General features: G+C 42.4%; 8 protein-coding genes across 17 annotated transcripts; 5 read left to right on the top strand and 3 right to left on the bottom strand.

Moving 5' to 3' along the window:
- The first annotated feature begins 9,465 nt into the window (after nt 1-9,465).
- Nucleotides 9,466-32,085, top strand: eepd1 (endonuclease/exonuclease/phosphatase family domain containing 1). Its single transcript, XM_028036730.1, has 7 exons — nt 9,466-10,560; nt 23,160-23,211; nt 28,514-28,624; nt 30,399-30,533; nt 30,918-31,056; nt 31,149-31,343; nt 31,652-32,085. The coding sequence occupies exons 1-7, from the start codon at nt 9,497-9,499 to the stop codon at nt 31,837-31,839; spliced, it is 1,884 nt and encodes a 627-aa protein (XP_027892531.1). The 5' UTR covers nt 9,466-9,496; the 3' UTR covers nt 31,840-32,085.
- Nucleotides 32,086-37,824: 5,739 nt separating this feature from the next.
- On the top strand, nt 37,825-43,849 carry LOC114155380 (serine/threonine-protein phosphatase PP1-gamma catalytic subunit B-like). 2 transcript variants are annotated; one of them, XM_028035243.1, is made up of 8 exons: nt 37,825-37,902; nt 38,186-38,249; nt 38,888-39,019; nt 39,147-39,377; nt 40,496-40,600; nt 40,835-41,058; nt 42,452-42,586; nt 43,255-43,849. In XM_028035243.1, the coding sequence occupies exons 2-8, from the start codon at nt 38,195-38,197 to the stop codon at nt 43,342-43,344; spliced, it is 972 nt and encodes a 323-aa protein (XP_027891044.1). In that variant the 5' UTR covers nt 37,825-37,902; nt 38,186-38,194; the 3' UTR covers nt 43,345-43,849. The 2 variants fall into 2 exon arrangements, with proteins under 2 accessions (XP_027891044.1, XP_027891045.1); XM_028035244.1 differs by lacking the exon at nt 37,825-37,902 and adding an exon at nt 37,970-38,001.
- Nucleotides 43,850-47,557: 3,708 nt separating this feature from the next.
- matcap2 (microtubule associated tyrosine carboxypeptidase 2) lies at nt 47,558-56,769 on the bottom strand. Of its 2 annotated transcripts, none has more exons than XM_028035594.1 (7): nt 56,531-56,767; nt 54,708-55,354; nt 53,359-53,502; nt 52,552-52,684; nt 51,226-51,531; nt 51,043-51,140; nt 47,558-49,567 (listed from the first exon to the last, which is right to left on the bottom strand). In XM_028035594.1, exons 1-7 carry the CDS (start codon nt 56,553-56,555, stop codon nt 49,409-49,411), a joined length of 1,512 nt encoding a protein of 503 aa, XP_027891395.1. In that variant the 5' UTR covers nt 56,556-56,767; the 3' UTR covers nt 47,558-49,408. The 2 variants fall into 2 exon arrangements, with proteins under 2 accessions (XP_027891395.1, XP_027891396.1); XM_028035595.1 differs by lacking the exon at nt 47,558-49,567 and adding an exon at nt 49,578-49,901 and having other exon boundaries at nt 56,531-56,769.
- Nucleotides 56,770-57,132: 363 nt separating this feature from the next.
- Nucleotides 57,133-67,510, bottom strand: LOC114155625 (carcinoembryonic antigen-related cell adhesion molecule 1-like). 5 transcript variants are annotated; one of them, XM_028035599.1, is made up of 7 exons: nt 67,394-67,510; nt 67,272-67,304; nt 66,223-66,258; nt 65,813-66,079; nt 65,501-65,743; nt 65,226-65,423; nt 64,478-65,133 (listed from the first exon to the last, which is right to left on the bottom strand). In XM_028035599.1, exons 1-7 carry the CDS (start codon nt 67,401-67,403, stop codon nt 64,946-64,948), a joined length of 975 nt encoding a protein of 324 aa, XP_027891400.1. In that variant the 5' UTR covers nt 67,404-67,510; the 3' UTR covers nt 64,478-64,945. The 5 variants fall into 5 exon arrangements, with proteins under 5 accessions (XP_027891402.1, XP_027891400.1, XP_027891398.1 ...); XM_028035597.1 differs by having other exon boundaries at nt 65,501-66,079; XM_028035600.1 differs by having other exon boundaries at nt 64,478-65,129; nt 65,501-66,079.
- A 135-nt stretch (nt 67,511-67,645) lies between these two features.
- LOC114155623 (uncharacterized) lies at nt 67,646-72,218 on the top strand. Its single transcript, XM_028035593.1, has 7 exons — nt 67,646-67,920; nt 69,379-69,729; nt 69,835-69,933; nt 70,076-70,402; nt 70,469-70,801; nt 71,409-71,720; nt 71,806-72,218. The coding sequence occupies exons 1-7, from the start codon at nt 67,668-67,670 to the stop codon at nt 71,883-71,885; spliced, it is 1,755 nt and encodes a 584-aa protein (XP_027891394.1). The 5' UTR covers nt 67,646-67,667; the 3' UTR covers nt 71,886-72,218.
- Nucleotides 72,219-72,516: 298 nt separating this feature from the next.
- Nucleotides 72,517-83,958, top strand: anln (anillin, actin binding protein). Its single transcript, XM_028035592.1, has 23 exons — nt 72,517-72,716; nt 73,648-73,798; nt 73,874-74,305; nt 74,389-74,699; nt 75,050-75,368; nt 75,827-76,029; nt 76,115-76,219; nt 76,463-76,571; nt 76,933-77,231; nt 77,307-77,437; nt 77,522-77,663; nt 78,006-78,141; nt 78,284-78,463; nt 78,566-78,692; nt 78,781-78,829; nt 78,906-78,959; nt 79,322-79,354; nt 79,450-79,468; nt 79,551-79,663; nt 81,926-82,015; nt 82,099-82,206; nt 82,725-82,897; nt 82,982-83,958. Exons 1-23 carry the CDS (start codon nt 72,699-72,701, stop codon nt 83,094-83,096), a joined length of 3,417 nt encoding a protein of 1,138 aa, XP_027891393.1. The 5' UTR covers nt 72,517-72,698; the 3' UTR covers nt 83,097-83,958.
- Nucleotides 83,959-87,381: 3,423 nt separating this feature from the next.
- Nucleotides 87,382-108,170, top strand: asns (asparagine synthetase). Of its 4 annotated transcripts, none has more exons than XM_028036860.1 (12): nt 87,382-87,493; nt 88,357-88,535; nt 89,815-90,052; nt 90,139-90,324; nt 90,395-90,496; nt 103,884-104,011; nt 104,146-104,272; nt 105,048-105,154; nt 106,104-106,204; nt 106,617-106,698; nt 106,784-106,939; nt 107,570-108,170. In XM_028036860.1, the coding sequence occupies exons 2-12, from the start codon at nt 88,452-88,454 to the stop codon at nt 107,777-107,779; spliced, it is 1,521 nt and encodes a 506-aa protein (XP_027892661.1). In that variant the 5' UTR covers nt 87,382-87,493; nt 88,357-88,451; the 3' UTR covers nt 107,780-108,170. The 4 variants fall into 4 exon arrangements, with proteins under 4 accessions (XP_027892661.1, XP_027892660.1, XP_027892658.1 ...); XM_028036859.1 differs by having other exon boundaries at nt 88,357-88,612; XM_028036857.1 differs by lacking the exon at nt 87,382-87,493 and adding an exon at nt 87,564-87,903 and having other exon boundaries at nt 88,357-88,612.
- A 3,633-nt stretch (nt 108,171-111,803) lies between these two features.
- On the bottom strand, nt 111,804-115,572 carry tac1 (tachykinin precursor 1). The gene is made up of 5 exons (XM_028035099.1): nt 115,177-115,572; nt 114,045-114,147; nt 113,931-113,954; nt 112,476-112,532; nt 111,804-112,386 (listed from the first exon to the last, which is right to left on the bottom strand). Exons 1-5 carry the CDS (start codon nt 115,291-115,293, stop codon nt 112,340-112,342), a joined length of 348 nt encoding a protein of 115 aa, XP_027890900.1. The 5' UTR covers nt 115,294-115,572; the 3' UTR covers nt 111,804-112,339.
- Nucleotides 115,573-116,424: the final 852 nt, after the last annotated feature.

The following is a 116,424-nucleotide window of genomic DNA, read 5'->3' as shown; positions in this document are numbered from 1 at the left end:
TGATGTAACATTGAGCTTGTTTCACATTAGCTTTGAGTTAAAGGTTTGGAGTTGGCTGCAGGAATTTAGCACAACAGTACAAGATGTTAGTAAATGAAATGTAGTTCTTTTGTCGGGGTCCAAGGTCATCTCTAGTATGTTAGTTTGGTTGAAGGTCGAGGTTTTCTGCACACAAACTCAAACAGCCCAAAGAGCCAGTCGACACCAGGAAAACCTGTTGTAAGCTGAGTTGTGAGGTGGCCCTAATTTAATGCATTGAAAATGCCTTTCTTCACATATTTATTATCTACAGTTCAAATAAAAAGTGTTTGATCCTTTGGATATTTTACCCTTTTATTGCTTTTACAAATGAATAAATGTTTTTTTGGTTGTTTTTGACAAAAACTTTTTCATCAAAGGAAAAACTGACTTTTACTAAATTATGAAAAATAAAAATATGAAAGATAAAATAATCTAGTCAACAGGTTATTCTATCAGTTAGCTGCAACCTTAGGCTGGTCAGCTGACTTTTAGTCAACTGACTTTTTTGTTCGCTGACTGACTAAAAAAACCTGTGAAATTTTTTTTACCTGTAAAGTTTTTTTGTTTGACTTGTAAAAAGGTTTACAAGTCAAACTTTTTTTAGTCAGACCTGTAAAAACACTGTTGCAGTAATCAATGCGACTAAAGATGAACACATCATGAATGAGTTTCTCTAGATCTGGCTGAGACATTAGTCCTTTAATCCTGGAAATGTTCTTCAGGTGATAGAAGGCCGACTTTGTAACGGTCTTTCTGTGTCTCTGAAGGTTCAGGTCAGAGTTCATCACTACACCCAGATTTCAGCCTGATCTCTAGTTTCTATCTGTAAATCTGAAGCTGAGTGTTGACTCTATTGTTCCTCTTTGGGTCCAAAGATAATAACTTCAGTTTTGTTTCTGTTCATCTGGAGAAAGTTTTGGCACATCCACACATTTATCTGTTCTCAACATCTGTTCAGTGATTGGATGGCTTCAGGGTCTGTGCACATTCATGTAGACAACACATGAAAAAGAGAAATATAGAACTCATTCAGACCACAACAGACTTTTAATTTTTGTATTATCATGATGCTCCCCCAGGCCATTGTAGAAAGCCAAGTAGTCTATATCAAAAATCCCCTCTGTTGCTGATGTTCTCTGTGACCAGAGCCGTTTGGCCGGCATCAAATAGGAAGATAAACAGCTCAAACGCCACCAACCTTTAGGATATTGTGGCCTTAAAGCTAAACGTTCTGCAGTTTCCCCAGTAGGTGGCAGCATAACATTCCAAAGCACTACTTCTTGATAGTAAGATATGGCCCTGTCCCTGGATGAGCCATATCTCTGTGTCTGAACTTTAACCAGGACACAGCTGCTTTTACTGCAATTCTGTGGAGCAAAGGCAACCCAACCTCCCCCACACCCACCGCCCCATTTCTGTTGGCTTTACCTCTGACCCATTAAGCAGATGTCCTCCCTCTTACCTCCATGCCACTATTCTTCCTACAGAACAGATTAAAGGTCTTATTAAAAGCACAAGGCTCCAGTGGTCTCATCAGTGTGTTGTTTTACTATGTAGGAGTTCTAACAGGTAAAATAATGTCCTGGCTAGTAAAGTTTGTTGGCGTTCTTTGTGTTTTCCGGAAGTTTCCTGGAATCATTTGCAAAGTCCAAGGGAAGATTGCCAGGGGCCGTAGGTAAACACAGGATGTTCCCACGGCAACACCTTGAGTTAATGTAGAGTTTATGGGCTGTTTCTTGTCACACAAGTGGTTCTTAATTAAATATTCCTACTTTCCTCTTTGGTATAAAGTAGTCAACACAGCCGGGATTTTTCATTAGTTTTAAGGCTGAGGAAGTCAGTATTTGCTGTTACCTGGACTTCTGTCCCTGTACGGTGATAAAGTCATGTGATCTGAGCTCGGATCACATAACAATTCCAGAAGGAAAACCCAGACATTCCTTACCCAGCAGTACTCTTAACTCATTCTGGCAGACCAGAAGGCATGTACAATCCCTCCCTGGAATAAAAGTGAGGGTTCCAGAACATATCCTGGTCCAAAGTCTCCCATCATTTGTGAACATTCCATTAAGATACATGAACTTTGACCCCTGACCTGGACGGAGCAGTCCTCCTGGTTCCAGTTGAGGACTATATCATCCGACTTGGCCAGTGTTGACGTTTTACCGAAAAGCTGAAGATGCTGAGTTGAAAGCTGCAGCATTGAACCATTATTCTTCATCCTCTTGGCAGGTGTAGCTATTAGGAGCCAGATAATTCTGCTCTGCCTCTCATAGAGAGCTAAGTGACTCTAACAGAACCCTCCAACAAGAGATGATTATGGGACAGATCAAGTTTGTCAGTCAGTGTTAGAGATGGAGTCAGAGTGCTCTTGTTTTACAGATGACAAATATACTTTCAACATTTTAAATAAAACCTCATTAGCAAGTGTGTCTTGTCCACATTGCTCCAGCTGTGGTCTAATAATACTTCAGAATAAACCCAGGTAGGTGAAAGTGTAAACTGTAATTTCTCTCTTGCTTGTTCAAATAAAAGGCAGACCTTTTGGACCCTAAACCGACGTTTGCAGAACACACAGAAACTCTCACCACCGGGCGTGCTTCCTGTCTGCGCCAGGTTCCCCTATTGCTGACTGGCCAGTGTGTGCCTGAGGTCCACCAGGTTCAGAAATCATCAGTGACTTTGTGACCCTGGTGGAACCCTGACCTGACTGACCCGTCTGTGGACAAACACAGTTCTGGAAGTTGGGAAACTTGTTCATGCAGCTTGTTTCTGAATGTATACCCTGTCTGATGCGGTACACTGTAGAATAATCATGCTGACCCAGCCTCAGTAAAACTGGGACAATATGGTCAGTTTCATTCTAACATATTTTAATTCTGATGATGAAACCTGGGGGAATCTGTCTTCATGTTTACCTGTATAAAGTTGGGATTTCTTCATTATGCCAACTCATCTTCCACCTGCTACCAAACAGAGATTTAGCTTCAGGAGTTCTGGGCTGGCTCTGATATGTCAGACATTCAGCACTCAGAGGACAGATTAAGAAGGCAGTAAAAATGGCTGCTTGCGTAATGTTCTTTGGCTTTGAACCCCAAGGTAATAGAAGTCCGATGAAACCAGGGCATGAGAGGATCCCACCGGTGCCAATGAATATACAGCACACTCACCTGGTTCTCTACATTAACTTTACTTCTTTTTCAGTCATTAAGTTTGAAGCACTCCTCTGGTTAAAAGGACGTCTACTTGTTAGCCCAGCTTTAAGCATTTGTTCTAAATCCATGTTACATAATGAGGTGGCAGTGTTCTGCATGCAGGCCAGGGGACATCCTGTCTGGAAATAGAGATGTAATGTGAGCCACAGGTTGCTCTACCAGCTGGCTGACTGCTGATCGCACATCACAGGAACTGGCTCCTACCTGAACAGTAAACTCACTTTGATTGGGTAAACACAAAGAGCCAAGAGGCAGAATTTGTATCTTCAAACAGATGACAGCATGTAGATAATATAATGTCTGCTTTTAGATTTTCCATCATGTAAATCAGTCCACATTGTATTGTTTACTGTGTATTGGCTCAGAATGCTGCTTCTACATTAGCAGTATTCTCATGAAATGATGTTGCACAGTGTTAGCTTTTAGCTGGATTAGCCTCAGACTCTGCTTTTCTATTGATCCAGCCACACTACTCATATTTGCAATATGTGCAAATATGAGTAGTTTTAGAATTGTGCCACTCATGGTGGTAACTGTGCTGTTAATTCTGATTTGTTTTTCTAGACTTTGATTTGATTTGATATTTATTTGGACGAATGCTGCGTGTTTGGGCAGCTGTTCCCCTTTGGCAGTGGCGCAAAAAGTGGGTATGCAGTGTATGCACCGTATAGGGGCGCTGCACTAGAAGGGGCGCAAAAACAATGTGAGGAATTTTTTTTTTAGTCACCATTTTATGTACTTAACAGCTGTTTGTATATGAAATGATCAATAACAGAGGAACAGCACTGATTAGGCGTACCTCCCATACAGGTAGCTTGAGCAGCGTTCCTGAAGCGCGGTTTTTTTTTCTCTTTCAAATTTGAATTGTAGGAATGCACTGGACAACAGGGAGCAGAAACTCCGGGGCACAAAACAGAAAACGGAAGAGGGGGAGGAATAAAGATGTTGGCGAGACAAAGAAAAGCTTTTCAAAGTGGTTGAAAGACAGAAGGTAAGAAATGTCAGTGTATCAACAAGAGAGTTGTAAATATTCAGGTTAGCTTAAGCTAGGCTAAAATGTCTTTGTCTCCGCCCTATTGAATCAATACGGGACTCGATTTATTCCGCATTGCTATAAATGTCTTATAGACACACCTATCACACACATCTCAACAATAATGACCAAAACAAAACACGGGAAATATTAAGGTCAGCTAAATTGTGTTGCGCGACCTAAATAGGACCCCCCACGAACTGACGCTGTTGTCACGGTTGCCTAGAGACGGACTCTACGCAGCCGCAGTGAGCTGCTATCAACCCGCGTCTTTTTAAAATGTCCACCCGATAAAACACCGTCCTCAGAAGCAAAACCTCTGGCAAAAATACAGACGGTGATGGGAAGACAGGCTAAACAATCACAGTGAAGTTTAATAGGGGCATTAAAATAAATGTGTCGGTGACATTCAGTGGGTTTGATATCAGACAGAATGGATCAGGAGAGGAACCGCAGACCCGTCAGAACCTAAAGAACCTAAAGAACCAGACATCAGTCTCTTCATCCCTCAATCATTATATAAAAATAATATAGATGGCAATTTAAGGAACAAATCATACAAATAGATTAACAGTAAATAAATTAAGAAATATTGTGAAGAGAAACAGTTTATTTTTTCAACATTAAAAACGTTTGTTAGGATTGTGTAGGAAAAACGTTGATATCTTTTATAAATACAGTGTTTTGTGGTCAATATTATTTCACCATTTTATTAATGTGGGTTGCCAGTTTGGATAAGGCTTCCTATCAATCTGTAAGAATGATAGAAAACATGCTAACAAAAAGCCTCAGACCTGCAGCCCACAGGCGGTTCTAGACACAGGCTAACAGAAGCTGCTCTTTGGCTCAAATATATATTAAATGATGAAATATTGCCCTGTTTTTTGTTTTATTCTTTTTTAATTGCCCTGTAGGCAGCAATTTATTCACATATATGTACATTTATTATTATTGATACTTTAATTAAAGATGAGTTGTACAAGTTTATGTCATTGGGCCAGAGGGCAGGGGCTCAGAAAGTATGCAGTTGCGCCCCTGCCCTCTGGCTTTGGATGTTGAGCCCCTGGAAGGTTTTTAGATTTTACTTTCAGAAAGTTGCTGCATAACCATGGCAAAAATATATTTTTTACCACTGGGAACAGCTGATTAGCATCTCAGAAGCTCAAATAAAACCTGAACTACGACCCCAGAGGAGGTGAAAAGGAGACTTCTGGATGCAGAGCAAGACCAGAGAGAGGAGGAGAAGTTCAAACCATCATGATAAACAAGGATCCCCAACTCCAGCATCTCTCTAACCGTACGGCTGAACAGAGATTGAAAGAAGAGTAGCAAAAGCAAATGAGGTGGATTAGTAGAGCTAGCTAACATCCAGGACATGGTATTGTGGAATATTGTCTTTGCTGTTAGCTGTGAGCTGTTAAAGTGTCATAACAGTCATGTAATTGTGGCACAGCTACCGTCTTCAGTCAGTGGGCTTTTCAGATTCATTACAAGACTGACTGCTACTGGAGATCCTTTCTGTCCACAGCATCACCATCCACAAGAGCAATTTCAAGATACGAGTTACGACAACATATTATTTCTCTTTGGGACAAATAAAGTAGTTTTGAGTTAAAGGAATATCACATCTATTCTTTAATTGGACTGAAATTATTCAAAAGGTTAAAAAATAAAATAAAATCTCACGTTAACAAATAATTGTTTGTAACTAAATCTCCAGTGGTGTTTTGTTGCTACCTCCTGTACGACCTCCTTCAGTCAGGAGGACATGTCCCCCTTCATAAGACTGCAGCCGGCAGACAGAGGGGACCCTGCTGGACCCCAGCCATGAAGGACGGAGTTACTTCCAGAGAAAGAACTGGGATGAAAACTTTTAATGCCAGAATGAACTGTATTAACCCCGTTTCATTTACAAGGAGGAAGAGGAGGAGTGTAGTCATGTGACATGATCAGAGTATAGTCATGTCACATGCAGGACCCCGGCCCCTGGTGGAGAAGAGAGGTTCTGCTTTCACAAAGAAACTGGATCTAAAGTAAATATTCAGTCAGCCGTCTGGTGTAATCACTGACTGTATCCAGCCAGTCCTGAAGATGTGGGCAGAAATGGACTGAACCTGGACCTGTTTTAGTTGGAAGTCACATGTTGTGAATGGAAGATCAATTAAACAGTCATGTCAAATCTTAATGTGTGAAAACAGTTCAGGTTATTTACCGGCGGTTTCTGTACGTACCTAACGCTGTAGTGTAGTTAAAGGTTGATTCCTGCCTGAACTACTCCAGCTCTGACTCTGATCCCAGAAACTGTAACTGGTGAAACATGTTGAGGATTATTTTTGAAAATGAAGGGACAAAACAAACATTGAAAGATCTGATAAACTGCAGCCTGAATAAACAGAGGGAAATTAGCAATAACATGCTGCTAGTCAGATAAACTTTATTAACAGAAGATTGATGAGACCATTTTCAAACTGTCTTTAATGACACAATTATTTTCAAGAGGGAAACATGTGAAATTGTTACCAAGTTTGGTAACTGTGATTGTCCAAGTTCAGACAAGCTGCACATATGTAAGAGCTCTGTCTCTGACTACAGGCAGCAGTCTTCATGTTCAGGGTCAAAGTTCATGAGATGACAATCAGAAGAAGAATGGACTTGATAAGAGGGGTTGGATGATATAGCCTGTTCTCACTAAAAAAGAAAATGGCGGCACAATCTTGGTTTTGCAAAGTTGCATCTGAATGAACCTGAACGTCTCTGGAACATTGACTTGACAGTTATGAGAGCAAAGCTCAGATGTTTAAAGCGTCAGCAAACACTGGAGTACAGTGGAGGAAGGATGATGATACGGTCTTACATTACTGCTACAGTACATGGGCACCTTGTAGTCATTGAACTCATCATAGAGAGTTCAATGACTTTGTAGAGATGCACATTCTAGAATAAACTCTAGGATATTTTGGGCAAGGATAACTTAGTTTGGACACAACCTCACATGTTTCATGTTTTTAATAAACAAAGCAACATTTTATGAGAACAAATTAGTCAAAATGACTCCATGAAAATGACTGATGAAAATGAATCTGTGCTGAGATGAATGTACCGTAGAAGATGAATAACACTTTTGCATCGTGACTATCTAAACCGTCACAGACCCTGGAGGCTTTCATTTCTTCAGCAGCAGAACGTTTCTCACTGCCACACTGTCTGCATATTAATATTCATACATAGAAGTGTCTCTATGTATGAGACACTTGTCTTCCTAGGCGCTGTCTCTGCTTACTGTGAACTCTGCAGCAGGATCTGCTGGCTTCACACATGAGCTGAGAATCAGAGAGCTGACAGATCTGTGAGAAATCACATGCAGCTCAGAGAGCTGAACCAGGAACAATCCAGGACTGTTTTATATATATATATATATATATATATATATATATATATATATATATACATTGGCAAGCAAAGCATGACTGCATCTCTCTTTGAAAACCTCTTCCTGGAGACAATGGTATGCATAAGCCGGACACCTTTTGCATTTAGAACTTTGCTACCTTAATCCCTAAATATGTGTGTGTGTAGGGGTGTGGGTGTGGGTGTGGGTGTGTTTTATGTTACATACTGCAGCTTTAAAGGATGTGTTTAAAAGCTCTTTGATCAACTGCTGTCAGATTGTTAGGATTAAAAAACACAACCCAGTAAAATAAAACTGGCTCAGTGTGTGTTTTTGTGTGTGTGTTTCAAAGTTCCATTGTGAAAGTGTAAGGCAGCATTTTAAGGTGTTGAAACAGGATATAAAAATCATTTCATCTGTTGAATAGGGCTTTTCAGCACTGCACACCAGCAGCAGTGGTGATAGATGTTGATGGTAAAGAATGAAATGAAGAACATTTTATCTGAACTGGTTGTTATGGTGATCCAATCAGAGAAAGAAGAAAACTGTTCCAGATAGAGACAGTATCACTGAGCCCAGTTCCATCACAGTAGCTCTGAGTTGATTTCCTAATATTTTATTTCAGCTTTGTATTATTTAACTTTACTTTTAGCTACAGTGTTAGCTGTGTGTATTATAGTTCTTTTTCGGTTCCTATAGATAGTTTAGCTGGTTAAACTGGGGTTCTATTGAGTCAATATCTTACTTGCAGTGTGTAATTTTCCTAGACTCTTAAACTAAAAAATAACTTTCTAGCTCAGGGGTCTGCAACCTGTGGCTCATTGGGCCTTCAACAATGGCTCTTAATAACTTTTAATATTATTAATTTTAGATATAATAACAAATAAATAATAAGAGTTTTTTTTAGTTTATTCCCGCAATATCAGCATTAAAGTTCCACAAAAATAATGACTCTAAAAGTACAAGTAATATGTTTTTAGATCTGAGTATCTTATCATTATTATTTTACATATATGTTGGTTCCACAGAGAGAGAGAAAAAAATCCCCTCTATTTGCTTGATTCAATCTTAATTTTTTATTTTAAATCCAAAAATATAAATAAAATGGTGGTCCTTTAAAAATGACATCAAATTTTCTATAGTAGATATTTATCTGAAATAATAAATTGTCTTTTTTCCAAAGATTGTGTGACAACATTCTTTGTAGAAATTCAATGCAAATATTACGGGAACAAAGCGAAAAACTAATAAATAATAAGCTAAAAAAATGTATTAGTTGTTTTTTTAAATTATTATTCTTTTTAGCTAAATAATTCAGTCATCTAACCTCCTAACAGAACCCTGACACCTGATTAATACTGAATATACTGTTGTATTAGCTAACAGCTCGGTATGTAAATAATATCCTAGCCTGTAATAAAGTCATATCTAGATGCAATAAACAAAATAAAATGTACATGTATGATAACACCCCCCCCCCTCCTCCCCTCCGTTCCTTCTCATCCCTCCTTCTTACTTGTCACACCTGAAGCCACGCCTTCCACGGCCGCCGCCGTCCTGGAAAAGAAGAAAACTTGGCTTCAAAATAAAAGCCTTATTAGAGGATTTGTGTGAACTATAGATTTAATCCAATATGCACAGATGTGAACCGACCAGATGTGTGGAGTGTTTGGTGAAAGGCTTCCAGCTCTGTGGCTTCATGCAGCTGCTGCGGCTCTGGCTGTCTTCCCTCTGAGGCAGATGCTGCTCCAGACCGGAAGCAGAGAGCGGCGTGATGCTGCCGGATTGATGCCAGGCTGTCAGAGGACTGGGTGTGCGCGTGTGCGGGCGTGTGTGTGTATGTGGAGGCTGCTGCGTGTTGACACACAGGGCAAAGTTTACTGCCAAGTCTGGATTTCACATCCATCTCTGCGCCAGGACGCGCAGACGGGCTTCAGCAGCGCGCAGAATGTAGCCGCAGTTTGTTGCGCTCATTCTGCCCTCCCAGGTGCCCTCCTCCTGCTTTACTGCCCTCTCTGCACCGAGCCGTCCGCCGGTGACCCGCCGGAACCAGCCGCCATGGGGAATCTGGGCTGCCACCGCTCCATCCCCAGGGACCCCACTGACCTCAGCTGCGGGAAGCGCAAATTCAGCGCCGCGTGCAATTTCAGCAACATCCTGGTCAACCACGAGCGGCTCAACATCAACACCGCCACCGAGGAGGAGCTCATGACTCTGCCGGGAGTCAACCGCTCCGTTGCGCAGAACATCGTGGAGTACCGGGACTGCATCGGCGGCTTCAAGAAGGTGGAGGACCTCGCTCTGGTGAGCGGGGTGGGCGCCACCAAGCTGGAGGCGATCAAGCTGGAAATCTGCGTTTCCTCCAGGACCAACTCCTCCCAGCATTCCCCGTCGTCGCTGCGCAGAGACGTGGAGCACCAGCCCTGCACCGGCCTCAACATCAACACGGCCACCGCGGCGCAGCTCATGAGCATCCGCGGCCTGACGGAGAAGATCGTCAGGAACATAGTGGCCTACAGGGCGGAGCACGGGCCGTTCCGGAGCATCGAGGACCTGGTGAGGGTCAGTCACGTCAACAGCTCGCTGCTGGACAAAATCCGCTTCCAGGTGTACGTGGAGCGCTCCAGGGCGCCCTCCACCAACACCAATGGAGGACTGACCGGCACCACAAAGTCCCAGCCGAGCCCCACTTCATTCAGTCTGAAAAGTGACGACCTGGACCTTCCTCCGGGTGGGCCGGCGCAAATCATCTCGGTGCGCCCGAACGTGGAGCCTCCGCTCGGGCTGCGGGACGGGAAGCCCGCGGTGCGCCTGGCGACGTGGAGCCTGCAGGGCTGCTCCTGTGAGAAGGCCAACAACCCGGGGGTCAGGGAGGTGGTGTGCATGACCCTGCTGGAGAATGAGTGAGTAATGCTACAGCACGGCTCTGCAGTGGCGCTTCATAACGTTGATTAAAAATGAACAGAACCAGCTGAATTTACAATAACAGACGCAGGATTCTAACAGTTATTTATTTTCTTCATGTGACATTTTTCTTTAGTTTCTTATTATTAGGTTGGTTTCTATGAGCTTTTGATTTATTTATTTATTTATTTTTACATAATTTTCCGTCCCACAGAAAAACTGATCTTTTTAATGCATTTTTAGGTTCATGTTATTTTAAATCATCAAAAAATAGAAACCATAATGGTGGTTCTTTATAAATGGCAACAAATTATATCTGAAATTATAAGTTGCTTTTTTAAAAAAACGTTGTGTGACATTTGCAGGTGTTTCCAGACACGTTTTAATCCACTGGTCTCAGGTTTAAATGGCTCTTTTGTCTGTAAAGGCTTTAGAGTCTGGATCAGCATCTGAATCGGATCAGGTTCAGGCCGGTCCTGATGTGCTGCTGGCTCATTCATAGTTTGAAATTCATCAGAAAATGAATGACAAATGTGTCTCCTACTAGCTTCTGTTTACTGAGGCATCTGTGGATCAAAATATTGAATATTCTTTGTTTTGATGCAATTAATAAATAGGATAAAATCAGATTTAAACTGTATTTTACTGGCTGATCACCAGTTAGAGCCGATCAAAGGGAAATTGGCTGATTCTTTTCTTTATGTGCATCACCATTCTTATCCATAACTGAGACCCAGCCTGGTCGCCTCTATGAATACTTGACAGAATCAATTAGAACCTTTCCCGATTTTATTTGTCATAATAATCTATAAATCTGAAAACACAGAATATTCATTGATCTTTTGGGCTATTGGAATATTTTATTCCAGCAGACACAGTTTGACTTTATCCTAATGTCTACAACAAAGACAAATTGAAAAAAGTAATAATAAAAAAAAAGATAATATGAACAAACTTTGTTCTGTGGAGCGTCCCTGTGTGTTTCAGAATGTGAATGCTGAATAAACAGGAAGTCATTCACTTTTAATCATCTGCTGCTCAGTAATCAGGACAAACCAGGCTGAATGTAGCGATCTCAAGCTGCTGTTATTCTGTCTCATCTGCTACTCCCAGTTTTGTTCATAAACAGCTACTATGTTCATCAGGTCTCCCCAGATCACACAAAAAAGGCAGACATCAAATGAAATCCAGTTTGTTTTTCGAGATGTGATGGTGTTTCCGAATACAGCCTGAATTCAGGTTCTGTTATTTATGTTTCTACGGCTGGACCAGTTGTGTTTAGGCTGTGGTCAGACTGGTCTAGGCAGCCCGTTCTGATCAGGCTGCAGTGACGTTCCTCTCATCCACACTGCTGCTAAGCTCTTTCCTTCCTGGCTCCAATGATCTAACTAGTTTTCTCCTCCCTCTGGGTTCTGCTCGGGATTTATTGCACCTCATTTATCAGGAAATTACCTGACCTGGCGTGGAACTAGAGCAGGTAGAGGTGAAACAACAATGGGTACCAGGTTAAAACAAAACCAGTACCGGTCCATGCCTCAGTACTGGGCGTTCCCCTGCAGCCAGGTTCAGATATTCCCTGAAAAGGACAATGAGGGCAGAATATGATGTGCTTTCGCTTCATTCTGGTGAATTGTCAGTGTTTCTCAGGGACTACGTTGTCATCCAGCAGGGCGGCGACAGTCAAATAGAGTGCTGGGTATGACTAGAGTTTCCCAGCCAGTCCCACAGCTGGGAGCTGATCTGCTGAGCCTGAACCTGTTTGGGAGGCAGGAGGGGTGAGGAGAATGTCACAGAGACCTGTTCTCAAAGGAGGATAAATATCTTAATCTGGGATATCATGTGGGATAGAGAGGAGTTTCAGTTTGTTTGAGAGAATGGCACATTGCTGTGGCTCAGGATGACAGCTGATACTAACTGCTCTCACTGAAGGAGAGTTTTGTCACCTGTGCAAAAGTTCTGACTCACCAGAACCAGACCAGAGTCTGGTCCTGAAGCATAGAGCTGCTTCTATCTGTGTTTTTCTTGCCTTTGTCTTGATATCTGAAATCTGATCTAGACGTCTATTAGGTGGAGGAGATCTGGATGAATTGTTCCTTTTTGTCTGGAGGTCCAGTGGACCGCTCTGGGTTTGGCGGTTACCAGGACAACAGGCCTTATCTGACAGCATTTGTCCTTTGTACCAGTATATCCAGTAAAAAGAACTCTTGATCAGTTCCTCCAGGATTTCACAGTAATTTTTCTAACTTTTATTTTTTTTTTGCAATCAAAACCATTTATTTTGTGGAACTACTTTAGAAAGATTTGCAAGGAATTTAATGATATTTTTTCTACATTAAACCCCATCCAAAGTCAACATATAGAATAAAAAAGAAAAAAATAATCAAGTCGATAGATTACTCACAAACAGTTTTAATCTTTTAAGAAATTAAATCCCTCAATTTTTGTTGCTCGTCACATCGATCCCACATCCAGGTGGGAGTTAGCATCACTGAACGTTAATGTTGTAAAGCAGGGGTCTCAAACTCCAGTCCTTGAGGGCCGCAGTCCTGCAACTTTTAGATGTGTCTCTGCTGCACCACACCTGAAAAGAATAATTAGGTCATTTGCAAGGCTGGGAGAACTGATCTACACAAGCAGGAGGTAATTAAGTCATTTCATTCCAGCGTTTTGTATCTGTGGCACATCTAAAAACTGCAGGACTGCGGCCCTCGAGGCCTGGAGTTTGAGACCCCTGTTATAAAGTGTCCTTGGGTGTTTTGAAAGGTGCTGTCAAATAAAATGCATCATCCATCCATCCATCCATTTTCCGTTCACCCTTGTCCCTAATGGGGTCGGGAGGGTTGCTGGTGCCCATCTCCAGCTACGTTCCGGGCGAGAGGCGGGGTACACCCTGGACAGGTCGCCAGTCTGTCGCAGGGCAACACAGAGACATACAGGACAAACAACCATGCACACACACACTCACACCTAGGGAGAATTTAGAGAAACCAATTGACCTGACAGTCATGTTTTTGGACTGTGGGAGGAAGCCGGAGTACCCGGAGAGAACCCACGCATGCACAGGGAGAACATGCAAACTCCATGCAGAAAGACCCCGGCCGGGAATCGAACCCAGGACCTTCTTGCTGCAAGGCAACAGTGCTACCAACTGCGCCACTGTGCAGCCCATAAAATGCATCATTATTATTATTATTAGTAACACCAATGTTTCTGAACATTTACAAGAAACTCACAATTATGCATTCGTGACAATACATGTGTGGATGTGAATTCTTAGACAGTTTCTGGGGGATGGAGGAGGCAGACATGTTTCAGCCATTCAATCTCTCATGTTGAGCTAAGTGAGTAAGGTGGGTGGAAGCAGCTTACTCAGTCACTCAGTCTTTGGTTACCTAGCAACAACCTGTAGCTTTAGCAGCAGCAGTTTCAAGTTTCGTCAGTGTGCCTCAGCTCCTTAAACGTAGAACATAATCGCATGGTGGGAAAAGAACAAACAGCTCTGGAAACAATGGATAAAACAGGAAAAGTCGCTTTGCCAGTTTGACAATAATTCAGAGATTTAAAACAAAAAACTAATCAATAATTATTGATATCAACTCATATAAAATGCTTATGTAATGATACCTCAGCTTTATACAAACTTTTGGGATGAATTAGAGTGCAGACTGTGAACTATACCTTCATGTCCACCATCAGTGTCTGACCTCACCAATGATCTCAGATGGTCAGATGTTGTTAAAAACAGCTAAAGCAGATGGAAACCTTCACAGCTGCTTGCTCTGCAAAGCATGAAGCATCTTCCCATTAAAACGTGTCCATTCAAAATGGAAGTCACTCAAATTCATAAATGTGACCCAGGATCATGTCATTCAAATCAGGATGATTGGTAAAGTCAGCTTCCTGTTTGTGTTATTTGAGCGTAAAGGATGGGAATTTACAGATCTATGTAAATCTATGCAGATCTGTGTTTTGTGTACACAGTCAGGTACAGGCCTGCTGATGAAGATAAACAAACAAAATGACTCATTTAATACAAATATTTACCCTCCACCGAACATCACACTGGCTTAGTGATTAAAACCATTTTCCTCCCGTCCAGAACTCCTCCTTACTCGTCTGATACGGCTTCATGCATCACAACACGCCAACATTTCAACAAATACAAACTATTTTTCATGATCCAGACTCTGTCTGGGTGAAGTGAGAGCAAGCAGAGGCTTCCAGCAGCAGGTTAATGTGGATCAGGTCTGGCGGTTCTCAGCTCTGCAGTCACGGTTCTCTCTCTCTGCTCTTCAGTTTGTGAAAACTGATATTCCACCTTTAATGATGCTCCACGCAGATAACACAACTCTAAATGGAAAATTTTGTTCTAGGACAACAGTGAGGAAATGATGTGTGATTTTCATAACTGATAGGATTCTGCTGAGGATGGTGTAATATACAGAACCATACATATTCTATTCACTTTATTTAACTGAAAATGTTTGCCACAATCTGCAGCTGAATTTATTTGTGCAATTCACCAACAATAAGTTGGGCAGAAGACTAAGGGGGAAGGAAAGTGATTTTCATTCATTTAAGTAAATATTCTTAACATTTTTTACCTCTTTAATCTGATGCTCTGTTCCTAAAATCTAGTAAAAAAAACCCAACAACCCTCAGAGGTCACCAAACTAGTAAATGGAGCCCTTACAGGTGGACATTTGTTGTATAATTTAGCATTTTTTGTGATAAATTTGTTAACATGAAAAGAATTTAGATTTCTTGTTGTCATGACAACAAGTAGCTTAAAACCCGCCAAAACTGTCTGTATTGTTGGAATTTATAGTTTTACTGTTTTGTCCACATCATTCAATGAGAGCATCAATAAATATCAATAAAATGTAAAATATTATTGAATGCAATCACTGTGCAGTTTAGTGATACAAATCAGATGTCTTTAGAGGTGGATTTGTGTTTGTGGTGCAGTCACAGCCTTACAGTTACCTATAAAAGAAGCAATAAATAATAATTATTGTAACATTTATCATTCTCACAATGTTATCACAAAATATTGATTCGTGTGTTAGAATAGTCCAGTCAAAGTCCAGCTCTAAATCCAACTGAAAATGGAGCAAGATTTGAAAACCTGATGCTCAGATAAACTCTCTATCCATTCTGACTGAGTTTATCTCTGGTCTCTGGATGTGAAGATCGGCAAGAGACAAACCCCCAAAGACCAGCTGTAGTAGCAGTGAAGCTGGTTCTGCCCAGTTTTTACCTTAGAAACGCAGGTGAGCCAAAACTAATCAGGTTTTTACTTGTAAAAACACATCATTTCCCTTCCTCGTCACTGTTTTATGTTGTTCCACAAAGCTCAGTGACAATAAAATACCCTGAAGTTAAAACACTTTCCCCAGACTAAAGCTGAACTTTAAAAGCTCTAAACCAGGAAGTTTTCAAACCTACCAAATCAGATCAGTTACTGACAAAAACTATTAGAGATGATTAAGATCAGACAATGTAGACAAGCAGACTGAAAGAAGAGCAACTCAGCACTTCTTCAGGTTAAGGTTCCATATCCTAGAGATTCATTAGCAGGTCTGCTGTCCTCTGTTTGCTCACTCTGTGTGAGAAAGACCCAGCCCAGACACACACACACACACACACACCCACGCACACACAGGAGCTGAGCTATTTGTCCTCTGGTGTGTGACGTCACACACTCGGTTCAGGCTGGGGTTCAGAAACATTCTGAAAGCAGCAAATAAACTCAGACCTACTGTAGGTGTTCAGTAGTCAGGATTGGCTAAACCAAGGGTGTTCAAAGTAGGGCTCGGGGGCCATTTGAAGCCACTGGACTGATTTTGTGCGGTCCTCCAGTGACAATTCAAGAATTAAATTAAACAAATTAGGACAAAATTCCAACTTTTAAATTAAAATCTCAGCAAAAATGTTAGAAGCAACAGAAATTGATAATCTTTTCCAAGCTTTCTTGGAACTATTGTCATGGTAACCACAACTATCCATGACTTTAACGTACACGTTGATGCAGCCAAATCTGCTTTTAATTGCTGTATTAAAACTTGTCTAAATACAACAAAGGTTTTCAAATGTAGACGGGCATAGATCCTGTTTTATTGTTTTCTTCAATCAAGTTCAGAATAACAAGCAAACTGAACGTTTTTCATTTAACAAGGAATCATGCAGAAACCATTTGAAGATTTAGAATTATGATCTCGTTCCTTCAAAAACAATCTAATTATCCTATTTGTTTACTTATAATAGTTCGTGCTTAGCTTATTGTTGTGCAGGTAAAAATATGACAACCTTTTGGTGATTTTAGGTTTTAAAAACAATATTTTTGTGGCCCCAGAATACTTTCAGCTCACGTGCCAGACATTTTGGACACCCCTCAGCAGTGTGTGTCGGCTGCCTGCTGTGAGGCTCCTCAGGGTGTTTCTGACAGGAACCAAGCAGGGCGAAGACTTGAGTTTGGATCATGGAGCAAAGACGTCACCATCGTCTCCTCAAAGCCGCCTGCTGCTGCACGGTTTCCTCTGAGAGGAGAAATCCAAACCATCAGAATTTCTCTGACTGATGGACTTCCAGTGGATCCAGCAGTCTGCTGCATTTCTACCACAACCCGTGGAATCATGGGAAGTCGTTCCGATATTTTCGCCTTCCATCATGTCTCGTCTCGTCATCAGACATGTTTCTGCTTCGGTCATGTTACGTTAAGGAGAACCGACTCCTGGGCCGTCGCGCACAGTCCTGGTTCCTGGAAATATTAGTTCTGTTTTTATTTGAATCTCCTCCGCAGAGGTTCAGATCCAGTTGAACAGATGGTTTCTCTGAGCGGACTCATGCTGTGTACATAACGCTGGTTGTGATCCGGTTGGAATGAAACTGGCCTGACTGGCTAAACATGCCGCTGTTCTGCTCACTCCCAGTCTACCTGTGTGAACACACACAGCCGAGGGAAGTGCTTGTTTAATTTATTTGAAGGACACACACACACGCACACCCAGACAGAGATAGACATTTTTATTGTAAATCTGACTTTTCCTCTAGTTCCTTTGTGTTTGGGATTAGGACATTCATTTTTTTACCAATCAGATTGTGTTGGACTCATCGCCTTTAAAATGACTCGTGTTGCATAAATGATGAAGGTGGATATTATGATGAGCATCATTGCTCATCTGTTGGCTTCACATCCATGATGTTCTGCATCAGAGAATCCAGAACTTCCCTATTGGACTGGGAACTGACTGTAGAGGTCACCAAAGGTCACTGAACTCATCATCATGTTCAAGAAAGCAGCATAACCCAGCTGGAAGGAACCATCAGAAGATGGTTCTACTGGGGTCATAATGTCAGAAACTCAGGTTGCTTGTAGGGGTGAAATTATGCTGAGTCGGGACCAAGGCGCCCAAAGTGTTGCAATATCCTCCAAACCATGACAGCAGCACCTGAACCATCGATTCATGCTTTCATGTTATTCACACCAAATTTGAACTTTCTCTAATTTTGATGTTCATAGATGATGTCCTGTGTACCTTAGCAGTTAGCAGCATTTACTGGAGTAAAGTTCACCTTTCTGTCATCGTAAACATTCACCTCTGACCACAGAAATCCACCACACATTTTTGACCAGGCGGTGTTCTGCCCTCTGTTTCATTTTTTCCCACGATTCTCTGTGAGCCTGAAAGACGGTTGTGTGAGAAATTCTCAGGAGATCTGCAGTTTGTGAAATACTCACATTGTGTCTCTTCCCCATTCTGATGTGCAGCTTAACCTTCAGCAGGATGTTGTTCTTTAATCATGTCTGGATGCTGAAGAACATAGACATGTACCTAATAAATTGCCCTATGAATTTATGATTAACTTTCTGATTCCATAACTCATTTCCTACAGGGTATCACAAACTTTTGACCTACCAAGCAGCCCTGTGTTTGTTTGCTCTCTGTTTTTCCAAAGATGTTGTAAGACCTTGTGAGTTTGTCTGAAGTAATGATCCCAGTTTGTCCGTTCCAGATTGAGTTAGCCAGTTGGGAGTGTTTAGAGAAGTGTCCGACTTGAGGTTCTATTTTCAGGCTGCAGTTCTGGCCTGACCCATCTATGGTTGTTGTAAAGCTGCTCTTTCACTTGTCCCTGAACACAGAGGCAGTGAAGTGGAAAGGAGCTCAGTCTGTCCGGGTTCAGCCTGCTGTGTGTTCCTGAAGTCCAACTGTTTGGTGGCAAATACAGCATTACCTGCAAATTAATTTAATCTGATACGGACATAAAGGTTCCTGTCAGAGGTTTACAATGGCACAACTGGGCTGAACTTCCAATAATTAATGAGCTAAAAACTTCTCCTGGTATGTGTGTAAGATTACTGTTTCTGTCAGGATGCACTGATTGCAGTTTTCTGGTCAATCTTGATCTTTAAAAAGCCTGAAGTGCTGATTCTGATTTTAGCCAAAACTGATTTTCTTTTTGTCTGAAAAGTGGCTGCATAGTGACAGAGTCACTAACCTGTCCACAGTGGGGTGGCTGGTGTTAGCCACGTCCATGCTAACATCACCTGGTGTCAGTCAGTCTCCTTTCACAGCAGAGCAAAAGAGAGCAGTGACTGATTTTCAGACCTTTGGGGAGGTAGAGAAGATCGGCCGATTACAAATCTGCCAAAACTTATGCTGATCTGAAGATAAACTATGTCAGAAAGGCTTTTTACTCTGTAAGGAAAACAGTTTCTTACAGAGCAGTTATTTGTATATGTAGAACAATCAATATAATAATTAACCAGTCACAGTCCTAAGAAGAGTTGAGCTTTTACCCAGTACGTGGTCCTGCCGGGGTCACACTGAGGGGTCACATTGAGATGGGTGTGTCTTGCAGGACACACTCATCTCTTCTCTGCTCTCTGACTGTGACATCTGCTTCGCTCTTCCTGAACGCTGAGCTACAGGATTGTGGGAGAGTTAAAAAATTAAAACGTCAGGTGGGAGATGCCCAGGATGGGTCACCTGGGTCATCTGTCTCAGTTCTTTCTTTGAGTTTATCCACAACCAGGTTTGGCTTCTCTGTGCTTGAGCCAGACTCTGTGCAGTTCTGAACACAGAAGCAGATACTTTCTAAATGACCCTTGATTCCATGTTGAACAATCAAAGCTGAATGTGTTGACCCTTTGGACTGTAGATACCAGGGAAGCATTGATTATTCCACCTACAGGTCACTTTACACTTTAACTGTAAACTCATCAAACCAGTGGTGCCCAAAGTGGGCCCTGGAGGGCCGGCATCCTGCATGTTTTAGTTCTCTCCCTGGTTCAATGATGGCTCATTAGAAGAACAAGAAGGTTGTTACCAAAGCAGCACTGCTTCTTATAGGTCTTGGACTTTGGGCCCCACGAGAAGCAGGGGGTCCCCACGGCACACACACACATAGAATTTTATTACAGCTAACTGCTGTGCTGTTATTTCCTGAAATTGAGAGGTTTTGTCAGGACTTTAAGTGATTCTGATGCAGAAGAGGATCTAGGAAAGAGGAACAACTCCATGTGAGTCTGAAGCTGAAACCTGTGAACTTCTCATCAGATTAGTGTGTACTGTCAGGGCCAGCACGGCCCAGCAGAACCCAGCAGCTCATCTCGTTGATTATACAACCTTGTGTTTGTCCTCAAGCTTGCTGTAATCGGACATGTACTGAAGAAGACATTTGATTTGACTTTATAGCTCTGTGTTTATGTCTCTGCAGCACCAACAGATATTAGAAATAATCTGTGTTGTCAGAGCGACACTCAAGATAAATCTACTTCCTGTTGGTATTTCATGTAATCACAGGATTCGTGTGTGTGTGCGTGCGCGCGCGTGTGTGTATTGCTCGCCCTTGACTATGTTCATGTTCATTTTGAGTTTTTTATTTGGAGTATACTCTGGGTCAGAGTATGACTTGGGTCAGATCTTTTCCCTTCAGACAGAGCTCATTCTGTTGACCTCTGGACAAGGTGGAGGTGTGTTGATGCACGGCTGCGTCAGGTCAGCTCCAGCTGCGCTGCCTTTGACCCTCAGCCAACAGTAATGCTTCTTTATAGGAGTGTTTGAAGTTGCTGACTGCAGTAACAGTGGGAGTGGTAAAGTCTCCTTGTTATCTCACCAACCTATTTCATACACTGAGTTTCCTCAGCAGTCTGAATGCAGGTCCATTGCTCTGTCTTGTACGTGTTTAGTTGAACTAAGATGTTTATGTGAGGCATTAATGTTGATGTTAGTCAGCTTTTACATGTGGAGCAGCAGAGAGGTTAGATTAGTTGCAATAAGTGTCAACTGTCTCCATGCCTTCTCACTGGTTTCTGAGTTGCTGTTTTTATTGGCTGCTTGTTTGGCTGCAATCTGTTTTCTAACATGACAATTTGAAAAGTAGGACCAAAAGATTCCCAATATGTTGTTTGGAAAATAATGATAAATAATGATACAAGCATCAATTTTAATAGTTGTATATAAGATATTATAGCAAATTAGAGATACTCCGAAACATATTAATATCTGTATCGGTTGCAATGCTGAAAAAACATCATAGATCAGGTATAAGTGACAATGTGCCTGATCTAAGTGGGCACATCTATTTAGTCTAACTCTATGCTTTGAGCAACATCATGCTTTACTATTTATCTTATATTTAGAATTTCTAATTGCACTTTCTGAACCATTTGAAAGAAGGTTTGTTACAGTTTATTTCTACATGTTTGACTAAGGTAGTCAACCTGTTAATGTAGTCAGTTTCAATTTTTTTATTTATTTTATATTGCCTGTTATACTCACTGACTGAACAAATTAAAGATGTTGCTTTTACATGTTTGACCAAGCTTGTAAAGCTGTTGGTGTTAAGTGTTCTGTACTGGTGTAGATTTGCCAAATACATTTGTAATTTAGTACATTTATGTTTGTTTAGACAACTAAACGCTTAAAGTCAATTCAGCTGTTTTTTGTATGTTTATCGGATCGGTAGTAGACCTCAGGTATCAGTATTGGTATCGGAAGGGCAAAAAGCGGATCAGTCCATCCCAAAAGAAAATCAGATTGTCAATTGGATTTATGTCTGTACTTTGACTAGGCCATTCTAACACCTAAATATGCTTTGAAAACCATTCCATTGCAGCTCTGGCTGGATGAAGGTGAAGCTCCATCCCAGTCTCAGGTCTTCTGCAGCCTCTAACAAGTTTCCCTCCAGCCGTGTCCTGGATTCAGCTCCGTCCACCTGCCCATCATCTCTGTCCATCCTCCCTGCCTCTGCTAAAGAAAATCATTTTTCACATTTTCTCTTCATTTTCTCATTTTGTCAGAGCGACCAGGATGCCAGCTGGTCCATGTCTGTTCATCACACTTCTGCCTTGAGCACAGAAGGGGAGAAATGATGTGTGTGTGTTATAGTGTTGATCCCAGCAGCTGATTTGCAGCTGACTCATTCACATCAGTGTGTTCCTAGAATACAGCAGGTCAGCTGACTGAAGCTGAGTCTGACAGATAAATCGATCAGTGTGGTGTTTAGTTGTGTGTGTTTTATGGTTGGGATCTGACCTAGCCTCAGCCGAACAGAAGCAGGAAGCAGTCTGCAGGGACTTCTGTCTGCTGCAACGGGAGAAACAGAATCACATTCTGATTCATTCTGCCAGGTTTGGTCTCTGAGCCTGAGTGGAGCCACTGGGCCCCGTTACATGTGTGTGTTTGCGTGTGTGTACAGTCGTGACAGAAGCTGAGCTATGCTAGTTATTAGGGGCTGCATTTCACCAAGAGAACAGACCCTTATGTAACCTGATTTTATGATTTCAGATTAGATGCTGAGAGGTGAACGCAGTTCAGTCATCATCTCCTTGTGCAACCAACTCAGTTCCACTGTGTTGGAACGCTGTAGATCCCCCAGACATTTACTGCTGCTGCTGCAGGAGCTGTGCATGCTGGGCTGTGTAAACAGCTTCCAGACCTGTAGAAGAACAAAAATATTAGATGCCCACTTTATCCCATTTCTCTCTTCATCTTTAAATGCAGTTTGTTGAGAAAGTCAGAGCAAACGACTCACATAGGAATGCTTCTCCCTTCATGACAAATTGCTTCACAAAGCACTTCCTCTCTTCATGGCCGAATGGAGTTAGAGGAAAAGATTCAGGGCCGCTCAGAAATTGACTGCTTTTTATTGTGCTGACTGTTGGTTTGGAAAATGAGTTGGAATGAAAACAGATAAAGGTTTATTGGGCTGTAAAGTTCCTTGTCCTGCAGTCCAATAACACGTCTGCACCTTTAATTTAGGACTCTCCCCTGTTGTGCAACAATAGGCCTGGTTTGGCTCTGAATATTTAATAATAAATGCCAGACATGGTTAATAAAATGAGTAATTTAGATCAGAATAATCAAGTTGGGATGCCAGCAGATTATCAGAAAGAATAGACAAATAGTTTCAGTCTCAGTTCATTTGTTATGAAAGCTTCATGAAGTTTAGGTAAGGATATACTGTATGTATGTATATATATATATATATATATATCTGCTGGACAAAATATTATGTCTTTGAAAAAAAGGTTTGATTTATGCTAAACTATTACACTATATAAATGTAAAAGTTGCTCCTTCTCTCATTGCAGGATCAAGATGGTGGCCGTGCAGGACCTGGTGGAGCGGGAGGCCCTGGATAAGGTACGGTCAGCCCCGGTCCAAATGGTTTAACTGGAGATGACTGGTGTGAATGGGATGAACTGCTTTACTTCTTTTATTGCTATCTAGCTGTTTATCACCAGTGAAGCACAGACTAACAGAGAAAAACATCTTCATTATGAACCTGGACTTTATTCAGATTAGCTAACAGCTTCATCTGGATTTAGTTCAGTTCAATTCAGAAATACTTTATTTTCATCCCAAACAAATGAAAACAGCAGAGACGATATTCTTTGCTGTAGCTGCTATCAACCAAGTGTCTTGAAAGAGTGGATGGGGGCTGGAAGCATTTCCACTAGCAGTCAGTTTTGCAGCTAATCTAAAGACCTGTCTGACCGAAGACTGTTGCTGTATGAAGACATGCTAACAGTGCAGTATCCACGGTAGCGTGTCCTGGATGACTCCATCAGTTAGCAGCTCTGCTGATCCACCTCACACACCAATCAGCTCAGCTTCAGGTTGTGGAGGCTGTGGCTCCCAATCACAGCTCCCCAGTAATGCCTACATTACCCAGCCAACCAGTATAGAATCCTCAGAGGCAGCCTTGCCATTACACCATGACAGAGGATTGTGAGCCCCCTTCTCCCTGCTAGAGGCCTGTCTCCCATGGCAACGCCAGAGTAGCTTGTCCAGCTCTCCCACAGTTGGTTCCAGAGCCCAAGCTGTGTGTGGAGGTGAGTCCTGTTATTTGGTAGCTGGTACCAACCTCACACACCAGCTATGGCAGGTTGTGCTGGTGTGTGTTGCCACGCCAACAGTCCCAGCCGCACTGGCAGCTGGTGGACCCTCATGGAGGGGCCTTCCTGTGGGAGCCAGAGCGCCCCCATCAGGCCTGACGTCCCTCTGCGTCAGGTTCAAGATGTTAGTCTCATCTTGCTCCAAATCTCTTCCAGGCTCCATCAGATCATTTGAGGTGGGAAAACGTCAAGACTGAAGACTCCACATTTTCTGTCTGCTCAGACAGATATACACAGACAAACACAATCTTTAATATCTGGAGAATCTTCTCTAGTCACATCATTCTCTCCAATCATGGAATAAATATGTAGGCCATCTGCATTAATGAACAAATGTTGCTGCCTCCATAAAATGTTGAGAGCTTAAAAGGCCAATTTTAGCAGCATCACATGTCCGTTCTAAGCCTCCACACACCAACATGCACACACACATTGCACTCTGGTAATGTCACTCTGTCCTAGACACTCTAACTCTGTCTAACCTTGGCTGAGAAATGAGAGCTCTGTGTGAGGGAAGTAGGTCAGCAGCGGTGTGGGATGAGAGCGAGGCAGTGCAGGGATGGAGAAGCTTCAGCCCACACTCACGTCGTTTTACCTCCACCAACCTCCACCGCTGCCGTTTTTAATGCCTGGCTGCATGAGAAGTGCAGATTATATTCAGAAAAAAAGTTGTGTCTTTCTGCTCTATTATTATGTCAGTTAGTTTTATGCAAAGTCTTTAAAAGAAAACTACTGTGTTTTCCATTTTGTCCATTTACTCATAAGAATGGACAAACTGTAGCAGTAAAACACTGCTGCCATATTAAATGAGTCTTCAATAACAGTAGAAAAAGTGCCTTCCAAAACTATAATCAAATCAAAAAAGAGAGCAATAAGGAAAATACAAGTACATTTGTTTTTTCTCACTTATTTCAGAAAGTGAAACTCATGTATTATATTGATTTGTTACACAGTCAAATATTTCAAGCCTTTATTTCATGTAATTTTGATGATTATTTGTTAGTGAAAACCCAAAGTTCAGAGTTTCAGAAAGTTAGAACATTGTGAAAAATTCAAACCTCTTAGAGAATCAATAGTGTTCAGATCAAGAGGAAGATTAGAGACACCAGAAACAATAATTCAATAATAATAATTCTTGTGGAATGACTTGTCAAAAAAGCTGAGGTAATAATATTACACAACTGAAGAATAATTCTAAGGAATACATCTTTGAATCTTATATTAATCTGAGAGATTAGATAAAATGATAATTTATTGTATCTCCTGATGCTCATTATGAATATATAATTGTGCATATTTTTGCTGGCTGTTTGTTGAGATCAGTCACACACACGGAGTGTGTGTCTGCTTTGGACTGTTGTCCAAAACAGACACTTGGTTGCTCAGGAAGCTTCTGTCTGTGGTTGGGTGTCTTCCTCATTATTACTCATACTGAAAAATAGTATGTGAGTATTAGCATAACTAATGTAATTAGTGGATAAACAAACACACACACCCACACACACACATAGACATGACAGGGTTTGTTTTGCATACTAACTAGCCACTCCAGTTGTGTACCACCACAGCTCATGTTCATGTTTGGCCATTGAACGTTGTGAAGGAGGACAAACAATGACGAGTCCGAACCAAGGCAACACGGAACAATTCATCTGGGTCAATGACGTCACTGTCGTCTTCTTGTGAACTTCTACAAGCTAATTCTTTGTTCTCACAAGGAAACAAGAACTGTGATCTGATGGAATATTTTTCAGCATTCATCAGGATTGCTGGTTCTTTTGTTCATCAGAGGGGATCCAAACAAGTCCTGCTACCCAAATCTAACCCCGTCGTTTCCTCCATCAATACAAACGCTTAAAGATCCAGATGTTGCTACCGAAATAGAGAGCAGTGATATTTGCTCAGCTGAGCTCACTGACTGGCTGGAACCTTTGTGTCTGGTTCACATCCAGTTCTGCTAAATTAGAGGATTAAAAACAAACTGTGATTTTAAAAGATTCATTCTCAGGAAGCATTTTTAATCTTTTCAGCAAAATCTAGGTGAGACATTTAAAAGGATAAGGTTTATTAGATTAGATTAGATTTATTAGATTAGGTTTGGAGTTAGTGCTGGTTAACCCATGGAGAAATGATACAGTATTAGCATATTTGCTTTATCACAGCCTGTGAAAGTAAGAAATTCTGTTGGGTAGGTCAGAAAAATACCCAGGAATGCCCCTTTAATTGAAATTCATCTTGAAATCTTCAAGGCCTCACCCCAAAATCCAACATGTCTTCCTTCTTTCATAAAAGGTGTTGCTAGCTTATGTATTACATGTATCACATGGAATCAGAGAAGCAGTTCAATCTGCATAACAGTTAAAAGTACAGAATCCAGATAAAGGAGGTCACTGTTTTGTGATGCTAACAGTTGTTAGCTTTATTAGCGGCAAGAGGAATCGGCAAATCCTGCTGATCTACTGCTGTCTACCTGAAACCCTGTTAAAGTGGATGTTATTAGACTTCCAACTTCAGAGTTAAACAGAACCAGTCACTGGTTCAATGCTTTTAATATCTCTGTCTTTTCACCAGTCACATAAATCAACCATGAAAAGCTGGGCTCCAGAGTAAGACATGAACCTGGCCCGGTGCAGTCCAGTCCAGTCCAGTCCAGGTCTCACAGTAAAGCATCCTGGGACTGCTGGGCTGCCTGCCAGGATACTGGCTCCATGCTGTGTGTGCACTTTACAACACTCAGAGTGAATTATGAGGCTGTTTTGTGTTTTGGCTAAATAATACTTGTAAGCGGTTCACTTTTCTGTACCCGACAGGCTCAGTGGCCCCTGGAGATGGTGCCTAAGAAAAAATCCTGTTTCAGGTTTCCACCTACTGGGAACCGAAAACTGCTCTGTCATCAGTTTTATTACTTCCGCTGTGACAGCTGAGTGAATGCAGAGTCCTGCTCAGCTAGCCAAAGTTCTCTGCTTCTGAACAGAACCTCCTTTAGGATCAAAAAATTCCAACCTAACATGATCCTCCGTTTTCTCTCTAGGAAGTGAATGAAGCTCATTTGAACTGGTTCCTGTTACCTTTAGATTAGCTAGAGAAAGCCTGCTCAAGAGACACACCCATTCATGCAAAGGTCACTTAAAACCAGGATGGTGTTGTGACAAATGAGACAGTGACAAATGAAACTTAACTGTGATTACAAATCATTTGTAATTAGATTTTAGCAATTTAAATTTATAATGAGTATTAAAACTAACTTTGAAGTCAGAAAAATGAAATGGCGTAAAACTGACTCTGCTACTAAAGTCAGTTTGGTTCCTTGCCAACGTAATGATGTCATCAACATTGACAGCTGCAACAGTAAGAGTAATATCTGCTTTACAGTACAGGATCAGTAGGATTACTAATCATCCTGACAGCTGTTAGCTTTAGAATCCTGAAAGTTGAAAAAGCTTCTCTGTTCATTCTGTCCACTTCAGTCTTTGTGCTTAGCTTAACCTGGAGTGTTTGTTTCTGGTCTCTCAATCCGGGATCCCATATCAAGACAAAGCATGATGTTGTTTATTTTTAGGTGCAATAAAACAATAGATCAGTCCCTCACATGCTAGACTCATGCTGTAGCTGTAGCAGTAGCTATAGCATAGATACGCCTACAAACAGCCTCATATTAGCCTGGGCCTTCACAGTAAGGACCCCGATGTGTGTTGTGTGTGTGGGTGGGGTCCGTCTGAACTTCCTGGTGTTCCACATGGAACTCCTGCTCTGATTGACCTGTAAGCCTTTCTGAACATGTTTGTTTCCTTGTGCTGTGATGGAGGAACTGCTACCTGTTCTCCGGGACATAACTGCTGATCAGCTCAGTGTTCGCTCATGTCAACATCAGGAGCTTCCTCTCTGGCTGTGTTTGCTCTGAGGCTGCCTGGATGAACTCCAGTAACCTCACACCAGGCTACTGGAGTTCACTGAACTCTGTATTGTCTCAGAAACACATAGCTGACAAGCAGTTAATCTGCCCCCTAGTGTTAGGCTGAAGCCAAGCTGTAAAATGCTGCACTTAATCATGTGGTTTTGAGTTGGTGTTTAATTTGTTGATAACTGTATTTTCCATGCTTTGTACTGTATGACACAACTCCTAACACAAGACCTATTCTTTACATCAACACATGATACAATGTTACCGTACATGCGTTATCATCTCATCATACCGCTTATGCTTCTAGGGTCTCTGATTTATGCAGGGGTATAAGGTCGAGTTAAAATACAGTAGCTTTCAGCTTCCACAGTATATTAACACAAAAATATGACGCAAACACAAACAGTTAAGTTGTAAAGTCTTGGTATGCCATGTTTTGGTAAGCTGTAGTTGTTCTACATGCAGTGAAATATCTGACTGGATCATTAAGACTAAGGTAGCTTTGCTTTTTTAAATTTTAAGTTAAAAATGAAACTCTTCCTACTGGAAGAGTTTGCTGATTTGTTTCCAGATACCATGCGGTTAGGAGCTGTTATATGTGGCTGTTCTGTGGTTCTGACTCAGCTTCCTGTGTGTTTTGTTCCAGTTCTGTGTGGAGTTGAACCAAGGAAACCTGGCCAGCGTACGGACGTGGAAATGGCCCCGAGGCGTGTGGAAAAGCATCGTTTCTGAGAAGCCCACTGGACGCTCCAGCAAGGTATGGAAGTCTTCATATCACAAACCCAGATGCTCCGAGACATGAACACCTACAGAAAGCAGAACATTTGATCCAATTTATTTATTTAGTTTTAAATGGTCACCTTGCTTCCTCTAACAAGCCAATGCCGTGTGTTGATAGTGAAAAGCTCCATTTGAATATAAACAAGAACTGGGTCAACCTTGTGGTCTATCATGAGAGATGGGTGGTTGATATGACAACAAGAGCTGGGCATGATTAACTCCAACAGTCTGATGGGAATGATGGACTTTTGATCGTTTACTGATCAGCTTTTACTGATCAGAGTTTACTAATCAGCTTTTACTGATCAGCTTTTACTGATCAGAGTTTACTGATCAGGGCTTACTGATCAGCGTTTATATTAGCATCAAGTACCCCATTGAGTTGCTGATCAAGGCCGTCTGCTAATTAATACTAATTTGTTTTACTCCACCACTGTCGCTATGACCTGGTAGAGTTTGTGGGTGATGTGTTCACTGATCAGAAAAAGACAGGATTTTTTAAATTTCTAACCACCTGGTCAGCAGTCGGTGCTGATCAAGCTGAAAACACTGAGCAGCAGTTTTTGTTTTATTATCGGTGGATCTTCAGGTGAAACTGAGCATGTGATTGGTGGGAATCAGCATGGTTTTCCTCTGAAACCCCAATCTATCTCTCTCTCTGCTCTCCTGGGATCGTCTTTGGTGGGATTTTTCTGGGGGGTTTTTTCATCATTTTGTTTTTGTTATTTTATTAATTTATGACAAACATTTTATATTTTATGTTATGGTAATGTAAATGTAGTAATACGTCATTAGACGACATCTGCTGTACTGCAGAGACATAAAGGAGAGCAGACTAATACCTGGTGAAAGCAGTTTACTGAAGTAAGAAAACTATTTATGGACCTGACTTTTACTGTTTATTAATCATAACTCTAGTTTCATATTCCTACCATAACTAGCTATCAATACAATCAGCTGTTTTAGTTGCAACAAAAAATCATTTTCAATTTTTATTTAAAGTTCTAGATGAGCTGCTGATCTGGTTTTTTCTTCACACAATGCATTATTTTCTACTTTGCTTTTTTATTATTAGCATTTCTGTTCTGTTCATTTTCAGCAGAAGAAGAGCCAGTCTTTGATTGGCCGGAGTTTTCAGTTTAAACCAGCAGAAACTGGATCAGTGGGAGAACAGTGTGACTGGATGCCTCTGTTAGCAGCAGCTGACTCCTCCTGTGGTTGGAAAGAACTATAAAAACTATAAGTCATGTTCCCATCAATTTCAGGAAAATGAACTGAAAATGTTCTCCTTTGTATTAACGTCACTTTGTTTACAGTTTTGGTCAGAAGTTAGCATGAACATCATCGCTTTATGCTTTCAATCATTTATCTTAATCGCTTCATAAAATGATTATATAATGATCAACTGATAAGAATTAGGTGTTTTATTTTCTGCTCCTGGCATAACATCCTAACTAGGAATGCACCGATTGCAGTTTTGTGGCTGACCTCTGATCTTTAAAAAGCCTGACCTGCTCATTCTGATTTTGGCCGACAGCCATTTCCCTTTTGTCTGAAAAGTTGCTAAATCATTTGGCAGCAGTGAGGTGACTGTGACCTGGTCTGTCGGTCATCTCTCTCTCACAGCAAATAAAAAGGAGACAGTAGGGGGTTTTGATACCTTTTCGGAAGAAGATAGTAATAGAAAGGTGTAAATAGGTTGCCATGGATTCTAATTAAAGACTCTGTTTCTCCTCATTCGCTATTTGCAGGGAGCGAGTTACTCTGGCTTTCTGTGGGACAGCTCATCTGGAATTGATCTGAAGGATGCTGTGGTCCTCGACCATCCTGTCGTCAACGGCAACGGAAATCATGCACACCCTCAGCTGTATCTGGCGCACTTTTTAGTAAGTTGTATTTAGCTAAAAAAACACACACATGTTTTTGAGTTTGAACTGGAGCTGCTTGTTTTGTGAAGCACCACAAGATGAAGTTGTGAGTCTAACTGAGAACCTTTTATTCTCACTAATGTGAGTGTTGGAGTCATTTGGAGCTGGTTCACAGAGGCAGCTGAGTCCCAGCATGTACACGACTTAATCTACATAGGGGGAATCAAGTGATCAATTTTTTTAAAAAAAGGTCAGGAATAAAGCATAAAAAAAATGTAGGAGTAATTATCTTTAATGTTCCAAAGAAGAAAATGGAGCTCTGCTGGTAAAGAAACAGCCTGCAAAAAAGAAATGATTGAGTGAGTGTGTGTTTTGTGTTTGCTGACTGATCGTGCCGTTCAGGTTGGTTCTGTGGAGCTGACGGTGGTGAGCGTCCACATGCAGACCACCGCCTCAGCAGGAGAGTCCAGCAGTAAAACCCACCAATCAGGTGAAGACAAGGGGCAACACCTCTTTCCCAGCATCCAGGAAACACTCAGAGGTCAGTCTGAACTCCCAGAACCAGATCCAAACAGCAGCCTCCTTCCTGTAGAGAGCTGGAGCCTGACCCTGTTGCCATGGCTTCCTCTGCAGGTGAGAAGGAGCTGGTCGTACTGGGACACTTTGGCTCGTCACCACAAAGCTCTGAGTTCGACGTCCTGAGGAAGGAGAAGCTGTGTCCTCTGGTACCGTCCAGCCAGTTCACTAACATTAGCACCCGCTGCCCTCAGGGCACGCTGTGCCTGGACAACATCTGGATCAGCCGCTCCCTCAAGAAGATCTACTCAGGTCAGTTCCTCTTCCTTGCGGTTTTTATGGTGACACAGTGTGAGGAGGAAGTTATTATATATTAAAATGTAAATAATTATATATAATTATTCTGGGTTGAAATAATAAAACACGACCACTGTCCAATTTTCACAAACTTTGAAAGACCTTCAGAAAATCTGCAGAATGCTGCAGTTTAAACCCATTACTAGAAAATGTGGCTCCTTGGAACAAAACTATAAAGAAATAATTGTCTGCTCATGTTTCTCTGACATGTCTTCAGCTTCTTAGTTTTTGGGTTTTTGATCTTAAATCTGCTCCTCTGGCAGGTCACTGCATGGTGGTGCGGGAGGGCTTGACTAATCCCTGGATCCCAGATAACTGGTCGTGGGGAGGCGTGGCGTCAGATCACTGTCCAGTGGTGGCTGAGTTCTACATCGACCTGTCTTCTAAGGAGATGAGCAGGCCTGCCATGGCGGCGGTGGACAGAGACATGATGCCTAAACACGAGCGATGACAGTGGTCACGGTTAAGATGGCGAGTGGGCGGGCCATCTGGGTGGATGGACCCTGCTGGAGCACAGCTTCCCCATGAATGTGAAGAAGTGCAGAGACGCCTTCTGAGTTTCAATATCTATCCTAGTAACTGCTAAGTCATTAAGCCATAAAAATGTTCAAGTATATGTAGACAATGTACTTTAAGAAGAAATGTGCCAAGCATTTTCTATGTGTAAATAAAGAGAAATGATTAGATCTTTATATTATATCTATGTAATGTCTGTCTGAATGAGCCTGCTGCTCAGAGCAGTGAACTTTTCCTCATCTCCTTTTTAGAGGATGTTACACACAACTTATTACTGCTGCTCTTAAGGAATGAAGCACAGCTTTTCAGACCATGTTAGCTTGCAGTACTGTGGAAAACAGAAAATGTACTGCAAGGAACTACTAGTCCAGCTAAGCCTCATCAGATCTTGGGACTTAAAATCATTTTGGCATCATGTGAAGATCAAGGCAGAACTCAAGAACTAAGATATCAATCACTGTCTTTATCAGCTTAGTTTGGATGTGAGGAAACTATCACACCAAGAAGTGCTTGTGAATTGTTTAGTGCAGGCCATCTGCAATGTTTACAATTCAGAGGCACTTCTGTTTCATTTCTAAAAAATGAACCTTATCATGAGCTGCAGAATCCTATATGAACCTTTGGAAAATATATCTGCCTTCATATGCAAGTCAGCTCACTTCTCCTCTCCTTTCAGTTCTCCATCTTTGCTTTTTCCCTTTGAGATGGATTTCTCTGAACAGGAGGAGGAGTTGTGAACAATGACATCCACTCCATGTTGTGTTTTAGAATTGTAGTCTGCCTGCAGTTGAGCAATTAAAGTCGGAGCAAGAGGAATGTTTAAGACATTTTAGTGCTGGCAAAAATGTCATGACTTTCCTCACTACAGGGTTGTTACAGCACATTCCAGTAAGATTCAGCGAGCTGGAGCATCACATCACAGCCAAACATTGGCAATTGGGTAAAATCTGATCTAATTATTTAAAATATCAACAAAGTCCAAGTGTCCAGAAACCAATCATTTCTCATTAGCCGAGGGGCCAGACTAGACGAAGCAAAGTGAAGAACAAGGAGATTAGTCTGCTTTTTACCAGCCTACCAAAGTGTAAATACTAACAATATAAGATTTTCATTTTCATCTTCCTGTTGGGTCACCATAGAGATCTGCTTCCATCCCACACCAACCCTCTGCTCATCCTGCTTCACCACATCCATGAACCTGCTCTGTGGTCAATCAACCCCTGGAAACATCCGTTGCCTCTGCATTGCTGTTTCTGGGTCAGTCATCCATTCTATCATCTAAACCCCTCTAACCTTTAGAGGGCCACCAGGGGCCGGAGTCCATCTCCAGCAGTCACTGGGTGAGAGGACTGGTACACTAGTCTACACCAGATGACACACACAGGACAAACAACCAGACACACAGATACATGGCTCCCAAGAGAGACCATTTCACTGACTGTGAGAGAAAGCTGAACTCCTGCTGCCTGCATGGAGATAACAAGCAAACTCCACTCAGAAAGACCCAGGTCAGGATTCAAATGCTGGACCTTCTTGCTGCAGTGCTGCACCGTTTTGCCGGACTGGGCTGTGTTTCTGAACTGCTGATCACTGAGGGTCAACTTTCATTTTCAGTCAACAGTGGGACTTTGTTGTTTTATGTTTCATAATTAAATATTATTCTAAAGATTATCCATGAAAAAAAACAATGCTACACTATATAGGCTACAGCTGTTATCTCAGAATATTCAAATGAAACAACACTGATAAGCTCAGTTATAACATCACATTCTGCTCCTGTATCAGAGCTCTAAACATGTCACGGGATTTGACCCAACAGCACGTACATCTGTACTGTCTTTATTTAGTCAGCTGCTGAGTTCATGGTTTTTCATCTGACTGTTAAGGCACATGTAAAGGGAGCCACCTAGTGGCCAGATCGGTCACTTAGAATTGTTGTCTAAACAAAACAAGCATTGCAATAAGGTGAGGATGATAGAAAATGATGGCCTTAACAAATAAAATCAACCGCTGTCCACGATGGAACCAGTGGTTAAAGTTATAGCTTTAACTTTTCACCATATGTCATGTAAAATAAGGTCATTTAATGCCAGTTTATTTATATTTACATTTCAGGTCAATCATATAGACAAATTACCATTGTATATTATCATGCTGTACATATTTTCACCTGTAAACAGTAATTATTATCCTAAAAAAATATAAATAGAAATAGTAAATATTAACTTTAATTATCCTCCTGTTTTAAACAAATTTAAATCATTTTTCGGTTTCTGTATTGTCAGGATCTCAGGTTGTTTGAGTTTGTTTGGAGTTTTGTTAATTTCTGTTTTCCTTAGTTCCTTTTCTTTGATTAGATCAGCCGTCTCTGTTTTACTTTGGTTCAGTCCTTTCTTAGTGATTCTAGTTTATTATGTTTATTTCTTATCTCTAGTTACTCTTTGTTACTCTAGTTTTAATATGTTTCTTAGCTCTCGTTATTCTTTAGTGTTTGATTTATTTCCTGTTCCCTTGTGTACTCTCCCTCGCCCCCGTGCCACTTTCTCTCTCTCCACAGCCTGCCTTCTTCTCTCTCCTCTCACACCTGCAATCAGTTCCTAGTCAGCTATCTGTTCTTTGTTTAGTGACCAACCTCCCCAGTATACATACAGCTCATTGTCAGTCACTCCTTGCTGTTTCCTTCTGTTTAAATGCTGTTAACTCCTGTTACTTCCTGTTTCTACTCTGCTTGTGTCTTGCTGCTTTTTTCCTTTTTGTTTCTGGTTGTGTTCTGCCCTTGGCTCAATGTGGGTTTGGTAAGTTTTGTTCTTTATTTTCATTAAATATCTTCATCTACTTCATGCCTCTGCTGTTCTGGTTTTTTGTCCTCCACCACTCACCAAACATGACATATATAGATTCTAATTTGATCCCATGTTATAAAACAATGCAGTCAAGTTTATCATTCAAATAGTCTAAAATGTTTTCTATAAATCCAGCAGATTGCATTCAGTCACTGACTTGCAGTAATAATGTCGACACAATCCGTCACACCACTGAATATTTTCTCATGTCTTGGGGATCATCAAGATACTTTTTTTCTGAACATAGATTGGGCTTTTTGGTTCTTTATGGTCAGCAGGTTCTCACCTTGGGACTCTGCTGTGGAGGTCATTTTCTGCCTAGTCTCTTATGTTTGAATCATGACCTCTGACCTCAGCTGAGACAATTGAGGCTCGCAGAGTTTCAGCTCTGGGTTCTTATTTTCTCTTCTTCATGAGTTGTATATGAGCTCTGAGAAGGTTCTCCGTTGCTCCATGTTTTCTCCATTTGTGGATCATGGCTTTGGAATCTTTCTCACAGAGTCACACTGACAGATGTCAGTGACTTTGTATTTCATCTGATCTTAGATTTGAATAACACACACATGGATGATCAAATAGAATGTAGCTGTCCAAAAGGTGTGGTTAATTATAATTAATAAAGAAGTCTGGATGGCTTTTTGCCCTTCACAAGATGACTAGAAAATTAATTTCTAAAAGCAACAGAAATTCCCTTTAGAAATGCCTGTGTGTCTGAGTATCTTGATGTTTGTCTTGTCGTTGCCCTTCAATATGACATTAGTTATCGTTGCTTGTGTGCATAGATGTTTTTTCAGTCGCGGCTTGGCTGCTGCGGGGGATTTAAAGGTTTGTTAGGTTCAGGCAGAATAGCACTGGAGTCATTTCCCTTATTAAAATGACCCTGGACCAGACAATGAGGGGCCACTGGACCTGATGGGGCCAGTGGTGTGTGAGATCCGGTCACAGCACAGCAGACAATGACCATGCTGAGGTTACAGGACACTTTGTGAAGCTTGTGTTCTGCGTACAACCAAATGTCAGAATACATGAATGATGTGTATAGTGACACTCATTGTGCAGTGTGCCATGGCTGCTCGCTCTCATTCACCAGTCTCTGGCCCTCAGTGGTGTCAAGTCTCCCAGTTAGACCAGAAGCTTAAAGGCTGGCAGTGTGCGGTGACCGATTCGGTTACTGCTCAGTGTGATCAGTTCAGAGATCTCTCATTATGAAGATCACTGACACTGAGGGAAACTTCACGACTTCATCAGGCCAGGATTGTGAGCACAATGAACAATCCAATTTAAATTAGGTTTCATGGAATCACAAGTACAGACATTTCAGTGGATATAAAATGAAAGATAAAAGGAAGATCATAAATGTAGGTTTTTTTTGTATAAAGAAGGAGAAAAGCAGCTGTGATGCAAATTGTCAGTACTATGCAGATGATACACAGCTCTACATTATGATGTCACTAGGTGACTCTGAACCACCCAATCACTGGTCAGATGCTTAGAAGAGATAAATGTGTGGATGTGCCAAAATTTTCTCCAGCTGAACAGAAACAAAACTGAAGTTATTATCTTTGGACCCAAAGAGGAACGATAGAGTCAACACTCAGCTTCAGTTTTACAGATAGAAACTAGAGATCAGGCTGAAATCTGGGTGTAGTGATGAACTCTGACCTGAACCTTCAGAGACACAGAAAGACCGTTACAAAGTCGGCCTTCTATCACCTGAAGAACATTTCCATGATTAGAGGATTAATGTCCCATCAAGATCTAGAGCAGGGGTCTCAAACTCAATTTACCCGGGGGCCGCTGGAGGTAGAGTCTGGGTGAGGCTTCCAAGATGGCGGCGCGCGTAGACGCAGCGGCTCTGTGCTCACCGACTCGAAGTTCGTCTTTTCCACTTTGCTCGGTTAAAAACACCTACAACCGACAAAATTTACTGGCCATTGGTCAAGCAATCGGGGGAAGTCTGTCACAGGAGCTTTTCCATGTCCACAACAACATTCCGGTCGATATTGCACGGACACCGGGCTCTCCCTGGATTACAATCCCAGTATTTACGACAGGGCGACGGCGCAGAGATCGTAAACAAAAGAGGGGGTGTCGCAGCAATCTAAGAACAGCAGTCTGGCGTAAGTGTTCTTACTGTCCAGGTGAGAAAGGACAGAGTGCAGCGCTATAGAGACTGCATCCTCTGTGCTCCTGTTCTGCCTGTATGCAAATTGGTGGGGGTCTAGTGTGGGGGGGAGACAGGATCTGAGGTGTGCTAGGACCAGCCGCTCCAAGCACTTGGTAATGATGGGGGTAAGGGCTACCAGGCGGTAGTCATTGAGTCTGGTTGGGTTGGGATTCTTGGGGATTGGGACGATGGAGGTAGACTTGAAGCAGGTCGGTACCACAGCGCGGGCCAGGGACAGGTTGAAGATGTCCGTCAGCACTCCTGCCAGCTCCCCAGAGCACGTTCTGAGGACATGTCCAGGTATGCCATCAGGACCCGCAGCCTTGTGGGATTTTACCTTTTCTACGTAATGACACTTGTTCTCTGAGCTACTTCTGTAAGTTTCATATCAACAGGACAATAGACAGGGGATACAAATATTGGCAGGCTCAGAAATTAAAATGCATCCCCCTACATTAATAGACTAGACAGTTAAGGATGATATAAAATGTTCTACATAACGGGCCTCTGTTTTGTAATGCTTTAAGCCATTATTGGGTTAAAAGAAAAACCGGGGAATTTCAAACCATCTGCGGAGAACATTTTCATCAGACACTGACTGAAAAACGTTCGACTCATATGTCTCAATAAAGCTATAAAAACCGTATTTATTTCAATTAATCTGCGAAATAAAACCCACCGTTTTATGGCTTACATGGTTAAGAAACGTGATAATGTTACGAATACCTTTAAAAGTTTCCTCTTCGGTCATATTTCAGTCCGTTTTCTCATCAATATGCGAGATTTTAAAGCACAGGTGTCAAACTCCAGTCCTCAAGGGTCGCTGTCCTGCAACTTTTAGATGTGCCTCTGCTGCACCACACCTGAGTAGAATAATTAGGTCAACAGCAAGACTCTGGAGAACTGATCTACACAAGGAGGAGGTAATTAAGGTAATTAAGCTGGAGCTTGTTGGTTAGCTCTTCAACGTGCGGCAGAGCGAAAACAGGTAACAGTTCGATTGGTGTTTATTTTTTTTGGCCCCGGTTTTTTAAAAAACAAAAGACGTGACTGTGTTTCGTTTTTTTTATGAAAACGGGGAGGTAAGGTAGCTTATGAATTTTCACAAAAAAAATTGTCAGCGCGCCTACAAGCCGAACTGGGTCTCAGTAACATTTTTTTACGCTCAGTCGGAAAATTCACGGAGATAAGCTAATACCGTAGCTTAGCGAGCTAGCTTTCGCAAGTGTACTAGCGCCGAAATCTTACCGAATCTTTTTTTTTTTTTATAGAAACAGAAAATGGCTGATGGTGAAAAGCTCGACGTAGACAGCATTATTGAACGTCTTTTAGAAGGTAAGTACGATCTCAAATAAAACACAATGGCAATTTCGATGCTGTTGTGACAATAACGGATGTAAATGGAAAGCTAGCTTCATTCTCTCATCTTTAGTTATCATTTCCTTGCATTTATTCCTCATAGGGAATAACCACAGGTTATCACTAAACGTGTTTAATGATTAGGAATCTCAGTATTCCCAAAGGTAAAGAAAACCACACAGACATTGCGCATACCGGTGTAACGTCACTTTCTGTCACCCTTAGATGTGTGACCTGATTAGGTTGTCAGCGGCCGCTAAGCGTATTGTCTGTATTGAGTTACTGTTCACAAAGAAGAATTAACAGTACCCATCTTTATGAGGTGCCATAAAGTGATTTATGCTCAATTTGCGAACTTTTCTCCCAGTTAGTTTCAGTGTCGCTAAAATAACATTAGTCTGACAAACACTGGAACACCTGCTTTTCTTTTACCTTAATTCTTAAAATTAGCCACTCGTTATAAATACTACTATGAAGTCTGCCTTAGGTTTGGGTCCATGGGTTGCTGCTCTTCTGTTCCACCCAACCTGCCCATCCAGATTCTGCGCTAGGTGTTGCTGACTTGGCAGCCAGTGTGCTAAGTTGTCATCTTTGCTGATGGTTGTTTGTTGCAGTCCGAGGAGCAAAGCCTGGCACGAATGTGCAACTGCAGGAGAACGAGATCAATGGACTGTGCCTGAAGTCCAGGAAGATCTTTCTCAGTCAACCCAATCTGTTGGAGCTGGGGGTCCCCCTCAAAATTTGTGGTGAGCGAAAATTGTGTGTCGCTAAATCTGAATCTTAAACGGCTATGAAATCAGAATACGTTTCAGAGGCCAAAACATTAATTATATCCAATAATCCCCCCCACACACACACACCTCTGTCTGGCAGGTGACATCCATGGGCAATACAATGACCTCCTGAAGCTTTTTGATTTTGGGGGCTTCCCTCCAGATAGCAACTACCTGTTCCTGGGTGACTATGTGGACAGGGGCAAGCACTCTCTTGAAACAATCTGTCTTCTTCTGGCCTACAAAATCCAATACCCGGAGAACTTCTTCCTGCTGAGGGGAAACCACGAATGTGCTTCAGTCAACAGAGTATATGGCTTCTACGATGAGTGTGAGTATTGTTTAATTGACCCGAATTTGAGATGTGTTTTGTGTTCAAAGAGAATTTAGCAGCTAAGTAGGATTCAGGTGTTAACACACGATTTCTCTGGCAGGGTATAGGCTGTTTGAAGGACACTGACTCGTGTAAGATTACAAAAGGAGGAAATCTAAAATGGAGGGGCGAAAAAAGTAAATGAGCACTGGGTTCTGAAGAACTACATAAACTCCAAAATTATGCAAAGGTTTTAATAGGGTTTAATAACAAAAATCAAGACGAAAGCCTGCGATGACATGAAGCCAAAACACATTTGCATAACTTTGGAGTGTTGGTTATTCCCATTTTTTTGTCATACTATAAAAGCATCTCTTATATTTTAACTACATGAAAGAGGTGCACTAATCTGGCTTTTACTGACTGTCAGGTCTAAATACCTATTAGAGACAATTTAAACAAACACAGGAAAGACAAGAGAGTTAGATTCTTTGTTTCTCGCGAGGAGAGCAGACAGAGATATGCTTTCAGTTACAAATCTCCAACCGCTCTGAAAAACACATCTCCCGCTCCTCTGTTTTATTGATTTTAGGAACCCTGCCACACGGGGCGCTGCAACTCTAAAATGGTGGAGGGGAAAACAATTCACATAGTTGCAGCGCTAAATGATGATCACTAACTAAACACATGTTATCTACAATCTAAATCCTTCTTGCTCCAGGCACGGCGTCGAATGGGACACGTTGTATAGCTTCAAAGCAACGAAGAACAAAGCAGAGTTCTTTGCAGGACTATAAAACTCAGCTGGGAACTACTAACACCTCTATCTCCCAGAGATTCCTGCAGGGTAACAAATGCTAAGAATAGCTGACACCTCTCTCACAAAGGAGGCCTTTAGGAAAGAATCAAACTTATTTAACACACAGAAACATCACTTAAAATAGAAGGAAAAGAGTAAAAGCATATAATTTAACATTATCTAAATGTAACTACAAGGCTGCATGATACAACGAATATTTGATAATTACTAAAAATACAATTTATCCAACACTGACCAATCCATCTGTCTTCTTACACCCTTATCCCATTGGGTCAGCAGACGAATTAAAGCATCCTTTGTTGTCGTCATAATTTAGGTAAACGAAGGTACAACATCAAGCTCTGGAAGACCTTCACTGATTGTTTTAACAGCCTCCCTATTGCTGCGATTGTGGAGGATAAGATCTTTTGCTGCCATGGAGGTAGGTTCTTGTTTTCACTAGTTCTCTGTACACAGTGTTATGTTTTTTGTGTGTATTATTTTCACAACTGTGGCTTATTAGAAAACTTGATGTGTCTCTGACGTATGCTGCTCTTATTTGTCTGTGTGAAATGCTTCCTCTGCAGTTTGTCGTTCCGTTTGGACTGACCCACATGTAACAGGTCGTGTCCCCTGTATTTGTTTATTGGTATCGCTGCCTTGTTTTTGCATCAAGGACTGTCACCCGACCTTCAGTCCATGGCGCAGATCATTCGCATCACGCGTCCCACTGACGTGCCTGACCAGGGCCTGCTGTGCGACTTGCTGTGGTCCGACCCACAGAAGGACGTTTCGGGCTGGGGGGAGAATGACAGGGGCGTCTCCTTTACCTTCGGCTCTGACGTGGTAGCCAAGTTCCTGGAAAAGCACGACATGGATCTGATCTGCCGAGCCCACCAGGTAACTCCAGCGCCCCAAGTCTTTAGCAAACAGAAACGAGAGCGCATTTGTACAAGGATATCGCATCCAGCGCAGGGAGTTGGCAGGCTTACTGCAGAGACTGAACTTGTGTTCCCAGTCGTTTTGTTTTTGTATACATTGGCCTATTTTTTTGTATGTTAACGTTTGTGCCCAGTACAGCAAAATGTTTTTCTTTTTCTTTCTTGGTTTTAAAATGACATCAATTAAAAATACTGAAATGTGTAGGTTTCAGGAAAACCTCAAAAAACGAAATAACCCCCCGCCCAAAAAAAACAGGGCTTTTGTTGGTCACCATCTAAAGATAGAAGTCAATAAAAAGCTATTCATAAGTTTACTAGGGCTGCATGATATTAGCAAAACATGCAATAATGCTTAATGTTGGTGAATGTCACATGGCTAAATGACTTGCTGTAAATAAACAGTAGCTGTGTTTCTATTAACCGTATAATTGTGCAACTTGACATTTTGAAAATAAATTTGCTTTACAGAAACATGATAATTAAAAAAAACAAACATTTTTGATGAGGTGGATTTTTTTTTAATATCGAAATTGATTTATTTCGTAAAACTGCAATGCAAACACTTTTTTCACATCACGCGAGTCACATGATCAACGAGCTGCTGCCACTGATGCAAACCATGAAGAAGACAACAGGAAGTAGTTGGAGGATGATGGCGCGGCAGGATTTTTAATAACTTGGTTTAATAACCAATAAAGTTATGATTTTAATTGTGTTTCTTATTTAATGGAAACGACGCAATTGTGTTTTTTTGACATTAGAGTCAGAACACAATTAGTGGAACATGGACAAAGTTTTGTGCACATTTGTAATGGAGACACAGCTTGTGTTAATGTTTTACTTTGGGTTTATTGCCACCTTAGACCTCATATAGTGATTTTTCTTGCAGGAAAAAAGATATTTACCGTTACCATTTCAACAACATGGTTTGATTTAAAAAAAGTTGCATTTGACTACATCTTCTGTTTTAGCAAAGAGGGGTTTCTTGGCACTTATTTAACTTAATTGTAGTAAAAACAATCCCCAGTCATATTGACACTACATACGGTGAGATTATAACAACTAATTACTAATGCATCATGCATCTCTTTAACATAAAGCTCTAATCTATTTTGAACATTTTTGAAAAATGTCCCTGAAATTGGATTTATATGAAAAATGGACCAATTGCGTTTGTCGTCTTGTGACCAACTCAGTGTAACCATTTCTGTTAATGTTGGCAGCTTGACCACCGGAAAAAACTTCTCACCATCCACAAATTACATAATTCAGTTTTATCGTTCTTATAGGGCTGAACTTTTAATCTTGTCTGTTCTATCTGTGATTTTATTTATTTATTATTTTTTTTGCAGGTTGTTGAGGATGGCTACGAATTCTTCGCAAACCAGAAACTCGTCACATTGTTCTCTGTGCCGAATTATTGCGGGGATTATGACAGCGCTGCTGCCATGATGAGAGTTGATGAGAATCTCACGTGCTCCTTTCAGGTATCCGGCTTTTTTCTGCATAAACCATCAAAGCCAAATGACGTTTTCTTTTTTTTTTCTCTCTCTCTCCTTTCGGACTTCAGCAGTAAAAGCGTGAACAACAAATATGAACAACAAAAAAAAATGGATTCATAATATTTACTGATATTGAGCCGTGCTACTTCAATCAGAATTCCTTGTTGGGAGGGAAAAATAAACATGATGGCATTTTGAAGTCAGGATACCAATCAAAATCCAATATCGCCGTCAAACATTGAACTGTGACGTCATAATGTTTTATGTGAAATTGGATGGCTTTTGTCTCATTAGTCACACACTGTATTGTATCACATATTTGATTCATGTTTGCATAAACTGAAAAAAATTATAGAATCTTATTGTCGCCTCATTAAAGCTGCAGTATGTAATTTTTTTTGTTTTTTTACACATTTGTTGAAACTGTCAATGTCATGACGGTACTGAATGAGACAAATCTATGAAAAAATCAATCTTCTCTGCCTTCTCACAGTTCCAACTAGAAATAACCAATCAGAGCTAGGAGGAGAATCTTAGCGCTGTTAATCATGCCTGTGTGTGTGCTGAACCTAGGGAACTCTGGGAGTTGTATTGAAATGGTGATTTGCAGAGTTATTGTCTGAAAAGGTTTCTGCGTTGTGCTTCCCCTGCAGATTTTAAAACCAGTTGAGATGAAAAAGCTCACCGGCATCCGTCCTGTGACTCCCCGCCGCAACGTGGTCACCAAGCAAGCCGAGAACTGAGGGGCCACACTGCTGGGGGGACCAAATGGTCAGAGGTTCTTCCTGGTCTGCTTTCATGTTCTGCAGTCAAAGGATTGGTTATTTTTCATGCTGCCAATACCACAAAGATATCCACTCCTACCTGATGAAAGCAAAGATATTTTATTGTTTTCCTGTCCACAGGGGTAAATTGATGTCACCACGGAAAAACCTCAGGTATTTTGCATTCCATTTTGCAGCTAGTCTTTGCCACATATGACTGTTCTATCAGAAAAATGTAATAATATGGCTACTTATGCACAGGAATGCCTTGTTTGAAGCTGTACACACTTTGTTTTTTTTTCCAAAGTTTATTTTATGTCTTTCCTTTGTCATTTCATTCACCTGTAATTGTTAATGGCTTATAAAATGTTTGAGGAAAGTCAGACACAAGTTTATGTCTGTAATCTTTTAGGATGGAAATTGAATGTTTGTTTCTAATGCTTTTATTCCTCTTGAACCCAATAAACACAAAATACAAAGAGAAGTTGTATATTGTGACATACTGTGACCATCAAACTATGTCTTGCGGGTTTTCGCAAGGAGACAAGTATTCTGCCAAATTATTTTAATTAGAAAAAAAGATTACGTTTTTCTAAATTCTTTTTTATTGAACTTTTTACCAAATTACCTTTCTTCAAAAAGTCTTATCGATTTCCAGTGTTGTATTTGGTGTGCCTTTTCTGCCCGAGTCCAACAGAAGGACAGGACGTTGTGTTTCCGTATTAGGAAACGTTAATTTGGTAATAACCTCTGACGTCAGAGCAGTCACAAGACCGTGAGAGTGGAGAGCCAAGATGGCGGCTGGCGTTTAGACGTTATTCGGAACTTTCCTCCAACTTTATTCTTCTCCTGTCGGAACACTTATATTTGTAATGTCTTCATCCTATACAACAAAACGCAAAACTGAAGGTCATTTAGTACTTACTCCTACGAAGTCACCGTCTACCAAGAAAGGTAAAATGGAGCAGAGAACGTGATAGCGGTGCTAAAGCTAGCTATCGAGGAGCTAGGGACATCTATCGGGAAATCCATCGATGACTTGAAGTCTACTATTAATTTTCTCTCCGCTGACATACAAGATATTAAAAGCACACAGCACACCACGGTCAGCCGAGTCAGCAAAGCTGAGGAAAAGATTCAAGCACTGGAAAACAAAGTCCTGGAGCTAACACGCGAGAAGAAGCGGTGGAATCTGCGGCTCCGCGGCATGCCCGAAGAAGGGACGGAGGATGTAAGGCTCAAGGTGGTGGAGGTCTGCCAGAATATAATCCCAAACTACAAAGAGAAGATTCTGGAGGTGATTGATTCAGTATATCGGCTAGGTAGAAAACATCCAACCAAGTCACACCCTAGAGATATCGTCATCCAATTCTCTATGCAGCATTTCCGCAACATGATCTGGAAAATGGCAAAGAATTCTGGCTACTTGAAGCAAAGAAACTCCTGTTCAAAGAAGATCTTTCTGTGGAAGATCGCGAGAAACGGAGGCCAGTAATCCAACAAGCCCGCAAGGATAAGAAGATCACGTACTTTGTAGGAGGACGAGCTTTTGTGGACGGCAAGGAAATTGAATAACTGTTTCGTCGGATCCCATTCAACCTATTAAGGAGGAAAATTTCTATGTTCCCAGTTAAGTTCGACTAAAACTCAGACACTTGTCTTGTTTGTTTATTACTATGTTAAAGTTCTTCTCAGTTAATGCTCGAGGACTGAGGGATATCACTAAAAGAAAAGCTTTATTTCTATTTGCAAAAAAATGTGGTGCTGATTTTTGTTTGCTTCAAGAGACTCATTCCATTGATAGTGACTATAAAATTGGAAAGCTCAGTGGGGAGAAGATTTGTGGATGGCCCATGGAGCTCACCGTGCAGCAGGTACATTAACTTTGAAACACAAATTTAATAGCAGCATCATCTTCACTGAAACTGACCCAGCTGGACACTATATTCTCACAGTTATCAAATGTGATAATTCTTTCTTTCTTATTGGTAACATTTATGGTTATAACGACGCCAAGGAAAATGTCATGCTGTTTGAAACTTTGAACTCCAGTATTGATGCTCTTGTTAAAAAATTTAATGATATTAAGATAATTTTAGCAGGAGATTTCAAGATTACTGTGAATGATGAGGTTGACCGATGGCCTAGCAGGCAAAGAATAAATTCTCAGATTGTTGACTTTATGAATGAATTAAGTTTAATAGATATTTGGAGGCTAAATAATCCAAACACAAAAATCTTTACATGGAAAAACAAAACTGGTTCGCAACACTCAAGAATGGATTTTTGGCTAATATCTGACTACTTACAACATTCAAATTGCAAAGCTGAGATTATTCAAGCACCTCTTACTGATCATAAAGGCATTTTGTTAGAGGTTTGTATTTCCCCTAATAGAACTACTAAAAGGAACCCTGCATATTGGAAGATGAATAACTCCCTTCTTAACGAGGAATTTGTCTATCAATTAAAAACAAAATTGCAGAGCTCTTAAAACTAGCACAATTTGAAAATAATTATGGACGTTACTGGGAGCTTTTAAAATATGAATTAAGAAAGATCTTAAGTAAAGCTGGGGCAAATAGAATAAAAAATAGCATAAAGGAGGAAACATGCTTGGTCTCTGAGTTGATTTCATTATCATCTACTCTTCCTGAAAATCTATCTGAACAACAGAGAGCCAAGTTACAAACCCTTCAGCTTAAACTTGATCAAATTTATATTAATAAAGCAAAAGGAGCTTTTATACGTTCATGAGACAAATGGTTAGAAGAGGGGGAACAAAACTCTAGCTACTTCTTCAAACTTGAAAAGCAAAGACAAACAAAAAATGGTATTACTAAACTTAATTCAAATGGCACAATTATTGATGACCCCAAAATGATTGCCAATATATGTGAAACGTTTTACAAATCATTGTACGAGTCTAGACATTCTCCTGAGGAACATAATTATTTCTTTAACTCCATAAGTGGTATAGAAACAATTGGTGACCAAAACAAAATATTATGTGACTCTCCAATCACACCTGATGAAATTAAAGAAGCTATTAATAGTCTTAAATCAAATAAATCCCCTGGTACAGATAGACTTACATCAGAACTTTATAAGACGTTCTCAGAAGAACTCACTCCATTTTTACATTCTGTATTTATTGAAAGCATTAGGAATGAAAGATTCCCCCCATCACTTTCTCAAAGTCTAATTACTCTAATCCCAAAACCTCAGAAGGATGCATTGATTTTGGATAATTGGCATCCTATTTCTTTACTTAACAGTGATTACAAAATCTTAGCCAGTTGTTTGGCAAAAAAAAAATTAAAACAGTTCTTAGTGATACTAGAGAAACTCATTCATGATGTGTTAATCTTCAGTCGCATTGATTACTGCAACAGCGTCTTTACAGATCTGACTAAAAAAATCAATCCTCCAGCTGCATCAGATCTGCTGCTGGGGTTCTGAATAAAACCAGGAAGATAGAGCACATCTTCTAGTTCTAAAGTCCTTCCACTGAGAGAATAGACTTTGAAATACTGTTGTTAGTTTATAAATCACTGAGCAGTTTATATTAAGGATCTGCTGTTGTTGTATCAACCCTCCAGTCCTCTCAGGTCTTCTGGTTCTGGTTCTGCTCTGCATCAGAACCAAACATGGAGAAGCAGCATTCAGCTTCTATGCACCAGATATCTGGAACAAATTTTCAGAAAACTGCAAAACAACTGAAACACTAAGTTCCTTTAAACGGAGGCTAAAAACCCACCTGTTTGGAGTTGAGTTTAATTAATAATATCTAGAACATTGATTAATATATTTGATGTATATTTGATGATAGCCTTTAACAAAATGCTGTTATTTCACTGCTTGTTATTGTGTTGTTTTATGGAATGAAACATGTTGAACTGTCTTGTTGCTCAAATGTGCTCTAATAATAAATTTAACTTGGTCACAGATTCCTTATTGCCAATGAAACAAAGTACGGTAGTCCCATTCCGACCCAGATGTTTGATTGTCTTATTGTTTTTACTTTTACAATTATTATCTGTAGTAATACAAATAAATAATAGTAATAACGTGCTCAATGGAAGAGCACATTTTCTACAATAAAAATTCAAACAAATAATTGACAGAAAGCAGACTTCAGTGAGAAGCTTGATCATTTCTGCTGTACAAATGATAAAAACACTGGGAATTTTTTTTGTCTTCTTTATTGAAAGAATCTTTCATAAACACATCCAAACAGAACATTCTAATAAATAGTTAGTTTAGCTTAGGTTAAACCAACTGTAGTGATAACAAGGTAGACTACAGGTCAGAAAGTGAGTTCATGGCAATCTTCAGGGAGACATTTATCATAAACAGTCTTAAAAATAATGTTTACTTCAGAATGAGTTCCTCTCCAGCAGCAGGTGTGGCTGGAACAAGGCCTGGAACATCACTTCAGCTTCTCATCTTTCTCTCCAGCAAAAGCTGTTTCTAACCTAACAGAGTCACTACAGGGAACAGTGTCTGTCTTTGCAAAAGGGACAGATCTCATTCGACAGATCAAGAGAAGGAAAATGTTATTTTGCGTGGATATTTAAAATCTTAATATTAGCCTTTTCTAAAGAAAACTGTTCTTTTCAGTCTAACCTAATGGGCACTTCAATATAATTTGGGCTTGTTTAAACCCAACACTGTCTAAAAAATGGACCTCTCTGCTTAATTTGTAATTAAGCAAAAAAAATGTTTGTTCATTTGCCACTTCAGATGCAGAGTACTCAGAGTATGCATATATATTAAATTAGAAGATATTAGTTAGCTTCAGCAGATTTGGCCAAAAACCTGCTTTGGTTTGGCTCTGGCACCAAATAATGAGCTGACTTTATTCCAAGGATGGAAGAGGCTGCTCTTCTCTGCATTAGATGGTCGAGGAGCGGCTGCTAAAAATATGGCAGCTGGCAGTTTTCAGCATGATCACAAACTTCAACAAGAGTTTCGACTACGCTGAAGAAGCTCTGGGGTGTCAAAACGTGTCCAGGAAGAAGTGGTGACGACACCAGAGCAGAGCTTGCTCAACACTGGCAGCAGATGGGTTTGAGGGCATGCGCAGTGAGGTGAAGACTTTGCGACAACTTGTGGTAACGAGAACAGCAAGAAGTTACTTCTGTTTGAGAAAAACAAAAAGGACAAACTGGAATTCTGCAGGAAGTACAAGGATGGAGCCGTTGGGTCTGATGTCCTGTGGACCGTTTGGGACATGTGGATATTAGTTTGTCTGGAGAAGAAATGGTGAGGATTAAAACAGCTCCAGTTTTCACCAATAGAATCCATCTGTGAGGTTTCTCTTCCTGAACAACACCAAGAAGACAGAGTAGGAGCAAAACATCTTCTGAAACTGATGAATATAAGAAGCTTTTATTCTGCGCTGTGGGACTGGAGAGGGAGTGGTTTGAATGCGTTATAACAAAGATTTAATTATTTCTTAAATGTCTGTCCTTTCCTGCACAGTACCCACAGAAAATAAGCTGATCACATCTTAAATTATTATAAAACTGATCTGAACTGATAAGGTTTTCAGAGTTTGATTATGAATAAAGACCTAGATTTGGCCAAAACAGATCCGCTCTGAAAGACAGCACAGAGGGTTTGGAAAGTCCAACTTCTACAAGGCAGCTTTAACAAAAAGGAGGGAAAAAACAAACTTGGCACCAAACTCAATACAGGTCAGAGAAAAAGTCTGTTTGGTATTGATACTGCAGTCTGTCTGTATTGGCATAAAACGTACAGTGATAAAACAAAACCTGAAGACAACACCAGTGAGGTTTCTTTAGAGGGTTCGTGTTCCTCATCAGGGAGGACTGAACAGGCCAACGCTGACTCAGCATTAAGAACCTGAACTGACTGATCAGTCTTAGAATTTAACACCACAGCACTGCACAATTCACAGCTGTGCTACCATGCATGAGGGCTGCGTTAGTGATGTGATGCATGCAGGCAGGAGCTGAGCACAGCAGCTTTTATTGGGGGACTGAGGAGGAAGATGAGGAAGAGGAGGAGGACTGGGTTAGATGAGGGTCTTCAGCTCTTCATCTGTCAGCTGATTGACCACCATAATCTTTGTCAGCTGCTCAGCATATTTCTCCTGGTCCTGCATGAAATGTGGGATGCGGACCTTCTCCATCTGAGCCAGAGGTGTCAGACGATCCACGTCTTCAAATGACACCTGAAGGCAGCAGAGACTCAAGTTAAACCTCTTCAGACCGGCAGCACGGCTGCTCTGATCGGATACATGTTGACCTTCCTCACAAAAAAAACAAAAAAAAACAACAGAGAACTTTCAGACATTACTTCTTACATAACATGTATTGTTTCATCATTATTGCATTGGGTCCTTTGAAGCAGGAGAGCGTGGCGTGTTCCTCCATGGAGGTGGTTATGTAATCTCTTTGCTTTTGTAGAAGTCAGATATGCAGCCATCCTGAGCACAGACGCCTCGTTTAATGTGACGGCGTGTCACGAAGGATAGCTCTCTACAGATACAGTTCACTGATGATGAACTGGAGGAGAAATGACAGGATCTAAAAGAGCCAAAGAGCTAAAAAAGAATACGGCTATAAAGGAGCACAAAGAAGGTATTCAGCTTTTTACAGCAGTTCTCAACAAATCTGCTGCTTTACCATCTTAAACCCTTCATGTGTGTCTTCACACACACATGAAGTTTAGATGGGAGTATTGTGTATTTTCCAGCCACATAGTGCCATTTTGTAATACAATCAAGTAGCTTGTGTTACTTGATTGTAACACAAGCTACTTGTGTTACAATGTACAGTGTTGTTATAAAAACACTGTCCATATCAAACACGAAGAAATTTGACTTTGCGATTTTGATGCCTTTAAATTGGGCTTCTGTGTCTTTAAGAATCTCCTGTTCGTTCAGACGCTTTGTTGTTTGTGAGAGAAGTAGCTTATTCACCTCCGTCAGGAGAGATTCAAGGATTCATCAAACATGCATGAAAAAAAATCAAAGCAACACACTATGTTTTTTTATAAGGGAATTATATTATAACACGATAGAACGCTCAAAAAGTCAATTTTATATAATACTGCCCTATAGTGACATCCATTCAACACACAGGGTTGATGTTGGTTCACCCTCTGCAGTTCTAGGGAGGCTTTGCACAACATTTAGGAATGTTTCTTGGGATTTGTTCACCATTGTTTCAGAAGAGCAAATATGAGGTTAAACACTGGTGTTGGACTCTGTGCATACAAGTCAAGTTGTTCTAAACCAAATCTTCTCATCCATGTTTTTATGGACCTTACTCTATGAATTGGTGCTCAGTCATGTCGGAACAGGAGGATGTAGTCCTCAAATTGTTCCCACAAAACCAAGAGCAAAAATGAGAAACTGAGAAACAGGCCGTCACCATAATCCTCCCTCCACCAAACCTTACACTTGACCTTCAACAGAGTCCATGCCTCCAGCAACCAATCGTTTCTCATTAGCAGAGTCCTACTTGCTCTGTACGAAGCAAACAGTGTAGCACAGGGGGCTGGTCTTTTCCAGACTAGTCTAAATCAGATTGATGGACTCAAATCTGGTTCTTTGTGACAAAAGAACTTTTTGCCAGAGAAGGTTTGAACCTGGGGATCATAATATATTCCAGAACTTAGAGCAGTAGACTTCAGATTGCTCACCTTTCCCAGAGCCATCAGCATTGGAAAGTTAATCTTGTCTCTGTATCTCAGGATCTGCAGTATGCCCTCCAGATAAACCTGGTCTTTACTGAAGCATCCTTCAGGATTAGAGTTCAGAAAAGACCAGTCAAGTTTTTTTCAGAGACCAGTCCTGAGCATGTCAGGTCAGCTGGTTTCACATACCTGGCTGGGCTGTGTTGGTCTGGCCTCTCTTGGCACGGACGCAGTAGTCCCAGCGTGTGTGTGGGTCCTGAACAAAGCGTCCCAGGTTGCGGAAGAGCTGAGTGAAGGACGTGTGTCTGGCCTGATAGACAGTATAATAGAGCAGCGCGGCGCGCCACAGAGTGGGGTCCTTCCTAAACAGAACGCTGTGGATGCTGGCTAGGCCCTCCTCTGTTGGGTTCAGAGGCTTCAGGTTGTGCTTCCTCCTCCCCGTGCTGCTGCCCCACGGCTGCTGGCAGTTGTTGAGGCCTCGGAAGTAATGAGTGCCTGAGACAAAGAGAACACTTCACACAACTGTAGTTGAGTTAGAATTCAACCTGAATTTATTTCTGCCATTATTAATCTTCTTTTCTTGACCTTTACTCATCGTTTTTTGGTCTAGGCGTTGCAGGTTTGGACAATTATTCCCTCTGGTTTTGAATGCTGTGCAGCTGGAAGGAGTTTTGTCCTCCTTTTCTTTATTTTTGGAAAGTTATTTAATGCGGAACTGTGGCAACAAACTTGTTTTTTTACAAGCTAGAGCATCGATTAGCATTTTAAACACTCAGCATTGCTGACCTTGAGATTTGGGCTCATCTGGGACCCAAATCCCAGAGGAGCTGAAAAGGAGGAGAGTAGAGACAAAAGGAGGAAGTCCAACCATCTCTTCTGTCAATAACAATCAAGAATCAAATAAGAGAATTCCAGATTTCTGACCATATGGCCAGAGAGAGATTTAAAGGAGGAGTGGCAAAAGCAAATGAGATTGACTAGCAGAGCTATCACTGACTGATGGTGTCATCCAGGACATTCTACTGTGGAATTTCGTCATAGCAACAGTCTTCAGTCAGAGGCCTCTTCAGATTTGTTGCAAGACGGACTGCAACCAGAGATCCCTCCTGCCCACAGCATCACCGTACACAACCACTCCTTCAGTATACTTGACTGATATGAGTTACATCCGAGTAGTTCATATCATTCGATGATGATGTGAAAAAATATCATCATCGAACATCATTTAATTTCTCTTTGGGACAAATAAAGTATTTCTGAATTAAATTTTACTAAGGGGAACCAGAGTAATGAAAGCTACAAACAAATGCACAACATAATGTTACTGATGAGATCCAAAATTCAGGAGTTGTAATGAAACTAAATGTTACAGAAGGGGGTGTGAATACTTCTGCAATGTGTCATATTACAAACTCTCAGAAAGGAACTGTTGCACGTTTGATTTTCTACTTATCCTCGTATGATGAGAACCAGAGGAAGCAGATAGAGGATGTGTGTCAGAGCCACTGCACCCACCGATCTCATGCCTCAACATGCCCTCCAGCCAGTGCTCCCGCGCGCTGGACGTGTTGATGGTCATAGTGGGCTGACCGTTCACCATCGTCATCGAAGCTCTGGACAGCAAGTCATCTGTCACCTGGACTACAATCTGTCAGCAGAACAAATCATTATGATGAAGCGATATAGCACTGAATAAGCTGATAGTTTATTATGTATATTTTATGCATTTGAATTATGTCTGAAATTGTCTTCTGAGTTGAATCGCTGTCCACATTCTCTGTACATGGACAGGGGGCAGATGTCATAAGGCTACTCTTCTTTCTGCTCCTTGTCATTCAGAATTTCTTTTCATTGTTACATGAACTGTTTATATTTACTATTGAGGAAATAAATACAAAATAAAATAGAAATGCAACTTGTGTGGGTATGGCACCAAAAGAGGCTCTGGTCCAAGGGTCAACATTTTCTTTCATCAGGCCCTAGTTATGTTTCTATGTGAACAGTGTTCAGCAGTGGATTATGAACATATGATCCACATAAATTAGTTTAATTCCATGAATTCTGCTTCAGAAACACAAACTGAGGGATGATCTTGGGAAAGTGGACAAATCTGAAATCTTTTCCCCTGGACTAACTTCAGTGGTGTGATCTGTTTTGTGTTGTACTGTAATATTAATGCACTCAAACAAAGCAAAGACTTTGCAGGCCGAGCAAGGCCAGGGAAAAATCCAACACCAAACAGCCTTCTCTCAGAGAATTCAGCCGGTTTGGATCCAAACTGGAGTCAGCAAGAGAGAAGTGAGCAGCCTGCTCTCCTCCTACCTCGCCCACACAGCCTTCCTTCTCCATGTATCTCTTCACGTTGATCCAGATTCGACTCCTGGGAAGCAGGTTCCCACCGGTGACTTGCTCAAACATCTCATAGCTGCCGTATCTCTTCAAGGCCAGCTCCATGATGTTCACTGCCTGTAACAGAAGAGGCCCTCAGGAACTCTCTTTGAAACCTCAGAGATGGTGACACGATGTTATGTTAACTGTTGACACATGTTGCTTTGCTGTTGTCTCCATGGTAATAACATTATAACATGATGGAAAGCTCAAAAAGGCAAATTTTACATAATACTGCCTCTCTAAAAAACTACAATTTAGAAAATCAGGGCCAATTTATTGGTGCACAAAAAGTTAAAATCTGGGTGAATGGAAAAAACCAGATGAAACCTACATTTAAAAGTGTGTATTGAACATTATGATCATCCTACCCCCGTTAGTTTTAAATTTTAGGCTTCGCAATGCATACAAGATTATATTCAACATAGATTTTTCCATTTATTACACAATACTCCCTCCAGTTCTATACTACGTACTGCTGACCAGAGTGTGCTTCATTAACAACCTTCCGGTTGAGTCTTCACTTCATCATGATGGGGGAAAAGATCTGACCAGATTCATTCACTTCTAAAACCCACCCAGAATGTGTGGCTTAGTCTACAGCTCATGTGACAATAATGACTCTCTGGCTCAACCAATATGATTTTTGAAATCCTAAAGGTTAACAGCTTTCCCCCAGAAGCAAAACATGGATCCATAAAGGTATTCAGCGACCACATTTTCATCCCTGCGGTTTTTAATTTTCCCCTTGTTGACATCTTTCTTAAGACTTGTAGTTTTGAAGTTTTATTCCTAGTTGAATCACAATGTAGTCAACAGGTCAATAACTGGGAGCACAGAAGATGGTCTGTTTGAAGGACAAACCTGGAAGAAAGCCTATTAGAAGCTACAGAAGACCTAAGACTACAGGCTTTGACTAGACTTCATCTGAAACGGTGACATTGAGACAGCGAGACAGAGGCCCAATTTCAAGACAATAAATTACAAAGTTAAATTTCATTTATATAATTTTTGACAACTGAAGGTAACAGTTTTACTTGCTTGTGCTATTAAATGGAACTATGTGTCTGGAGAAAAGAGAATACTGCCTCTTCATCCAACCTGAGCTTCAGTCGTTTTGCAAAGAATCAACAAAAAATGTCTGTATAGACATAGAGAGAGAGATCCCCAGAAGAGGGTCAGAGGGGCTGAATACAAACACATACTTCTCATTTTCCTTCCACTTTCCAACAAAGCACCACAGAAATCAAACTAGATGTCTGCAGGAGGAAATGCAGCCTTACCTGAGCTAAGAACTGTTTGGAGGCGTGATTATAGCGCGCCAGGAAACCTGCAGAGACAGGGTTGCTGTACTCAAACTGGGGGTTGTAGCTGAAATCAGACTTGAAGAACTTGTCCTTCTCTCTGTCAACATTGCACGGCTTGATGGCGGTGAAGACGCAGAGCTTCTTGATGTTTTCCACCTCCCGGGAGGCGGTTGCATTGTAGGGGGATGAGAGCGCAGGACGATAGGCGTTAAAGCTGGGGGTTTTCCTGAGCAGTGAAACTGTGCGGGGGGTCAGTCCCATCTTGCAACCCACCACTGTGAGGCTCAGAGTCGGCTTCAGAAGATTGCAGTTGCTGTCTGAGTGGACACAGTTTGTCTGGACGGGCTTCTCATCCCCATCTGGACTACGGGTCTGTTTCTGAGCCAGGATCACGCGATTTCTTTTGCTAAGCTCCAGCCCACCTTTCATCGAAGACTTCGGCCTCCTGCACTGGAACTCCTTCTCCTTTTGCTTCTTCTCCTTCTCTTCGGCTTGCAGCAGGAGGTCCTCGAGAACAGGGGAAGGAATGGTTGCAAAGCACACCTGGGATGGACTCACCACCCTGTCAGCAGAGTTGAAGATGGACTTTTTAGACAAATCCACCTCTGGCCAGTGAAGTTGTTCTGCAAGAGGAGAGAGAGCAGAAAAGGAGGCAGATTATTCTGAGTCATGCCTGCTTCAGCATCACTCTGATGTGAAGCCAGTCCAAACTAGACAGACTAATCCTCTTATGAAGGAAAGATAAAATTAGATCAGTTCTGATAAGGAGATGAAGCGACAAAAAGCGCTGAAAACATGACTTCTGGTAAGAACACACTATGTTACACCTCAGGCAGCAACAGAACACATTTAATCTGTGGTCAGACCTCCTGACTGCTGCTGCTCAGTCAGGACAGCACAGCTATGGGCTTTTCGGGATCAGGAGTCAGCGTCCTGACTTTTCACTGGAATTGATTCCCGTTATGCTTGCAGAGGTTGGCAGTACAGAAAGAAAGGCTCTGCAAAGACGATTCGGATACAACCAGAGGGAGCGCGCTGCGTTGGGTCTAAAGGGCGATTCCACCTAACTTTTCACTACCTTCCGCATCTTTAATCTACTCTAGTTAAAAAAAACAAACAAAAAAAACCTACAACACCCAGAAGATCTTCTGCAGCGGTCAGCTGCACACTGAGACACCAGGAGCAGCTTCACTGGTTCCAGCTGCCTCATCACCACCATTCCCTCACAGCTCAGCTCTCTGACCCATCAGAATGAGCTGCTGAGAAGTATCCCAGAAACCAGCACTATGACCTCAACCCCTGCTGAAAATGGGTGAGTTCCATGCCAAAACTCACATCAATAAATTTAAATGAATGAATTCTACAGATTTAGAAGTCAAATATCTAGCAAGTAGCATACCAGAAGCGTGTTGATGGCTAATAACTTTAACAATAGTGATGATGTTATATGTACTGTATGTATAACATCATGAGAAAGTACAGAAAGGCCACACTAAATTCCAACGTGTGCATTAATTATTTTCTTAATCATCGCAGTAATTTATTGAAAAACAGATTTTTTTTCAATAAAAAATTACACTATAAGATAAACGATTTCTTCCATCCAAGCAACCGATTATCAGCTGACTAAGCCAATCAAAGCCTGTCGGTGTAGTGAATCTTCAAGCTAACGCACGTGTGGGTTAAAACAGCTCGAACCAGAAGTAATGACTAGACTACAGCTGCTTTCAGGTTACCGCAACTATATATACCACGCATTTTATTCATGCGTAGCGGTTACGAAACACTTATTACATTACCTGTAACTTTAATTGACTCCAACATCTTCTTCAACGTAAGATATTCGAAAGCGGTGGTGTAACAGTCAGCGGAATTAACCCAGTAACCCAGCTAAAGGCCACCAAAAACAAAACACGGGAAACCACGCGTCACGAGTGGAATTATATTTTTTCCAACAAGAACTGCAGTCGAGTTGATCTCCCTTCTACACCGAGCAGCAGTCACTCGGTGACAGAGGAGGTAACGCACTCAGCTGCTCTGCTGTGGCTGAGTGGTTTCCATGGTATCATCTGCGACATCGGGCGACGTACGTCCTGCGATCATGGGAATTGTAGTCCTTCTAGGAGATCACTTTCGTTTATAGTTAACATAACCGTCACCAGAGGTCAGAACCCAGCAGATCATGAAGTTTGGTTCTGGTTACGAAGCTGAAGTTAGTTTCCGATTCCAGCTTGCGATTCGGGAAGTGGCTAAAGGGCGATTCCACCTAACTTTTCACTACCTTCCGCATCTGTGATCTACTCTAGTTAAAAAAAAAACTACAACACCCAGAGAGCTCTTCTGCAGCGGTCAGTTTTGCACTAAATCTGACTGAAGACACTGCCTTCCCAAGACAGTTTCATGACAGTGGGTTTGCTGAAGCAGGTGTATGATGACATGATCAACCCCAATTCCACTGCAATAAGTAAACTGCAGGGGGTCTTAATATATTCTTGTCTGCTTATTTAGGTGGGCCAACAGCAGTCTCTCCAGGACCCTCATGTGGTGGAATGTCAGGGCTACAGCTCTGTAGTCGCTGATGACTGATGGGTGAGTTTTCTTCTGTTCTGGACTCAGTGCAGTACAGACCGCTGCAGAACAGCCATCACCGTCTACAATAACTCTTTGAGGAATTAAAGAGTTACACCAACATTTAATTTCCCTTTGGGATTAATAAAGGATTTTTAAATTTGAATTTAATTTAAATTTGAATTTAATGCTTCACTGCAGCATTGATGAAACAGGAAATGACCTGAAACTCTCAGGTTCAGACTTAGAACGTGACAGATGCCAATAAAGACTTGGGACTTGTAAAACCTTCACCTGATCCTTCTGCTGCTGGTTCCTCCAGAGGCGGTTCCTACCAGAAGCTCTGCTGCCTCCTACTGGGCAGAGACAGAGGCTCCTTCACTTCCTGATCTCTGGGGCTCAGAGGAACAGGCCGAGTCTGGACCCGACCAATGATGAAGGACTCGGACTCTGACTTTAACTTTAGAACCAGAGTTCAATCATTTTTATTTATGGCTGAAAACTACAATCATTGATCTGCAACAAGTTTCAGATAAATGAACATAAAACTGATCAAATGTAAGAAATAAAGCAATAAAAGATCAAACAAGCAAAACAAGAACAAAACTGAGAAAATTAACCAAATCAGCAGGAAACATTTTTATCATTAGAACCGCTCCGACCCGTTCTACACAACCCATCAGTTTGGGTCCAAACTCAGGAAATGGTTACAGATCGTTGACCCAAACTGCTTTCCTTCTTCATCCTGATTAGCTGCTCCAACCAGGACTAGCCTGTGATTGGGTCACAGTATGGTGGGAAGCCAAAGTCCTCCTCGTTGTCATGGGGACGGACACGTGTCCACTGGGACGGAACCCGATTGGTTGATTTCCTGAAGTTGACCTGAGCGTAGGTCACATCAGGGACAGCAGCAGCAGAAGAAGAAGAACGGTTCCTTCCTGCAGAGATGACAAGGAGACGAGGGGACAAACAGGGGGTCAACAGAACCGGGTTCTGGACTCCACTGGAGCTTCATCAGTGAGGATTGTCCCTTCATGAATCAGCTGGACCGGGTTAAGTGGACCGGATCACCTGCTGGACCCAGAAGGATCTCCTACCTGATTGTTTCCTCCACAGCCACAGACCCAGAACCAGAACCAGAACCAGCAGAGCCAGTGGGACCACAGAGGCCCCAGCAGCCATCAGAGGGATGAAGACAATGGAGCTGACAGGTGGAGGAGGAGGAGGACTGATCTGGACCAGAGGACCACAGCTGGACGAGGCTCTGGTGGTTCTGGAGGCAGTCGGAGGAGGACGACCTGCAGCAGACACCCATCAGTCAGTCGGACTCATCTACGGTGCCTGTAGATGAGTCCGGACATGATCTCATTGTCCTGACCTCTGACCCTCAGCAGGCTCGGAAGAGACGACCCAAACTCATCAGTAGAGCACCTGTAGGAACCTTCGTCAGACGGTTGGAGGTTCTGGAGGACAAGGTTCTCTCTGAGATCAGAACCGACCAGATTCCCGTTGAAGAAGAAGTACGCAGGGACAGTGCGTTGGTTCTTCCCTGTGCAGTTCAGAGTGACATCACTTCCTGTTCCTACAGGAAGTGCAGGGATCTGCAGGATCAGACGTTTATCTGAGGAACAGAAACAGAGTGAAGCTGAAGTCGGACGGTGGAGGAAAAGGACAAACTGGATCAACTGACCAGCTGAAATTCTAATGAGCAATAAACCCTTCAGTAATAAATTCTATTAACAGCAACAATATAAATGTGTTCATTCATAACATATCAGATAAACCGTTGTTGGGATGTTGGGTTGTTTTGGCTTTTCTGGGTTTGTAGTTTGGTTTATTTGTGCTTCTCCCTCAGTCTGCCTGCTGCTCCTCCCCTCACAGCTGCACCCTGTTAGCCAATCAGCTCCGCTCTGCTACTCCAGCAATCTCTCCCAGTATATAACCTGGTCTCACTGGTTCCTCACCGGTCCCTTCGTTTTACTTGTCTGCTTTATGTAACTGTTTCCTGTGTTTCCTGCCTCACCTCTTTGAGTCTATAAGTTTAGTCATTAATTCATTCAAACTTTCATCACTGGCTCTCTGCCTGCTCTATGTTTAACTAGAAAACTGAACTCTATTGCCTGAACTGAGTCGTTAGCTCTGAGAGTCTATGCAGGAAATCTTTACTGCTGATATTTTAAATGCTGTGTAAATAATATTTCAAAGCCATAAAAGCTAAAACAGTTTGCAGTTAAGAAAATATAGGAATTCAACCTCTCTAAAGCTGCTGTAAGCCGTTTTATCTGAACCTTCATGTCTGGCGGAGAAACAGAACTAGAGGAAGAACCAGACAGGTCAGAGGTTTGTTACTCAGGGCTTTCTATTTTAGCTCTCAGCTTTCTTTGGTCGTCATTTGGATTCATACTTTGCTTTTGCTACTGATATGGACTGATTAATGTTGCTCATAGTGTCAGTGACTGACAGGTGATGTTTGACATGATGACAAAGCCGGCTCAAGGCAAAGCACACTAAGCAGCTGCTTAAGATCCCAGACCTTCAGGGTCTTGAATTTTAACAGATCCAAAATTTTAATATGTTTACTGGGAATGCTAACTAATTTAACGGTTTTGGCAGAGATAAATTGAACTTTTTTAATTGTTTAACTTTTAAATTTAAGCTTTAACTGACAAGATTACTTTGTAAAAGTGCAAACAATAATCTTCATAGTTTGATTGTTGTGTTACCATGGCTACAGTCTGATGCTATGAGCAGAGGCGGTCCTAGTCCGTTTGGCGCCCTGTGCGAACGCACTAAGATGTTATTAGAAACACGATCCATTGGACTCATCGAGCTTTACCCCGTGCGCGTCCCAGAGGATCCCGTGGGACACAAGCGTGCAGATCCGTTCCTGTTTGTATTTCCGGTGCGCAGACAGTTTCCATGCTGTCTGCAGCACTCCTTCTGAGCATAGTAAGACTGTGTGGGGTTTAACCTGAACCAGGTCCAGATAATTGATGTCTTTTGTACTTGCTTTTTTTAACAGCCCTACCCTTGCGTTAAACCATGCTGCTTTCCTCTCCCTTTGTTTTGATGCTGGTTATACTGTTTATCGCACATTCCTACCACTAATCCTAGCCACCGCCAGCCCACTTGGATAATCCTCGATAGTCCGAGTTCAGAAGGAGGCCAAGGCTCTGTACCTGAGACGATGATGTTGATCAAGTCGCTTCGGTCTCCAGTTTTGGTCTCACACCAGTAGGACCCAGAGAAGTTCTTGTATTCATTCAGTAAACAGAAAGGAGAAGACAATCTCCCAAAGTCTTCTCCACAGGACGCTGATGGACCTCCGGTCTTCTTCTTCTTCACCACCAAACCGTCAGAGTCCAACTGGTCTTCACAGCTGAGATTCACCGTCTGGTCCCCGAAGAACTGCTGCAAGTCTGGACTCACCCTCAGAGACACTGGGGAGAGAAGGAGGGACAGATGGACAGGTTGGTCTACATCAGATTGTCTAACTGTCCTGAACTCACCTGCAGAATCTGTCGGTGCAGAAACCAGCAGCAGCAGAGATGCACCTGAAACAAAGGTCAGAGGTCAGGGACCATTACTTCACTGAGCAAAGTTTCCTCAGATTTCACTGCAAGTCTCCAAGAGTTCCATATTTATGTTTTATGATCAATCAATCAACAAGACATTTCAAAGAGCTTTTGTATCATTAAAACACAGAAGCACAAAGTCTTAGAAACGCAGTCAACATTACATTTTGTCATTGTTGCTGTACAAAAGACTGTTAGGACGAGTTTAATCTGGAGAAAAACACATTTAGAGTATAAAATACTAATCAGATTTTATTGTCTAATAATTTGAGCCCCATAAAACCCCATGGTAGGTAATGATCATTTTATTACTCCCTGTCCTTACATAATTTATTAATAAAATCAAAATGAGTGTTTCAGGATTCCTTGTATTTACCTCTGATGTAAACTTCCTTTTAAATACATTTTTAAATAATTTATTTACATCCTTTTATTCTATTTCTGTCATCTCTTTTATTAATGTCTGTTAATTTCTATTTTTCATAGATATATTTCTGAAAAATCTATTTTTAGCTACAACTACAGTCCCATGTGTTTTTTCCAATTTCAGATTGTAAATAATACGGCTTTAGTAAAATATGCTTATTAGCATAATGACATTCTTTGTTCACATCTGATTTATTAGTTTCTATAGATAAATTTAATGAAAGTAGAAGTTGGCTTTTATTTTCCAATCACCGCCGTTTAAAAATGTCTCCTGACTCCATTCATTTTAAAATCTTAGTGGAAAAGCAGAAACGTGTTAATTAATATAGTGAGATTAACTCGTAAACTGAAATATTGTGAATAAATTATTAATTTCAGATAATTTAATAATCACATATGGACCGAATATTCTAAAGAAGGGTTAAATTAGTTTATTTCCACATTATTTATGTTTGTATCAATTTTGCTGAAATTAGTTTCGGTTCACACTGAATATTTTATTTAAAACAATTAAAATTAAAGCCCTGATCTGGACATTAAAAATTTAATAAAAATAGTAAAAAGTAAAAAGTGTAAAATCCTCAATTTAAATTTTTTATATTTGCTACATTGAAAACATAAAAACTGTCTACAAGCATAAATTATTAATGGATGATGCTGATTGACGGTGTGATTTGGTGTGAGTTCGTCAGAATATCATATAAAGTTAAATAATTCATAAATATGTTAATTTTCCTGATTAATCAATAATAGCTCCATAATTACATTGTGTCCAGAGGTTTTCCGAAAAACATCTGAAATGAAATTCTGATTTTATAATAAACACAGTAAGAACTTCTAACGGAGCAGAGATATCAGATAAATTATTCTTTATACAAAAACTAAAGTTTTCAGCAATAACTAATATTCATGTTGCTCAAATACTGTTTAAAGTTTTTATAACCTTCTTCCATACAAATTTAAAGATAAAACAGATCTTAGATCATTTTTAAGTTCTGATTAAATAAAAATTTGAGTGATATTCATTTGTTTGGTTGTAATAAATGAATGTTTATATGTAATTTTTTAATGACATTGTCCTCTATTTCAGTGTAAATAGTTTTAGTTCATATTTAGTATCTCAGATGAAGGGAAGTTGATGTAACTCTGACTTTAAGGAGATTATTAGTTGTTTCTTCAACTCTTTTTATTTCTAGTGAATAAGTAAATGATTATTGTTGTGAGTATTTTCAGATCTCATATTACTCATGGAAACCTTATGGACTCTTGGAAAGTTCTGATGAGTTCTGCAGAACCTTCCGACCAGGCGGTGAGCGAACCGCTCTGGTTCTGTCCGATCAGATAACCTGAACTGTAAATGTCAGAAGATCCGTATCTCTAAGCAGAACCTCACATGTTGACCTGCCAGTCAGAAGAACCGCTTCGATCAACAGGAAGTGGCTTCAGATCACATATAGCGATTTCCTCCAGTACGGCCCACCTCCAGAGGAAAACAGGTCAGTGTTCTACTTTCTGCATTAATACTCTCAGAGAACCAGAACCAGAACTTTACCATAAAGATCGGCAAATTTATTAATCTTTAAAACTACCGACCCACCAAGGTTTCTCACTGGTTTCCCACTGGACCCACTGGTTTCCCACTCTATCCACTGGTCTCCTACTGGTGTCACTGGGTCCAGTGAAACCCAATCAGACTACTGAAACACTGAACATTTGCTGGTCTCCTCCTACTGGTGTCACTGGGTCCAATGAAACCACTCGACCCATTGGTCTCCTACTGGTGTCACTGGGTCCAGTGGAACCCAATCAGACTACTGAAACACTGAACATTTGCTGAAGATTCTCAAGAGTTATTGGACTGATGATGGTTTGATGATGGATGGATGATGTTTGCGTTGTGGTTGGATGATGGAAGGATGATTAATGGATGGATGATGGATGGATAATGGTTGGATGATGGACTCACCGAGCAGCAAACGACCCGCTGAGATCTTCATCTTGTCCGATTGATGACTGAACGTCGGTCTGATAGAAAAGCTTCAGCCTCGTCTCTTCATGCGGACGTGACTCCACCTGCTGCTTGTAGGGCTGATGATGATGACGATGATGAAGACCTGCTGATCTGTAAATGTCAGAAGATCTGATCTGCTGCAAACGGATTGGTTTTTACCTTGTTTTAGCCTTTAACAGCCTCTACTAGATCAAACTCTTATGTGATTGGTTGATTGGTGGGAAACCTAGTCAGTTTGCTCAGAAGACATAAGTTACCATGTTACTTTTTGTGCATGTTGAAGTGGCATGGCCTGGCCTCAAACTTTGACTAATTATTCCTTTACACATGCATCTGGTGAATTAAACTGACATATTTAAAGTGCTTTGGAAACAGAAATATCTCAGCAGAGCCTCCTGGCAACCTCAGCTTTGACCCCACTTTATCATAGAGCTATGACATTTGGTAACACCTAGAACTCCCGGAGACCCACAGAAAATTCTTTGGCACCGATGCTCTACATAAAACATGAAGTCTGCCATCTTGGATTCAAGTTCTGATTTTTCTTTAGCTTCTGTATTTGATCAAACTCTTCCTAGAGATTTTGATCAATCAATTTCAAACTTGGTGACTTTGCTTATAAAAGACATGGAGGATCTAAAGTTACCAAAATTGTGACTTCTTGTGCATGTTGAAGGGGCGTGGCCTGGACTTGAACTTTGACTACACACTAAAAAAGTAAACATTCCCATTACTACTTCTCAGAAAGGCTCAAAAGCATGAAACCTGCTTTGACTGGTCCTCACCAGTTCATTGACAAGACTCAATGGTCAAATAGATCACTCAAGCCCAGCCCCCTGAAAACAGGTCCATATTTCACCATCTTGACTCGGTTAACATAAACTTACTTGAACTGTAGTTCAGATATCTAGATTGCATAAAATTCAATATGATCAATCACGGCCGAGCTCCCAAAAGATATTGAGCCAAATATTTGGTGGCCGTGGCTTAATACCTCCACAGCGCCTCCTAGGAGCATTAAAACATCAGACCAAGGAGTATGAAATTTGCTACATGTGTATCTTATCAGGACCACCTAATAAAATCTCTTGGAGTCTTGGATAACCCCACAGGAAGTCAACCATTTTGTATCAAAGCTGCCATTTTGTCTTTTTTTATACGTCATCTGAGTGAACTTCTCCTATAGCTTTTGATATGCAGACTTCAGAATCACTCAGCAGTCTTGAGGTCAAAAGTGATCAAAAATCTTTTGGCTGCACCACAGCATGTGGGCGTGGCCAAACCTCATAATCTGACCATGCAGGAGGAATAACTTCCACATAAAGCTCACGCAGGCCAGAGCTCATCACACTGACATGTCAACATGTGACCTCACCTAATTCCTGCCCTCAGATTTCCTGCCTTCGCCACATGTTCAGAGCAGCGCTGAGCTGTGATGGCCTATATAAAAGTCCAGGCTATTTATGGTTCCTTCTCCTCTTTTTCTTCAACAGTTTGAATGGAATAAAAACAAACTCATTTTTCATTCATTTTTCTTTTATTTCTTTGTGTTCATTCAATCAGTAAATGAGTCTTAAACTGGTTTATAAACCATCCAGAAACATCTCTGGATGGATATCAGAACAGATTTATTATTAGATATGAAAACCTGAGAAACCAAACACCTGAGCTTCACCAGAGGGACTGCAGCTGTATCTGCAGGAGGTCATCTCTGATTGGACGGGACAGTCATGTGAACGTCTGAATGGAATCCCATTGGCTGAAGGTCTGAAGACGACCTGGGTGGAGGTGGCGCCACCTGGAAGACATTGCTGCTTCCTGCCTGGACAAGAGACAGACAGAGAGGACAGGTTAACAGGCAGAATCAGGTCTTCATCACTGGTGGAACATGGACATGATGGGCGGACAGCTCACCTTCCTGATGTTTCCATGGACCCAGAGACACCACCAGAACCAGCAGAAACAGCAGAATCAGCAAAACGACCAGAACCAGAGAAACTAGAGAACCTGCTGTTGAAAGGACTGGGATGAGGATGGAGGAGTTGGATGGAGGAGACAGGGAGGACTGGTGGACGGCAGGAGAGGACCAAAAGATATTTGGGGTTGGAGAACCTGCAGGAAAAATCCTGGATCAGATCTTTCATCATCGGCATGTGGCTTTAGACAGGAAGTGATGCCATCGTCCTGACCTCTGACCCTCAGCAGGCTCTTAAGGGACGACCCAAACTCATCAGTAGAGCACCAGTAGGAACCTTCATCAGACGGTTGGAGGTTCTGGAGGACAAAGTTCTCCCTGAGATCAGAACCAACCAGATGCCCATTGAAGAAGAAGTACGCAGCGACGGCGCGTTGGTTCGTTCCTGTGCAGTTCAGAGTGACATCACTTCCTGTTCCTACAGGAAGTGCAGGGATCTGCAGGATCAGACGTTTATCTGAGGAACAGAAATGGAGTGAAGCTGAAGTCCATCTGAAATGTTCAGAGCAGATCAGAGGTTCTGTACCTGAGGCTGTGATGTTGACCCGGTCGCTCCAGACTCCAGTTCTGGTCTCACACCAGTACGACCCAGAGAAGTCCTGGTGAGCCCAAAGACAACAGGAGGAAGGAGAAGACAACCTCCCAAAGTCCACACCGCAGGACACTGATGAACCTCCTGTCATCTTCTTCTTCTTCACCACCAAACCAACAGAGTCTAACGGGTCCTCACAGCTGAGATTCACTGACTGGTCCCTGAAGAACTGCTGCAGGTCTGGACTCACCCTCAGAGACACTGGGGATAGACGGAGGGACAGATGGAGAGAGGGACAGAAGGACAGAAGGAGGGATGGATAGAGGGACAGAGGGACAGATTGGACAGCTGTTTTTATGTCCGGAGGGACTTCAGGTCCTCCTGGTCTTCTTCTCTGGTCTTACCTGCAGAGACGGCCGGTCCAACCGTCAGCAGAAGACCTGGAAGATCAGAGAGACGGTTAGCTGTTGCTCTGAGCTACAGAATGTTTGGTGGAAAGAAGAACTTTAGGATTTGGAGCTTCCACCGGTCAGAGAATTATTGGAGTCTGATGTGAGAGAACTGCAAGAGTTGAACGTTAGATAGAAGAACCTCAAATTTTGATGGAGTTCCAGAACCTTTCAGAACCATCCAGAACCTTTCAGGACCTTCAGAATCTTGCAGTCATTGCTCGTCATTTGGATCATAAACACGTTGAGGGACCGGAAACCAGAATCTGGTGCAGGTCCGATTCAGATCAGACATCTCGGTGAAAAAGCTGCGATCAGCAGAAATCAAACCACCATCAGATAACGGAGGACAAGATGGACGTCCAGCAGTGGTTTCCATGGTGATTAAAACAGGTCACTGCGCACGTTTTCTTCTTCATTTCTTTGATCTGAATCAGAAGTTTCCACTGAGCTGAACAGAGCCAGATCCAACAGTACCTAACCCAGTTAGTATTGTTGGACGTAGAATACATAAATCCATCAGCAGTGAACCATAAACTGACAGTCTGACAGTTTTAATCCTTCATCTTTCTTTTCCTGGTGAACTATTAGTATGCAAAGCTAACCCAAAATTAGCAGCCCGCTCACTTGACTTGTAACCTGCAGCTGTCTAGTCAAGTTAAAGCCCATCAACAGATCGTTGTCACATCTTTAGCAGTTCAAACCAAACTGATGGAGCTTTGGCTCTTCAGACCTGAAAACCCAGAACGGGTCCATAACGGGTTTCTGTCTGTTTTCTGGATCAAGATCTGGACTGAGGGCCACAAGTCTGCAGTAAGGATTTGGGTTCTGATTTAAACCATCAAATATACAGAACCATAAAAACATTATAATGATAAATGCTCAGATCTCTGACCGCTTTGAAGCCTGCAGCCTACAGAGAACCTGGAGCTGATGATGGTGGTGATAATCATGATGATGATGAAGATGGTGGTGGTGGTGAAGGTGTGCAGAGTGGGACTCACCAATCGCCAAGCAGACAGACGGAGTCCTCATGTCTGGAAGGATGAACGTCTGAATGTTAATCTGATCAACAGTGATGCCTTCAACTTCATCACTTCCTGCTGCTGATGTTACTGAGCATCACCTGATGACATCACCTGATGACATCATCTGATGCCTGAACAGGAAGCTGAGACGGAGACAGCAGCCGAGGGACATGTCACATCTGGATGTCAAAAACACGGCAGATCAAAATGTTTCACATCCTAAAAACATCAAACAGAAATTAATTATGAATAACAAACTTTATAATCTGTCAACATTACCAAAACCATCAGATATGTGGAACAGTGTTCCATTTATTAATCAAACTCTAACCAGCTGGGTTTTTAGCCTTAAAGAAACTGAATAGAAGCTGAATGCTGCGTCTCCGTGTTTGGTTCTGGTTGGACTGGTTCTCCTGCCAGCTTCTGGGCCAGCAAAGTGAAGCTATTTCCTCTTTCTTCTTCACTGGAAGTTCAAAGCTTGAAGCTCCGCCCGCCAGATTGAAGTTCAGTCTGAAGCTGTCCGTCTCTGGGTCGTCCAAAACCAACCAGAACCATCCAGAACCACGGATCGTGGTCATGTTGGACTTCCTGAAGACGGGAGGACTGACGGTCATCCTGCTGCTCGGTAAGATCAACCGAACTCAGTCGGGTTTCTGTCTGAGACAAACAGTAGCGACGACTTCTGAAGGAGCAGCTGCAGTCTGACTGGTTCAGGTGACATTCCTGAGCACAGGTGGGACAACAGGTGGGACAACAGGTGGGACAACAGCAGTTAAAGCTCACTGCCGTGTCTTACTCCATGAAACCAGGACATTTTCTACTGAGCATTATTAGAAAATGCAGTCATCAGTCATAGATTATTATTTATATTCAGGTGTGCAGAGTCCCCAGAAATCCTCCTCTAACTCTGTAGATGCCACTTTAAAATGTTTTCACTGAAGTAAAAGTAAAAATAACCATCCAGGAAATAACTCATAAAGTAAAGGAGTTTTCTATAAATAAGCTACTGATCAAAACACCAGATTTCATATTCTAAAGTGTCAATAAATGTCAATCTATATTTACAAATATAAATGACGTTATGTAGAAGTTCTGATGTTTAAAGAAGAAAATGAGAAAAATAATACCAGCAATCAGTACAGTGTGTTTAATTAATCATTCAAATCAGTTAAAAAAAAGTTTGAGGAAACCCAGTAGAACATGGAGCATCACTCCTCCTGAACAGCAGGGGGCGACAGTGGAGAGCAAACACTATCCTGTAACAGGAAGAAACCTCCAGCATAACCAGAATCAGGACCAGTGGCCATCTTTGTGAAGACAAAGCAGAGACACAATAAGAAATAGAGGAAGTGATGTTGGATCATAAGGGAACCAGATTTCTCCAGACCTATGAGGCTGGGGTACCAGGTGGGTCAGAACCAGCCATATTAAATCGTCCAGGCAGAAGATTGTTTGAAACTGAGAGTTCTGGACTGGGTCCCAGTTTGAAACCAGGAGACATTAATGACCTGAATCTCTCAAAACATCATACTGTTTCTTTCACCAAGCCGAGAAGGTTGAGAGTCTCTGCAGTCAGTTACAGAAGGCTGAGCGAGACTCTTGGCTGCTCTGACAGAAAGGCTATGCGTCCAACTAGCTCACTAAACCTGCTAGGATCCAGTGGGATTGTGGGAAATGAAGGAATTTATCATCAGAAATGTAGACGATCGGAAAACTGGACAATGAAATCTCAGGCATAGTTACAGATAATACAGAGTGCAATTTTACGGTCTTTGTCAGACCTGGGGGATCTCTGGATTCCAGGGAACTGGTTCTAAGATCCCAGTTGGATCTGTAAGGTCTCTGGTTCTAGTGAACCTGTTCTACAGTCCCGATTGGACCTGGAGGGTCTCTGGGTTCCAGTGAACTGGTTCTACAGGCCCGGTTGGATTCCAGGGATGGCAATCTTGCGACTATCTGGAGTCTGAGTGAAGCTCCAGGACGATCTATAGAGATTCAAGAGAACGTCAGGGTTTCTCAGCTGTAGCTCCACTCTGACCCAATGTGGACATTGTTTCTGACCCGTGTCTCTTGTGTCCTGCAGGTTCTCCTCAGGCCTCAGGTGTCCAGGTTCTGGAGGGGGCGGATTCTGTTGTGCTGCCATGCTCCAGTAGGTTCCCTGATGTGGACAGAGACCTGGTGGTGTGGATCCGGGAAGACCTGAACCCGTCCACCGTTCACCTGCACAGCCAGCGAGGCGAAGACCTTCAGAACCAGAACCAACGCTACAGAGGCAGAACCTCCATGGAGGAGGATGCCCTGCGGACCGGAGACCTGAGCCTGAGCCTGACGAGGCCGACCCTGACTGACAGCAGCATTTACACCTGCACCATCAACAGGGTGGGGGGGAACTCAACCAGAACCCAGGTTCCACTGGAGGTCCTGAGAGAAGTAGGTGAGTCCAGACCAGAACCTTACAGATGGTTCTCATGACGGTCCATCAGCAAAGCTGGAGAAGACGGTTGGAGCATCCATCATCACGTTCTCGTCTTGTCCTCAGGAGTTCCTGTCTGGCTCACGGTTCTGCTGGTTCTGCTGACTGTCACTGCTGCTGCCATCGCCGGCCTGCTGCTGCGTCTCAAAAAACTTCTGAAGAATGGTCGGTCCAAATATCTGACTTTTGGACCAGACAATTTGGTCCAAAACTTTCAGCTGCTTCAAGTTCAGGGACTCAACAGTCCGGAAGACCTGTCCGGTTCTGCTGTCCATCCAGCTCATCTTGTCCTCTGCTGTCCTTTCAGTCCAACAGGTGGAGGTGAAATCAGGGGCGGAGTCTGTCCTGCTGCCCTGTATCTCCATCGACAGCTTCCCTGAGGACTCCCTGGTGGAGTGGACAGACAGCAGGGGCCGGCAGGTCCACGTGTACCAGAGCGGTTCCGACCGGCCCGAGGAGCAGCACTGGGTCTACACAGACCGGACCCAGATCAGGAAGAGGCTAAAGAAAGGCGTCCTGCTGTGTCTGATGCTCAGACACCCTATGGAGCGGGACAGTGGCACCTTCACCTGCACTGTGTTCAGCAGGACAAGTGCGGTCCTGCTGGAGAAGAAGGTGGAGCTCCAGGTCAAAGGTCAGTGGGTCGGCCCACAGTAGGTCCTCCAGACTCTGAGATGCTGAAGACGCTCTGTCCTCTCAGTCCCTCAGGTGGAGGTGGACTCGGGGGTGGAGTCCGTCCTGCTGCCCTGCAGAGCCCCGAGTCCACTGCCAGTAGATGCCGTAGTGGAGTGGAGCTACCACCGGGTCTGGACCCGCAAGGTCCACCTGTACCAAAGCGGTTCTGACCGGCCCGAGGAGCAGTGTCCTTCCTACAGAGCCAGAACAGAGATGAACCAGAACCCGCTCATATCCGGAGACCTGAGCCTGACTCTGAGATATCCAACGGACGGAGACAGCAGGACCTTCACCTGTAGCGTCCACAGTAGGGATGGAGACATCCTGCTGAGGAAACAGGTCCACCTCCAGGTCAAAGGTCAGTACGAACGGGTTAACCTGCAGGTCAGAGGTCAGTGGGAATAGGTTTATCTGAAGGTCAAAGGTCAGTGGGAACGGGTTGTGTCCATCTGGTCACAGTTTGGTTCTTCTGGCAGAACTTTGACTGGAGGTTCTGCTGCAGCATGAACTGCAGCTGCTGGTGACGTCATCAGGAAGCCAGTGGTGGGTCCATAGAACAAATTGGCGGTGTCCTGTACCTGAACCCCATGGGGGGTGGTGTGATTAGTAGCTAAACGGTCTTGGGCCTTATGCCAGTTCTCATGGTTATTATCAAGTTAAAACATTTAAAAATCCTTAAGAATAAATAAATATTTACCTCTTTATCAAGTCAAATGGTTCCTGTTCGTTATTCTGCCTCATCAAACTCATTACAGAACCTTCCAGTGGAGCGATTTGGGTCCAGCAGAACCAAACCATCTGCTGGTCCAGATGCTACTGATGTTATTTATTATTTTACTTTCAGTCGAACCAGAACCAGGTTCTGGTTTCAGACCAGTAGAACCTCTTATCTGTTGCTTCTGATTCTGTTGGTTTTGGTTCTGTTAGTCCTGATGGTTTTTATGGTTCTGTTGGTTCTGTCTCAGACTGTGAGGTATTGGTGGATCAGGGAGCAGACTCGGTCAAGTTGCCCTTCAGAACCTTGGGGGTTCCTCCCGGTACCGAGGTGGAGTGGAGCCGCACCGAACCGGAACCGCTGCTGACCGTCCATCGGGTTGGTTTGGACTGGCCCGAGAACCAGAACCAGCTCTACAGAGACCGGACGGAGACCGGGTCAGAGGTCGGCGACCTAAGCCTGATCCTGAAGAACCCAACGGAGCGGGACAGCGGGACGTACATCTGCAGGGTCCAGACCCGGGACATCAAGAGAACCAAGACCATCACGCTGAGAGTCAGCGGTGAGTCAGAACTAGAACCGTTTGATACCATGCCAACAGGGAACTGGTCTGACCTCTGACCTCATTGTCCTCTGTCCCTCTGCAGGCAGCAGCCAGGGACCAGCTGTGGACATCAGTGGGACATCCAATGAACACTGTCCTCTGCTGGACCGTCCGACCAGCTAATCGGTCACCAGCGTCCACCAGTGGGACAGGAGGGACATGAGGACGTTGTCCTCAGCAGGAAGACAGCAGGACGTCCTCAGTTGAACTCCTCCAGCTCTCTGAGAATCTGATCCAGTCTCTGAAGGGACAGTGCGGTTGACCTCTGACCTCTGTCTCCAGAGACATGTTGTCTCCTGACAGCATCAGTCCCCTGGACAGAGCCCATCGGATTGGACAGGACGCAGGACCCTGTACCTCTGCTTTTTATTTTTGATGGGTTTTCAGGATTTTTTAAATTTATTTTTTTACATGAAATAAAAACAAGTAAAAGGAAAATAGTTTTTTATTTTTACAATTTTTTTTTATTTTTTAGAAAAGAAAAGAAAAAATTTGAACTAAAGATGAAACCTGGTTTTGATTCTGGTTTTATATATATATATATATATATATATATATATATATATATATATATATATATAGATATATATATAATCTGTAAGCACGCTGTGACAGCCTCGTGACAAATATAGGACTGTAAACTGCCTTTCTTTCACACGTCTAGGCTGTGATTGGCTGATCAAGGCTGATGTCCAGCCCGTGATATCTGATTGGTTGTCTGGCGCTTCTTTAAGTTTTGGAGTATGCGCCGTAGAGGCAGCGCTGAAATTCAAATTTGAACAGAAGTTGTTTTCGAGGAAGAGCAGCCGAGCTGAGAAGATCTCTGAGCACTTCTCGTTTTGCTTCGTTAGGTTATTTCTTTACACACAAGGCGCGTATAGAACTGGTAACACTCCGTTTTGTAAGTACTCCTCAAGTGGTTACAAACTGTCCGAAATGGACCCATTTACTGAGGTGAGTTGAGAAATTTCATGTACTTTCTTTCGCAAGACTATTTTGGATAGTAGGAGCGTTAACGTTACCTGCTAATGCTAACTTAACCCGCAGCTGTGTTCAGTTGCTAGGGAAATGCGTCAACTGCAGTTTCTTTGTCTGGTACCGGTCAGAAGTCATAAGTAATGCAAAATGTAGTTAAGTTTTATAAGTTTAGCGATTGGAATTTATTTGTTGAGCTCAAAAACAGAAACAACAATCATGGAACATTAGTCTAAACAGATTACATCTTTGAATATTTTGAGGTTCAGTCTTTCTCTTCTCCTGATACTGTTGCTGTGTAAACTTTGGATAGTTGGCGTTTTACCAAAAACATTTTTTTTTCTTCTTGTGCGTCCTATAAACTGGCTTGTACAGTTAGGCACAACCAGGCGTGGCTCATTCCTGAAGAATGTGATTTCAGATTTTCCACACAGGGCTGTTGGCTTGGTGAAGCTGTGGTGGCCTGCAGCACACTCAGGAATGTGTTAGGACTTGCACAGTACAGTAAATCAGGTTGTGAAAAACTTGGCATGGGGAATGAGAGGAGGGTTTTGTGTAGAAGAGAGAATTGTTTAGTCTTATTGGTTGCGTGTAAGTGAGAAATCCAGCAATATCAATTTGGATCTGAACCCCAAAGTATGCTTATTATATCCAACCCTATTTTGAAAAATGAAATATTAATTAATTAGTCAGGTCGTTTAATGGTTGTTTATTGTACCTCTGAGTTTGCTGTGCATGAATTTTTTGTGTTTTGATTGTCTGACTGTTAATTTTTCTATTCCCACCAAAAACTGTTGTTTGTAGGTCTGTTGATCCGATTCACAAAGGAAACATCTTAACATCATGTGGGCCATGCTTGTCTGATCTGGATACTGCATGTCTGATTTTCTGATTCTGTTGGTCAAACTAGAAACTTTTGGAGCGGACCCGGGCCCGTAGGGAAAATCTGCAGAGGAAGCTAGCAGAGCGTCCCAACGCAGCTAACAGACAGATGGTCAAAAGGCCGAGGGAGCCTCTAACTGAATCAAATAACACCATCGCTGATTCTACTGTTGATAAAGGTCAGTCCTTTTGTTAAGATTGCCCTTGGTGTTGTGTAAGGTGTTTGATGAAATTTCCTTGTAATCCCTTTCTAGTTCCACAGATATCCTCTAAGCCCTCCCCTTCCAAGCGCAGGTGCTCAGAGGAAAACCAGTTGGCACTGGATGAGGAGAACCAGGTTCCAGTGATGACCCGAGCTGGGGGTCCCGTACCATCAGACCCTCTGACAGACAAAAAACCCCCTGTGGGTCCAGCCAGCATTTGCTCGTCCTCCTCTCTTGAGCAGAGCTCAACTCGACCTGTTCAGAGTCAGCCTAAGGAGCTGAAAGCTGCACAGCCAGAGAACATGACCGTCACTCTGGGTACTGACCCTCCAAGCACAAGTGAAGCACCAACAGAGCCCCCTGGTTCAGGTCAGCCCAGGAACAAACCGGACCAGGTGGAAGACCCGACTCTCTCTGCTGCTGGCATGAAGTCACGCCTTCAAAGGCTGGTGCAGCAGAGGAAGTGCTGGGATGGGGATGATGGTAAATGTGTTTGGCTGAGATTTGTCACATTAATGGCAGGTTCTAAATCTGGAACTAGTCTGACCTTGCTGCTTCTCCTCCAGACTCTTCTGACACAGTGCCAGACAGAACCCCCACAACCTTGTCAAAGAGACTAGTAGAAGTCCAGCCGCCTGCCAGTCTTCCCCCTTCAGAAGCTCCTGTTGGGCGGAGAGGCCGGTTGGCCAACCTGGCTGCCACCATTGGGTCCTGGGAGGATGACCTCAGCCACGCCCACATTCCCAAAGGGAATTCTGGTCCTGTTCCCAGACCTGCGGTCAGAGTAGCTGCTGTTGCTGCTGCCGGCTCCAAGCAAACTGCAGCCATGAGCAGTTCAGCTGCAGCAGCCAGCAAGTCTGCCTGCAGCAGGAACCAGGTAGCTGCACCTTCACGTCTCCACAGTGAATCTGAAAACTGAAGCTTTTCTTCATATATTTTAAGTAGAGATGCACCAGTTAGAGTTCTGTGGCTGATTTCTGATCAGTTTTTCTGAAGCTTTCAGCTCTCCCTGGTCACTGATTTGAGCTGATTCTAGTCAGCTTCTCATTAAAACCAGAGGAGAGGCTGAGGCTTCAGTGGAAAACAGGATTTGACTGATTTTAACATCTCATATTAGCATTTAGCACCAGTAGCTGGACAATATGTAATTTCCAAAGACTAGGCTGTTTTTTTTATATTATTATTATAGTTACTGGGTGTTTTTTTTTTTTTGTTTGTTTTTTTCAGGATACTTCACAATCTGCTGTGAAGTCCAGTAGAATGATTCTTCCAAGCCCTCAAAAGGCTGAAGTTTCTGCATCTAAAACAGCCGTTCAGACTGTGCAGAGTCCCCTGAAGAACCCCAAGCAGGAAGAAGCACTCCCACCCAGTCCACATAAGGCAACATCCTCTGAAGCAACATCAGCCCCTAAGAATCCACTAAAGACCCAGCTGTTCCCCAGGACCCCTGGCCACACCGCCAGCCCCCTAAGACCAGCTCTCCAGGATAGAGCCACCATGTCTCCTTCACTGGGCCACCAGGAACCCATCTCTGCTGGAGGTTCAGGTGAGTCAAACTCATCAGGGGTCCAAATCTTCTGGTTCAAGCTTAAATCAGCTTTGATTGGTGTTTAGGAGGTGAAAAATTTAAAAATCTGACCAATATATCCACTAGTAGCTTCACAAGCTTGGTCAAACATGTAAAAACAACAACTTTAATTTGTTCAGTCAGTGTAATTAGGAGTAAAACAGCTCATGTAAAATAAGCTTAAGCTGATGAAATTAATAGTTTGACTACCTTGGTCAAAACAAACAAACCTTTCAAATGGTTCAGAAAGTGCAATTAGGAATTCTAAATGTAAAATAAATAGTAAAGCAGGATGTTGCTCAGAGCACAAAGACTGAATAAATCTGCCTTAAGGATCAGGCTCTTTGTCACGATACCCAATGTAGTTTTTTGTTATGTCAATATCAGAACTTATCCAGATAAATCAGTATCAGAACGGTGCATCTATATCCAAACAGGTGTGAAATCTTTCCTGGAACGTTTTGGAGAGCGATGCCAGCAGCACAAAGAGCAGGGCGCTCCACCCAGAGCTCCCACTCCAGCCAGGTCTGCTCCCAGTACTGCATCAGTCACGCCAAACACCAAGCTGGTCCAGGAGAGGCTCCGAGCCGCCCAGGCTGCACACACAGCCACTGCTGAGCTCACTCAGAAGCAGAAGATGGTAGGTTTTATGCTACAACATCATCAACAACAAGGAGAAGTCATCTTTAAAAAAATAAAATAAAATCCTCCTGTATCGTTATCAGGAGCGGGAGTCTGAGCTGGCCCAGATCCGCAACCGATTCCAGAAAGGGAAAACTGTGTGGGAAAACAAGGACAAACAGGCAGACGAGACACACACTGACAACAAGGTTGGCTTCAGATACACACATACTCTGTTGGTCCCCAACTGTCCAAATCTGACAGCATTGACTGCAGGTTTTCATTTATTTATTTAGTGAATTGTTTATTGGCATAAAATGTCTAAGTTTTAGTTAGTTCTAGTCATTGTTATCCTTCAAATCTCAGGAAAAGCATTCAGGCTACAACATGATTATTAAAGTTCCATCTTTCTATGAACATGGATGGACTTTAACAGATGATGTGCTCTGCAGGATCAGCTGGTCAAACCTACTCAGAGGGAAGTTTCCTCATGTGACCCACAGGATGAACCCACTGCACCATTTAGTGAGGAAGTGACGACACCCAGCCAGAGTCCTCCAGGTGCTGACTGAGCCCGTGTCTTGGTGTTATCTGACATCATTCTGTTTACCCTTCCTTTTTATCTCATGAGATGATTTCTGGAAATTATTGACGGTTATATTTAAACCTGGATGGTCGTAGTTGTGACCTACTATGGTAGAAATGTGTTGCTGATGTAAATGTGAAGAGTTGCTTGCAGTCGGAGTTATTTTGGCATGTAATTGGCTTTTCTTTTGGCTCCACCATGATTACATTCTGCATTTCAACAAATTCAAGATGCTAAGAATCCAAGTATAACTAGTTAAAATAACTACATTTAAAAAACAATCTGAACTATTTGTTTTAAAGTTTGGTTTGAAATAGAACATGTTCCATTTAACAGTGCGTCCTGGAATCACACTGACGCCTCCAGTCTCGACCTCTAGCCCCATGAGGGGGGTCAGCCAGCCTGGAGAGAAGCCAAGTGAGGAGGAGGAGGAAGTGGTCAAGGAGAGGGAGATGAATGTGGACCACTCCATCAATTCAGCTGTTATTAATGAGCTGTTTGACGGAATCCTGGAGCAGAGTGAGGATCAAGAAGATGAGGAGGAAGATGCTTTAAATATCTCCTCCATGTCCCTGCTGACCCCTCTGGCAGAGACTGTAGCTGCTGTAGTGAAGAGTCCAGACAAAAGACTCATGGTGAGAATGATGCTGCAGCTTTCTGATGCCTCCAGCTGATGGGAGGTGCTTACTGTCTCCCCCTGCTGTCTCCAGACCTCAACTCCAGCCAGCTCCTTCCTGGTGAAGAACAACACCCCAGAGAACAGCTGCAGTCCTGGAAAGTTCCAGAGAACCACCGTGGTACGGAACGACTCCTCAGACGAAGACCTCAGGCTGCCTTATAGGTAGGAACACAGAGGTTACCCCAACTGTTGGCAGACTGGAGGAAGGGGAGCCTTAAACTAAATCTGGGAGCTGTGTGTGTGTAGCATTGATGCATACAGATCCATTCGAGTGAAGGAACCAGAGAGACCTGCAGTGAAGCAGGTTATTGTGAGAAAGGAAGATGTTTCTAAGAGAGCAGAGGAGCCCAGAGCAGCAAGTCTCTTCAGCATGAAGCAGAGGATGAAGGTACGCAGCTGGAACCCAGACGGATTCATTCTGCCTGCAACATATACTCATTAAAGTTTAACTAACCTCCGAGAGAGAGAATAACCTCGTCCCTCAGTAATTTACATGAAATGTCACAATTTGCTCAGAAATCTAAAGATGGAAGCTTAAATAGCCTACTTCGTTTATCAGCAAAAAAGTTGATATGGGGGTTAATTATACTTTAAATGTTTTAAACAGTCCAAGTCTGCAGATTTTTGAATCTTCTTAAATCAGGGAGTTCTTCTTTTAAATACTGAATGACCCAGTATTTCCACCAGAAAGAATTTATCTGTTTGCTTAGAGCTGTTTTTTGTTGTCTAGATGTTGACAAGTGAGGTGAACCTGCAGCAGACTGTGATCCATCAGGCCAGCCAGGCCCTCAACTGCTGCACTGATGAAGAGCATGGCAAAGGCTCGCAGGTGGAAGCTGAGGCAGAGAGGCTGCTGCTCCTAGCAAGTCAGTTCACCTACACTCTGACATGTCGTTTCACGTTTTACTTTTAGTTAAAGATCATATAGGTGACCTGAAAGTGAAAGCTGTCATCACTTAGTCCTCTTAAAAGAATCCCTGACTTTCTTCCTTCCTTTGACTTTCTAAGCGGAGAAAAGAGAAGCCTTGAAGGCAGAGCTGGACCGTCTGAAAGGAGAATCAGCAGGGCAGAAGAAAACTTGTCCTCCAGAACCAGCTGCTGTATTTGCTTCCACAGGCTCCATCACCCTGCAGGAGCTCCGCCTTCCCCTTAAGGCAGACTTTGTTTGTTCCACTGCTAACAAACCTGGTAAGAATGCAGCTTTGTATCTGCTCACTCACGCTCTGCCTATTAAATAGATTATTGTGATGTTTAAAAGTTTCACTGCTTTTTGTGCGTTTCCCCTGCCAGACTCAACTAAACATTCATTTTTCATCATGATCCGCTCTGGAGCTGAGAACATGGTGGCCACTCCGTTAGCCAGCACTCACCGCGGCCTCAGTGGAGACACACTCACCTTCCCCACCAAGTTCACCCTGTCAGTCCCACTGATGGTTTCTGTAGGAAGATCATAAAGGAAGTCCTTCCTGTTTTAATCACATTTCCTTCTCTTTGGGCATCTTCAGGTCTGATGTCTCCAGTGACTTCAAAATAGACTTGGAAGTCTACTGTTTGGTATGTGTCATTTTATTGCTTGTGAAACTTCATACTCCATATTGGTTGCTAATGGATTGGCCATGGATTCCTTCAGGTACAAAAACGTGAGATCTGCAGTGAGAAGAAGAAGAAACCCAACAAATCAAAGGTAGAAATCATTTAATCATAATTCAATTTATTAGTTTTTTTTTCTGTTTATGTTGGATATTTAAAATGTCTTCCATTCATTAATTAAAGTTCATTAATCCTTTAGAATGTCTTCTTGCATTATTATGCTTTTCCCATTGTATTGCTATAAAATGGTCTCAAATCAACAATATTATCATTTATCGCAATAACTTCTGGGACAATTTATCGTCCAGTAAAGTTTGTTATTGTGACAGGCCTAGTCGGAATGGACACTTTGTTCCTGTTCAACCTCAGGTGGTCACCCTGTGGAGTGGAACATTCTAATCTAAATGAACTGAATGGCTTTCAAATCCCAACCACTGTTTCTTCCTCTGGTTCCAGGCCATCACTCCAAAGAGATTCCTGGCCATCACTGTGAGTTTTTGTCCTCCTGCTCCCTCAGATGCTTGGCAGGTAAATCTATCATCATTTATCTGCATTTAACTTATCAATGTTTTATTTTCTTACAGAAAGGCGCCCAGACACCAGGTATGTATAGCTGTGCATGACAGAAGCAGAACAATTGGTCAGTAATCATTGACTCAGATACTGAAAGTTTCTTTATGTTTAGTGGTGGCCAGTCCTGGCGGTCCCAACGCTGTACGCACCAGTAGCTTTGTGCTGGTCGGGTCTCACACTCTCACTCTGTCCTCCATCGGGAAAAACAAGTTTCCTCTGGAGAAGGTATGGAGACATCTGCTCACACCTTTCTCATGCTTTACATGAGGTTGGTCAATGTGGCTTAAAAATAAAATCTGATATTTTTTTCATGCTAGATCTTTTTTAAAAAAAATAAAAAATCTTTCTATTTTTCCTCTTAAAGAAATTTTACAGATTTTCAGAAAGTGGCCTTCTGTGAGTTGTATGATGGAGTATTAATGATGGGCTTCAAGAATTTTTAATTTACGAGAATATAAGGCAATGCAAGCAAAATAAAGATGCAATATTAGCAGAAATAATGTCTTGAAATTATGAGAAAAAAGTTTGCTTTAATGAGAGTTTAATGCTGATGTATTTCCTAAAAACCGATACCAAAGTACAACTTCACAAGATGCCCAAAGTTCCTCATTTTAATTTATTTGTATGTAGGAGTTCCCGTAATATTACAACTTAATTCTCATATTACTACTCCTGTATTCTAGTAATATAATTTCATTCTTCTAATAAAAAAATGAATGAATGAATAGATCTTAGCCTGGCCTTAATATTCCATCCTAGAGTGGATCTGGATTCAAAGTTCAAATAAACAGAAGCTGTAAAACAGGCTTCTTAAACAAGATGGTGGCCCTGGGTGTGTTGACATCACACTATGGAAACACAAGGAACACATTGGTGGGACAAACAATCATGTTTCCAAAATTAAATCTTCAAAACCAAAAATGTAATTGATTATATTGCTCTATCACCCTGCTCTAGTATGATTATGAACAGTTTTATTTTGCATTAAATTCTCTAAACTTCGTGCTTGAGCCCAGGCTTCCCACAGAGCCTCAGTGTTTCTGTATATGTTCTCTCTTCCTGTGCATGTGTTGATCGGCAGAGGAAGAGAGAATGATTTGTTTCTTTTAGATCAGATATGAAGGAAGTGAAAGGGAACTGCTCAGTGGCTTGTTTCAGAACGAGGTTCCTCCTTACTTCTTGTTTTTGGGGGTTAGTGTATCAGGATGGGTGGAAGAGCGCAGTAAAGGTTCTTTTCGGACTCCATCACCAACATTTCCACTGCAGGAACCATCTCCAGTTCCCATCACAGTTATTCGTGTGTCGGTTTTTTCTCTGTGCCTTTATACACCTGTCTGTTTTACAAGAAACAAGACTGGTATTTTTCCAAACTTAAAGTGTGGAATTGGATTTTGTCATTATTTGGTTTTTGTTTGTTGTTTTAACATGACACCATTTAGCTTTTTTACTTGCTGGCTGGATGGACACTCTTTAGGAATCAGAGGAGGCCACTTTGTGGTCTTTAGACTCTAAATTCTGCTTCACCTGAACCTGTGGTTCTAAAACCACAAGTAGTTTAGAATCAGGTCTGAATGCCAAAAAAGCATAAAGATGGCTATTGTTGGGAATTCACACCAAAAAAGGTCCTAGGTTTCTCAAACTTTGCTTTGAATAACTAGCATTTAGTATAGTGATGTGCACTGTTCCATGTTTTACTGATAGATCTGAAAAAGGAGCTGATCTCCTGTAAGTTGGTCCAGGTTCAACAAGAGCAGTAACCTTGTATCACACCCTGAAGTTCTGAAGAGCTGTTTATTTGCAGTTTCTATAAATAAAATGTCACTACAGTCAGGATAAATGTTCCTATATGCATATACCAAGAACAAAAAAATGAAAGAAAATAATCTTGAAAATTTGTAAGGTGGTACTTTTTACATCCAGCCCAAAGCAGGAGGTCTGTGTTAGGAGAATGCTAAACATTTCTAACTGGTTAAAGTTTGCAATGTTGCTTCAGTCATCTCCCAGTTCAAACTTCACACACCTTTTATTTTTAACTTGTGTAACCAGCTTATTTAGTGTTTTTTTGTTAGTGGATTAAAGGTTGAATTGTTCAGCATTCTATCCTGCTGTGTTGCTATAATTCTGGAATCAAAATGGCCTGGTTTCCAGCTACAGGTTTATTTCCACTTCCTGAGGTGGATCAGTGCTGTGCTATTGGTTGGTTGACTTCAAGCCACCCCCCCAATTCTGTGTTGGGACCCTTTAGTCGAGGCTTTATTTCAAGATGTCTCTTACACACTACTGCATCAGTTAGCTGCATTTACATGAAGTGCCTGGTTTTGTACCCTACAGTGGAAATGTGCACAAAGGAATTTTAATAAAACATTTACTGGGTTATATAGTTGAAGTACTTTACCAACTCACTGTCACACACCTGTTTATGTGACCACTTCCAACCATGCGTCCTTTCTAAGCTGACTGACGTCTGGGCTTGTCCCCGTTTTGAAGGTGCCGTTCCTGTGCCCTCTGGAGGGCCACATCCACCTCCAGATGCAATGTGAAGTGGGCTGCTCCAAGGTGGAGGAGAGGGGCTTCTTGGTGAGTAGCTGAGCTAAGTGGAAACCCATCAGGTCTACTTGTACCGCTCTAGTTCTGATCACAGCGGGTCGTTGTTTCTGCAGACCATGTTTGAAGATGTAAGTGGGTTTGGAGCGTGGCACAGAAGATGGTGTGTTCTGTCAGGATACTGCATCTCTTACTGGACCTATCCTGATGACGAGAAGCGGAAGGTATCACTCTGCATAACTTCCTGTGTTTAGTGAAAAAACGGCAACAGATAGCGATGCACCGATCAGTAGAGATGATATTAATAATTTATTGATCACTAGGAGCTGTGGGGGGCTAATTTTTTAATACCTGTATCAGTGCTGACATTGGAAAAATAAAATTGTAGTTGGGGTCTCTGTGACAAAATGCCTATTGTTTTAGTCAGTTTCATTTTATTATTTACATCGACTGTTGTCCTCCTAATTGCACTGAGAAACAAATTAAAGAAGTTTTTACATGTTTGACCAAGCTTGTGAAGCTGTTGGTGTATTAAGTGTACTGTACTGGTGCAAAGTTATTAAATGCATTTGTAATTTATTACATTATGTCTATCTTTAGGCAGGGGAGCAAAAAACGTTTTAAGTCAATTCATGACTGTGTTTGTGTATCGTATGGGCTGATTCTGTATCGTTATCAGGAGTAAAAAATGTTGATTGTGCTTCCCTGTCAAAGTTCTGATGGTTTGTTCTCCTCCTGCCAGAATCCTATTGGTCACATCAACCTGGCCAACTGCACCAGTAAGAAGGTGGAGCCAGCTAACCGAGAGTTCTGTGCCAGACCAAACACATTTGAGCTCATCACAGTCAGACCTCAGAGAGAGGACGACAAGGAGACGCTAGTCAGTCAGTGCCTGGACACCATGTGTGTTACCAAGTAGGTTCCTGTCAGTCTGACCTCCCCAGGTGCCTGGTTCTTCTTCAACATGTCTGGTTGACTGATTCTTGGTTTCCTTTGCAGAAACTGGTTGAGTGCTGACACCAAGGATGAGAGAAATCTGTGGATGAAGAAGCTGAACCAGATTCTAGTGGATCTGAGGATGTGGCAACCGGCCGCCTGCTACAAGCCTCTGTAACCACAGCAACCCCACCCCCACCACCCAGTCAGCCAGTTCAGCTCTCTGGGATGTCTTAAAAATACTTGTGTGCAATATATATATTTATATATACATACATAAATAATAAGAGAAGTGATTAATGCTTTAGTGTGGATATTTGATGGGAGATGACCAATCACCTCCACTAGATGAGGTTATTAAAGCCATATGTTGGAGACATTTCAGAACAGTGTTTTAGTTTAGGAGATGGCCCTTTGAATTCCATTATATTCATTACCAGCCTTGTTTTTATTGTATTGCTTTATGCAGACTGTCTGCTGTATAATGTGTTGATCAGTACCAGCCTTCAGGGTGACTACTGACCTGAACTGCTTGACTTTCATCACACTTTATACTGCATGACCGCACAAACCAACAGAAATGCTTTTCATACCTTTATACTTTATATATTTTCTTTTATGACTTGTGGAATTTATTAAGATGCACAGATTTTTGATGCAATTTCTACACCACACTTTGTAGTTTGAAATGACTATTTGTGTGAAAAATTTTGGGCGGGGTCTGTTACCATGCTACACTGAAGAACAACCAGCACAAATGTGATTGGTTGATCTTTCTAACCATCTGACAGATGGCCAGCTGACATGTAGATTCAGAGGACTACATTCTAGGCAGGATATTCGACTTGTTCCCAGCTTGTTAGACTGGTATCCATGATGATTTGCTCTTCCTGTTCAGTAGTTTAGCATGTTTACTGATTTAGCGTGTGTAGCAGACCTTTCACAGCACCTTCAGGTGCTGATCATGAGTTTTTGAATATGATTGGATAAAATGTCTTTTTCACAATGTCAACAATGATGACAGGTTTGTCAATATTCAATGCTTTTGTTTTGTCTTATTGCTTCTGGCTCTGCTGTTTGTGGATATCAAAAGTTTCATTTAGCTACCTGCTGTCTCTCATAAGGGGTTGGCAGGCTGTCCTCCAGAAAACTTACTAAGCCTTCTGGTCGTGGCGCCAAGGTGATCCACCGGCGGCCCTCTGTGTTCATGTATTGAGAGACGTTATATAACTGGGTAATTATGTCACTGACTAAAAACGTCCATCCATCTATTTTCTGTACACCCTTGCCCCTAGTGGGGTCAAGAGGGGTACTGGTGCCTATCTCCGGCGAACATTTCAGGTGCGAGGCGGGGTCACCCTGGACAGGTCAAAAGTCTGTCGCAGGGCAACACTGAGACAGACAGGACAAACAAGCATGCACACACACCTAGGGAGAATTTAGAGAGACCAATTTAAGCCGGAGAACCTGGAGAGAACCCAGCATGCACAGGCAAACTTCATGCAGAAAGACCCTGGGCTGGGAATCGAACCCAGGACCTTCTTGCTGCAAGGCAGCAGTTCTACCAACTGTGCCACTGTGCAGCTTGACTAAAACCAACAAATCAAAAATAAAACTAAAATGAATGTCAATTATTTGTTCTTTTAAATCAAAATTAAACCAACAGTTGGTAAATCTAAAAAAAAAAAAACAATGTTATGCTGATCACATTTACAACCGGCCCATGGCATAAATGAACTAAGCAGCTACTCTGCAGATCCTCTGGCCCTTAAATGTTAACATTTTAGCAGATTTACAGATTTAACATTGAAGAATATCAATGCTGATAAATTTGATTTAATGGTTTCAGCATAGATTTTAAATTGTTTAACATTTAAATGTAAGATTTTATGGAGCTGGCAAGTTTGTTACCATAGCTACAATCTGATGCTTTGGGTTTGAGCTCTTTCAACAAATACAGAGCAAATCAGTGATGAACTACAATTATCACTGATTGCTTTTAAGGTTGGCCAATTAAAGTAGGCCCCTGTTCCAGATGTTTCTAAATCCATGATGAAATGCTGTTAGTGGTGCTAAGGGGCCCCTAAATCAAATTCTGCTTAAGGCTTCATACAACTTTGGACTGGCCCTGCATGATGAAACCCCCTGTACTGCATCTCTGCTGGATACTGAGGGACCAATAGGGAGAATTAATTTATGTGGCTTTAGTAGCTCTTCCATTTTGTGTCTATTGAGTTTTTAATAAGCGCCACAAAGTCTGTTTTGGTTGCCTGAGCTTTTTGGGATGCGTTTTCCTGATACACGCACACTGCAACTCTTCCTGAAAGCATTTGATAGCACAGTGTGATGCATTGTCTCATCGCAAAAAATAAAATAAGATTAAAAAAAAACAAACTTGTGTGACATGGACTGAACCACCGACCCACTAATAACTGGTGGTCGCATCCTTAAACTTTATCAGCACAGAGTCAGTGTATTGACATGTAAACGCTCATGCCACACATAATGCTTTGTTCACAAAGAAATATTCTCAGTTCATGCCTATTGGCCCACCTGGCTTATGATACATAAAGGGAAACCCTGGGTTGGGGTCAGAGGACACAGAGTGGAGTTTTGACAGAGTGACCATCAGGTTCTTGGTCTCCTCCCTGCCTGAAGCCCTTCTGCTCTGAGCTGATGGCTCAGTTCAGAAGGCAGCGGCTCCAGGAAGAGTCCTGCTGGCTACTGGCTTCCTCCTCCGTTCAGTTCACTGGGATCTCCACGCAGCAAAGATGTTTCTGGATCTTTCTCTGGATTTCTGCCTCAAAACAATCCAGTGAATGAGGTCTACAGACAATTCCTTTGATTTCATGCTTGGTGTTTGACCTTTGACCTGCACGGTCAACTGTGGGACCTTACATAGACGGATGTGATCCTTTCCAAATCAATCCAGTCAACTGAGTTCACCACAGGTGGCTCCATTTTACCTGTAGAAACATCTCAAGGATGATCAGAGGAAACAGTTCATTGGTAAATAGCTTTCAGTGTTTTTTGCAGCATTCAGAGCAGTAATTATGAGGCACCTTGTTAAGCAGCTAAAGGAGTCTGTAGGACAATATAGTGGAGCAGTTGACAGGAGTTATTCCTGAGTTACATTAATACTTTTCTGCATTTGTGATGAAGGTGGGTTATTGATCCATTAATGATCGCTAATTATCACGTTGGGATCTCAATGAGGAGCAGTAATTTTAGCGCATGTTAATTTGTAACTTGCTTTAGTGTTTCTAATTTCTGCTCTTAATATAATCCTGAGACCCAGAGAAAAAAAAGTTTTTGAATTTCTTTTTTTTTACACTACATGACTCTTTGGAGTGAAAAAACATCACTACAATTGAAAAAATTTCAAAACATGTTTTTATTTATTTTTTAGAGTATGTCCTTTGGAGAGGACATCGGAACTCTCTTGTGGCAAATATGAACACATTTCGAGGCCCAGGATGTCCTCTCTAAGGACCAATAGGATTTAACACAGTGGCATGTATGGTTTCAGAGTTATGAACAAAAAACCTATGTGCTCCACAGAGGACAAAAATGTATTGCTGGGTCTCAGGAGGATGGTTCCCTTTGGAACAGTGTTTGTGACGTAAAGCCAGCAGTAAACTGCTATGTTTCAGTTGAAGCTGAGTTTAAGGTAGGTTAACTGGTCAGACTGGGAGTTGTGTGTGTTTGCCCAGTGTGCCTCTGAGCTGCCCTGAGACAGATTGAGTTTGTCTCCCTCTTTCGTCATGAGGGGAGAGACAGGCACCAGCTGGACCAACGGGTACAGAGACAGAACCCCGGCCGGTACCGCCCCGTGATGAAGGGACCTGCGGAAACTACCTGAGTGAAGTTGGCCCCCCCACCTTCTTCAAATTAGACAAAATTGGTGTCAATCAACTCGGCTACATTTGTGCTGGTTTGTGCAGCAAAGATTTTCATTTGTGCAGCTATCATTTTAAAGATATTAAGAGGGCTGGTTGACCTTTGATGACCTCTAAAAACATTTCTTTATATCTTTAAAATGATAGCGGCACAAACGAAAATTTTTGCTGCACAAACGTAGCCGAGTTGATTGACACCAATTTTGTCTAATTTGAAGAAGGTGGGGGGGCCAACTTCACTCAGGTGCGGAAACTCCCTGCGTCAGGGTACATGCTAACATGTCACCATGTTCTCAGAGAGATTGTGTAAAAAAAAAAAAAGATACATTTTCAGGTGATGCAACATAACTTTTTGTTGCATGGTGCTTGCGATACGAGATGGATTTCACAATAAAACACCATCCGAGAACTTTAAGCCCTGGATCCGTCTGAGTTAGAGAGAAACTCACTCACTTCACAGCTGACTTTTTATCTAGTTCCTCTAACTTGATCGGTTTTGTCGTCAAGTTTGACATGTAATCCCAGTTCCATCTTTCTCGTCGCTTATGCACTTTTATTTTGAAGAGTCAACCCACAATGCCATGTGCGCCTCCTGTAGCCTCAGCAGCGGCTTGTCATAGTTCCATCGCTGCGAGGAAGCGTCAGAAGATAGTTTTGGATCGTGGTAAAGTGAGCGGTATGTTCCCTCTCCTCTCTGCTGTTAATGATATAGAGATTCCTCTGAGCTGAATCTCTGCAGCCGGTATGAGTAGCTTCTGTATGATGCAGATCTGGAGCGGGGCGTCAAGAGTTTAGGCTTAGTTTGGTGAATGTGTGAACTGAAGCCGTTACAGGCAGAGCCTGCTGCCGTTCAATTCGCCGCTGCGAGACGACGAAGAGGAGGACGAAGAAGATAGTGATGCAGGCAGACGGGATGCTGCATTATGAGGAAGCTGCAGCTGGTCAGCAGCGGGTTCATGAATGGAGCAGCTGCATGTGTTGATTGATCTCTCTACGTCGTCCTGGTTGTGTTTCCTGGTGATAAAGTCTCAACATGCGCTGCCTCTCGCCCAGTGACCGCTGGAGATGGGCACTATCCCCTATCAGGTGGGGGCGATCCTGGTCCTCTAGGGCCGGTGTCCTGCAACTCTTAGATGTCTCCCTGATCCAACACACTTGAATCCAACAGCTGAATCACCTCCTAAGTGAAGTCAAGTTCTCCAGAATCCTGCTAATTACTTCATTATTTGACTCAGGTGTGTTGAAGTAGAGATGCATCTAAAAGTTGCAGGAGACCGGCCCTCCAGGCCTGGAGTTGCCCACACCTAGCCTGAAGAAGCAGATATTGATAATTGATGGATGTTATCAATACAAATCTTCAGATTGATAAAAAATGCATAGCTGTCTGTGGTTCAAAAGATTTCTTTTGCAGTTGTTGGGTTCAAAAATGTGAAGTAATGAAACTCTTCCTTCTCAGTGTTGGATTCCTTTAGGACGACTCAGAGTTAGAGAGTCAAGATCTCTTTAACATTCTCCTGTTTTTCCTTCTTTCCTCTGCAGGCTGAAGATGTGTGGCATCTGGGCTTTGTTTGGCAGTGATGAGTGTCTGTCGGTTCAGTGCACGTGTGCTATGAAGATCGCTCACAGGGGCCCCGATGCTTTCCGCTTTGAAAATGTCAACGGTTTCACCAACTGCTGCTTCGGCTTCCACCGACTGGCCATTGTGGACCAGCTGTATGGTATGCAGCCGCTTCGAGTCAAGAAGTTCCCTTACCTGTGGCTCTGCTACAACGGAGAGATTTACAACCACCAAGCAGTAAGACAGCTGTGAAACTGATCTGGCTTTTATAAAAACCAAGCATTACAACACCATGGAATCTGAGAACAGACCACAGTTTGCAGTAGCAGAGTTTGCTCTCCACTGATCTCTCAGTAGCTACTAGGGTTCATTGCTACTAATTATACTACAGTTATTGTTGGTGGAATTGTAACAAACTGATTAGAACATAAAACCAGCTCATCCTGAGGCACAGAGGGATTTATTTATTTATTTTATTTATATCTGCAAACTCGGTAGCTGTAAACCTCCAGGCTTCATGCAGCCTTCAGGTTAGTTCAAGAATAACACTGGGTTACAAAAAACAATGTTTTGGAAGTTGTCTGATTTATTTATTTTTATTTTTCAACTGAATTAGGACTATTTGGCACCACTGAATCTGAAAATGACATCCATTTTTCTCAATCAGGTCAGATTTTTATTCTAATTTGATTTTAGAGAAATCTGATCTTCTGACTAAACTGGTTACATTTTTGTGACATTGTCAGTTCATTTCTGTTAATATTGTTCAAAAAAAGTTTTCTATCAGTTTATTAATTAAATATAAACTTGTAAATTGAATAATAAACACTGATAAGGGTAAGTACATGTGAATTGAACATCACGTCTTCCTTGTGTAAAATTTTCCATCTCTTTCCTGTCCTGATGGAATCTCTCCTCCTGCTCGTCACTCATTGATCAGATTCTCAGGAAACTTATCCAGATGTGAGAACAAGTCCTGCATTTTGATGCTTATGTTTTTCCATAGTTCAGAAAATTGACCTGATTGAGTAAAAGCAATGTTATTTTTGGATTCAGCTCATCAACACGGCCCTAAAACAGATGAAAAACCCCAGACAATGTTTTGGTTGTTTACTAGTGTAATTAGTAGAGACTTGGAAAGAGTTTTTAAGACCAATCAGCTGTACAGTCCAACACATATGCATGTGTTGTATGCATATGAAGTATGCAAGCTAATGGTGAAGTACCCCACCATTAGCCTGTAAAGTAGTGGTTAATGATTCTCATGCCTTGGTCTAACAAGCTAATGGACCCAGACTGGTCTGTTGGCTTGCTAAGAATAGGATGTTTTTAAAGTTATACTTCTGGCATTTGTATGTTGTTATATGTATTTTTAACAGTTGCAGATGGTTTCGGTGAGGGTAAATCACAAACTCTGCCACTGCTTTTTGTTCTTTCAGCTGAAGACAAGGTTTGACTTTGATTATCAGACTAAAGTAGACGGTGAGGTTCTGCTCCATCTGTACGACCGCTTTGGAGTCCAGAAGATGGCTTCTCTCCTGGATGGAGTATTTGCTTTCATCCTGCTGGACACGGCCAACAGAAAAGTCCACCTGGGGAGAGACACGTACGGCGTCCGGCCGCTCTTTAAGTTCCTCACCGACGATGGCTTCCTTGCAGTCTGCTCAGAGGCCAAAGGTCCTGGGTTAGCTTAGAACAGCTACCCAAACTAACTAGTGAGGTTGTCTCGGTGAACATGAGTTAACTTGTACTTCTGATCGTAGGCCTTGTAGAGATCACCCACTCTATGGAAACCGCTGCCAGCATCGTTCCCTTCCTCCCTGGCCACTTTGAGGTCTTTGACTTGAAACTTATTGGCAAAGTTCAGTCGGTTCAGTTTGAGCAGTTTCACTGCTGTACCAGAGAGCCGGCGCACGCCCTGTACGACACGGTGGGAGGACTGTCTTCAGGTGAGAAACTTCCTCTACCGAGTTCAGCTTCTGTCATACTATCTATAACCAAACCAATGTGTTGTTCCAGATTTTGGGGAGGAAACGGTGAAACGCAACATCAGAAGTCTGTTTGAAAACGCTGTGAGGAAACGCCTTATGGCCCACAGACGCATCGGTTGTCTGCTGTCAGGTAGCTGCTGCCGTTTGAATCAGAAAATGGCCGTGGTGGGAAGTAGCGAAGTACAAGTACTTCGTTACTGTACCTAAGTACAATTTTCATGTATCTGTACTTTACTTAGGTAGATTCAATCAAGGATGCTTTTGACTTTTACTCCACTACATTTTACAATAAGTGTACTTTCTGCTTCACTACATTTGTACAAAACCATCGCGTTACTCGTTACATCAAGTCACATTGCGCTTTTTTCTGATTTAGTGCTATAAATCAGAAGACAAAACTAAAACTTTTTATAAATTAAATGCTAACAATAAACAGTCGCAAATATTAGGATCTGAAATACTTAATGGGGTTAATTGTGATTAATCAGTTATTGAAGTGATTGTCAACTAATTTAGTAACTGATTAATCATTAACTGGAGTATACAGACTCAAAAAATTTATTTGATAAAAGAACAACATTCTCAGAACAGTACTCAAGACAAAATGTACAAAAACATATACATTTTGTATTTGAGATAAGAAAAACTGTCTGTAAATACGTTCTGCCCAAAACTCATCAAGTGGCAGTTTTAGCTTCACCTGGTTCAAATTCAGTCAAAAAAATAATCTCACACTAAAACACATTTTCAACTCTACACCGCATTAACGTTAAGTCAAGCACAGAGGTCACAGCTTTTCAAATGTTGATGTTAGAGATAATTTTCAGCTGCAGGTGCATCCTTTGCTACCGCTGATCAAGCATGCTATTTAGGAAATAAAATTAATGTTTCATATTTAAAAAGGATTTGAATTAATTCCTTATTTGTATATTTCAGTGTATTTCTGATTGCATAAAAAGGTCTTAAATGAAAAAATATATTTTTTAAGATGGTAATCAGAATTATAACTAAAATAACCATTAGTTGAACATGAAAGTTTAAGTTCAGGAGTCACAGAGACTTCACAGTGACTTCAGCTTCTGTGACTCCTGACTTCAGAGGCTGAAAACTCCTGACGTCAGAGGCTGAAGTCACAGAAGTTTTCAACCTCTGTGACATCAGAAATCACAGAGGTCTTCAGCCTCTGTGATGTCAGAAGTCACGCAGTCTGAAAACCTCTGTGACTTCTGACGTCACTGAGGCTGAAAACTTCTGTGACTTCTGACATCACTGAGGTTGAAGACGTGTGACTTCTGACGTCACAGAGGCTGAAGACCTCTATGACTTCAGCCTCTGATGTAAAACCTCCTGACGTCACAGAGGCTGAAAACGTCTGTGACATCAGAAGTCACACAGTCTGACAACCTCTGTGACGTCTGACGTCACAGAGGCTGAAAACTTATGTGACGTCAGGAGTCACAGAGGCTGAAGACCTCTGTGACTTCTGACGTCACAGAGGCTGAAGACCTCTGTGCTGTCTGACGTCACTGAGGCTGAAAACATGTTACTTCTGATGTCATAGAGGCTGATGACCTCTGTGACTTCTGATGTAACAGAGGCTGAAGACGTGTGACTTCTGACGTCACAGAGGCTGAAGACGTGTGACTTCTGAGGTCACAGAGGCTGAAGACCTCTATGACTTCAGCCTCTGATGTAAAACCTCCTGACATCACAGAGGCTGAAAACGTCTGTGACATCAGAAGTCACACAGTCTGACAACCTCTGTGACTTCTGACGTCACAGAGGCTGAAGACCTGTGACTTCTGACGTCACTGAGGCTGAAAACATGTGACTTCTGATGTCATAGAGGCTGAACACGTCTTCTGACGTCACAGAGGCTAAAAACTTCTGTGACTTCTGACGTCACAGAGGCTAAAAACCTCTGTGACTTCTGACATCACAGAGGCTGAAAACATGTGTCTTCTGACGTCACAGAGGCTGAAAACATGTCTTCTGACGTCAAAGAGGCTGAAAACTTCTGTGACTTCTGACGTCATAGAGGCTGAGAACATGTGACTTCTGACGTCACAGAGGCTGAAAACATGTGTCTTCTGACGTCACAGAGGCTGAAACCTTCTGTGACTTCTTACGTCACAGAGGCTGAAACCTTCTGTGACTTCTGACGTCACAGATCCTGAAAACTTCTGTGACTTCTGACATCACAGAGGCTGAAAACTTCTGTGACTTCTGATGTCACAGAGGCTGAAAACATGTGTCTTCTGACGTCACAGAGGCTGAAAACATGTCTTCTGACGTCACAGAGGCTGAAAACGTCTGTGACTTCTGACATCACAGAGGCTGAAAACATGTCTTCTGACGTCACAGAGGCTGAAAACATGTCTTCTGACGTCACAGAGGCTGAAAACGTCTGTGACTTCTGACATCACAGAGGCTGAAAACATGTCTTCTGACGTCAAAGAGGCTGAAAACTTCTGTGACTTCTGACGTCATAGAGGCTGAGAACATGTGACTTCTGACGTCACAGAGGCTGAAAACATGTGTCTTCTGACGTCACAGAGGCTGAAACCTTCTGTGACTTCTGACGTCACAGAGGCTGAAACCTTCTGTGACTTCTGACGTCACAGATCCTGAAAACTTCTGTGACTTCTGACATCACAGAGGCTGAAAACTTCTGTGACTTCTGATGTCACAGAGGCTGAAAACTTCTGTGACTTCTGACATCACAGAGGCTGAAAACTTCTGTGACTTCTGACATCACAGAGGCTGAAGACCTCTATGACTTCAGCCTCTGATGTAAAACCTCCTGATGTCACAGAGGCTGAAAACGTCTGTGACATCAGAAGTCACACAGTCTGACAACCTCTGTGACTTCTGACGTCACAGAGGCTGAAAACTTATGTGACGTCAGGAGTCACAGAGGCTGAAGACCTCTGTGCCTTCTGACGTCACAGAGGCTGAAAACTTATGTGACGTCAGGAGTCACAGAGGCTGATGACCTGTGACTTCTGACGTCACTGAGGCTGAAAACATGTGACTTCTGACGTCATAGAGGCTGATAACATGTCTTCTGACGTCACAGAGGCTGAAGACCTCTGTGACTTCTGACGTCACAGAGGCTGAAGACCTCTGTGACTTCTGACGTCACAGAGGCTGAAGACCTCTGTGACTTCTGACGTCACAGAGGCTGAAGACCTCTGTGACTTCTGACGTCACAGAGGCTGAAGACCTCTGTCACTTGTGACGTCACAGAGGCTAAAGACCTCTGTGACTTCTGACGTCACTGAGGCTGAAAACGTGACTTCTGATGTCACAGAGGCTGAAAATGTCTGTGACTTCTGACGTCACAGAGGCTGAAAACATGTGACTTCTGATGTCATAGAGGCTGAACACATGTCTTCTGACGTCACTGAGGCTGAAAACATGTCTTCTGACGTCACTGAGGCTGAAGACCTCTGTGACTTCTGACGTCACAGAGGCTAAAAACCTCTGTGACTTCTGACGTCACTGAGGCTAAAAACCTCTGTGACTTCTGACGTCATAGAGGCTGAGAACATGTGACTTCTGACGTCACAGAGGCTGAAAACATGTGTCTTCTGACGTCACAGAGGCTGAAACCTTCTGTGACTTCTGACGTCACAGAGGCTGAAACCTTCTGTGACTTCTGACGTCACAGATCCTGAAAACTTCTGTGACTTCTGACATCACAGAGGCTGAAAACTTCTGTGACTTCTGATGTCACAGAGGCTGAAAACATGTGTCTTCTGACGTCACAGAGGCTGAAAACATGTCTTCTGACGTCACAGAGGCTGAAAACGTCTGTGACTTCTGACATCACAGAGGCTGAAAACATGTCTTCTGACGTCACAGAGGCTGAAAACATGTCTTCTGACGTCACAGAGGCTGAAAACGTCTGTGACTTCTGACATCACAGAGGCTGAAAACATGTCTTCTGACGTCAAAGAGGCTGAAAACTTCTGTGACTTCTGACGTCATAGAGGCTGAGAACATGTGACTTCTGACGTCACAGAGGCTGAAAACATGTGTCTTCTGACGTCACAGAGGCTGAAACCTTCTGTGACTTCTGACGTCACAGAGGCTGAAACCTTCTGTGACTTCTGACGTCACAGATCCTGAAAACTTCTGTGACTTCTGACATCACAGAGGCTGAAAACTTCTGTGACTTCTGATGTCACAGAGGCTGAAAACTTCTGTGACTTCTGACATCACAGAGGCTGAAAACTTCTGTGACTTCTGACATCACAGAGGCTGAAGACCTCTATGACTTCAGCCTCTGATGTAAAACCTCCTGATGTCACAGAGGCTGAAAACGTCTGTGACATCAGAAGTCACACAGTCTGACAACCTCTGTGACTTCTGACGTCACAGAGGCTGAAAACTTATGTGACGTCAGGAGTCACAGAGGCTGAAGACCTCTGTGCCTTCTGACGTCACAGAGGCTGAAAACTTATGTGACGTCAGGAGTCACAGAGGCTGATGACCTGTGACTTCTGACGTCACTGAGGCTGAAAACATGTGACTTCTGACGTCATAGAGGCTGATAACATGTCTTCTGACGTCACAGAGGCTGAAGACCTCTGTGACTTCTGACGTCACAGAGGCTGAAGACCTCTGTGACTTCTGACGTCACAGAGGCTGAAGACCTCTGTGACTTCTGACGTCACAGAGGCTGAAGACCTCTGTGACTTCTGACGTCACAGAGGCTGAAGACCTCTGTCACTTGTGACGTCACAGAGGCTAAAGACCTCTGTGACTTCTGACGTCACTGAGGCTGAAAACGTGACTTCTGATGTCACAGAGGCTGAAAATGTCTGTGACTTCTGACGTCACAGAGGCTGAAAACATGTGACTTCTGATGTCATAGAGGCTGAACACATGTCTTCTGACGTCACTGAGGCTGAAAACATGTCTTCTGACGTCACTGAGGCTGAAGACCTCTGTGACTTCTGACGTCACAGAGGCTAAAAACCTCTGTGACTTCTGACGTCACTGAGGCTAAAAACCTCTGTGACTTCTGACGTCACAGAGGCTAAAAACCTCTGTGACTTCTGACGTCACAGAGGCTGAAAACCTCTGTCACTTGTGACGTCACAGAGGCTGAAGACCTCTGTGACTTCTGACGTCACTGAGGCTGAAAACATGTGACTTCTGATGTCACAGAGGCTGAAAATGTCTGTGACTTCTGACGTCACAGAGGCTGAAAACATGTGACTTCTGATGTCATAGAGGCTGAACACATGTCTTCTGACGTCACTGAGGCTGAAAACATGTCTTCTGACGTCACTGAGGCTGAAGACCTCTGTGACTTCTGACGTCACTGAGGCTAAAAACCTCTGTGACTTCTGACGTCACAGAGGCTAAAAACCTCTGTGACTTCTGACGTCACAGAGGCTGAAAACCTCTGTCACTTGTGACGTCACAGAGGCTGAAGACCTCTGTGACTTCTGATGTTGCAGAGGCTGAAGACCTCTGTGACATCAGAAGTCACACAGTCTGAAAACCTCTGTGACTTCTGACGTCACAGAGGCTGAAAACATGTGTCTTCTGATGTCACAGAGGCTGAAAATGTCTGTGACTTCTGACGTCACAGAGGCTGAAGACCTCTATGACTTCAGCCTCTGACTTAAAACCTCCTGATGTCACAGAGGCTTAAAACGTCTGTGATGTCAGTAGTCACAGAGGCTGAAGACCTCTGTGACTTCTGACGTCACAGAGGCTGAAGACCTCTGTGACTTCTGACGTCACAGAGGCTGAAAACTTCTGTGACTTCTGATGTCACAGAGGTTGAAAATATGTCTTCTGGCGTCACACAGGCTTAAGACCTGTGACTTCTGACGTCTCTGAGGCCGATGACCTCTGTGACTTCTGATGTCACAGACGCTTAAAACATGTGTCTTCTGATGTCATAGAGGCTGAAAATGTCTGTGACTTCTGACGTCACAGAGGCTGAAGACCTGTGATTTCTGACGTCACAGAGGCTTAAGACCTCTATGACTTCAGCCTCTGACTTAAAACCTCCTGACGTCACAGAGGCTTAAAACCTCTGTGACGTCAGGAGCCACAGAGGCTGAAGACCTCTGTGCCTTCTGACGTCACTGAGGCTGAAAACATGTGACTTCTGATGTCATAGAGGCTGAACATATGTCTTCTGACGTCACTGAGGCTGAAAACATGTGACTTCTGACGTCACAGAGGCTAAAAACTTCTGTGACTTCTGACGTCACAGAGGCTGAAAACCTCTGTCACTTCTGACGTCACAGAGGCTGAAGACCTCTGTGACTTCTGACGTCACACAGTCTGAAAACCTCTGTAACGTCTGATGTTGCAGAGGCTGAAGACCTCTGTGACATCAGAAGTCACACAGTCTGAAAACTTCTGTGACTTCTGACGTCACAGAGGCTGACAACATGTGTCTTCTGATGTCACAGAGGCTGAAAATGTCACTTCTGCTGTCACTGAGGCTGATGACCTGTGTGACTTCTGACGTCACAGAGGCTTAAAACTTCTGTGATGTCAGGAGACACTGGTTGAGGACCTCTGTGACATCAGAAGTCACACAGTCTGAAATTCTCTGTGACTCCTGACGTCACAGAGGCTGAAAACATGTGTCTTCTGACGTCACAGAGGCTGAAAACCTCTGTCACTTCTGACGTCACAGAGGCTGAAGACTTCTGTGACTTCTGACATAACAGGCTGAAAACATGTTACTTTTGACCTCAGAGAGGCTGAAACCTTCTGTGACTTCTGACGTCACAGATCCTGAAAACTTCTGTGACTTCTGACATCACAGAGGCTGAAAACATCTGTGACTTCTGACATCACAGAGGCTGAAAACGTCTGTGACTTCTGACATCACAGAGGCTGAAAACATGTCTTCTGACATCACTGAGGCTGATGACCTCTGTGACTTCTGATGTAACAGAGGCTGAAGACGTGTGACTTCTGACGTCACAGAGGCTGAAGACCTCTATGACTTCAGCCTCTGATGTAAAACCTCCTGACGTCACAGAGGTTTTCAGCCTTTGTGACTCCTGACGTCACAGAGGCTGAAAACTTATGTGACGTCAGGAGTCACAGAGGCTGAAGACCTCTGATGTCACAGAGGCTGAAAACATCTGTGACGTCAGGAGTCACAGAGGCTGAAGACCTCTGTGACTTCTGACGTCACAGAGGCTGATGACCTCTGTGACTTCTGATGTAACAGAGGTTGAAGACGTGTGACTTCTGACGTCACAGAGGCTGAAGACCTCTATGACTTCAGCCTCTGATGTAAAACCTCCTGACGTCACAGAGGCTGAAAACGTCTGTGACATCAGAAGTCACACAGTCTGACAACCTCTGTGACTTCTGACGTCACAGAGGCTGAAAACCTCTGTGACTTCTGACGTCACAGAGGCTGAAAACTTCTGTGATGTCAGGAGACACAGAGGCTAAAGACCTCTGTGACTTCTGACGTCACTGAGGCTGAAAACATGTGACTTCTGATGTCATAGAGGCTGAACACATGTCTTCTGACGTCACTGAGGCTGAAAACATGTCTTCTGACGTCACAGAAGCTGATGACCTGTGTCTTCTGACGTCACAGAGGCTGATGACCTGTGACTTCTGACGTCACTGAGGCTGAAAACATGTGACTTCTGACGTCATAGAGGCTGATAACATGTCTTCTGACGTCACAGAGGCTGAAGACCTGTGACTTCTGACGTCACAGAGGCTGAAGACCTGTGACTTCTGACGTCACAGAGGCTGATGACCTGTGACTTCTGACGTCACTGAGGCTGAAAACATGTGACTTCTGACGTCATAGAGGCTGATAACATGTCTTCTGACGCCACAGAGGCTGAAGACCTCTGTGACTTCTGACGTCACAGAGGCTGAAGACCTCGGTGACTTCTGACGTCACAGAGGCTGAAGACCTCAGTGACGTCTGACGTCACAGAGGCTGAAAACTTCTGTGATGTCAGGAGACACAGAGGCTAAAGACCTCTGTGACTTCTGACGTCACTGAGGCTGAAAACATGTGACTTCTGATGTCATAGAGGCTGAACACATGTCTTCTGACGTCACAGAGGCTGAAAACTTCTGTGATGTCAGGAGACACAGAGGCTAAAGACCTCTGTGACTTCTGACGTCACTGAGGCTGAAAACATGTGACTTCTGATGTCATAGAGGCTGAACACATGTCTTCTGACGTCACTGAGGCTGAAAACATGTGTCTTCTGACGTCACAGAGGCTGAAGACCTCTGTGACTTCTGACGTCACAGAGGCTAAAAACTTCTGTGACTTCTGACGTCACAGAGGCTGAAGACCTCTGTGACTTCTGACGTCACACAGTCTGAAAACCTCTGTAACGTCTGATGTTGCAGAGGCTGAAGACCTCTGTGACATCAGAAGTCACACAGTCTGAAAACTTCTGTGACTTCTGACGTCACAGGGGCTGAAAACATGTGTCTTCTGATGTCACAAAGGCTGAAAATGTCTGTGACTTTTGACGTCACAGAGGCTGAAGACGTTTGACTTCTGACATCACAGAGGCTGAAGACCTCTATGACTTCTGATGTCATAGAAGCTGAAGACCTATGTGACCTGTGACGGTACAGAGGCCGAAAACTTGTGACTTCTTACGTCACAGTTGCTGAAGACCTCTGACGTCACAGAGGCCGAAAACTTGTGACTTCTGACGTCACAGTAGCTGAAGACTTCAGACGTTACAGAGGCTGAAAACTTCTGTTACTTCTGACGTCATAGAGGCTGAAGACCTCTATGACTTCAGCCTCTGACGTAAAATCTCCTGATGTCACAGAGGTTTTCAGCCTCTGTGACTTTTGACATCACAAAGGCTGAAAACTGCTGTGACGTCAGAAGTCACAGAGGCCTAAAACTTCTGTGATGTCAGGAGTCACAGAGGCTGAAGACCTCTGATGTCACAGAGGCTGAAAACGTCTGTGACGTCAGGAGTCACAGAGGCTGAAGACCTCTGTGACTTCTGCCTCTAACGTAAAACCTCCTGACCTCACAGAGATTTTCAGCTTCTGTGACTCCTGACGTCCCAGAGGCTGAAGACCTCTGTGACGTCTGAAGTCACACAGTCTGAAAACCTCTGTGACTTCTGACGTCAAAGAGGCTGAAAACATGTGTCTTCTGACGTCACAGAGGCTGAAAACATGTGTTTTCTGACGTCACAGAGGCTGAAATCATGTGCCTTCTGACGTCACAGAGGCTGAAAACGTCTGTGACTTCTGACGTCGCAGAGGCTGAAGACCTCTGTGCCTTCTGACGTCACAGAGGCTGAAAACGTCTGTGATTTCTGACGTCACAGAGGCTTAAGACCTCTATGACTTCAGCCTCTGACTTAAAACCTCCTGACGTCACAGAGGCTTAAAACGTCTGTGATGTCAGTAGTCACAGAGGCTGAAGACCTCTGTGACTTCTGACGTCACAGAGGCTGAAAACTTCTGTTACTTCTGACGTCATAGAGGCTGAAGACCTCTATGACTTCAGCCTCTGACGTAAAATCTCCTGATGTCACAGAGGTTTTCAGCCTCTGTGACTTTTGACATCACAAAGGCTGAAAACTGCTGTGACGTCAGAAGTCACAGAGGCCTAAAACTTCTGTGATGTCAGGAGTCACAGAGGCTGAAGACCTCTGATGTCACAGAGGCTGAAAACGTCTGTGACGTCAGGAGTCACAGAGGCTGAAGACCTCTGTGACTTCTGCCTCTAACGTAAAACCTCCTGACCTCACAGAGATTTTCAGCTTCTGTGACTCCTGACGTCCCAGAGGCTGAAGACCTCTGTGACGTCTGAAGTCACACAGTCTGAAAACCTCTGTGACTTCTGACGTCAAAGAGGCTGAAAACATGTGTCTTCTGACGTCACAGAGGCTGAAAACATGTGTCTTCTGATGTCACAGAGGCTGGAAACATGTGTTTTCTGATGTCACAGAGGCTGAAATTATGTGCCTTCTGACGTCACAGAGGCTGAAAACGTCTGTGACTTCTGACGTCGCAGAGGCTGAAGACCTCTGTGCCTTCTGACGTCACAGAGGCTGAAAACGTCTGTGATTTCTGACGTCACAGAGGCTTAAGACCTCTATGACTTCAGCCTCTGACTTAAAACCTCCTGACGTCACAGAGGCTTAAAACGTCTGTGATGTCAGTAGTCACAGAGGCTGAAGACCTCTGTGACTTCTGACGTCACAGAGGCTGAAGACCTCTGTGACTTCTGACGTCACAGAGGCTGAAAACGTCTGTGACTTCTGATGTCACAGAGGTTGAAAACATGTCTTCTGGCGTCACACAGGCTTAAGACCTGTGACTTCTAACGTCACTGAGGCCGATGACCTCTGTGACTTCTGATGTCACAGACGCTTAAAACTTCTGTGATGTCAGTAGCCACAGAGGCTGAAGTCCTCTGTGACATCAGAAGTCACACAGTCTGAAATTCTCTGTGACTTCTGTCGTCACAGAGGCTGAAAACATGTGTATTCTGACGTCACAGAGGCTGAAAACGTTTGACTTCTGACGTCACAGAGGCTGAAGACTTCTGTGACTTCTGACGTCACAGAGGCTGAAGACGTTTGACTTCTGACGTCACTGAGGCTGAAAACATGTGTCTTCTGACGTCACAGAGGCTGAAGACGTTTGACTTCTGACTTCACAGAGGCTGAAGACCTCTATGACTTCTGACGTCATAGAAGCTGAAGACCTATGTGACCTGTGACGTCACAGAGGCCGAAAACTTGTGACTTCTGACGTCACAGTTGCTGAAGACCTCTGATGTCACAGATGCTGAAAACGTCTTTGACTTCTGACGTCACAGAGGCTTAAAACTTCTGTGATCTCAGGAGTCACAGAGGTTGAAAACTTCTGTGATTTCTGACGTCACAGAGGCCGAAAACTTGTGACTTTTGACGTCACAGTAGCTGAAGACTTCAGACGTCAGAGGCTGAAAACTTCTGTTACTTCTGATGTCATACAGGCTGAAGACCTCTGACTTCAGCCTCTGACGTAAAACCTGCTGACGTCACAGAGGTTTTCAGCCTCTGTGACTTTTGACATCACAAAGGCTGAAAACTGCTGTGACGTCAGAAGTCACAGAGGCCTAAAACTTCTGTGATGTAAGGAGTCACAGAGGCTGAAGACCTCTGATGTCACAGAGGCTGAAAATGTCTGTGACGTCAGGAGTCACAGAGGCTGAAGACCTCTGTGACTTCTGCCTCTGACGTAAAACCTCCTGACGTCAGAGATTTTAAGCTTCTGTGACTCCTGACGTCCCAGAGGCTGAAGACCTCTGTGACATCAGAACTCACACAGTCTGAAAACCTCTGTGACTTCTGACGTCACAGAGGCTGAAAACCTCTAATGTTACATAGGCTGAAAACGTCTGTGACGTCAGAAGTCACAGAGGTCTTCAGCCTCAGTGGCCTCAGAAGTCACAGAAGTTTTCAGCCTCAGTGGCCTCAGAAGTCACAGGGGTCTTCAGCCTCTGTGACGTCAGAAGTCACAGGGGTCTTCAGCCTCTGTGACGTCAGAAGTCACAGGGGTCTTCAGCCTCTGTGACGTCAGAAGTCACAGAGGTCTTCAGCCTCAGTGGCCTGAGAAGTCACAGAGGTTTTCAGTCTCTGACTTCTGACATCACAGAAGTTTTCAGCCTCTGTGACGTCAGGAGTCACAGAGGCTGAAAACCTGTGTGACGTCATTAGGTTTTACGTCAGAGGCTGAAGTCATAGAGGTCTTCAGCCTCTGTGACGTCAGAAGTCACAGAGGTCTTCAGCCTCTATGACGTCAGAAGTCACAGGGGTCTTCAGCCTCAGTGACGTCAGAAGTCACAGAGGTTTTCAGTCTCTGACTTCTGACCTCACAGAAGTTTTCAGCCTCTGTGACGTCAGAAGTCACAGGGGTCTTCAGCCTCAGTGGCCTCAGAAGTCACAGAGGTTTTCAGTCTCTTTGACTTCTGACGTCACAGAGGTCTTCAGCCTTTGTGACGTCAGAAGTTACAGGTTTTCAGCCTCTGTGGCTCCTGACGTCCTCATATTCATCTCATGCATAATGAAACATGCTTGTTGTATTTTCTGTACACAGTGCCAGTGTTATTGAGATGATTATGTTTGCTTCTTGAACAGTTTTCCCCACAGCCTTACTGAAGGCTCCATTTGTTTTAAAGGCACAGATACACTTCCTCATGGCCAGTCCTGGGAAAAAAATATTGTTTTCTTCTGCTTCTGATTGGTTTTGAGTTTTATTACATTAGTGCATTTATTTCAGTAACTCCATCACCAAGTGAAATGCAGAGATTAGTCAGACTGATGTTTTAACACCTACGTTTCTCTTAATGATGATCATTTTCTGCTTGCAAGTAATGAAAACATGACATTTTACATTAGAATAGTTACATCTGACCAGTAATATAAGGCAGTTTTGCAAACAGAAATGTGGGCTTAATGAAAAGTATGTTTAATACCTGCCTTAAGGTTTTTTTAACCTGACAAATGAAACTCATCGAGATATTATTTATCGAATATGACTGTACATTTAAAAATGTAGTTTAAATGATTATTTCATCCATGAAGGGAAAATGCTTCCCAAAGCTGGCTCAGTCTCACTAAACACACCCAGATATGATCTATGTGAAACCAGTCTCAAGAAATCATCAACACACCAGCCCTGTTCAGTCCGCTTTAATAAAACTCTGGGCGGTTTGTCTAGAAAGTCCGGTTCATTTGGGAAAGTGTGAATGTGTAGTCGAACTCTGATGCGGACCAAAGAATTTAACTCTGGTTCTCCTACAAACGTCGGTCTGGGTTTGGTTGAAGTGAACTCTGGTGCAGTTAGAATGCATATATGAACACCAAGCGAACCAGAGAGCGCTCCAAACGCAGGAAGTGGACTACAGCACAGGGCATTCTGGGTTCTCCAGCAGGACAAAAACACACCAGCAAATCCACCCCTGACTGGTTCTAAAAACAGAATGGTTTTGTCAAGTCTTCACTAGTCTGACTGACATGCTGACCTTAAACCAGTTAGAAATACCTAAAATGTTGCTGAAATAAAGCAATGCTAGCAGCAGAGTGGGTCAGAATTCCTCTACTCATGGTCAGTTAGAGTTGGTAGCTGTTGACGCTCACTAAGAGTGGCACAATTAGCTAAAGTTACTAGCTTTAGGATATAATTGATTTTTCATATAGTATTGCGGTGGCTTGGAGCTTTTTGCCCTTTTAATGAATAAAATCCTAATTTTAAAACTGGTTTTCTTTTTTACTCGGGTAATGTTTGTCTTGCGTACAAATTTATTTGATGACCTGAAACTGTAGTGTTTTCAGACAGATTTATTTTATTTCAACAAAAATGAAAGAAATCTGTAAGAAAATACTTTTCTCAGTACTGATGGTGTAATAAAATGGACATTTTTGACCATTCTTTCCTTTTGAGAGAATGAATTATTGATCCAATATGGTGGTACATATGGAATCATTCCTGTTGTGTCGTTGGATGGCCAGGCGGTCTGGACTCCAGTTTGGTGGCGGCCATGCTGCTGAAGCTGTCCAAAGAGGAGAAGCTGCCGTATTCCATTCAGACGTTTTCCATCGGCTCTGAGGACAGTCCTGATGTCATGGCTGCTGAAAAGGTCAGCTTAGCAATTTTTCTACTTAAATCATCTGCAGTTGATTCATGGAAGAAACTTTTTTGTACTCTCCAATTATTGACTGTTTAAATTCTGATGATTCCAGTCAGCCTCTGTTTTGTCCTGTGTGTTGTCAGGTGGCCGCTCACATCGGCAGTGAGCACCACAAGGTGGAGTTCACAGCAGAGGAAGGAGTCAAAGCTCTGGAGGAGGTCATCTTCCACCTGGAGACCTATGACATCACCACTGTCCGAGCCTCTGTTGGTGAGTGATGGCTGGCAGCAGGCAGAACCTCCCGACTTTAACCAACAGCTGTTTGAGTAAAATGAATGTCGTTCTTTTATTCTATGAACTACTGACAACATGTCTCTGAATTTCCAAGCAAAAACATAGCATTTATTTGCAGAAAATGGTCAAAATAACAAAACAGATGCATCCCATTCAGACATCGAATAATGCAAATAAAACAGGTTCATATTCATTTAGAAACAACAATATTGATGTTTTAACTCAAGAAGAGTTCATAAATCAATATTTGGTGGAATAACCTGGAGGTTTTCACTGGGGTAAGGGTGCAGTGGACTCTTCATTTTTTCCACAGCTGTATATATATAATAAATATCTATGCAATGTATGTTCAAAACGGTCAAAATATGATTTGTTTCCAATTTTTACCTGTCTCGTCATCCCTCAGTAGAAATTAGTCAAAAAGCCGCTACAGATCGGCCGGAAGTCGGTTTCTGTTTGCAGGGGAATCAACACCCAGACTGCTAATAAAATAACTTGTGGTTGTACATTTCTGCAGCCTGGAGAGTTTTCTGATGTGACTGATGTGCTCACAATCACCACATTCCTCTTTCCAACCGAGCGACTTTTTTGAATTGACCTTAAATCCAGTGAGACGCGGTGAGGTCAGAGAGCCAGACAGGGTGCTGGCTGCTGCTGCTGTCCAACCACTCCTTAATGTTGTAAAGTTTGAAGGCATTGAAGCAGTAAAAGCGAACTTGCTAAGATTAAGGTTCTGTTTCCTCTGCTGCAGGGATGTACTTGATATCGAAGTACATCAGGGAGAAGACAGACAGTGTGGTGATCTTCTCTGGAGAGGGCTCTGATGAGCTGACTCAGGGTTACCTTTACTTCCACAAGGTAAGTTCTCCAGGAAGCTGTCCGTTACACCACCAGCCTCCAGCTCTGATTCTCTGCCGAGCAACTGCATGTTGAGATTTCTGAAGTGTTCCAGGCGAGGTTCATCATTCAGCTCAGATATACTTAACATGTGATTTACAGTATGTTTGTACTAAAGTAACAGTCACTTCAGTTCCACTGAATAGAAATCATCACAATCCAGTCCAGAGTCATGTTATGTTGTAACCAGAAGTATTATTAGTGACTCAGTTGTTGTATTTTTATTTACCGCATGAATCTCCAGTAGCTATAAAAAGCATTCACCGCCTTTATGATTTATCTTTTTATTGCTTTTACAAATTAATCATTCCCACGTGCCTTTAGGCAAACAAACTCTAGTCCAGCCTCGATGTGAGTTTTTCTCATCAGTGACTTCCTCATCGCCTCTCTCCCATAAAACTCTGACTGATGAAGAACCAATGGTTGTCTGCAGAGTCTCTCCATCTCAGCTGCTGCAGCATGGAGCTCCTTCAGCGTAGTCATGGTAACCTGGTGACCTCTCTCACTAGTCTCTTCATGTAGACTAGTCCTTAGGTTGGGAGGACGACCCTATCAAAGCAGATTTATACATGAACCACTTTCTTTTGTGTCTTGATGATTTAACTGTACTCCAGCAGATGTTCAGGATTTTAGAGATTTTTTTTGCATCCATTCTCTGACTTATAGTTTTCAATGACTTTTTCTCCATTATTTTCTTAGAAATCAGTTTTTACTCTGGCATTAAATGTTTTGTTTCTTTTTTTCTCCAAAAAGCCAGATTTTGTTGTCATGATAGCATAAAAAAGCAGGTAACAGGGTAAAGCATCCAAGGGGGTGAATACTTTTTATAGCCAATGTAACTAGCAGAGCTGTGAAGGGAGGATTTCAAATTCAGCTGAGTCTTTGCTAACTGGACTCTTTCCTCCTCCAGGCTCCAAGTGCCAAAGCAGGAGCAGAGGACAGCGTCCGCCTCTTAAAGGAGCTCTACCTGTTCGATGTTCTTCGTGCTGATCGGACCACCGCTGCACACGGGTAAGACATGCCACACCCCCACCGGCTACGACTCCACACTGAAACCATTTAGATAGACAATGAGCTGACTTTATGCTAACTGAACATAGCATCCGATCAGTGTAAGAACACCTGGTTATAATCGTCTCCATCAAACACTCTACGGTTCTGGGCAAAGAGAATAAGTGGATGTGCTTAAAGGGGCAGTATTACGTATTTCCTATGCTACCTTCAGTTGTTATAAAAATACTGTAAATATCAATCTGTCTCTTTAAGAAGCTCCTGCTCTTTTTGGTCTGTCTAGTATAAAATGGAATGATTCTCCTTTACCAGCTGACTTCTTCATGGGACTCTGCCACATGCATGTAATTAGCATGTAATTCTAAATAGTTGAATGAACACAGTTAATAGTAACACATCTCTGTTTTTTCAGTTTGGAGCTCAGAGTGCCTTTCTTGGACCACAGATTCACGTCCTACTACCTTTCCCTTCCTGAGGAGATGAGAACTCCTAAGGTCAGTTCCTCAGATGCTCCGTTCTGTGTAGCAGAAGAATCACTCTGCTGCTGCGTTGATGAAGCTGCTTGACCTGTGTGTGCAGGACGGAGTGGAGAAACACCTCCTCAGAGACTCTTTCAAAGGCCTGGACTTGATTCCTGATGAGATCCTGTGGAGACGGAAGGAAGCCTTCAGTGACGGTATGACGTCTGAGAAGAAGTCCTGGTACACCTACCTGCAGGAGCATCTGGACTCTGTGGTACGTGTTAATCTACCAACACTGACAGTGAGCTAGGCTAAAGCTAATGAACAGCATCAGGTTTATGTTGAGATTCACTTCACATCACCAGCCTGGGTTTTTAATAGTCTGGAAAAGGAAATGTTTGCTAAACTCACTGCTGTCTTACATTTCTCATTATTTTCATAAGATAAAATCTGCTGTGATTTGTTTGACTGATCCCTGCTTTAGTCACTTCGTTCTGTCTGCTCTGTGGCCCCTCATGTCAAGCAAACATGTTCTAAAATGACTGGGTCTGTTTGGGGGACTGTTGTAGGAGCTCTAGAGATTGTTCTACTTAGGAGGATGCTTCATAAAGTGAAAAACATCAAACATTCCTCTTCTGGATACAGTAATATTACAACATGCTGTCTTCAGTCAGAGGCTTCTGTAGCAGGCCTGTAATACAGACCACTACAGGAGATCTCCTGTAGGACCGATCGGTCCTGCCCACTGTCACCAACCACAACAACTGAAGAAACCTGAATAATATGAGCTACAGCAGCATTTAACAGGCTCATCCACTGCCTGCGAGGCGGGCGAATTCTCAGCAGGAAGTAGTTTCTGAACCTGTGGCCGGCCCGTACTCTAACCGGTCTGTGTGCTCCCCAGGTCAACGACAGCCAGATGGAGAAGGCTGAGCAGACTTTTCCCCACAACACCCCCAAGACCAAAGAGGCCTACTACTACAGACAGGTGTTTGAGAAGTTCTTCCCGGGCCGGGCCCAGTGGCTGTCCCATTACTGGATGCCTCGTTGGATCAGCGCCACTGACCCGTCAGCGCGGACCCTGTCCATCTACAAGCCTGACAAACAGCAGTGATTGGCCGGAGCTTCTGTGTGTTTCTGCCTATGAAGATGTCAGGCTGCTGTCAGAGGTCAGCTGGAGACTGAGCTGACTTTGGGACTCTACGTTGTCTCTGCCTTTAGTCCACAGCTGTATAAGCAGCCCATGATGCTGTGTAGAAGCTCTAAGACAGCTTCAGTCTTCAGATTTTGTTTATTTTTCTACAATTTGTTGCTAGCGCTCTGAGGAACAGCGTGGTGGTCTCCGTTAGTCCATCTGAACCTAGAATCATCCAACTCGCCCTCTGTTGGTGTGAAGCTCCTGGCAGCTCTGCAGCATTCGGTTTGTCTCATGTTCACCACAGGAAGCTGAAGCTGACCACCTGCCTAATGATCTGTTAAATAAAAGCAAATTCCATGAATCACATCAGGGTCCTCTGTCAGGCTCTGGTTCTTTGTCATGATGGTATTTACTGAGCATTTCTTTCTACAAGTTGCTTCAAAAGCTTAAGAAACATCATAGAACAATCTAAACCATCAAGTGAAGACATTAGTAATCTAACAACAGATGGGTAAGGATCTATGAGAGAATCAAAACATAAAGTTACACTATAACTATGTTCTCCATTTAAAATGTTTTTTCATATTTCCTTATCAGAAATGCACAATGTAGTCTGTTACTTTATAATATAAAACAAACTCAGTAGAGCTGATTTGTTTGAGCTCTCCGTTCTGTTCAGCATGGCTAAAGGAACATCAGTTATTTTGGGATAATGACACTGGGTTACAAATAATATATATTTTTTGGAAGTTGTCCATGCTTCTCAACTGAATTAGGACTATTTGGCACCACTGAATCTAAAAATGACATCCATTTTTCTCAATCAGGTCAAGTTTTTATTCTAATTTGATTTTAGAGAAATCTGATCTTCTGACTAAACTGATTACATTTTTGTGACATTGTCAGTTCATTTCCGTTAATATTTCTCATCCAAGAACGGTTTTAGGAGGAAAAAAAAAAGTTTTCTGAATTTTTATTAATTGAATGTTACAAACTTGGATTTCTATAAATTGAATAATAAACACTGATGAGGGTAAGTACATGTGAGTTGAACATCACGTCTTCCTTGTGTAAAATTCTCCGTCTCTTTCCTGTCCTGATGGAATCTCTCCTCCTGCTCGTCACTCATTGATCAGATTCTCAGGGAACCGATCCAGATGTGAGAACAAGTCCTGCATTTTGACGCTTATGTTGCTCCATAGTCCAGAAAGTTGACTTGATTGAGTAAAAGCAATGTTATTTTTGGATTCAGCTCATCAACATGACCCTAAAACAGATGAAAAACCCCAGACAATGTTTTGCCCGTTGACCAGTGATTTTGAGAAAATATAGAAACACTTGGACTTCTCTCCATCTCTTTTCAGATACGTGACTCAGTTACTGATTTTCTTTCTCATATTTGGCTTATTTTTCTTTTATGACTTGAATTTTACAGATATTTTTTTTACTAAGCAATAGATCTGCATGTTGGGAATCAAACTTAGGACAACTAGTAAAAACCCAGCAACACTGGATGAAACACAGGGGGCCTTGCTGTTCTCTACCTTGAGTAGGTCTTTCAAAGCTCATGAGTCAGCTCTCTGCTGTTCGTAAAACAGTTCTCAAGCGTGTGAAGATGGAATTTAGCACATCTTTCTGCAGCCACGGATCCAAACAGGCCCCATTTTACGGGCCGAGCCAGGAAGAAAGGTTTTAATTGAAATGGGATTGTTTTGAAAGCAGCTGGTGTTCCAAGAATGGACACCAGGGGGCATGGCTGTCCTTTTTATGAGCTGAGCAGAGAATTCGGCTACACCACACTGGAATGCTGCTGTGTAACGCAGCAGGCCGTAGGGGCCAAGGGCCTTCAACTCGAGGACCCAGGGGCCGCTGTCCTGCAAAGTTTAGATGTGTCTGCTCCAACACACCTGAGTCAGATAACAAGGTCATTAGCAGGACTCTGGAGAACATGATACGAACATGAACATGGTAATTCAGCCTTTCATTCAGGTGTGTTGGACCTGGAACACATCTGAAAGTTCCTGATCCAAGTTGCAGCACACAGTGCACTGCACACTGTCTCTGAAATCACACAAAGAGTCAAATTCTCATATTTCTTTACAAAAGCAAGTCTTTACAGATTGTTTTAATCTGCAATAATCAGGACTCACTAAAGATGGGAAACTGGTTCATTTCAACACCCAGTGCTGTCCATTTTATTAAAACTAATGCAGTTCAGATTGACCAACAAATTTCTGCTTGTTCTGATAGGAAAATTCCAGGAAATGTAAGAAGTCAAAGTTTTTGCAGGTGATTCAGTGAAATTGTGTGAGCATTTGAAAGGAATCGTGGAGAAATAAAACAGTCTACCTGATCTACAGACCATTAACTCAGGAAAATTATCTTCAGCATGAGTTGTTGAAGGAGTGATGCAAAGTCCATGCTCTGCTGGTAAATCCTGCTACATGTGACGCCTCCTGTCTGGAGTGACATATTTAATAGTGTATAGTAGGGAGGAGAAAGCTGGTCTTTCTCCTCGCAGGACTCTTCCAGTTGCCCTGCTTTAATTCCCTCACCCTGTCACAACCTCCTAATATGTTCAGGGTATCTTATGAATCTCAGTTATATGTTTTCTTTAGATTAACAAAGATACAGTGAAAGCTCTCTCTCCTCTTTCAAGAATTGTGTCTGTGTGACTCTGCCCTCTCCACTCATCTCCATGCCTCCAGAGTTCTGGCATCTGGACCTACTGCCTCTCCATCCTTCATAACTGCCCTCACTTTCACCTTGTTAATTCTGCAAACTTCCTTTTTCCTTGTTCCTCCAGCTCTCCTCGTTTTCGTCATTCATTCCCCAGGGTGCTCTTTCTGTCACGAACCACTAAAACCAGCTGCACATCGTTTCCAACTCCGTCTTCCTGCTGAGTTATTCAATAAAAGACCTTGAGTGTTTTTTATGCTGCTCAAAACCAGTCTGGACTGTAAGAAAGCGATAAGTCAGAGTCTACTAACTGGTATGCTGCTCTGAGAATATGACTGCATGGACAATTACCCCACTAGAATCCATAAGAAAATTAATTCTTTAGACCTAAAGGCAGTTTGTGTGGATAAATGAGGCAAAATCACAGCTATAAATAAGATATATTGAAGATGTATAGCAGAATGACAGCAGGAAATCAGCAGCTGGTTGTTTCAGAGTTTTGTGCCCAGCAGTACATTTCACCACATTAACACCGGGGTCGCACTGCGTCACTTTCAGTCTTCAAAGACTTAGAAAAGACTTGCTGGACCTACTGAGCTGTCGCACACGACACGATTTACCAAACCAATTTAAACCAGCTGACGTGTAAAACTCGCCTGGGCGACAGAGTAATAGAATAAAGATACCACTAGGTGGCGCGTATTCGCAGAATTCGGCCAGACTGTATCTCCTACTACTATCCCATAAAATAGATGCTACTGAAAACATTTCAGCTTTTCACCAGTGAACATGACGATAGGAACGTGTTGACTAGATTCTATATTAATGTATGTATTTCTATTATATTAGACAAGAAATTCATGTCAGGACTTGACTGCGTTAACAGAACATTTGACTTCATGAACATTTTTTATTCAGTTTGAGAATATAATTAATTTAGAAATGTCAGTTATTTCAATTAAACCCTAACTAAACTACTTCAATTCACAAGTTGCTGACACTTGGTAACAAAAGAGATGTTTTACCTTTTTGTTTAATATTTGAAATGTTTGGTGTATTTTATTACAGCCCTTCTTTATTTACTGAGAGGGGCTATAATATGTTTCTCTTTTTTTCACTATGTGACTGTAATAATTATAAATAGAACTGTGAAACTTAGCCGATGGGTGGTTTTATGCCCACTATATTGCGTTTATGTTTGTAATGCCTTGTTGGATTTTCATTTGTAGCTTGTGCAGTACCACGGATTGCCACCAGAGTTCACCCACCCCACGCTCACATTCTCCCCCCACTAAAATATAAAAATCACACAACTTGAAAGTTGAAGCTCAACAATTACAGAAAATAATTTTAATATCTGTTAATTCATTGCAGCACACATTTATCCAGTCCTTTCGCACCGTGTATGCAGGTGGAAAACGTGACAGTCCCTAGAACATGAAAGCAAACGTAAGAACATCTGTATGATGTATTTCTACAGTAAACAATTGCAAATAAACAGCTACGAGGCACAATGCAGAGGAGTTGGCAGTGCAATTTTCAGCTTTACCCCTGGAGGGGAAAGCTTTGCTTGGGTGGTCCACTACAACATACAACGTTTGTGTCCTGGCAGATGGAGGAAAACTCTCAGAGACCACTTAGAACATCGACAATGACAGCTGCCCCTCCCTTCCTCACACCCCCAGTGTACCTTCTGCTGGGACAGATGAAACTGGCACAGGCAGAGCACTGCTACATCACTACAATGTGGAAACAATCATTTTTATTTGGCTAACAACAATACACATTTTGAGAAAAACAAAGCCAGCGTTGGGTACTCGTCAGGTGGGTGAGGAATGATGAAGCAGGAGTTGCCGCTTAGCGCCGCTGGTCATTCATCTGTATTGTGCTCCATTCGTAGGACTCTGCAGGAGGAAGAGAAGCACCTGATTTAGAACGGGTGTGTTAGGCTAACAGTCTGAAGATGATCAGAGCATGCAGGAATTTAGATCACCTGGTTCTTCTTGGCTCCGTTTTCCCATCAGGCCGACAAACGAGTTGATTTTATGTCCTGTGGAGGAAAAGGATTTAAAATATAGATTATCGGAGTCCACTAGTTTTACTAAGCTGAGATTATAGAGGCTGGAACCCAGCAGGTCTTGAATGGTCGGTTTTTCTCATGTCTGGAATTTCAGAGGTGGATCTGCCTTATGTCCTCTAATGAAGGCAGATCTTTTTCTCGAGAAAGTAAATCAAATGTTACATAACTTTGTGCTGGGTTATTAATTTAATTTTCATTTGTAACTGCAGGATTCAAACTACTTCCCCTTTAGAAGGAGCTCTTTTCTGCATCAGAATTTGATTAGACATAATGTTTGTAGTGTCAGAGTGAAGTTCATGTGAACCAGAACCCAAACTGAAAGCTGTCCATAAACATATCTGCGATACATGGATGGAAATATCCTGTCAGTCTGAGTGGAGGGCTGGGATACCATCAGTTCCATGGTGCTGAAACATAATGAGGAACGCTGGAACACCAACAAGAGCCTCATGGGGATTCTGTATCCCTCCAAACAAGACATCAATATTTGCGTTTCGCTGATGAACTGACTTAAGAACCGATGCGTTGCTCAGAAGTGTAGAATCGAGTGAAAATCTATGTTGCCTGATCTGGAGGACAAGCAAGTCCAACATGTCCTTGAGGATATTGATCTCTGCTGTGTCCTTCACTCTAATGATGACTGACATGGTCATGTTTGCGTAAGTGGAATAAATTATACGTATACTCAATTCTGCTCGCTCTGTTGCATCAGTGAGGGGGTGAGTCATTCAGAAAAAGGGAACCCCCACCCTCACGGACCCCCGGCTTGCTTTAGTCCCTTTAATCTCTTCTGTTTTTCCCCACAGCTTTGGACCACCCTCCTAACTGACCAATTAATGTGTTAAATAAAAGAGATGTATTCAGAAAACAGTCCTTCTGTAGAGCAATCTGTGGCAGTTGTCAGTTAATTAAACCCTGAAATTGTTTTCACCCACTCCGTCTGAGCCACAGCAATAAAAACCCAGTTCAATCAGTAATGCTGTGGGTGAAATATGAGAGAAATTTATTTTTCTCCCACTGTGCAAATCTGCATAGGTGATCCACTGCAGTTTTACAGCAGCTCTGTCGTCTTACATGGTTGATTTAATACCATGGAAATCAGCTCACTCCATAATACCATTAATACAAGCTAGACGGAGAACTAAACATAAAAAAACTGTCTTAATACTTTTCAACCACAGCACTGAACGCTGCAGATCACTGATATCTCAGAACATCTCTCTATCAGACATGCATGTCTTAACCTGTTGGAATTTACTTCCCCACTACTTTCACAAGCAGGATTAAAAGAAAGACAGCCTACTAAAGTATCACATGATCATTATTCCCTTAACAGGAATACAGAAAGTCCCAACAGAGTTGACTTACTTTTTCTGGTGATCTGTGGGTTTGCTGTGGAGAGACAAAGTAAAAGGAAAGGATTTTATAAAAAGCATGATTAGGATGTGGGGCTTGTGGTGAATAAAACGAACAAGTTCTCACCCATGGAACGCTTCCCCATCAGACCGATGAACTGGTGCGGCCGTGGCTTTCTCGTCATCCTCAGGAGGATTTCTCTGAATGGGTCATTGGAGAGCCAGTCATCCTGAGTGGATGGGGAAAAGAAAATCTGTGTAAACAATCCATTAATATTGTTTTCCAAGAGTGAAACTGCCTTGACTATGTGTGTAACTGCAATTAACCTAAAAGATCCATGAGACTAAGGATTCTTTCATCCACTCTTTACAGATTAGAAATTGCAAGTGTCAGCAGTTGTTTCTATTTTTGTCTTAAGATCTATTTCTCTAATATACATTAGTCTGGCTGAGATCTGGACCTAGGGGCCACTAATGGCCCGTACACTAAGTTGTAATGATTTACTGTGGGCTCATTCATCTGCAAAATGGCCCCAGCCTCCAGTTAAGGCTGGGGGAATAGTGGCTTGGCACGATTCCAATCCACAATGTCAAACTCAGGACATGCGATTCGTGACAGTGAAGCTGCTTTAGGTTCATTGTTTAATATGAGCACCTGGAATTTATGTCATTCCCACATTTGGAAGGTTTAAGATCCATCTGACTTAAACTAAACAGACTTATTATGTTTCAATTTAAAGATCATTGACTTGTTAATATTTTTTATATCTTCCGTGTCCCCCAAAACAGAGATCTGATTAGAAAAGAAAAGATAGGTTCTTATTGTGTCACTTTATCACTGCAAAATGGACAGTTTTTTTCCCAGGAGGAAATAAAAATTTGGTTGTGACTATAGCTGCTAGAATTATTATATTAATCTAAGACCAATTTAATCGTGCACTAAAACTGACTAATCAGGATATAATATGATGAATAATTCTGTTTTCAGAAGGAAAACAGAGATCTGATTAACTGCTTCCTTCTTTAATATATTGCGGGTAATGTAAAAGGAATGCACAGATGTAATTCAAAGTGCTTCTTTTGCGAAATATGGCAGGAACATAAAAATAACTAGTTGATTTTTACTCCACTTGACATTAATGTTTCGTGAGACAAATTCAAAACCTGACACAGAACCAATTAAAAATTTTACAATTCAGTAACAAAGTGAGTTACACATCGGGGCTAAATAACAGAACCTAAAGCGTCTGTAGTGCTACCTGAATCTGGTTACTGCTCGTCCAGTAGTCAGCTCCTTCTTTTGGCTCACCATCTTCGCAAAAAACTTGAGCAACGGCAATAAGCGCCATTAAAAGTGGCAAAAACAAAAGCTTCATGGTGCCGACGATATTTTTTTAAATTTTTTTTTTTCTTTCTAGTTTCCAGTCACTGTAAGATCAGATAAAAGAAGAAACTATAACAGAACTAAGTGGAAATTAACTATAACAGAGACTTGCTGCGCGCGCTGCTCTTCTCAGCTCAACACTGTTTAGTCCATAGCGCGTGCGTGTGTGAGTCAGAACGCTGAACTCCTGTTTCTGTTTCCCCAAAGCTCTCCGCGCGCTCGGCTCCTGCACCAACTTCTTGTCTCGTGCGCCCTCCTGTCAAGACAGCCTCGCGGGCGTCCCTTTATAGCAGCTCGAGCTGCGTTGCTTAGTAACGCTGTTTTAGTAGTGTGATTACTCGTTGAAGAGTTTATGTTGCGCATCAAATTTATACAGTTCCAGGTGTCACGAGCTTTTATATCATAAATATATGACGTGATTATGAAACAACTGGATTTTTGCTCTCTTCAGTTCTACATAGTTATTGGTTTCTACTAGACTATTTCTACTGTTGAAGTTTAGATACATTCAGAAAGAGAAGCCTGATTTCATTTCCTGGTCTGCACCTTTTCTTGCCTGTGTAAAGCAGTCTTTACACAAGTAGATGTGAGTTAATTTTTTAAGTTCATATTTGGTGATATATGTTTCTACAGTGTACTCTTTTAAACTTTGTAAATTACGTTTTTGTGATATTTTACTGTAATAAATCAAGTTCCCTCAAGGGGTTAATAAAATATATGTCTGATCTAATTTGTCTAATCTTTTACCAATTTCAATAAAATTAGGATTTGCAGACTCATATTTCTCAAACTTAAAAACAAAATCAATTCTAGATATTAAAAGGCAGAAAAGGTGCCCTCTCTGTAATGTAACAGTCACGTAAGCACTGACTGACGCAGAGGGCTTGATGTAATTCTACTGAAACGCTGTGTTTAGTAGAAAACATTCTAGACGTCACTGAAAGAAACCTTTTCAGCCCAGTGTGAATCCGGAGCTTTCTCAGGAATCCTGGTTTGATCTGTTGTGTTGCTTAAATACTTTAACGCTGAAGGTTTCAGTGAGAAGTTTAAATACACATTAGCATTAAAATTATTTTTGTGCTTTATTGATTGATTCTTATCCTTTTTTGCATAACTTCAAATT

Source organism: Xiphophorus couchianus, chromosome 13 (genome assembly GCF_001444195.1).
Source record: "Xiphophorus couchianus chromosome 13, X_couchianus-1.0, whole genome shotgun sequence".
In the NCBI taxonomy this organism is placed as follows: Eukaryota; Metazoa; Chordata; class Actinopteri; order Cyprinodontiformes; family Poeciliidae; genus Xiphophorus; species Xiphophorus couchianus.
The sequence above is the reverse complement of the archived record's forward strand: the minus strand, read 5'-3'. Positions and strand labels throughout refer to the sequence as shown.

What these genes read in the sequence shown, in the direction of transcription:
- eepd1 (XM_028036730.1), top strand. Translation starts at nt 9,497, where the DNA reads ATGTGGAGGCTGCTGCGTGTTGACACACAGGGCAAAGTTTACTGCCAA. An exon ending in TGTATCTGGCGCACTTTTTA is followed by an intron (nt 30,534 to 30,917) that starts GTAAGTTGTATT and finishes CGTGCCGTTCAG; the next exon opens with GTTGGTTCTGTGGAGCTGAC. An exon ending in CCTCAAGAAGATCTACTCAG is followed by an intron (nt 31,344 to 31,651) that starts GTCAGTTCCTCT and finishes CTCCTCTGGCAG; the next exon opens with GTCACTGCATGGTGGTGCGG.
- LOC114155380 (XM_028035243.1), top strand. Translation starts at nt 38,195, where the DNA reads ATGGCTGATGGTGAAAAGCTCGACGTAGACAGCATTATTGAACGTCTT. An exon ending in TATTGAACGTCTTTTAGAAG is followed by an intron (nt 38,250 to 38,887) that starts GTAAGTACGATC and finishes TGTTTGTTGCAG; the next exon opens with TCCGAGGAGCAAAGCCTGGC. An exon ending in GGTCCCCCTCAAAATTTGTG is followed by an intron (nt 39,020 to 39,146) that starts GTGAGCGAAAAT and finishes TCTGTCTGGCAG; the next exon opens with GTGACATCCATGGGCAATAC.
- matcap2 (XM_028035594.1), bottom strand. Translation starts at nt 56,555, where the DNA reads ATGTTGGAGTCAATTAAAGTTACAG. An exon ending in CCAAACAGTTCTTAGCTCAG is followed by an intron (nt 53,503 to 54,707) that starts GTAAGGCTGCAT and finishes CTTCTGTTACAG; the next exon opens with GCAGTGAACATCATGGAGCT. An exon ending in GACCAACACAGCCCAGCCAG is followed by an intron (nt 51,141 to 51,225) that starts GTATGTGAAACC and finishes CTAATCCTGAAG; the next exon opens with GATGCTTCAGTAAAGACCAG.
- LOC114155625 (XM_028035597.1), bottom strand. An exon ending in GAGCCTGCTGAGGGTCAGAG is followed by an intron (nt 65,424 to 65,500) that starts GTCAGGACGATG and finishes TTTTTCCTGCAG; the next exon opens with GTTCTCCAACCCCAAATATC. An exon ending in TCCATGGAAACATCAGGAAG is followed by an intron (nt 65,134 to 65,225) that starts GTGAGCTGTCCG and finishes TCTCTTGTCCAG; the next exon opens with GCAGGAAGCAGCAATGTCTT.
- LOC114155623 (XM_028035593.1), top strand. Translation starts at nt 67,668, where the DNA reads ATGCTGCGTCTCCGTGTTTGGTTCTGGTTGGACTGGTTCTCCTGCCAG. An exon ending in CAAAAAACTTCTGAAGAATG is followed by an intron (nt 69,934 to 70,075) that starts GTCGGTCCAAAT and finishes CTGTCCTTTCAG; the next exon opens with TCCAACAGGTGGAGGTGAAA. An exon ending in GGTGGAGCTCCAGGTCAAAG is followed by an intron (nt 70,403 to 70,468) that starts GTCAGTGGGTCG and finishes CTGTCCTCTCAG; the next exon opens with TCCCTCAGGTGGAGGTGGAC.
- anln (XM_028035592.1), top strand. An exon ending in ACCCAGCCAGAGTCCTCCAG is followed by an intron (nt 76,572 to 76,932) that starts GTGCTGACTGAG and finishes TCCATTTAACAG; the next exon opens with TGCGTCCTGGAATCACACTG. An exon ending in GACACCATGTGTGTTACCAA is followed by an intron (nt 82,898 to 82,981) that starts GTAGGTTCCTGT and finishes TTTCCTTTGCAG; the next exon opens with AAACTGGTTGAGTGCTGACA.
- asns (XM_028036857.1), top strand. Translation starts at nt 87,851, where the DNA reads ATGCGCTGCCTCTCGCCCAGTGACCGCTGGAGATGGGCACTATCCCCT. An exon ending in TGGGCACTATCCCCTATCAG is followed by an intron (nt 87,904 to 88,356) that starts GTGGGGGCGATC and finishes TTTCCTCTGCAG; the next exon opens with GCTGAAGATGTGTGGCATCT. An exon ending in AGGAGCATCTGGACTCTGTG is followed by an intron (nt 106,940 to 107,569) that starts GTACGTGTTAAT and finishes TGTGCTCCCCAG; the next exon opens with GTCAACGACAGCCAGATGGA.
- tac1 (XM_028035099.1), bottom strand. Translation starts at nt 115,293, where the DNA reads ATGAAGCTTTTGTTTTTGCCACTTTTAATGGCGCTTATTGCCGTTGCT. An exon ending in CCCACAGATCACCAGAAAAA is followed by an intron (nt 112,533 to 113,930) that starts GTAAGTCAACTC and finishes TTTCCTCCACAG; the next exon opens with GACATAAAATCAACTCGTTT. An exon ending in ACGGAGCCAAGAAGAACCAG is followed by an intron (nt 112,387 to 112,475) that starts GTGATCTAAATT and finishes TTCCTCCTGCAG; the next exon opens with AGTCCTACGAATGGAGCACA.